We start from the raw sequence: 143,244 nt of genomic DNA on the forward strand, positions 1-143,244 counted from the left end.
ACAAAGAACAAACGTGAGTTGTGTTCACTGTTGAGTTGCTGGAGGTGTCATTTTATAAGTCGTGACAGTCTGCCTTATTAAGTGGTAATTCCTCCAGAAAGTTAAATTATTTTCTTGAGTCACCTTGCTGAGTCACTCTGATAGCTTGAGATGCAAGTTTTTTTCCTCATATTATATCTTTCAGACAGAAGCTGTTAAAGTAAGTGCTCTGGTGTCTAATTATTAAAAGGCTGAGAGCCTGAACCAATAACTTTGAAACAACCAAGGAGGACTCTCATTTCTTGCATTGTATGTTAACAAGAGCATAACTATTTGCAGAGACCTCTTCTAAGACAAAGACCCCCACCCAAACCCAGCCTATCCAAAAAAAGAAATAATAAAATGACAGTAGCCTGCATCATATCTAATAAACCATTCAACACCCAGAAAAGAGTGAAAAAATAAGAACTTATGCCATTGAATTTACTGTGAGACGGAACATAGGTTTTGGAACAGAACTTTCTGAAATAAAGTTCACAAGCATGTCATTAGCTGAAGGACTTTTTTCACCCTTTAAATCACTTGAAGAGAGTGTGCTCCAGCTTTTAATTAAATACATATTTTTTGCAGGATGAAGTGATTGAAATGCTTGATAAAAAGTTATACATCCTAGTTAAATACAAAGTACGTAATGAGAAGTAAATGTAATATTTTTATTTAATTTCCCTTTAATCTTCATTCCTTTGATAACTATGGCTAAGGCTTTACCTGATGAAGTTGCAAGCAGCATAGGAGCCATATACAGCAACCAACATTTTGGCTCTAATCTGTTCTGATGCTAAAAGTCCTCTTGTCACTAATTTATTAACTTGCAGCTAACCATAAAGTAAATCTGCCTGTCTGTCACCATCCCAGAAGAACTCGGGGGAATTAAGAATCCTCTCAGTGTCATTCCCCAAAGCACAGTTGCCATCTCCACTGTTTGACTCTCATCTAGTTTGGCAGTAGCGAATGGGAGAAAATCAGCCATCTGGTGATCCGAAGTGATACAGCCGTGACATCCCCCATCTGAGAAGTGTCATAAGCTTAATTCCTGATAGCACTTGACTGTTAATGCAGAACTGACAGCTACTCAATCTGAAAGGCAGAAGTTTTGTCACACATACAGAACATGTTCTGCTCCCTGAGTTCAAGCCCTAACTTTTTCTCGGTCAGACTTTCCTTGCTACAAGGTAAATGTAACAATGGTTTTAAGAGCTAATTGCACCGTATTTTAGAGGAGTATAATTTGCAGTTAGGCTTAGGATGAGATATTGAAGACCCAGTCTTCTATGGAGGGTTTTAGTTTTCATTCGTCATTTACTTTAGATGAAATAAACTATCACGTTAAGGCTTTATTTTTCAGACCAAACTGACTGTAGTCTGGTAATGCGTTCTGGCTGGTAGATGAAAGCTGTGGGAAGCAGAGGAAATCGGTCAAGGCTAATTTGGGAGAAAACATTCATCCTCACTGCTTGTCTTTCATCACAGGAGGTTTCCTTCAGACAGCAGAATTTTTAGGAAAAAAAATGCTGAGTTATTGTTTTTAGCTAGCTAAGCTTTCAAACATGAGTTCATGTTTTCTCTTTATATGAATGAACTTATCTCACGGCCCTATAAATCTATGTTCTTCATAAATAAGGTGTTCAGAAAAAGGTGTTGGAACAGGAGATTAATGCTGCTTTATGGTAATTCAAGTCTGTATTTATTAGTATCAATAGGCTTTTTAAATTCTTGATATAGTGCATGGGACTTCTCCAGCTTCTCTGGAAGTGTGAGGTTGGCTCGAGCAGTCCCGAGGAGCTACCTGCCCTCCCGTCGGGGGGCAGTGCAGGAGCAAGGACCCCTCGGGCTGCTCTCAGACTGAGCAGCAGTAGGGCTGGGAGCTTACTGGCTGCATGGCTGGTGTCGTGTGCTGCTGAAGCATCTCCGGCAAAACCCTGCCAGGAGAAGTGATGCATCTGAACCGACGGCTTCCTCATTTGCCTCCACTATCCGAAATTCATATATGAATAGCTTGTAGATATGGTAATAATGTAGGAGTACTTATAGCAAATGAGCCATAATAAGCATGGCAGCAGACACTTTTGAGCAAAGCTAGTAACAGTAATTATTCTAGCTTGTGTCTCGGGAGTCTGAATTCATAATGATAAAGATTGCTGAATCCTGACTGTAAAAGCTTTGTAATGCCTACCTGTGACAGACATGCGGTGACCAGCAGCTGCACTGCTCTGTGTTTTAGCAGGAGACATGTATATAAAGTACCTTTTCAGGAGATGGGAAAAGACACAATTATGGTGTACGATTTTCTGGATCCAATTCGCATTGGTAGATAATTCTCAATATCACTTTCACAGAAGCAAGTATTATTGTCTGTGGTTTTAAAACCAAGTCTTTGGAGAGCTGTAGGAGTGATTTAATAGAGAACACATTTAATGGAGAACTAACTGCGAGCAGACTACTCCGGAGTGAACAGCCCAACTATAATCAACCTCCTAGAAACTTGCACAATCTCATGTATAATAGTTACTTAAACGAGTAAGGTTTTCCAGGGTCAGAAACAGACACTAGATCACTGAATATCCACTCTCTGTTTTTTTTTTTTTTCATATTATTACTGGAACTCATTAATTAGGACATGGTTTGGAGGTGACAGCAACATTAGATAGGAACTATTAGAGTGATCATCTACTTGGAAAAAAATGATTCATTTCAGTGATGTCAAAGAGAAGTAAAGATGGCCTAATTATACACAACAATATCAGAGAACAAAGCAAGAACTGCTCAGAAATAGGAGCTTACCTCAATCAAACCTGAAAAAGGGTTGATCAGCTTCACACAGCTGACACAGGAGGGAGCCAACCAGGCTGATCAGGGCATATGCCACCAGAGCTCCAGCCTACATCCCTCTTCCCCTGTGGCCTGTGAAGAAATACCTTCCTGGTGATGGGCTCCTCGGGGTCCCTTCCCATTTTCTGGCGAACACAAACCTCCTGCAGGGCTGAGCATTCCCAACGCCACGCGTGGCAGCTGCTCTTGGACTCCATTCCCCCACCTACGTGGCCACCGGTGGGGTCAACGGGCATCAGGGAAGGGTTATGGGGCCCCAAGGAACCACTGCATGTGCCTCTCAGCTCACAGAGAGCCAGAATCTACTCGATTCAGAAACCCTGAAGCAAGCTAGGAATTCCTTGTGATTGAACAAGAAGTTAGTACCATGGCGCCACTGGTAGAGAAGATGTTCTTTAAAAGCCGTGTTAGTTAAACTGAAACTTAACATCACAAAGGGCAGTTGAACTGTTTGAACAGTAAGCTTAACCACATATAACACCCATGAAAACTTGTTAATTATTGCTTTCTAATTTTACATTAGTAAAAACCTAGATAAATTATCCTTTTTTTTTTTTTGACTCATGCAGTCATTTATTATGTTTTTCTTTTTTTTTTTTTTTTTTTTCTTCGTGGGGGAGTGGGAGGGAACCCTGCACACCTTTAAAAGGCTGGAGGATTGTAAGGGAAATATTGCCAATGAATCTTAATCATTGCCATGGCAACGTTGTGGTTGCAGTTGTACCACAAGAAAAAGGGATTTTATTGCCTTGCAATTACTTGGAAGGCTAATATCAGTATCGAGTATGTGAAGCACTAGGATTTCTGTCGGCTCGATGGGAGATGGATTTCACCTCAAGCACCAGGTTGTTTAAGGAGAGCTGTGCTTGAGATTCAACCGCAGAAGTGAACACCGAGTGGTCTCCACCCTCCCATAAACCTACTATTCTTGAGCTTATCTGCAGATGGCATGGCTTATTCTCTGCAGTCCTGTCACCTTAAAGAAGATTAACCTGTAGAGAAGATTGTAAGGACTATTGACCAGTTAATGATCAAATCCTATCAGTGCTGCAGTGATTAAGAGGCGAGCAGCATTACTAGGGAAATACAGTTTATAATTTCATTTTTTTTAACAGACATAAATCATCGAATTTTAATGACTAAAAAGAACATAAAATTTTTTGAAGATTCATATTACCTGGCACTTATCTTCAGCAACCTGAATTAAATATCTTGCCTACTGTGGATGAAGTTATAGACACACCAAGAAGTTAGTAAATCGCAAAGAAACTTACACGTTTCATATATTTGTAAGCATTTACATTAGAGTAACATACTGAAAGTACATTAAAATACATAAATTGCACATTCTCTGCAAGTTTTCATTTGAAATTTACTACTTCACAGAGAAGGGAATAAATCTGCCAGGGCAAATTGCGTTCACGGAGATTTGTTAAAATGCTGATCTCACAGCACGGGGAGATCTGCAGATACACAGCCCAGTGCCATTAGAGGAGCGTGGGGCTAATTACAGCCCCAGCCCCAGCCAGCACTCCTGCAGGAGGCTATAAAGCGGCCGTGGAAGAGGCAGGGTTTGAACCCCTGCAGTTCTGCACTCAAAAGGCCCAAATGCAGACATTTCCAGGGGGGCAGCACGGCTCTTCAGTGCTTTCTACGACAGTTAACTCGTGCTGCCTCGTCCCTCCTCCAGTAAGAACTCTGTCTTGGCAGGGTAGAGCTGGCCAGAGGCTGTATTTTGGGGCAGAATGAGACATCACTTACGGCAACTCGGGCCGTGCTAAGACCCTCTATCATGTCTCATCTAGGAAAAGGAGCGTTGGTAATTTTGACAGCTGAGTCACTGTTATTTGCTATCTGAACGACTTCCTCTCTGAAATGAATAAAGCTGTTGACCAATCTCTGAACTATCGGTACAGCCTTTCTGCCTCTCTGAAATGAGGAGGAGTGTGCCGTGTCCTGTCTTTCTGAAAGATGAAGATGCAGTTGTTGACTTTTTCCAGCCAATGCAATTTTAAACAATTTAATCCTTACTTCAAACCAATCATGATTTAGATTTCCAGTACCAACTGCTAACTTCTCATTAGGCTGAAATCACCCTGCACAGCCACTATTTCTGAATGCTTTCCTCCACTGTTTGCATTTTAATTCCTGATAAATCCATTTTAGAACATTTGTGCTCTGTCGAGTTACCTACCCTCAATTCTCAAACCTCTTCCAAAAGAAGCAATTTAGTTAAAGTCTGCCTCCTACTTCCTCCCCTCACCTTCCCTCCTACACAATCTCCATCTCATCTTTGATGCAGCAAACATTTATTTTTCTTCAAATTTTATTGAGTTGTGAATTACACGTTGCACCCTCGGTAGCACTTTGGAGAAATAAAACTGACAAACTCAGCTGCACAAGAGGATGAGCTAGAAGAAAGAAGTGAACTGAAAATAAGAAAAAAAAAAACATACCAGAATTATTAAATGAGAGTGCTGAAGAAGTACAGTACAATTCAATTTCCAAACATGATGGAGGTGTATGGATTTGCCATTTTAATGCATACACTTACAGGTGGTGATGGCTTTTAGAACAGGAATGAGGCAGTGAGGTTTAAAGCGTTCATTAAGGAAATAAAATTCTCCTCCTCCGTCTGTGGTATTTCAGCTCAGACTCTCTTGCTCTTATTCTTCCTTCATCAACCACTTTTTCCATCTCTTCCTCCCCTTTCCTACATGCTTTAACATTACCTGCAGACATAGACAAATATAATTCTTGTCACGGGTTGGTTATTTATGGTGGGCTTATCCGTGCCCAACAAAGTGTTACAAATAGTATTTGTTTGATGCCTTTCAGCTAAGCCTGTAGAAACCTGTGTTACTGTTCATGTTTTGTAAGGAGAAACAAAGAAACATTTTACTTCCATGATACCTGAGGTCCCATATTGCATAAAACCTCCAGGCTGGCTCTTGCTATAAAATGGCTCATTTCTAGAATGCATTCAAAACCAAATACGACTTTACAATTAGGTATAAAGTACATAAACACAGCATGCACTTTATTCTCCTGATGATCCAATGCCGTAATTTGGACAAAGAAATAGCCCTACTATATTCAGTGAAATTCTCACAATGTGTAATTGGTGCAAGACCAAGCCAAGTGAGCTCATGTGCGTTGGTTTGTGAACTGTGACGCCAGGAGGACATTGCAGGGAGGATCGATTTTAATCACAGTAATTGATCTGTACAATTAGTCATTCATAACACCAGTCACGCATGGCGTGCAAAAGAAAGTAAATGTTAAAAAGAAGTTCAGGGGACAGAACATTAGACGTAAATGTAGGTATTCCACAAACGCTACTGAAAACTTTAAAGTTGTGGAGAACACTGCTATAACTAAAATGCAATTTTCTTACCAGATGCCAAGTAAAAGCAATATAAGGATTTGATCCACATTGTATTTAAAGTCTGTATTCATAGCATAAAGAAATTAAAGTGATAAAGATATTAGGGAATTGGGGATATTTGCTAACCAATACCTTTCTGCGTCTCTGAAGCAAAACCAATTGGCTATGGAAAGCTGAATTGTGTTAGCCCTTGGAGCGAGCCAGGCAGCTTGGCCTCCCCAGGCTTTCCTAATGGAGGAGCCCTGGCACAGGAGCCTGCAACCTTTGCCCACTTCCTACTTTGCTCTTTACTCGCAGCAATATTCATTACGGCAGATGGACTCTGAAACAGTTTCTGTTGCAAGTGAGGTTTGCTAAAGGCCAGAAATGTCGGTGACACACCAGATTCCCATTGCAAATGGTTGGCAGCTGCAGCAAGCCAAGTTCAAAGTGTTAACAGTGAGGTGCAGTTAGAACCAGTTCAACGTGGAAAGATGATGGCAAAATATAAATAAATATAAAATATAAAAAAATATAGATAGGTCTACCCACTTTTGTACTCAGGTAAAGGTGGATGCTCTGGCTATAGGGAGCATGTACCAGTGGACGTCACAAGGCTTGTAACTGGAGGCAAATTTTTGCACCACAGACTGTGTGATTGTAAATCACAACATAAGCATTTCCATCATTCAATACAATCACTGCTAGCATACGGCAACAGGAGGAGACGGGCTGATTGCTAGAGCTGGTGATTTAATGCGAGCATTGATTCATTCAGTACTGAAGCGTTACTACTGGTTCTTCTTTCATAAAGATACTTCTGCAATATTTTGGTTTAACAGATGCCACTGAAGTGGTCAAAACTAAGAGTTTCAGTTCCATTCAGTTCAGAAAATTCAGCAAAAATTGCTCCCATTTGCAATGAGTACCAGAAATTGTGAAATTTTCTGTGGACGGAAGAGTCCAACAATTCATGTTGTTTTTTTTTTCTTAAAAAAGCCTAATTTTCTGTTATTCTTCATGCTCTTAACACACTGTAGGCTTTCCTGTTGAGGAGAACGCAAAGAACACCAAAAGCAACTTGAAGGAAAGTGCCCGCATCCAGCTGGCTTCCTTCCTTCAGCCATGCATGGAGGGAGACAGAGCAGAACTGCTATTTAATAGTTCTGCTAGAAGACCAGGGTGCTGTTGACAGGTGTGATGACAACAAATAGTTTTTCTTACGCATGCCATGCTGTAAATACCTTCATGTTCTGACCTGTAATTTACGCAAAACCAACAATATGGGCATTATTTATATGAAGCAGCACAGGGATTTCTCCCATCTCTTTGGAGAGCAAGGAAGGAAAGCAGGAATGTGAAACTTCCTTAGCTGGACGCACTGTCTAGGTACTCAGACCCAACCTGCCAGGATCTGAAAAGCAGGCAGCTGGAGGGCATAAAAACATCAGTTCAATAAAGCCATTTAACTCTCCAGTACTGTCATTAATTATCTGATTCTGTACCTCTGAGGTCCACCAGAGCAATACACTTGATTTTAAAATGAAAACGGGTCAGTCTTTTTAAGTACAAATAAGGCAAAATAGAATGGAAGATGGGCTTACCGGGGAACAGCACCTGTGCTAGCATTGGAGAAGGATGCTCAGCCCCTTGGGAGCCTTTCGCAGGTCCCCAGAGGTGCCTGCTGGAGCCACGGCTCCTCCCGGCTGCAGGACTTTGCCTGTGGGTCGCAGAGACGCAACAAAAGAAGCAGGACGTGCGTGTGTGTTCTCACCATAACAGCCATCGAGACTTTTCATGATCCCAGATTGTGTCATTTTCAGAAAAAAAACGGTGCCGGTTTAAGCTAGACCTTCTTGATAGTCAATGGTACAGTAAAAACCAAAGGACCCCACATCACTAGGGTGAATTTTTGGTAAACGTTGCCCATGACCAATTACCATTAATTTACTGATGTACATTTCCAGCTTATCTCTCCCAATAAGACTGACACAGCCAGCTACTGAGCTGTAATGGTCATGTTCTGTAATGGGATGGTGGTAGTCAATTTAAAATAAGGATATGGAATTTCACCCAAACCAAAAACAGTTTGAAGAAAATAGACTGTTCATGCTGAAGAAGATCTGAAAGTTGGTTTTTTTTTTTTCACAAAATGCTTCATTTCTGTTCTTAAAGAGATTAATATTCAGACTTTGAAAATACTCCGTCAGCCACTGAGCAGATGAGAAGCTTGGGATAGATTTAAGAAGAAAATGAAACTCAATTAATGTGACGGGGAAGTGATTTTTCTCCTGGAAAAGGACTATAGGAGTTACATGCCGGTTAAGAGAACCTGCAAAAAAATACATACATATATTTACTTATTTTTAAAAACCAAATGCCATTTTCTTTAATAAATTAATCCAAAGGTGGTGTGTAGGCACAGGAATGGCCATGCCACCTGAACAGGCTGTGTAGCTGGGGTTAAGTCCTCTGCCTTAGAGGAGGACAAGGACCTGCCAAGGCTCCCGGAGACTGCAGGAGGCACACATTTTTATCTGAAATAGCGTATTTTTTACGTGCAAGCCAGGTGTGCTACAGGACCTGCTGCACATCCAGGGCCAGACCTGCCAGGGCACATCCCCTGCACGGTGACCCAGGTGGGATGAGACGCCTCTCGATCCCTGCTCAGTAGATGTGACCACCTGAGCATGGGATGGAGAGCACCATTTGTAGTCTGTTTGTCAGGCACTCTCCCCGACTTCACCATCACAAATCTGGGTGGTAATCATGGGGCTAGAGACCTCTGATCACAGCTGTGCTCAGCGCCTCTTCATCCCTCAGGCATCCTTGATGTCACGGTAATGGAAAGAACAAACCAACACGATCCGGCTTGCATAAGCTTTTGATCCTCGCTTTCATCAGCCTTTCCGTTTTCAGCTCCCTGATGGAAGAAAACATCTGTATGAAAAAACAGAGTGTACTGTGACAATGTCAGAGCAACCGGTGTTAACGTTAGTGCTTCATCCCTGCATAATCACATGCTGAGTGGTTGGAAAAACATGCCGGAGATTTCTCACCATACGTAAGCCAGTAACCCCAAGCCTTCTTTTTGCAGGTTTGTGATAAACAGCACCACTTAGTTGGAGTCTTTTGGATTTTCTTAAGCACATTTTCTGTTTGCTTGCTCCACAGGTGAAAAGCAGTACCTGGTGGTAATAAAACCCAGTACATTATGTCTATGCATAAAGTTATGCACCAGATGCTGCTTACTACTAGTTTTGAAGAACAGCTTTTAGGACCTTAATTTCAACTGGTTCCTAAACAATACTCCAAGGACTTTAGCTGTCCGTGAAGCATTTGCTGGTGGTAATCTGGTTTCTAGCTGGAAGGCTGTATCAAAAGGTAAAAAATGTGTTCAGTAGATTATTACTTTGCCTCCTCTGGTGGATATCATGGAGATGTTGCGTGGTTGTGACTGGTGAGGTAAATGCAAGAACAGGCATTAGAAAGGTAGGAGTCCTCTGATGCAAGCTCTCGAGCAAGTGTAACTAAGAAAACACGATCACACTGTTTCTCAGGGGTCTGAGCAATATGTTGTTGTATTATTAGAACGCTTGTGCTACAACTGTGCCTCTTGAGCTCTGGGAGGTTGTTTGGAGTCCCCGAGCTACTAAAACTGCTATTTTGAGAAGTCAAACAGCAACTACCATCAGCTCCTTTGCTGAAAGCAATTTTTCTCCAAAGGAGTTTGTTTTTTCACAACGGTTTCTGAAAACATAGGCACGAAAGCAATAGAAGAACAAATGAATATGCCTTTGAGCCTGCCAGAACACAAAACATCACTCAGGAACCGCTCGGGGCGCACAGCAGTGCACGGCTCCGTCCGATCAGCGATGCTGCACACAACCTGTGTGTGGTGGAACTGCCCAGGCCAACCTGCCATGTGCCAGCACCTCACAGATGGTGTTACACCTTCATTTTTATGATCAGCCTTTCAACTAGAACCAAGCACTGATGCTTAACAGCCATTGAAGCATTTTTTGGCTGGTCCCAGAATCCTGATGCCGCCTCTCCAAAGGATCCTTCTGCTCGTTAAAGGGAGCTGCAAATGTGTCCGATGTGCAGACAGCCACTGGTGGGGATCGATGAAAAGCATGAATCTTTATGGCTGAATTAAATGAAGACATCCTAAAGCAGCGTGCCAGCTCCCCAGAAAGCAATCGCTGTGCGATCCAACTCAGGAACCATACAGGAATTCTTCCAGTGAAGTGACAGAGCACCTGGGCTCTTTGTTCACTCTCAGAACAGAGAAATGCTGAACTGCCTAGGACTGCTTCCTGCTTTTCCAAGGGACGGCTGGGCCGCTCAGGTGCCGTTAGCAGCCTGTTGGGTTCCCTTCTGAGTTTCGGAGTGGCGAGGCAATGGAGAGATTCATTTCCAGTTTGGAGGCCTTGGTGAGTAGGAAGCCCCACAGGAGTCCCGCAGCTGGTGCTGGTCCTGCAGCAGAGGCACGGCAGCTCCAGTGGCAGCTCCCAGCTGAGGACGAGTGGCTGGGTACCACCAAGAAGCCTGCGTGACTGCTCCCTGGCTCCAGGAATTAAAAGAGTTTTGCTACCAGGCCAGCCTGTGCCTTACTGAGCATTTAAAGGATGTACTCAGAATGAAAATCAGAACAAATCTTTACGTTCTGTACAGTATTTGTCAGAACGGTTTATTCTCTGAAGGAATCTCTTTTGCTCTGTATTCATCATTCATTTTGATTACACAACATAGTAATAATAATATCAAGCTCCGCTATAGCTCTTTTCATTCAAAGCTCATGAAATGCTTCTATGTAGCACATGAATAATACTAAGGAGCCTTGCTGCTTCCCTAAGCCATTTCTCTGTTAAAAATACCATGAAATCCAACGTAAGCCTTTTCCCCTTTGGAAACGTGGGGACCACGAGCGCTGTTCCTCGCACTGCTGCCGCAGTGGCAGATGAGCAGTGAGGTCTGAGGGTGCAGCGCGGTGCATGCCTGTCACCTCCGATCGGCCGCCGGCTCCATCACGGCGCAGCCACGCGGGTGCAGGTGCCACAGCGGGTGCCGTTGTCACCCACGGCCTCTGCGCCGGGGCTGGGGCCGGGGCCAGGGCACGGGCTTGTCCCCAGCATCTGTTGGGAAGGACTGCCTCCACTCTTCTTCCCCTTTCCATGCAGAGTGGCAGCTAGCACATGCATTATTCAGATAGCAGCAGATGTTGCTCCAGGTCGTCCTCTAAACCAGCAGATCCTTCCTTGCTTATCGCTCACTCCCCCTAACTTCTTTTCGTACCTTTCTGTACTCCCTGCCTGCTTCCACTGCCGCCTCTTTGCACAGGTTCTCCCTCTCTGTCCCTCCTGTGGAAGGAGAAGTTTAGGAGGGTGCTTGACTGCAGAGTCATGAGTTCCCACCAGGCTGCAGGAGAGCTTGGATTTGCAATACGTGCGCAGGAGCTTCCTTTGTGATGAACACAGTGAGCAGTTACCTAAGAAATCCCACCAGCCCTATTGTGAAAGCTGAGGCACAAAGTGAGTTGCTGTACAACTGACAGGGGATATAAAAAGAGAGGAAGAAAATAAATGTGCTATCAATTCATCAGAAGCAAGAGAAAAGTCCAGGCCGACTTCTCAATCAGGCAAGAGACAATAGCAGGTGGCAGAGGAAGGTTACATCTTTAAAAGACTGCGGACTAGGACTGACCTGCCAAAATTGTACCCGCCTTCATAGTTCTATGATTTCCAAGCAGCTTTGATTTACCTTTTTTTTAAAAAAAAAAAAAAGAATAACCGTGCTATACACTTAGGTATTTTCACCCAAACGATGCACTCATTCACATTGATTCAGTGTGATCAATTCATGTGGGATTTCATCATGTAATTAGCAGGAGTTATCCCTGGAGATGCAGCCCTTGGAGTACATGCAGGTGCGCACGTATTCAGGTGCAGATGCATATTTGCAGATGTGCACATGCCTACATCATTGCCTAATTAGAAAAGTTTCCAGGATGGCTGGAAAAGCTCTGCAACGGGACATGGCAGGGGTGAGAGGGTGACAAGTGGAAATTTCTCTACATAGTCTGAGAACCAGCATGGGACGGCATTTCAGAAGCTTCGCTGATAGTCTACAATAGGAAGGCAGAATTTCATTCTCTTCCCTCAGGTGCTCCTGAATGCCCCCCACAGAAAAATCAGATTATTTGAGCTTCACTAAGAGGGAAGATTGGATTAGCGGCTAAACAAGCCAGGTCAAGTTATACATTTCTGTGCAGTTTTATTTTCTTCCCTGCCACCACAGGAATATATATAAAAGGGCATATGTATAAAAGACCAGCATTTGCCATATGGGGAGATCTTGCTATAATGACCACAACGTTTTTGAGTGTAAATGTTTTTTTTGGGATCTGGCATGATAAAGGAGTCAGAGATGAAAGGCACAGGCAGAGCGTGTCTTTCCTTCTGGCAGGACAGTCAGGAAATAGCATTTTTCTGAGCTTCCCAGCTGTCCGTCAATGACGAATTACTGCTTGTTTCCATTTAGCCCAGCTTCAGCTGGTCTGAATATATTCTATTTACAAGGGCAGTGAGATTAGTTCAACTTGCTCCAGACTTCACTGCGCTGACGTTGAAGGAGATAAACAGAGTAATTTGCTGATTCACCATAACAATTTTAATAAAATATGAGTCAGGATTTTCTCCTTTCATGTAATCATGAAATTAGGTTAGCATGCTTTGGTGAGCACTTAGCTCTACTATGTGTGTTCCCAGTAGCATCTAATGTTCCTATGGTATATTTCTGGAAGCATAACTGGATTTACGAGGCCACATTTTCTCCCGTTTCCCCTGGCTTCCCAACAAACTAACACTCACCACTCTGTGTCTGGAATTAGAAGCCTCTTCTTCACTCTATTACATAGTCATGATGCAAAGTGGATTTTCTGCAGCTTCTCACCTGCTGGACCATTAAATCTCCATTTGAGATCACTGCGTATGTGGGCTTCTCCAAAATCTGACAGCTAGAGCAAAGTTTGCTGAATGTTCCAGGAGCCACACTCAAATGGCAGAGTACAGAGACACCTCTCTTCTCGGGTGGTTCATTCATCTTGGAGCAGCCTTCTTCCTGCTAGACCTGGTTCACATCTCTTTCACGTGGCACCTAGCTCATGCATTATCCCTTTCATTTGTCTCGCAGTCTGTCTGCCACCCTATCGGCGAGCTTTGATCTCCGTACGATTCTGGCAGCGCCTTTCTAGTTTCCCACAGTTAAAGAAGCTATTTCAAATTGAAGTAGTTACTGCAGAAAATTGCATCAGTATTTCAACAGATTTCCTGAGGAAATTTTAAATGGTTATTTTTATAGCTTATTTTGAGCTTTTCAATTTTTTCCTCTCTGGCCAAAGGTCGGAAAATTATTTCATACAGAGCAGAGCTTGAGCATCAGTACAGGAAAAGAGCTAATTCTGACTAATCTCATGGTTTTGATTGTTTTGATTTGCTTTCATTCCAAGCATCAATGGCAGAAGAAAACAGGAATTGCATTCTGCCTTCAAAGAGACCTGCTCTGGGTGAATGAAAGCATTCTCCACTTCTAGGCTCATGCAATAAATAAGCGCGACAAGTCTCTTCATATTTTAGAGTAAAACTCCATAAACGGCAGAAGGAGCTATAAAAACTCCGACTTTTCTCCTTCCACTTCCCTTAAGAGAAATTTGCACATCAAGTAGTTCTCAAGAAGCCTCTTTTATTCAGTAAGTCCTGATTGGCACGCTACGGCTACTGGATTGAAAAAACAGACACGGGCAGTATAAATTCCTTCCTGAAATCTGGCCGAGCACTCAGTGCAAGGCGCCCTGTGACAAGAGGAAGAGCTTGCGCTGCTCTGACGGTCATGTGTGCAGGCTGCTGCTTTCACTCTGGCAGTCTGGAAGGGAAAATTTCTTGCAGTTGTTTCTTTTTTGTGTGCAAAAGCAAAGCGAATGCCTAGTTAACCTGGAAAGTGCACTTTTTCCCCCCCTTCCCCCCCCCAAATTGTCTCAGAAACAAAGCCTTAAAATTAAGGCCACAGGGATTTTAATTTTTTTTCTCAGATGATTCCCTTTGAGACAGAATATGCATCATTCATGACATGAAATTCGGTAGTTTTGGAGTGAAAATGTAGTACTCTGATGGAATTTTCCAAAGGTAAAAACTATTTTCTTCCCCTCTATTGAGCTGCAGAGTGGAGAGCTAAATGCACAGGCTATCTCAGATCTAAATACACGTGAGAATTGGGGAAGTGTAGATCAGGATCTGACCTTTACAATTCCAAGCTGGGTAATCTTCATCATTTTGAAACTGCCTTTATTGTTATCACAGTTTGAACTTACTCTGCACACCAAAATCCCTATGAAATTTGATAAAATCTGAAGGTAGGGCTGGACCCCATGGTTGCAGCTGAGGATTTCAGTGCTGTTATTCTAGCAAAACATGACCTTGCATTAGGCTTTCCACTGCATGCTACGGACTTGGAGCTGTGCATTCATAAAAACAGATAAAGGGCACAGTTCCAAGCCTCTGTGAAAAATTGGCTGTGCTTCTAAAATTTTATTCAGCAAGAAATCAGTGCTGTGCGTCATTGGTCAAAAGATGACTAAGCTCTGGTAATAAATGATATAAATGATAAGGATTTACGGCTAGATTATCCCACTTTTACTCCTATTGAGTAATACCTTACTTCTTAAGCAACGAATTAGAGATAAGAAAATCCTTAAACTAGGTGTTTGCTGAAAAGCTTTGCTGATGAGAAATGTATTTATGTATGTGTTAAGTGCTTTCTTGAATTAGGGCCAAAGTAGGAGGGGGCAGCAAGAGCCCAGGCTTTAGAGAGCCGTTCTTGTACATCACATCAGCAGAGGAGACCTGGCCTCGGATGTTACTTTTAAAATCCTCATTTCCAAAACAAAGTGCTCCGGGTGAAATCCCAGCATCACTGAACTCAGTAGCAAGAGTCCCATCAACCTCAGTGGACCCAGGAGTTCATCATGCAGATGCCCTTCTCCTTCATTCAACACCTTCTGTCACTTTTCTACTTGCTGAAAAATATATTGCTGTAAGCTCTGTGATCATTTCTCTGGCCTGACTGCCTATGGCCATTCATACAAGCATGGTGACATCACAATGGCACAGACTTACATCCACCTCCCCAAAAATGCGCAAAGAGGTAAAGGCAAAGTTCCAAGAAAATCCAGCTCTCCCTGCCTGACATTAAATTAGGTTTATCAGCCATTGAACATAACCTTTTCTCTGTATATTAAACACTATTCTCTTCCCCAGGTATGGTGTAAGATGAAAATTATCTGCGGATATCGACTGAAAAAAAAAAAAGGAAATAGCTCTTACTGTTTTCATAGTGCAGTAGATCCATGAACTAATTAATTTACCCAATCAATCACTCAATAGCTACATACAAGTGTTGGGCACAGCCGTGGGCTTCATCCTGGCACCGTCGGAGTGCATGCAGGCAAGTTCCTCTGTCCTGCAGCACGCTGCCTGGAGGGCTCCTGGTTACTGGCTGGGCTGGGAGCCGGTGTGCCAGGAAATGAAGTTGTTGGAGCTGAGAATTGGTTTGCATTTTGCGTTTACGAGGGCTTGCAAGTTATGAAAATCTCATCCCTGATTTGTTTCTACTTTGACAGCTAGGAATATAAACTAATGCGGAGTGCTTGGCGTTTATGGCATAAAATGAAGGCGGTTCATGAGCAGGTTTTTTTAATTACTAAGTGCTGTGTAATTGCTGCAGCAGCGCTTTATCGCTGCATTCGTAAAACTGTTCTCAGGAGGAAAGAGACACTGAAGATGTTTTTAAGGGCCCTAAAGAATAACAGCTGGTCTGGGGATTTTTATATTTAACAAGGGTCAGATTGCATTGCGCTGGGTTCTTTTGAGATAAAAGGCTAAAATCTTGATTTTGTGTAATACCCAAGAGCCAGCCTAGAGGTATCTGGGTACTGTACGTTAAAGTAAAAATGTGCATCTTTAAGATTATTAAATATATTTGCCTATGAAATAAATTTAGCTTAAAATACTTACATAGCCTTTTTTTTTTTTGGTCAAGGTATGCTCACTGTTATGAGTCACCGTAGTACTAAATCGGCACTTTTTCAAAAATAATCATGGCTTACCCATTTGGCATAATTTCTCAGAACATTAAAGTAAATTATCTTTCATTGTACTTATGTGTAGTGGCAAAAGCAAACTTAGACGCTGCACAGCAAATAGAAGGTATTTAGTACTACAGTAGAATAGAATTGACAAAAAAAGACACAAATGCCATAAGCTAATTCCATGAGGTGATTTATTCCATCCAGTTTTAGAAGCCTACAGATGGAAAGACTGGTTTTCTAAATATACTAGAAATAAACTAGAACTGAGTTAGTGACAGTGCTTGCTGAGGAGCATATGGAGTCTGTAGAGAGGGGCCTTCTCCCGGCAAAGCCACTGTGGGGTCAGATCCTCTCCCAAGAGCTGAAGGCTACACAGAAAATGAGCGCTGTTCTCATTGCAGCTAAGTCACAAGGTAGGGTTTTAGGTGGCCGATCTGCAGGTCCTTGTGCTTACCTTGGGGATTTCTTGCACGAGTTAGCTAGAAAACCACAACCCCTCTACTTTGCAGCCCTGAGGCTCCAGGTGTCCTTTCTCGGATTCCCTGGGCAGCTCTGTGACCTTCTGCTGGGCACACAGGTACCGGGTAACCACCACACAAGGGGCTGGCCTCAACTGAGTCTTCTTCGCGCTCCTGCAACACACAGGCTGAAGACAAGACCGCAGCCTGCTCTCGCAGGAAGTTATCTCGAAAACAAGGCAGTTTTGTTTTGACACAGCTCAGGGAGTACGAGACAAGAAGCGGGCACCAGGAGCTCCGCGCTATGGGAGTTTCTCTTCCCTGGAGCCACCGGGCAGGACAGCGGGGCCGGAGCTGGGCCCCGTGGCATGGGAGGTGAGTGCCAAGGCGCAGGGGGCAGCCCTTGTGGGGTCGGTACATCCCTGGGCACGCCGAGACACCCCCGGGACCGCGCTGAGCACCAAGGCTCAGCCTCCCCGCGGTGCCTCGGGCCTTCCTCGCCTCAGGCCTCGCGTGGGGGGCGGCGGGCGGAGGGGACGCGGGGCGGAGGGGATGCCCGGCCGGGCCCTCCTGAGGCACGGGCAGGGAAGGAGGGAAGGAAGGAGGGCGAGATGCAAGGGGGGAGCCCCGGCGGCCCCACCTCGGGCTGCGTGACGCGGGTTGCCATGGCCACCCGTTTACGCTACAAGGCCCGGCGGGGGCGGGCGGCGGGCGGGGCCGCTTCAGCACCAGGGCGGCCGCGGACAGCAGCGGCGGCGGCGGCGGCCCCGGCTCGGCGGCGCCTCTCCCGGTGCGGGCTGCGCGGCTGCGGCGCCGGGGCCCTGCGCCACCCGGCTCCGGGGGAACCCTCGCGGTGAGTCCGTCCCCGTCCCCCTCGCCGACCCCGGCCGGGAGCACGGCCCCGGAGCACGGCCCCGCCGCAGCGGCAGGGCGGTACCGGCGGCGGGCGGTACCGGGCGGTACCGGGCGGAGCGGCGGCGGCGGCCCCGGCCGGGGCGGGAGGGGGGGGGGGGCTCCTCCAGGCGGTACCGGGCGGGCGGGTGGCGTCCGGCGGCGCCGCCCCGGGAAACTTTGGGAAGCCCGGAGCGGTGGGGCCTCGGTGAGGAGCTGCCTGACGGAGCCGGCAGCACCGATCCGGCAAGTTTTGTCGGCTTTTGGAAAGAGCGGTGCGGTAAATGCGCTGTTATTTATTTATTTATTTATTTATTTGGGGGGGGGGGGGGCGCGGGGGGCTCGTCTTAACGTCGGTGTTCGTTTTGCATGAATCCTAAAAACTTGTTGAGTTTTGGGTGGGATGGCCGCACTCGCAGCAGGGTGCTGCTCACGTCCTCGTGCCCAGCTGGCAGCAGGGTGCTGAGGTCCAGGTGTCACCCAGCACCCGCCCAGCACCCCCAGCACCGGTGCTGTGCCGTGCCTCGGGCCTTTCGCCGTGTCCAGCGAGGGCCCTCCGGGGTCGCGGCCGGCAGGAGGTCAGAGCCGAGGTCCCGGCCAGATGGGATTCTCCGAGGTGAACTCCACGAAGCGCTCTGCAAATAGGTATTGCTGCTCTGTGCCAAACAGAGCCGGCTTACAGAGACTCGGGTCAGCAAGAGCGGTTTGTAATTCTGCCTTCCCAACACAGAAATGCATCTTCAGTGCTGGCTGCCTGCTCGGAGCCACAGGCACGTCTCGTTGGTACATCTGTTAAGGCACTGCGAATCTTTAGGCATGTTTATTATTCCATCAGAAAGAGCATGGTTGGCTGCACAGGCATACACGTTGTCTTCCGTGTGCTGCATTAACAGTAATAGTTTTTTCATGGCTCCCATAAAAAGCAACAAGGTAGGTATGAATAATGATGCGGATCACTGTTAAAGGCCAAGAAATGAATAATAAATGAAAGTGAATCGGGAGCAGGGACTCTCTCTCCCCCACTTTCTGCTCGTGTTCTCCTTAGAGTCAGGTGTGGCTCGTGTCTGTCCCTCTCAGACACGTAAAAACGTCCCCCTGCCCTGTTGTCTTCCTGTGTGCTCTGGCTGCAGCAGCCAGGAGCAGGGAGTGAGGGCTGGATGTGCACAGGGGAGAACTGCAGGGCCAGGATTGTATCTTCTCCTCCTCCTTTATATGTCAGCTTTCTTGCATTCCCACAGCTGAGTTTAAAGTGAACAGTAACAATTCTTCTAATTTGCTGTTGCTGCAGATCTTTGGCCTCGTGGTAGTGTTGCTTGCACGCCATCCCTGCCCAGCTATGCATTAAAGGCATAACTTTACAGTAAATTCAGTTTTGTTGCCTCATTAGGCATCAGACATACAGCACTGTATTAAGAACTGTGTGACCTGTAATGATTCAGCTGCCAGAAGGAGAGACGTCTAATGCTGACCCTTGTGAGCAAAGACCTGAACTTAACTTCCTGCCCTGCAGAGCGTGGAAACAGCTCCTGCTCAAGTTCAGAAGTAACTGCTGACACAGTAGGCTCCAATAATTCATGAATCCCCTATAAATCAGATAAGTGGATAAAACTCCTTGAAGGATCACATTGAAATCACATTCAGTTGAGTTATTTTGGAGAGTAAATTACACAGCGTTTAGGCTGGTAGTAGAAATTAATTCTTTAATTAACACTGCTCGAAGGAATGAAATTCTAGCCTTATTTTCAAAATGCTCTTAATCCAGATCGGTGTCACAGCCTTCCTGGTCCTCAGCTCCGATGATCCGGAGCTGTGGCTGTGGGTATCCTGCATGTGGGACCCGGGGCAGGTTTGGTCTGTGCCATCAGCGCTTCGCCACGGGGAGGGGTGAAAATGTCAGTAGTTTGGGCTCTGCTTTGCCTCTTGCATTAATGCTGAGTTACCCCATGGCAGATCACCCTGAGATTATCAACAGTGTTTGTTGAATTCCCAGTAGCATGATAGCCGTCTTTATAGGGGGAAAGTATTTGTCTTATGGATGAGAGACACATATATGACATGCAAACGTAGAGAAGAGTAGAAGAGAGCTCAAACTTTACCTTACCTCAAGCCAAATGCCCAGCCATGCACATACTGGGCCAGTTCTGCTCCCATTTACACCAAGGGAATTTCTGCTGTGAGAATTGAATTAGTACCATTGGGATTCAAATATTATCTGTATATTTATCTATCTATCTATGTACCTACCTGCCTACCTGTCCATCTACCTGTCTGTCTCTTTTGTAAGTCACAGTCTGGCTTTCTCCCTTTGCCATCATGATCTTTATGCAAAAAGTTATTCAAAGCACCAGTACAGACTCTGAGATACCGTAGGGAATTGGCAATCTACCTACCATCCACTGCCATGCAGAATTAGAGTGCAGTCTATAAAGAAATAACGTAGATAACTGTAAAATTTGAGCTTAATATTGAACACAGCTTCTTCATGTTGCAGGAGTGTTCGTGGATAAATTAACATTTCCTTTTTTTCCTAAGCAAGATATTTTTGTGGCTCTAAAAAAACATTTCTTTCAGTACATGTTAACAAAAAAATTGTTTTCTTCCGTGAAACGCTATAAACTGGCACAGCAGATGTCAATTTATGTCAGCATCAGCTGATTTTCTTCTCCATTACCCTTTCTACTGGATCTTTGCTTATCTAGCAGGTCCTGCCTTTTTGACATCCAATGTCATGTCGAATGCTTTTTCACATTTGGTGATAGAAAGCTTGACTCAGTCTGTCTCAAAACTTGGTGTCGTCATCCACATGATGGTCATTATGCATTATTGATAGTGATGGAAAAGTCATGAGTACTCGCATCTTTGCTGCAGGGCTCTAGCCTTTTTCTTTGGTTTATCGTTGCTTTATCTTCTCGCTGCATTTTAGTACTGGTGTCAACAGAGGCATTTCATTCTCCCTTCACCATGGAAGAGCAGCAGTACCCTGATGCTGGTGCTGCAGCCGTAATCCTTTGCTTGATGTAGTTTGAATTTTGAGTTTTGCAGTTTTTACTTTATCACAGAACTCTGGAAGACATTTCAGTTACCAAAAAGCTATTTTCTAGGAGAATCTTGGCTCTTACTGATGCAGCATTAAGAATAAACTCCCGTACAGCTAGTGCTTGAAGTTAATAAATAATTCATGTATTTTCCCCAATTTTACAATGTAACTCACGAACCTGGGAAAATAGCATTAAGAAGAAATCCCGCTACTGTACTGTGTAGTCAGAGAACAAGTTTCTAATATAAGTATGGAAATGAATTCAAAAATACATGAATTATATTTATATATTAACATTGCAAGCACAAATAGCAATAAAACCAAACAGCTGGGGACAGAGTGATCTTGGAACAGGACCCAAATTCCCCGTATTATCAGTTACGTGAGACAGATTCGGGGGAGGGTGCCAGCAAAACCGGGTCCAGGATACAGCAGTTTCTTCCAGCTCGATTTCAGCTCGCCACGTACCGTAGCAGTCACGAAGAGCCTTTATTCCAAGGGATCCTAAGCTGCTTAACAAATCAGCCTGGAGACTGCGCGGAGTTCAGGTCTTCGGCCATAAAATGAAAATACTTCTGGAGTGAGGCAGGATAATTGCTTAGCAGCAGATCCTTTATAAAACACGCGGAGCAGAGCAGGAGTGATACCGAGAGGTCTTTATGGAACGTGATGCCATTCGTCTTCAGCTCGCTGGCTCACCCCAAGGAAGCCTCTCCAAGTGCACGGTACTACAGTACGTACTACCAAAATTCAGCCTCCATACGTCAGTGGCTCTGTACTGATTCAGAAAAAAAAATGCATTTCATTGATTGAGTCGACTAAGTACACCTTCCAGCGAGGCGCAGCGCTTTTTGGGATGTTCAGTAAAAGAAGAAATCCGTTCAATCTTCTGTGCACGTTGCGTTGGAACCCCCTCCACGGGACACAACCACAAGCCTGGTGGTTTCCTCTGATGCTTTCCTGACCAGGGCCGTCCCACCAGGCTGCTCTTGGGCTGCTCTGCCACTGCTGTACCTCGCTGGCTCTCCCTTGGTGTAGAAGAGGAGAGGAAGCCTCCGGAGAGTTTATGGGGAGAGCCTTGACTTCATGATGCCCTCCATCTTCAGAAAACAGCCTATGGCACTCTGCACAGCTCATCCTTCCTCCTCTGGCATTCGAAGAGGAGAGACAATTGTGCGGATGGCTAGTAGATGGCAAAGGAGGGTTGTTTCATTCCTTACCTTGCCGGCTTTTGCTGCAGTTTAGTCATAATAATAGAGTTTTTGGTAAGTGAGCTTTAGGTTGAGTCACTGGTATCTCGAGCGAGTAAATAGGTTTTGGTATTAGTCTGGCGGGCTGCGGAGAGCGATCGTGCACTGCATGGGGAAGCGGGGAGAGCTGAGAGTGCCCGAGCAACCCTCACAGGTGCTGAAGCCCAGGGGGGATGCGGGCACCCAGCAGGTTTGGGGGCAGGACTCCCCTTCGTGGGGCTGGGCAGCACCCAAAGGCAGCGGCCGGCTGGGACCGGGCTCCCAAGCACTGCTGTGGGAAGCAGCGACAGATTCGCGTGCTGTCATCGTGTTCCTTTGCTCATTGTGCACAGAACCACGAGGGTAAGAGGCTTTGAGACGAGTTTGTCAGTGCGCGTCATCACAATTCACGTTTGGAATTCAAGAACAGAAGAATATTATCTTTGAGATAAAATGTAATTGTTGATGTAGTCGTTTTTATTTTTATTTTTACTCAGAAAAAATCCTGGAAGCCACGAGCAGGGAACAATAAAATGATACACTTTTTCCTGTAATGACTGAGTCAATAAAAGGCAGCCATTGAGAATAAAGTCCCAACAGCCAAAGCACTTCTTCAATCTCAGCTGCTGCTTTTATGAACATATTATATAATAATGGGTGTTCACAAAAAAAAAAATACAAAGGTCTCTCTTTCCTTCCCCTAAATATCACCAGGGAAGCCATTAATTCTACTCTAGTGTTAATCTATTCTATCATGATGATATACCCATTAATGGATATCATATATCCATTAAACCTTCCACCCTCGCACAGAAAGAAATAACAATAGTTCATTGTTAAAAAGACCAAACGATGTATTTTTTTAAAGTAACCGCCTATATATCTGTCTGACTTTCCCTCCAGAAGGCCAGACTCTACATGCTGGGACTCTTTTACCTGAGCAGCCTGGAAGCTTGTCCTTGCACTGAAGAAATGACTGCCTTCTCACTCGCAGCCTAACTTCAGCCCTTGCCACCCTAAACCCTGGGTTCCCAGCTGCAAACGGGAGCCATCACCGCATGGATTTGGGGAGCAAGTCAGGGAACATACATTCATTCAATCAGCAGCCCATCGTGGGCTGGAAAGCAGCTGAGAGCCGCAGACAGGTCCTGCCACAGCAAGGACAGTGTGAGGAAACCAAATATTGGGCTTTTGGCAGCAGCAAAAACGTATTCAGTGACAACAATGATTGCTGTAGCATGGCAGAAAACAACACATAATATTCTTAATAAAATTAATATTACAGTCCATACCACACTAGGCTATTACTTCAGTTTTTCCTGCAGATTGTGCTTATGTTTACACTCAAGTCATACTTTCACAATTGTATTTACTCAGAAGCATATATACTTCGGCCTAAAGGACGAGATTGTGGAGCACAGCTCTGCAGCAGGGAGTAAGTTCACATCTACATCAAGTCATACACCAGACAGGGTGCTCCTCGGGGTACTTTAAAGCCTTCTGTAGGTGTTAGGACTTCGTGGGATGGGGCACTAGAAAGAGGGTCTTTGAAGGAAAGCCTACCAAGACTGCCAGGCTGTCAGCACATCCTTGAGAGAAGAAATATTCAGAAGTGCCTGTATAATCAGAAGTGTCTGATTTTTTTACAGTTCCTGCTTAGCTTGTCAAAGGGCCATTTGGTGCATGGAAATTCCAGCAACAGGCTGAATCCTGGGCTTACTGTAAATGAACCAACAAGCTAGTCTGCCAAGAAATAGACCTTCCTGTCATCTGTACATATTTTTAGGAGGCATAAGAAACCATTTCACGATTTATAATATTCAGTTTTGCTGAGTTGTTACTAGTTCTAATTTTTTGTATAATTCCCCTCTGTCCTTGCTAATTTGCATGTCTATTAATAATATTAACTTCTTATTTTAAATCCCCTAGAGAAAATAGCAAGTTGTTAACATCCTTGCAGAGGATTAAGTGTGACCTGAAACCCAGAGTCTTTATGAGCACTTCTGTGCCTTGCCACTGCTTTTACCTTATCATTTCTGACTTAAAAGGCTATTGTTATGACTGCGGGACTGCCAAGTCATAATGCATGATTTATTATGTACAGCAGGTGACTGGTAGTTAACATTTATCTCAAAAAGGATGTTATTGGTTTTTTTTTTGTTGTTTTTTTTTTTCCCTGCAGCTTTCCCTGGGAGGTTCACGTTTTTATCAGTGACAAGATGACAATTCATATTTTTACCAAAGGATCCCGTGACTCATCCTATTAAACTGCTGGAATACGTGCTTACCAATTGTCCTGCCACGGTAAGTCCATGGGATTTTGCACTTTCTCTGGAAACATTATTCAGGAATTAGTCCACAGCATTCATTCGGTAGTACAAATAATATTTACCTAAAGATGTAACTTCTCAGTGATGTCCACAGCCCAAAATAGTCTAAATATTGCATATCACAGCTATTTTGTTTAAGTTATTAAAGAAGGTTAGTGCAAATGAGAAGATTGACTATACCTCATACCATGCCATTTACAAGGGCATGGTCTGAACCTGAAGGCCACGTAAGAAGCACCCTCATGTGTTGTGAGAAGTGATAAAAAAGCACAATATGTCTGGCCTTGAAAATACTACCCTGTGAGATCCACGTGCAGCTGAGAATGAATGTACTGTGAGTCATGATGGAAAACTTCAACGTCCAAAAAAAACCCCAATCTCCAGGATAACATAACATGGATTATGTATTAGTATCGGTTGCCCAAAGTAAACTCCTTATTTATTTGGTCCCTCCTGAGAACTCTCACGCTACTGAGCCAATATCCTGCAAGATCTCAGTAGAAGTCTAGGCTGCTCAGTTCCTTTTCGCAGCGTTGTGCTGTAGGAGAGTATGGCTGCCCTTGTGCTATACTGTTCTGCAACTCGGTTCAGTTTGGGAGAAGGGACGATGCAGGCTGGTACACAACTGTGTTGTTTTTTCTTGTTCCTTGGGTTGGGTTGGAGAAAAGGTAGGAAACATTTTAGTTCATAATATCTCTGCTTCTCTTCTACGTGCTTGTTTTGCCCTTGAAGGTGATATTCCGTGGCACAGTCCAAGCAAACCACTTTCTGTTTAAGCCTGTTTTGCACACCATCCAGCCTTATCTCATCAGAGAAGAGCATATGGCTTTGAGTTATTATTTGTTATTTCAGGGTAACTAGATGGTAACTGTACTGAAAACTTACGGCAAATCATGCGTTATCTCACAATAACAGGATAAATAAACAGTATCTTCACTGCATGCATTAACAGTAATGGAAGGAAAAACTCATGAAAAACATTGTCAATCTAGTTTAAATATGTTCCCCTTTAGGGTGCCCCAGATGCTTCTCTCATGTGCATTTAAATTATAACCAGGACTCATTCCACATTCGACTTTCTTGCCTTCAGAGCTAAAGCCAGCTGCAGTCCTTAAGTCAGCGAGTAGGCAAAACACTTGAAAATGTCCAGCTTAATAGAGAAATGTATCTTTGAATTAATATAAAACTTTAACAAGACAACACAGAAATCAGTAGTGGTGCATCTAATGTGTATGTAGCAAAAGCAATACAGAGCTCTAGGGGAGAATTGCAATACCTACTTGGAGCAGGTCTAGGGTAAATCCCCAAATGGTAGAAGGCAGGGCTCCTACAGCAGCTGCAAGACGCTTTACTTGATCTCTAAAAGGTCCCCTAGCAACTGATTTCAGGTGCAGACAAAGGTAAAGACAATTGGAGTGTTAAAGTATTCCATATAATTGTTGTGAAGTAGACAAATTGGGTACTAGATAAAAGCAAAGGAAAGAGACCAGAGCTAACACAGCTGCACAAAAACTATTTCAGATGTATTCTGCTTGACAGTGCCAATACATTGCAAATGCTTTGAAAATACACTGAAGCAACATTGTAGAGTATATAAAAAAAGAATCTTAAACGGTTTATTGGTAAAATATGAGCTAAATTTGATGAGACTGTCCTCTAGACTGTATCTGTTTCTATGAAAGTTGCGTGGAACATTAAAGCTGTCATTCGCCTGGCAGATTCTCTTGATTCAGTTGTAAAGCCAGATCTAGTCTTTTTTTTTTTTTTTTTGATGAAGCTGGTATATGGCATTATGTTAAGAGTTGGTTAATTAAATCTTTTATTGTTGTAAAACCAAACTCATAGTTGTTTGGTCCAAACCCTGCTGAAGAACGTTAGAGACCCTAATTTCAATGTATCACTAGCAAAAATGTGTTTAATGATCTCCCACCACCCAAACATTTTTCCACATTGCAACCACTTCATCAGTGACAATTCGAGGACAATCTGGAACTTGAACCAGGGTCATAATCTTCTAACCTTATAATAAGGTTAATATATCACAACACATGACTAGATATGATCCTTTTTATTCTGTGCTTCTCTAGTCAGTATAAGTAAAAGTAAACACCTGGAAAACTATTTTTCCTCATCTCTTTATCTGGCAAAGATCTTAAATCAGGCAGGATTCAGGGGCCATTACAGCACATAGTAACATTTTAAATCCCATAAACAAAAACCTGAAAAAATCTTTAGGAGAGAGTTTCAATAAGTTCCAAATACTGATAAAGTGTAGGGAAAAAAAAAAGAAAAGAAGAGAAAGGAAAACAAAAACCCACCAATTTTCAGTATACAGTTTCAAAGGTTATTTGTTCTTTTCACTGCCACAGTGCGAGAGCAGCCTTCCATTTGTCCATGTACGGACTTTAAGATAGGAAACCGTCAAATGTAAAGTATATGAAATGCTTTTAGCATGTGTGTGTGTGTGCAATCCCAGCGCGGTGCTGAGAAGGAAGCCACCATTCAGCCTGTTTTCCCATGAACCCAGCGCTCCTTCGCCTTCAGCCTCGTCCATACACGGGGCACTTGCAGTGAGCTGCCTCCCCTTCATCCCGTGATCTCCCGTTTTGCACAACGCTGTGACTAATTATAGCCTCAGGACTACTGCTGATTTATTGTCACTGAGGCCTACTTGCATTAATAACTCCTGACATTAGCCTGAACACCTCGGTAAATAAATTTGCCACTGCTTAAGAAACAAGGTTCCTAATGACTATAAAATTGCCTGGAAATTGTTCTTGTTGCCTAACAAGATTAAGGAAAAGAACAAGAGAAAGTCCTTGTAAGAAGGTGCAGAGTTATGTACTGGGTTACAAACTGAAGGAAAATTAGTAAATTAAAAAAAAAGACAACACACTTATCTACGTCTATCTGTAAATTAATTATATTCTTTACAACTTAATTGCCTTTTTTTTCCCAGGAAATTTTCCTTACTTGTTAAAACTGAAGGCATCATTTCAGCACAGAATTCTTGGTATTTGTCATAAGAAATTTCTCAGACATTAATGTTGAGGCTCTGAACTCACAGAGCATCGCCAGATTCTCCAGAAATCACTTTAGAGGAATAAAATTTTGAAGTGCTACTCTTAATGAAGGAGCAGAAGTTATCTGGTTTCCCTTCAATGCAAAAGAAATACCTAATGACATTACCCTTTCTTTCCATTTTAAAATCTTAATATATTGCAATGAAACTGAAAATAATTGATAATGTATAAAAAAAAACAGAGAAAAAGAATGGATTTGAATGGATTTCTAAGCTTACTTAGGGATTCCATATTCCAACATTCAAAAGGTGTTTCAGGTGGGTTCCTCTGGTAAAGAGGGGATTGAACATTCCCTTCTCAAAGCCTGTTACTTCATGTCACAGCATCAACCTTGAAAAGCTCTTTCAAAGTGTTGCAGTATCAGACAAGTCCCACAACATACACGTACAGCTTGCACAGCAGTGCTGACAACGGCCAGTTTGCTAGATCATTAGAGCTGGTCTACCGTAACCTGACTTGTCAATACCACAGACGACAAACTTGGCAGCAAAAGAGTTTATGCAAAACCCTCTCCTCCCAACCTTCTCACTCACCCACAGTTGTACTGCTTCAAAAATTCAGTGTCTTTCTGCAACAGCTATTTTTGACGATAAAAAACGTGATAAAAACGCACTGGGATGTCATAAGGGCTATGAAAGATGGATAGAAGTTTTTCATAATAATTGTTTGCGGTAATAAAGGAGCAAGCGTGCAATCATAATAAGAAATAGCTGATGGTAATGAAGGAATAAGTACGTTGTGTAAAGTAGCTACTGCGGTGGATGGCAATTTCTCTCCCTTTCAGTTCTAATGCCGTATCTTCTAAATGCCTGCAGGAATGTTTGTGTGTAAACTAATATATATATGTATTTATATGCTGTGTACATGGAGTTAATACATCAACAATGTCAGGAGCAACACAGCTGTGCCAGAATTACAGGATTTGATCCAAGACCTTCACACCTACAATTCAGTGGCAATTAAACTCCTATTATTTAGCAATAAATAAATAGTCCTGATTTAGCAAACTTTTTAATCATGTGTTTAACATCAAACATATGGTCGGTTCTGTTCTTTCTAACGAGGCCAGAAAGGTGCTTCAAATTACGTATGTTCTTCATTAGCTTTCTTTGGAGCTGAAACAATACTAGAAATATGTGAGATCTGGCTCAGTATTGTTCCCAAGCCATTTGTCAGTCCACAAATTACTTGAGGTTACTGAAGTACAGTACGTGGAATCTGAAGGCAGGAAATATATGACCACGTACACATACAGCCACTACTGACTAAGAAACAACACTGTACACTTTTCGGTTGTGTTATTACTCAGTGTGATTTTACTTTATTTGCTATTCTTGAGCTTTAGCTAAAAAAACACGTATTAGCCATCTGTCAGCTGAAGCGTTTCTCCGTGCTTCGGTAGTACATTTGCAGTGTTGTCAGGTACCTGAAAATCACTTCTTTCACGTGGCTCATGAACCATGGAGCTGTTTCAGCTCACACGTGAAAACCACAAGTTATCAATGGCTGATGTCAATGGCTGATAAACGCCCCAAATAGCTGTGTGAACTGAAGATTTTTTTTCTCTTTTGAGCAGTGAAGAAAGGTCCCACTGCCTCCCTAAGTTTTCTCTTGCTTCACCTGTTGTGCAGAGCAGCAAACCCAGCTGCAGGCTGAGCACGCTGAGTCGCAGCAGCCAAGAACGGGGGCTGACTGAGAAGGTGTCAGGAGATCACAGTATCTCCCCCTGAGTTGTCACGTGAGTTATGAAAGAGCATTGAAAAACAGTATAATAGGATTCAGCAGCAAAACGTTTTGATTCACTACCTGGGCAAACTACCCCAAAAGAAGCGCGGAAGCTTAGCTAGAAGAAGGGAATGATGCCCGTGGAGTCGGGAAGTTCAAAAAGCCCTCTGGACAGTTTTCATTCTGCAGTGCTGACATCAGCATCAGGAGGCAGTAAGATTAGGACAGGCGTCTTTTATTGCGTGTTAGACACCTAATGCTCAGCAATATTTTCCTTTTTGGGAGTTTGTTAAAAGCACTTCTTCCTTACTGTAATCACACCTAATTATATAATTGCATGATTGTGTTTGTATTCTCAGCATACATAAATCAAATTAAAAACTTAAAGCTTTTAAATTCCCATTACACAAATTTAATTAAAATAAAGTTTCCATATGATCAATTAGAATCGTTTTAAAAACAATATTCCGGGGTTTGCAACATTTGTTTGCTCATTATAAAACGTAAGTAAATAATCTATACTAAGCTCTATCTGCTTGCTTAATATGATGATATGAAGGTGAGAAAATTTTAATTTTGAAACTCCAGAGCTGGAGTTTTATCCCATGTCTTCTACAAGGGCTTCTTTGCATGCTTTGAGAGGGTTTAGGGTATCAGTGCAGACTGGAAGGGATTCTCTTATCAGTTCTGCAAACCCGAACTTGCAGCATTGGATCCTTGCTGTCAGATGGTTAACGGGATAGAAGGGAAAGATTTTGCCTCAGAAATATAGTGGAAATAGGTGCACAGTTATCGGATATGCAGTTCGTAAACCGTAAGAAGTGGTACTGAAGGACACTTGCATACAAATTACCCACAGAAACCGAAGTACATTCAAGGCATATGGCTAGGTAAACAATGAGTGTGTTGCATTGTTTGTGCTTTTTCAAAAAAACTACTTAGTCTTTCAGTATTTTCATTGTCCGAATCACTGAAAATAAAAGGAGATGTCTAGACAGGACAGAAAGAATCAAATTTGCTCATTTTGTTGATTTTAGCTCAGTGAAATTTGTTTGGAGTTTCATTATAACTACGAAGTATTTCATGTTATTAACCTTTGAGTAGTTTTAAATGTAGTTTTAAGTCTGTGTGGTTTACTGCATTGACTTTGAGTCACGGATTATACAATAACACAATGGTTTCTCAGCAGGATTAAAACCTGACTACATTAAAATTCAATTAAAAGCCTGCGAGAAGTGCGGTGGTTGACTCAGAGAGTTAATTCGGATTGTGTCTCAGTGTAAAATTAACTGCTTTATCACTGCACCAAGGAAGTAAGATATATGTTTGTCGTAACGGTGAAATGTCAGGCTGTCTTTATTTGAGCAAATTCTAACATTTTTCTTTTAATTTCTGTTTCTCCATAGTTAGCCAACTGACATCACAATGACTGAGGACTTAGACCACAGATTCAGTAGTCTCACCTGGGATCAGATTAAAATCCTGGATCAAGTCTTAGCGGAGGTAATACCTATTCACGGGAGAGGGAATTTTCCAACACTGGAAGTAAAACCCAAGGATATAATTCGTGTGGTGAAAGAACAGCTCATCGAAAAGCAAATCACTGTTCGAGATATCCGCCTGAATGGTTCCACAGCTAGCCACATCCTAGTGAAGCAGAATGGAACTAGTTATAAGGACCTAGATATCATTTTTGGGGTGGAACTTCCAAGTGAGCTCGAGTTCCAGGTTGTTAAGGAAGCAGTTCTTAATTGCCTATTGGACTTTTTGCCGAAATGTGTTAATAAGGAAAAAATCACTGCCCAGACCATGAAAGATGCCTACGTGCAGAAAATGGTCAAAGTCTCTACCGACCACGATCGCTGGAGTCTCATCTCGCTGTCAAACAACAGCGGCAAGAATGTAGAGTTAAAGTTTGTCAACTCGCTCAGACGGCAGTTCGAGTTCAGTGTGGACTCCTTCCAAATCATACTGGACTCCATACTAAATGTTTACAGAGAAACAGACTGCAAACTAGCAGAGGGCTCTCACCCCACTGTTATTGCAGAGAGTATGTATGGAGACTTCAATGAAGCAATGGACCATTTAAAGTACAAACTGATCTCCACGAGGAACCCTGAGGAGATCAGAGGAGGCGGCCTTCTGAAGTACAGCAATCTCCTGGTTCGTGACTTCAAGCCAGCAGATGAGGCTGAAATTAAATCTCTGGAACGTTACATGTGCTCCAGATTCTTCATTGATTTTCCAGATGTTGCTGAGCAGCAAAGGAAAATTGAGTCATATCTGCGCAACCACTTCATTGGGGAAGAAAAAAGCAAGTATGACTACTTGATGACTCTGCGTGGAGTTGTAAATGAGAGCACAGTCTGTCTCATGGGACACGAACGAAGACAAACTCTGAATATGATTACAATTCTGGCTTTAAAAGTGCTTGGAGAACAAAATATCATCCCAAATGCAGCTAATGTAACATGCTATTATCAGCCTGCTCCATATATCAGTGACAGAAACTTCAGCAATTACTACATTGCTCATGGACAACCGCCTATCATCTACCAGCCGTACCCATTTCACATACAAATGCAAAGCGGCATGGTTTAGGAACACGGTAACCTCCTCAGCACTTAGACCCCTCTCTCTTTCCAGTTCTCTCCGTAATAAACGCCTCATTAAACCAAGTTTTATCATCACTTTTGATTTCAGGACATAATTTTGTGCAAGTTGCCAAAGTTGTGTGGTTGGTCAATGTCTCAAACACCTTTAAGCAGATCATAAAATGAGTAAAATGGTTATTGTTATTCATGATGTATTTATACCCCCATGTGTGTTTGGGCTGTACTTTTCTTTTGGATGAAAAGAGAAGGATATAAATTATTCTAATTTTATAAGACAAAATGCTCTAAGGTCTGGGTTCTAATAAATTCTTAAGCAAAATTTAAACAGTGGAAATGAAAAATTAAGCCTTCTATTGAGGTGCCTCTCAGTAGAAATGCCTAATTCTAGAAATGCTAGTGTTCCGGGCACATTAAACTAAAGCATCCACCAGTTATACACACACAGTTCCAGCAACATTTATTTGCAGCACCTTTTGAAAATACGCATTGATGGTCTGCCTCTCAGTGGACTGAGCTCCTCTTTGTAGGCTCGTGTCTGGTCACTCTCAACTCCCATCAGAGACATGAGGTCCCTCCCCTCACCAGAGTGCTCGTCAGCAGGGGTTAGCAGGAAACATCTCTACCAAGAGCAGAATCAGCCTTTTTGTGAATCCAAAATTTCCGCTGACCTGAGTGAGAGATTTGGCCGCTTAAGCAGTGCAGTGTTGAACCCCAGGATCTGACTCACAGATAATGAAAGAGATACAACTATTCTGATTATAGTAGTCCTGAACAACAAGGTGATAGAACGAGAAAGAAGGTGAAAATTGAGCACATAGGGCTTGCTTTTTATTGCTAATTTGTTATTGATCAGAGATGCTTCAATGCATAATAAATGGAGTCAGGAAAAAAAAAAAAGCCCAAGACCATGTTGTTTTTAAGTGAATTAAATCCTTGGCAGTGGCATTTGAAAAATCTGTTTTATAATAGCAATGTCCTGTGTAAGCTTTGTTACTTGCACACATACACTGGTAGCAAATGAAGATTTGTCTTATGATCAGGAAGTAAAACATTAGATACAAATTTGTGTGTGTTTACCAAAGATAAGTTTTAAACGTCACATAAGTGCCTCCCTGTGCCAGTTGCTCCATGAAAGTTGTAATGCTGTCTGCAATCACGCTAGAGAGCTCCTGAATTACAAAAAGGGGAAGTGAAACGTGTGCCCTTGGTACTCCATCGATGGGTTACAAGGCGCTGGCAGTTCTGAAGTCAGAGAGGTTTGCACCACTGACTTCGGTTTGAGCAGGTTTGGAACAGACAGATCTGAGGTTGTTCTCCCTGAAACGCCTCCAGTTTAGATGCTGAACGTGGTACAGCAAGGAATAGTAAGGAAAAGGAGACAGAAGGGATGTGGCTGTAAAATCAAAACAGTCAACTGGAAATGTAAGCAGTAGTTTCTTACATCTGATGCTTAACATGTCACTGTGTCATGCTGAGCCTTCACTGCTGGTTTAGTTTACGTCCTCCTCCTCATTTCTGAAAGCATTGACTACATTTTATCTGTTTACAAGTGTCAGGTCTTAGAAATTTCTGCTACTTGGAAAAGAGTGTTTGATTTATTTTACACGGAAATATGCTACATATCACTATTTTAAATCAAACATTTCTAAAATGTCTTAAGGTCTATGATGTTCTACTTGCAGTGAGATGTAGCTTTCCTTTTTCCCATTGTATGCCTGTACAGTAGAACAAAGAGCTGTTTAAAGACAAATTTGTTGACCATCGTCACTAAAGTTAAGCCTTTTCTGTAAAATACAGTGCAAAAACCATAGTGCAGATTAACGTGTGAGAAATGCTTGTGCAGTATTAGGAGGGTATACTGATCTACTTGGAAGCCGATTCATTTCGTGATGTCTTCATGAATTATTTTACTATTATTTTTCCTGATTTTTCAAGTGTGTCCAATTCCATGTCTAAAAGCACATTTTATTTCACTCTCACTAGTATTTTTCCATTGATTAAACTATATTTACTAAAATAAGCAATTCTAATTGCTGCGTTATCAGATATGATAGCATGATACTTGCATGTAAGCACTTCTAGGAAAGTCCCTGTCAGAAGCAAAATGGAGTGAAACACAGTGGATTTTTTATTTTTTTTTTTTTCAGTTGAGCTGTTTATAATTCAGAAGGTACCTTTACATTTAGTTTGGTATTTACCAAAATAAATAGCACTGTGAAATTCTGTAAGAGCCTTGCTTAGGTTGTGGCCCTGCTATCGCTTGTGCTTCAACACTCAGCACAAGTGACGGGCAGGGCTGAAGAGCTTCAAGCTGGATTGTGCGCAGCTGAGAGTTTTAGATGAATCTGCAGGAGTTAGGCATCCACGCGCCTTCATTTTCAGGAGAAATTGGGCTCCTGGGCTCCCTAATTTTGCTTGAATACCTTAGTCCATCAGCATTGACCTGTGACCTTAATGTAATGTAGCTACGTCAACTTATTGCTCCTCCACTCCTGGTTCTCTTGCTCGCTGGGTGGAGAAATGGGTTGATCTCCAGAACCAGGAAACGTCCACGAAGGGGCATTTTCAACATACCGTGTATATCCAGTGACCTGGAGAAATATTTCAAGAAGTTGTTGTGGTTTTGTTTGTTTGTTTGAACCAAGAAGTAGAAACGTGAATCACCCTGCATGAAGGACTATAATTCTTTTTTGAACCAGACATTGTGAAAATGATGAACTAGCTCTGGATTGATATAAACCAGCCTGTCCACTTGTACAGCAACTGTTCATTTAAATATATATATTTCACTCTCTTACATCTCTGTTTATACATCCAGGTTAGATAAGGAAGGGCTCAGCCAAACTCCACTGAGTTAGTGGGGAGAACCCACCTAACTCTGGTGGGTTTTGTGTGAGATCCCAGAAAAGAGTAAAGGACTTTTGTGAGTACCTACAGGTAAAGGTACAAAGACATCAATATGCAAAAATGTCTCAGGTATAAATAAACCCTTTATGTGTATTAAAAAGGTCTTGTATTTCTTACCTAGAGGTAGTTCCATTTTGAAGGTTCAGTGGGGTTTATGATTTTATATATTTATATATATAAAATCTCACATGTCCACACATACACAGACAATTAACAAAATCTGATATTTTTAAATATTTCCTTCCATATGTTGTCTTGAGACCTGGCAGCAGTATTTGACGGGGAGATGGTTTTTAAAGTAGAATTGATTCTGTAAAATAATAATAAAATGAGGATGATGTTGTATAGACTGCTGCTTGCAAAACACTGATATCAATATGTACGATGAAATACTGTAACCTCTTCTCCGGTTGTTATCTATTTTAATATGTGCAAATATAAATCTACAAAGAATTTTATCGAGTTTTCTCAGTACCAGTATCCTGAGCTTCGTTTACGTTATAATTATATCTTGTTGTTATGATCTGTTTAATAATTACAATACTTAGAAATTGTAATGCTGATTTTATTTAATCACATAAAACTTCTTACAGTTTACAGCTTACAGTACTCTAATGTTGTCAGGACATAAGTGTGAAAGTTTAAAGTGCTTTCCTAAAAAATGTCATTTGAATTTTGTGTTATATTGTAAAAGGTCCATTGGAAGCATATACTTTATGGTAGTTCCTTTACAATGCAATTTGTGAGCTTTACACTCCACACGTTACAAAGGTTTTTGCAACGGATAAAAGAAATGTAAAATCGTCCTCAGTCAAGATGTTGTCTGTTGTGTTACACTCGTCCTGTAAAATAACGGATCTGATTTACCACCGCGTCCCTTCAGTTTTCTAGCTGTGTAATTTGACTGACGTTAGAGGAGTGATTTCAGTGCGAATCTGGAGTTACACAGGTGTCTATTCAATATGACTTTTAGAAGTATCTGGAGAAAGGCCAGCACAGAGAGGTTAGGCAGGTCGCAATGACCAGGATTCTTACAGATCAGGTTTTGTTCAATAAGTTTGCCTGTGAAACTAAAGAAATGCAAGGGTATTCAGGAACAAAGCTGTTACAGATGAAGGAAGTATTTCACTTAATGTGCCATCTGAAGCTGTTGAAAAAAATATTGTAATGCTAAAAATGTGTACTAATCACACAGATTTGTAGGTCATTAGTCCACAGTGTTGACTAGTGCCTTTGGGTATTTGGGGAGCAATCATTAAAATAACTTTCTTGTTTAATGTATGGTTTGCTTGTAATACATTTGTTATTCTGGCTGGACGTCAGTTCGAGTGTGCAGACTTCTTTCTGGGGATGTCTAGCAGCCAAACTGGAGTATCATAACTGCAGCAGCGTGAAAGATTCGGTTATGGCTTGTTGGGTCAATAAACCACAAACTCAAATTTAGCACCGATCCACTGTCAGACATTTAAGGCTACAGAACAATCAGATGCTTGTGAACATCTACGATACATTTCAATGCTTCTACACTAGTTTGCCAAACAGGCTTGTGTCAAATATTCACATTTTAAGTGCCTAGTTACATATTTATGTAATAAAAACATGACTGTCTGCTGGGTAAATAAAATGAATACTTAACTTGACAAATTATTTGACTCTACATATGCATAAGAATACAATTTACCTACTCTGAATGCACATTCACATCAATTTGAACATGTATTTATCCAGGCTCTGGAATTGTCATCGAGCATGAGCACGGACTGGGCAGTAACAAAAGATGCTGCTTTGGTTAACGTGTAGTAAAGGTGCGGCTGTTTGGTGGAAAAGGGAAGCAGAAGCAGCTGGAATTCGTGTGCCTTGGCAGCCTGAGGATGCCCAGAGGGGCTTCGCAGGCATTGAGCTGTGCCCCCAAAGCCCCTCTGCTATCAAACATTGCTGCAGGAATGCAATGTACTTGGGAAGTCTGGGAAAGCTTTTTTTTTTTATATTGTTCAAAACATGCTCTGTCCCCTCTTTTTTCAGAGGGGAATGGAGAAACCTTTGTAAAGTCTCTGCCTTCCTATTTTTCAGCCAGAAATAGACATTTAATCGTAATTTCATTTCCTGAGCATTTGTTTTCTTTTATGCAGCCAGATTTTTAATGGTCTGCCTCTTAATAAAAAAGTGGGGAAATGGGAAGGCAGCCCACATAGGGGATTTTCTCTTCCTCAGAAAAGTTCAAAATCTAAAGTAATACATGAAGGAAATGGAGGGCTGTTTTATTTTCTAATCTCAGCCTCCCCCCATGTTTTTTCCCCATCAGCCTCCATCATTAACTACTATTTCATAAGCAAGTGATTTTCTTTTTACCAGCTGCTTCCATATTCAGCTCTATTTCATCTTGTGCCATTGCAGAACCTGTGCTTCTGAAATCACAATTAGTTACCATGGAAAGCAATTCAACAGCGTAATAAATACACTCGGAGGCCACTCACTCAGCTACGTATTAAAAAATAAAAAAATATATATCCTCCAGAAAACTGGATCCAGATCACATGCATATATGTTCATGGGCAAGTGTGTGCTTACAGGCATACACGTAAATGTAATTTTTTACTATATTTTCCTAGTATCCTGGATATGTGAGAACTGCACAGAATAGGAACCCCAACCAAGATGCAGCCCCTTGCAAACACTGCCCTCTACTATGAGCCCCTTTTCTCCATCTTCTGCTTGATTTCTCTGCAAACATTCTCACCTTGAGTCTCCATGGCTCACCACAGCCCACCAAGCCAGCTGGGTCTGCTGGGTGCTGCTGCAGTGCCCTTGCCATCGATGCCCATCACTTCTTCCCCTGGTGTTGTACCAGCTCTGGACATTTTCCACACAATAGGCTGAAGCTGCAGCTTGTAGTTTTGCCTAAAAGATAAAAACTGATGTTGAAGTGTATCTCTTTTTATTATATTGCCTGCTTATCCCTGGGAGTTCCCAGCTAATGAAATTTTCCAGTAACGTCTGGATTCATTACCTGCCTCGAACAGTTTATATACCCCATCAGGTTGGTACAAAGAGCTGTGAACTTCTCCTATTAAAGTACCAGCAACTCGTTACACCTCTTTAGAAGTCGATTAAACTGCAAGTTACAGCCCCAACACTTAGTCATATTTTCAATCAAAAGAGCTGTTGCAGGATTCAACAGCGTGCAGCAGAGTCGATATAGTGCTAACCTCTAAATTATCCACCGATTATCCCTTTCATTAAATAATGTATTATGTCAATGAATCAATGAATTTCCCAACTCTTATTATAGGAAACAAGATCATCGGATGCTTTCCCACCCAGCGTGGCAGCCTGAACATGCTTGATGTGGCTCTCGCTGACACCACACACGAGAGCATCAGAGCATCGGGGCATACAAGAATGTGCCCATCTGACCCGGAATGGGAAAAGCTTCCATCACTTCTGAGTCTTCACAGGAAAAGAGATCGCAGAACAAAAGCCACAGAAAACATGTGGGAGCAGCAAATTTTAGGTAAAAGTTTGGCTCCCCTTGAAGTGAATAAGGTTATTAAATTGGACTATAAAACAGAGCTACGGCAAATTGTAATAAAAACAGAAACATTATGAAATTAGAAGTGGTTTTGTTCTTCAGGTTTTCAAAACCAAGTGATTTGCCTTTATTAAAACTTGCTTTTAATATCTTTAGATTAAAAACAGTTTTTAAATATTTTTTGGTTGCATCTCACTTGGTTTGCTCCCCACACTTCCTTTTCTTCCCTTTTGCCCACCCTCCTGGGTTCCCGTTTGTGCTGGGATATCATCATGGCTTAAAACAATGAGCAGTAGTGCAGTGACAATGCTACAGGGAACCACATCACACACAGTGCAATTCAACGTTTGGGAAATTGAAAAAACTTGCCAATCGCTTCCATTACTGATAAAGAGCAGAGTGCAAATATTCTGTGTATTTTGGCTTTCACGGTGATTTGGATTTGCATAACAGTGTATTAGTCAATACAACATGTTTGTGTTAAACAACCAAAGGGTAACAGCTTGTCTTATAGAGTAAGGCTGACAAATGAAATGCCACTTTGGCAGCTGGGTGCATGCAGCGAAGGGAGGGAGCCTGCCCTGGGGCTCGTGCTGTGTTCTGCCAAACCCACACAGGCACCGAGCACAGACACAGGCACAGTTGGGCCAGAGGGATGTGATGAAGTTAACTGCTTCCTTACTGCTGTGCAACCACCAATACCCAAGTCAGGTGGCTGCTTTTAATTATTATTATTTCATTATTCATCCCTTATTTAATAATTGTGCAGCTAAGTTCCTTCATGATGTGCTTAGGCTTTGTGCAACAGCAGCAGGAAAATAGAAGCACATCCCCTGGAACGCCACATCCCGGGATCTGTCGAAGTATCCCAGCATTGGTCACCCCAAAGCAGCAGTTCTCCTGCCATATAGCTCCAGCTAAAGTGGAAGAGCGAAGCTGCTGTGCACAGGCACCTATTTGCCAGATGAAAAATGGGGTGCAGGCACTCCCCCCCACAACCCAAGGGCTCCCTGGGGGCACATGGAGAGCTCAGGCTGCCTTTGGGAGTTGTAAGCACTGCCAGAGGTGCATGGTTGTAGGCTGGGCACATGGATTTTGTGGGGCTTGAGCCAGCAGTGCTTGACTACGAATTTATAGTATGGTGCTTTCAGATCACTTTTCTCCAATTAAGTTGTAGATCTCAAAAATATGTAAGAAGACTCAAGAAAATAAGAGGAAAGTACAGATTCAGGCTTGGATTTTTTTTTTTTCCCCAGTCAGTTGCATCTTAGATGCTGTAAAATCCAGTTTTTAAGTCACTAGAAGTCATTAGAAATCCTCCCTTCTGTACCAATGAGGCCTGGATCTGGCTCAGCCCTATGCACATGGGCTTTTGCTTCTGATTTAACATGAACAGAAGATTTCAAGACTTCATTTCATTCAAAAATGCATGTTCTGCTCCTCCTGCCTTCTCCCCATCTCCGATTAGAAGCCTCCCTCAGGGTGTTCATTAGGGCCTGCACTGACGACCCCAGCAGCAGCTCAGCCCTGTGCCAGCCCCGCAGGCAGGGCCTGTCCCTCTGCAGCAGGGTGCTGTCAGTCCCTTGCTTTTTCCTCCTTGTGCGAACATGCTTGGTGTGCTGCTAAATGAGAAGGGAGAGGCGAATGCTCCATCAGCCTGAAAACCAATGACACCGCGCTAATGAATGCAGCGAAGCAACTGAACCAAAGTGAGCCCTCTGCTTCAGTAGAAAACCAAAATAATTGAAATTGCAAATGACAGCTTCTCCAAGACATTGCAGAATTAGCAGGTGTGAGCACTGTTTGCTGGTGGACAGGTTCCTTCCCCAACCCATGCTTGTTTAACATGCAGCCATCCACCACAACAGGACGATCAGGGATCAGAACTGCTGATCCACAGCCTCCTGAGACAAAGCTGCAATTTAAAATGGAAACTAGGCCAGGGGAGAGCACATCACAGAGGTGCAAGGAGCTGGGAGCCACAGCCATGTTGCTGGCAGTGAACAGGGGCCTGTGCTGCCGACCCCGCAGACCAGGGACCTTCCTGAAGTGGCCTTGAGGTGTGCCACACAAAACCCACTACCCCACAAGAGCTGCCAAAAGGGCTGCTCTCCATCAGACACCCGCTCACATTTGGCTGAAGAAGGTGACAGCCATGACATTCACTGTTAGGACAAACCAGTGATTTCCACAAGAAAGTCTCGCCCTCCTCCCAGTCAGCTCTGGGCAGGGCAGGAGGCAAGAGCTGGGGTTTGGGCTCCAGCCTGAGGAGAGAAAAGGCTGGTGACAAGCTCTTGACACATTTTCACACTGTATCTGCAGAAAGCCAGCGAAGAAGGACTGCAACCTGGAACCAGGGCCAAATTCATGTTTCTACAGAGCTGAACTTGGTCACTGAGCCCTGCTGCGAGCTCCGGCTCCACCGAAGGCACCCGGCCAGGCCTGCACTGCATGTGCTGCTCCTACTCCTCCACAGCGCCAGGCATCTCCCCACAGCCTCTGTGTTGGGTTTCCATAGATGAAGAACTACCTGCACACTCTGTTTATCAGGGTGAGATTGGGCAATCTCAGCATCGCTGATTTGGGAGGCAGAGTGGAAACTTTTGACATTTACATCTTCTGCCCATTGACCATGAACAAGGTCCCCCCTGCCCCACTCCTGCTGGGGACAGCAGCTCTATGGAAACACCGCTGGACATCATTATTTATGGTGCTTTAGTCACCCTGGAAACAAAGTAGATGCTACCAGACATGACTTTTAACACAGCTCATTATGTCATTAGTGTCAGTGCCACTTAACAACTGGCATATACCTTCCCGGGACAACGCTGGCGGCATCTCCATGGGGATGACCCCGCTCCATGCCACAGTGGGGACACACGCAGGGTGCTCCAGCACCATGGTGTGGCCTGGTGGCTGGCCATGCTGTGCCACCAGGGACTCACTTTTCAGGGAACCCACTGCAAGGGCTCATCCCAGCTGCTATTCCAATAGCTCTGCAGCTCCATGGGGGCATTTCCATGTGAGCAGGAGGCTTGGCTCTCCTTCTCCTCCAGCTAAGAAAGTCAAGGCCCCCTCCTTAACTCTTTTGGGGGCCATCTTTAATTATTATAATTAAATTTATGGGCCGAATGTATTCCTTTAGCTAGCTGTTACAAATTCAATTAAAGACATTTCATAGAACATTTGGATTTTTAAAAAAAAAGTTTCCCTAGTAAGTTACGCATTTGCTAAAAAATACTGTTTGGGGGACAAGAAACCACTCATGAGTTAAGTTGGATTTTGTAAACACCCTGCCCCCAAACATTTCCCACCAACACTCCTGCATGCAGTACTTTGGCCTTTCCTTTCCAAAGGAGGTTCTCAACTCCAAACTTACTGAAGCAAAACAAGTGATTAAATGGGGAAAAACAAACAAAAAACACAAGCAAACAAAAAACCACCAAGAGCAAAGTGAAAGCCATGGAGATGTTCTGTCTCCACGCCATGCCACACCACATCATGGCATGGGAGACCTCCAGCTGCAGGCAGGGAGCCCTTGCAGGCACTAATGAGGAGAGCATTAATGACCTCCTCTGCATTTAATTCCACTCCATGCCCTTTGCCCCAGTGGGCACAGATCAGGGCTGTGTACTCACAGCAAAAGTTGTGCCTTTGTTCTTCTGGGTTCATAATAATGCCTCTTATTTCCTTCTCAGTTCTACATACCTGGAGCCAACTTGTTGATGGGGCTTCACGAAGTCTAACAGCATCATAGCCACACAGGAATGCCATCACTGCAGCCACACAGAGGTTTCGGGGCGATGCACGTATTTCAACAGGCTGATCCTCAACACAGGCAGGTGGCACCTTTCCATGGTGAAACACAGGGATCACTTCCATAGAAATGAAAAACTGATTTAATCTCAATATCTCTCTGGGGCTGGGGCAGAAAGCAAGAAGGGACCATGGGTGAAACAGGAGCTGCCAGCCCATCTTGACAGCCAGCATGATGCCTGCAGCACTCTGCAGCCCAGGGCAACACAGGAAAATAGACACAGGGATGGATGGGTGGGCTGTGCCAGGAGAGCTCCACATGGCCACCAAGAACACTTTTCCAGAAGCATGGAAATTAGCTTTCCTTGTTTCCCCTTGCATGGGAAAGATGAATTTCTTTGGTAGCAGATGATCACCTTTATATCCAGCCCAGCTGGGGGCTGGCCTGGTATAGGAGCAAAGCTTTAGGGGAGAATATGTAAACTAGTAGGGAGACAGATGCTGTGGATTTGAGCCCAAAACACCAAGAATAAATCCAAGTGCCTTCTGGATGTTTTTCAACAGAAAACAAATAGTGTAATTTTAAAGAAGGCAGTAAGGAATCAGTCTTCTGGGGTTTAGGATTTCAGCTACATGCTTTAGATGTAATGGCATTTAGTCTTTTGATGTTCATGTTTACCCCCCGGAATCCAGTGGTCCCCACACCACTCTGCAGGAGCAGGACAAGCTCCCTGTGGACACAGACACAGCCACCTCTGCCACCTGCTTTACAACCCTGCAAGTACTCAGGACTCCTTAGATGCTCTGTGCTGCAGCTGTTGCTTGGTCTAAAGCAATATATATATACACCACCTGATGACATCTTTTTCTTTTGTAGATTAAGGTGTCAAAACTAGTCCAGCCTACCAATAAAAAGCAGCAGCAGGCTCTTCCTCTCTTTCTGGAAGTCTCTTACTGCAAGGCTTGGGCTTGAGGACACTTGTTCCTGTATTGGTCCCATCCCTTTCCACCCCAGCTGAAAACAGCAGGAGGCAGGGATGTCTGGCACCATGACCCCATCTGGCAGGATGGCATTATGGCAACTCCTCCAGCTTCCCACAATGAAGCCTTGAGGGAAGGATGAACTGAAGGTCTCAAACACACTGGCAGAGCTTGGTTGTTGATGTTCTACATGTAACATGCCCTAAGCAAACCAGAGTGATGCTGGTACACATGCAATACAGCCAGCACCTTTCCTCAAGTCCTTAAAAAAAAAAGAGCTAGAAGATAAGTTTGGTCCTGAAGGCAGTGTAAATCCAAAGAGACTTTGCAGAAGCCTCTCCCATGCCCACCACCACCAGACTCTGCCCCCAGGTGTCAATTGTTTTGAAATTGAATCCAGCTGAAGAGCACCTGCTCATAAATATCCACAAATCCACCCACATCCTGTTTGCATCATCACTGGTGTACTTTGGTGGGAAAGAACATGAATAAACAACTGAGTCACAATGCCTTATTTCTCAAATTTCATGCAGTTTGGGAGTTTTCCTTGTATTTGACATTAAGATGCTTGTTCCTTTTATAACCTTCATTACACATTAGGAAGAATGCATGCAGACCCAAATAGCTCTTGAATTTATAAATATGTTGCAATTGATGTATTTTATTTTACAATTATTGCGATAAATAAATGGGATATTTCAGTAATGCTTGAATGTGCTCTGTAAGTAATGCCTTTCATTGTCCTTTAATTGTACGTATTTGGTAAATGAGCTTTAAAGGTTGAATTAGTATTCATTAGGCACAGGCTACCATACATTTTCTGCAAGAGATAAAATAACTGTTTCCTCTAGTCATGCCATAGCTGAGTGGCAGCCCAGTGCAATGCACTTTTATTATAGGTATATGTTACCATTTCTTTGCAGACAAGGTCCAATTAGGAAGGTTACAAAGTGGTTATTTTTAGTTAATGGTTGTGTAATGAACATAGGTGTGTGCACTTACCAATTTTCTTATTATTTTCAGGCTAGAGTCAGAGAAGCAGGGATCAAGCTCTTCGATGTAAGCTAACCTAACCCCCCAAAATTAATGAAGCTCCGCTAATTTGTCAGGAGTATTATATCTGCATCAGTGCCTCAACTTCACAACCTCATACATCCCCATATCATCAAAAGGCAGACAGGTAACACAGGTTAGAAAACAGATGGCAGAGTGATGCCCACAGGTGCCCAGTCTCTGCAGGCCCCTGCCAACACACACTGAAATATTTGTGCCCAGCCCAGCAGCTATCACCCAGGATGCACATTTTGCAACCCTTTGCATAATGAAACAAAGATCCATGAGCACACCAAAAGCTTGTGTATTTCTGCCCAATTTCTGGCCAGCAGAACCAAAGGCTTTACAACCCAAATGTTCAGAGCCAGGGACAGTTTTTCCTGGTGGATTACTGAAAAAAAGACCTAACAACTCACTGGGCATTGGGTCTCAACACTGCAGAAAACACATAGGCAGGGGGCCAAGGCAATCAGAGGCTGAAGCAGGTTTGGAAGCCCCAAACCCAGCACAGCATCCCAGCTGCAGCTCATGCAGCACATTAAGGAGCAGCTACATGTGAAGCCAGGGTACCCACAGCAACCTCTGGCCCTGCAGCCCCTCCTGCTCCCCACTCACAACATTTCTGCCTCTGCTGAGCCCAGGGTAAAACATGACAGAAGGAACATGCAAAGAAGCAACACAAAACCAAACAGAAAAGCTATAAAAATAAATTAAAATTAAGGCTAAGAAATGCAGATTATTACAGTTTTCATCTTCCCATACAGGCTTCTCTATAAGGCTGATAAAGCAAGGCAATGCAAAGAAAGCACAGAGTATGGATTCAAACTCAAAAAAGGCACCACTTGTTAAAATAATGGCATATCAGATGGTGAGAAAAGTTTGGAACTGGAAGTTTGCATACAGCAATAAAACAGCATGATGAAACACAGAATTTAACATTCACTTGATTTAGCTCTAAATTGCAACAAATGGAAGAAGCCATGATCATTTAGGAAGTAGGATATACTTCATACAGACCAAAACGGGTCAAGCAGCCAATAACTCTATAAATATTTAAACGGCAACAGAGCAGCCCATCATGTGTATTGCCCAGGGATTTAGGCTAAATAAATGAAGTTGGCCTTTCCAACCTCATCATCTGTGATTCAGTAAATATTGGGGGTACTCAGTCACCAAGTACAGACACTGAAAAAACCACCCGCATGCACAGAATTTTAAAAGCAAATAAATTCTGGCTTCCAGACTCAATAGAAGGAAAAGATTAGTTTTTCAAGTCAGAACAATGAAGAATTAAGTTATTTTGTTGCTTGCAGAAAGGCATCTGAAGTTACAAATAAATAATATAAGCTTACATCTACACTCACCATAAAAAGTTACTTGTGATGAGGCGAAAATAAAATGAATGAATAAACTCCATGGAAAGTAGCAGACCTGTTTGCTTTCTCCAGAGAGTTAGTTGACTTTTCTGCCCAATAGCCTTAGTTTTGGCTTTTTCTATTTACAAAATTAAACATGCACGTGCTCAGGGCAGTGTTTGCACAGTCACCATGCACCCGTTACTGAGATAACAGAGGGGATGGGAAAACCCCAGCATCACCTCTGCCAGCCAAGGTCCTTACAGCAAGGACACCTGGGGCTGTTCTGCTGCTGGGGGGGCCCTGGGGCTGCCTGCCTGTACCCCGAAGCCCTAGGGCTGAGCTCACCCCCAAAAAAAGCCTTCCTCGCCCAGGTTGTAGGGCCCTGACTGCTCAGAGGATGGGGAGCAGGGATGGGTTTTGTAGCCTGCAGACAGGTTTAATCTCTAACAAGAGCAGAAAGGCAGCTTTTAACCTTACCTGCAGCAGGGAGCAGCTTTGCTGCCTCAGGCCCAAGCAGGGTTTCCCCGGCACCTCCCGGTTAGGGAACAGGAACAGCCTTTGCCCCATACCTCTCTAGAGGAGGGCAGTACCCCCAGCCTCTCCTTTTAGCTAGCCCAGAACACCTGGTAGCAATCTCTGGCAGAAGATAAGCAGCTTATAATTAGCAGTCAGGTCATTTGTCACCTGTTCCTATTGAACAGCACGTGCTGGGTGCTCAGCACCCGCCCAGCACCTCTCCCTCCTGGTCCAGCCCAGCAACCTTTACTTGTAAGAGCCAGGGTGATGTTCACCGCAGTAGCTGGTAGCGAGGAAAGTTTATTTCTTGTAGCACTGACAGGGCTGCAGCATTTCATTACCTGCTGGTAATGAGGCTTGCTGAGGCGTGACCCCTGCTGCGAGCGATGAATCAGAGCTGCTCTGCTCCAGCTGAGAAACATGGGCTGCACTGGAAACTGCACCCCCAGAAGTTAGGTGAGGGCTGGTGCCATGAAAAGCACACAGAGGAGAGGGGAAAAAAATGTTTGGAGGGTTGTGGGACAATCCCGATGCCCGCTTTAGCTGTTTATCAGCTCGTGGGTGCTCGCAGCAGCCTTCCTGCACCCGCTGTCCTGCCCCAGCAGTAACTAGAGCCCATTTTCCTGCTCTGCTGCAGCACTCAACCAAAGAGGGGTGCTGGCAGGATGAGGCCGCCATGCCGAGCATGTTGTGGGCTGTGCTGCCCCTTGTAGCTATTAGCTCCGCTTCCCTGGTTAATTGAGTGCTTAGATGCAATACTGGTGCAGAGAGGAGCAGGGATGAAGAAGGCTATTTTAAGTAAAGCCTTTTGTTAATCAGGGTGGAAATTTACTGAGGAGATCTGTGCATAAGCAGCGGTGTTTTCCCATGTTCCTACTTGGAAAATACCCAGGTAATGATGGAGTGTGGGCTCAGCCTGTGCAAAGGAAAACCAAAGCACTGAACTTCGAGGAGCGCTGTGGAGAACTTCTGTAGCTGATAGCTCCGGGCTACAAAACACATTCTGACATGTATCGATTCCACAGAAAGTCTATAATATGTAATAATGCCACTTTGTCATTTTCTATCCAATTATTTCTGCTCCCTGTCCTTGGGATTTCCCAGCTGAGCGTTATGAAGTGTGCAGGGAGCAACCTCTGCCTTCTGCTTGCTCAGAAAAAAAAGACGCAGCCGATGCTGGAGTAGCTGCTGAAATCCCGTGGCTCAGGCTGGGCAAGGAGGCGGCTCCCGCAGCCAAAACGCTCCCTGCTCTGCTCTGGGATTCTCCCAGATGTGCCTGCCCCAGGAAAGCAACACTCAGCATTGCCATACTGCAGATGCCCACTAGCCCCTTTGCCAGCAGAGCAGGAGTTGTGGCTGAGGGCCTGGTGGTGGCCCAGCGAGGTTGGGATCAACGTGTCCTGCCGGAGACATCGACAGCCCCTGAGCAGTGCCTGCTCCCACTTGGAACCGCTTTGGGGACTCCAAAATGCTGCACGGACTCGTTACACAAACAAACCTCTGATAAGCTTTGGAAAGGAATCCTTACAGATGCTCACAGCCACTGCAGCAAGACCTCGTGCCTGCAGCCATTGTTGGGAACAAAAAGCGTTCCGCTCTTAAAATCCAAAGTCTGAATTAGAGAAAAATACAACAACGCGGAGAAGACTGATGCACAGCACCTCTCAGCGCCTGATGAATCATTTCCCATGCAGTCAGGCAGATGCGCTCTGCAAATGAAAGGAGAAGGACCAGGCGCAGGGAACATCCGTAGAGATAGGGGAAATAGCACGCTCCTTCTGGCACTCGCCTTGTGCCCCTCTCAAAGAAAAGCCATTGAAATGTTAACATCCAAATACCCAGAGCACTAATACTTGCAAAAGACAGATGACCTCCTCGTTTCCCCTGTCATCCAGCATTTAGTCATCTCGCAGGCCAGGACAAAAAGCAAAATTATGCTGTGCAAATGAAGTGAACTTTCACATCAGCTCATCTGCTTATTTTCCCTTAAACGTTGCAATTATTGTTTCTATTGCACAATCACTCCTTACTGCTCCGGATGCATTATTAATATGGAGGAGCACAGGCTCTTTTACGAGCTGTTAACATTCATTAGCACTCCGGGTCCCAACGCAGAGCAAACCTTTCCCCTGCTCATTCCCATTCACGGCGTGACACCGACAGCAGCGGGGACAGGGCCGGGAGTGGCACCGACGGAGAATTCCTCCGGTGGCTTCACTGGGGCTCAGCTCTGACATCAGGCCGTGCGTCACCCCGCTCCTCGCAGTTGTCCCTGGAGACAGGACAAGTCCGGGTGATAATTATCTGGGTTCCCATTAAGCTCCAGGGGTTGCTGGAGGATTTGCTCTTGCTGTCCTGTGCAATCACATTGCCACAGGGCCGGGGCTGGGCTCCCCTGCTCGGAGGCCGGGCAGGTTGAGTGGCTGATGCTTACCGTGGGGTTTTGCCGTGCCCACAAGGAGAGAAGTGTTGAAAAAACGGCAAAACTTTTCTAAAACAGAATTGTTTGCTTAACCACGATGATCCAAAACTCACGGTTCTCTTTCTTAATGAGTAGAGTAAAAGACAAAAGGTGAGGTGCCCGAGTGCTGCTGCACTGAGCGGAGCTGCGGCCCCGGCCTGCTGCTCCTCCTGCGCCACAACGCGGGCTCAGCAGCAATCCCAGACTGTCCCCACAGCCGAGGCTTTGCTCTGCTGAACCTTCATGAAAGAAGTGATGGACGGGGACCGGGATCGCTCCAAAGGGAGCGTTTGCTGCCTTTACAGCCGCGCAGGCTTTCGGCACCTCCCGAAAGCGCTGCTACTGCTGAAGCTTGCTGGCAGGCGGTGGGTGCAGGCAGGCAGGCGGCCAGGGAAATAAAGCCAGCTCCAGGGTGGCTTCGTCTGCACTTGGCAGGAAGGCCTGGGGACATCAGTGTGGCAGGGGCGTGGTGCTAGGGCTGACAGGGGCGCCGAGGAGCTGCCCCCAGCTCCTCCAGTCCCGGTGTCCAGGGCTCGTTCTTGGTGTCCCGGCTGCCGCTGAGGGAGCAAGGCCCCATGCTGACTGGGGTACAGCCGTATAATGTTTAACTTTACAGCTGTGGTAACAAATTGTTGATTTGAACGGTCAGTGGGGACCTCGTGGCATAGAAATACGTATTGCAGGTGATACGGTCTTGTGCCTCCATAATCATACTCCTAACATCTCTGCAGGGGATTTTAACCCCAAGCAACTGCATAGAAATAAATGGCTGGTGCTCAGCAGGACGCTGGGGTTTGTTTTTTGGACTCACAACCCCTAACTCTGCAGCGGTCCCTCCCAGCTCTGTCCTGCTGTGCTGTAGAGCCTGGAAACCCATCCGAGGAGCTCTTAGTCCTGAAGCACCCAGCCCTGGGTTTCCACCAGCTGCCAGCCTGTGCAGAGCCGGAGGGCTGAGGGCTCGCACTTCATCACCGTTCAGCCCCTGGTGCTCCCTGAAAGCCAGAGGCTTGACCTTATGAGATCCCAGTTGATACTTGCTATCTCCTGTGTCTGCATTGCACAAACACGTGAAATATCACAAAGCAAAACTCCAAGGGATGTTTATCTTAGAGCAACAAGTGAAGGCAAAGCAGCTACTTCAATGTTTTTCTGCTACTAGACAGCAAATGCTAATCCTTAATGAATGGTGCCTGTGTGAATCCAGCAGCACCATTTATATTATCTGACCTTGGTGGAGTTGACTCATTAAGTGTTATAAATAGCTACTCCTAATAGGCAGTCGGTGTACAGGTGCCTTGTGTAATGATTGAGGAACAATCACAAACTAATTTTCCACTGATAATTCATAAGATATTTGAATGAAAATAAGGCTGTATTTGCATATCTCCCCAGAAGGAAGTAATCTCCCTGAAAAATATTCTGGTTTGCAAACTGCATTTGTCAATGACTTTAGCACAGTCACTTTCACAAGAAATTATGCTAATACATGTGGAAGATTACATTTCCTTGGAAAAAAAAAAAAAGAAAAAAAAAGAAGTGCAGTAAGACAGAGGAGAGCCCAGCTGACTGCAGCGCGCTACGCTGCCCTGAGTAATTGATTGCTGCACCCATTCAAATAAATCGTGCTTTGTTAGAGAAAAAAATTAGGCAAGTTAAAATCTGGTAGCTATAGCTTAGTATTTAATAAACAAATGCCATTCAGGATGTAATTAGAATATGGATGCGTTCTGTTGTGCTCAGCCCCATCGTGTTGCATCCCGGGTTAGGAGCTACATCCAGGGCTCGCTCCCTGCAAGCCAGGCAGACCCCAGTGCGAGCACAAAGCTTGGACGATTTCAGCAGTGGGGATGTGGTGCCGTTGCCAGAATCCTGAGTTCTTAATTGCCAGCTTTGAAAGTCATGTTTCTTTCAATAAGGCCATTAAGCTGTGCCTTAAATCAGCTTTTTTAGTCAAAGGATGATACAAACATTCTCGTGTCCGTGAAGCATACCACCAGCTGAAAAAATCACGAGAAAGGCTCTCCTGAATGAAGCCTATGGTCTGGTTTGTGAATCTTTAATATGCATTTCTGCAGCTCTGTTCAACACTCAGCAAACTCATATTCTCTTTGACAGGGTAGACATTTTCATAAAGTATTTATAGCAGCTAAGCAAAATAACCACATTGCTGGGGACCTGAATTCACAAACATTGCTTATAAAGTAACAGTTTTTTTAACTGAGATCTTCAGGAGTCTGTTCCAAAATCTCAGCCTTCCTTATTTATACTATAAACAGTAGAGAAATAATAAAATGGAAAAATGGAAATGCAATTAAACTGTGAACTGTGCATTCTTTTTTTTTTTTTCCTCCCTTTTCTTTCCAGTGGAGAATAGAGCATCTATAAGAATACATAGATAAATCTTGAATGTTTTGTACAACTGGATTCTAAAAAAATGGAGACACCACAGTACTGCCCCAACGGGGTGTCAGAAGTCCTGTCCAGACGGCAGAAGCCACAAGGGAGGGACAAGAAGTGACCTGGTGGGTGAAGCCCTGCTCTCCTCCTCCCAGCAGAGGCTCCTGGTGAGTAGCAGGGTGCTGCTGGCTGGTTTCTAGTGCCCATGTCCAGCAGCTGCAAACCTGCCTCTGAAAATCTCCTCCTCTCCCAGGGGGTCCTAGGCTTCGGCCGGTCTTCCAGAACATGATGTGTTCACTAATCCTTAAATAATCTGCTTTCATCAGTGGTTTGTTCTTCAACATCTTTTTTTCCAAGTGTTTCAAAGACCTTTAATTAAGCCTCAAAACCCTCTTAAGATGGCGGCCGTACCCTGATTTGACGCAGCCTTAATTGAATCAAGAGAGGTCAAAAGGCCAAACTACATCAAATAATTGGAGTGCTCCTTGAGGACCACTTTTGACCCTTGGTTCTCCAGGGGCTGGTGGTGGCCAAATCCTATTTTTGTCCCTCAAAATACCACAAACACTTCTGACTGACTGGGGCTGCCTGCTGTAAGCTTGCAAGCTGCAGGGATCCGCTTTGCTGCCATTAGAGCTGTTGGTTTTAACAGTGGCAGGAAGATCAGAACCTAACAGATGTAAAAGCCTCTGCCCCGGGATCTGCATTTTGTAAGTCACTTGATATTTTTCATTTTAAATTACTTCTCTAAATGTGGCTTGCTGGTCAATTTAGCGATATAAGTGCTTCTGATGAGCTCTCAGTGCAAGACAAATAAGCGGGTTTCAGCAATATGACCCTTAATGTTTCATAGAAATTATTAAAAAATCATAAGTGAGTGTTTCTTCCCACTAATTGCCAGTTTACAGTCATGTTCCTGTTGCCTTCTTTAAGGTGTTTCACCAGTCAGACCTTTAAAAAACGTAGAAGGAACTTGGAGAAGACATCTGTTATGATAGATTGAATGCAGACAATTATAAAAAGAAAGAAAATGGGAAAACACAAGCAATATCTCTGCGTTTCTCTGGGTTTTATGGACAGCAGAAGACTCATCCACCATCACCACCGAAATACACTGCCTGTAGGCAAAGATTTCCATTAGCAGGGTACCGCTCACACAAGAGGGAACGAGATAAAAAATCGCTGCTTTGCACGATGTTCACCAGGGGTAATTAACTGGGGATCGATTCAGAAGTAATCTGACTCCTTTTAAGTTTACAGGAACAAAACCATGACGGATGGGATGGAAGATGAGAAATTCCAGCCGGGCCGGGCAGGAATTGAGCCCGGCGTGCAGGAGCAGCCAGCCTGCCCCGAGGTTTCCCCACGCTTTTCCAAGCACAGGCATCACCTACAATTTCTTGCTCCGCTGTCGGCAGCGATGGGGCCACCAGCCCGTGCTGGCGTTGATGGGAAGGGCCCAGCCCTGCCCCTGAGCCTCGTCCTTCTGAGAAACACAAGGCTATTTAAAGCTTGTAATGGTAATTATTTATAAGCCACCTTCATGAGCTGTGTCTTTTGTTCTGCCTACAGTTTTCCCTGCCTCTGGAGGACAATCCAGCTAGCGCTGGATTTTAATAACCTGCCCCTCCTGGCCCTGCCCCTAACCCTTGAGGACAAGTGGCTGCTTTTCCAGCAGGGCACCCTCCTGCCTGCCACAGGGCTGAGGGTTGCTCCTGAGGTCCATTGCAGCATCATCTCTGCATTTGCAGTCTGTTTGCTGACTCTGGGATCCTCTAACTGGGATTTCCTCAGTTAACAGCCTCTTCGTTGCTTCTCCCAAGCCACCAGGAGCTGCAGTTTCACCTTCCCAACACTCAGTTCGCTCCCCTTAGTGCCTGCTTTTCACCCAATTCTTGCATCGAGGACCTCAACACAGAGAGAAGCACACCCAGGTGTGAAACCTGGGGACAGAAAACAGATTAGGATCCCATTTCATGATTCATATCCCCATTGCCCATTTTTAATGCATTACTACAAAGCAATGCTTTGTGCAGTAATGGTGAGCGATCGAGACATTCATCGTTGGGTGCTGGGCTTTGAGCACGGAGCTTGCTTCTGGCATCAGCGCGGCCAGGCTCGGCTGCTGGAAGCAGCACATTGCTTGTGCACCTGAATAGAAAAAAGAATTAAGTTTCTTGCCAGCTCCTCGGGGAAATAGTGGTGGAAATAATGCATTCGTGGGTATTATTTGTGTGCTGTAAAGCAGTGAAGCAGGACTGATGCGAAGGAGTGACCAGCTCAGCAATGCTGCAGCAAGGCTTTCCCAAAGTTTTCCTGAAAGTTCCCTCATTCCCTGAGCCCTCCGGGTAGCTCTGCTAATATTAGCAAAAGGAATTTTGACTTTGGTTTTCTGTCAAACTGGCGTTTCTTGCTTATGTTCCTACAGGTGCCCGTTAGGTCTGGGTGCATCACCAACCCGCAGCCCAACAGCTCACAGCGCGTGGCTTAGCTTTTATCAGGGCCCAGAACCACAATGTGCAGAAAATCTTTTAAAAACTCATTTTTTGCCAAGTCTTTTGAAAAACACATTAACTGGAAGCAGACGTTTTTTATTGACAATGGCTACTGTATAATGGCAATAGGGAATGGGCCCGCATTAAATCCTGAGCGTAACTTTACCTTAATGGGATCTTTCACCACCAGCCATAAAGAGGAGAAAACCTCCAGCGTATGCGAAGGCTGGGCAGTGCAAGGTCCTGAGTCCTTCACTGATCTGAAACTATTCATGGCTGCTTGATAAGAGATCGGCTCCCCCGGGACTTTACACTGCTCGTGGTGATGACGTCTGCTCTCGCGTCACATAAGGAACAAGGCTTCTACAGCTTGGTGTGGATTTCTGCATTTTAGACTGTACATGAAAATGTAAATTATCAACCTAGCTTTCAAATAATTGCAGTTTCCACCATATGTTGCTAAACTAACGTGAAGCTATTTTGGTGAGCATACACGTGCTTTGCAGCTACAGGTAATGAAGGTGCCCGTGAGAGCTCCCTGCCTCTCTCCAGAGACAAAGAAGCCATCACAAGCCTCTAACTTTAGAGATTCTTATTTTCATTAGCTTTTATTTAAATAAATCACTTGAAAGTAAAGTTCTGGGGGAAAAAGAAGAAGCCTTCCTAAGCTCAGGGTTTGGAACATCGCAGTTCTGAGTAAACGTTTATGGCTGAGCTATAAAGCGCCGGTAATGGAAATGCTGACAGTCCGTTAACCACAGTGGTCCCAGCTGGCCCCTCTGATAATAAATTACACGAAACGAGGAGCAAACAGGACTCTGATTCACCGGGGCCGTGGGCAACAGAGTGGTAAAACAAGTCGGGTTTCAGCACTGCCTTGTGGTTTTTTGTTTTGTTTTGATTTGTTTTTTATTTTCTCGGCTTCTATTTTGACCCAAAGGCTGGAGTGTTTTGAATTACTGTTGTGTGCGTTAAGACTTTATACTGTGAATATTTCAACATATATGAATCTTTAATACACCACTGCTCAGCTTAGCTCAGGAAATTTGAAAATTATCTGTGTAGCGACTACACAGCTTTCATAAAAACATTGTTATACGATGTACCAGCAAAACAACAAGCTTAAATTTGCCATAGTACTGGCTGCGTGCTTGCAATCAATTTAGCTTTGTACAAATGCAAAAATGTTCCCCGTGGGAATGTGCTGGATATCCGATTTTTCCAGTGCCTATGGAACGCTGTAAAGGGATCAAAAGTGACCCCAAGCAGCACGCATATGGATGTTTCACTGCACAGCCTATTAAAATGTTCCCAATTTAAAATACCTCTGCCCAGACAAGTCCAAATGCTTCGATGCTGTCAGCACAAACTTGACAAAACGGGGACGATTTGGGATCAGCGTATCCCCGGGTTGGCTGGGTCGAGCCAGGCACCGGCGCTGAGCCGCGAGCATCTCCGCAGCACAGCACATGCTAATGAGCTCCATTATTTAATAATAAACAGCAACATTTAATTAGCGCAACCATTACTATGCATAAAGGGCTTCAATTACACTGCAGGCTGGTGGAAATACGCCAGTTTGGGGTGAGGCTGGTCGGCAGGCCCCGCTCCCATCAGCGCACTGAAATGGGCTGCTGCCCTCGGTGCCTCCTCTCGCCGCTCCGTGACACGCTGAAATTGCTCCAGTTTCTGTTTTCTCAGGGATTTTGTTGGTGGGAGGGGACGTTCCCGGTCTCATCTTGATTGCCTCCACGGAGGGCCGGTGCTGGATGAGAAGGGGTCCCGTCGGAGCCTGGAGCAGCACTTGCCGCTAACACGGCCGCTCCTGCCCCCACTGCATGTCCCCAGCTGAAAAAGCAGTGAAGCGGTCAAACTCAAGTGAAACTACTCCCTTTATTTTAGCCTTTCCTAAATGAAAGTTAGCCGTTTAAAGAAAAAAGCAAAACCAAACCCAACGGTACCCTCCCCCCGTTTAGGAACAGCATACACATGAGATACCAGGTTATGAGGAAAACCCTTGGAAAAAAACGAATTTTTTGAACTTTCTGATGTAGACCAGGGACACGCCAAGACCTCAGGAATGTTCTTGGAGGGAGAAAACCAGCTCCTGCCCAGGCACCTTGTGGTGCTGGCATCTGGAAGAGCGGGCTACAGTGAGGAACATACGGGCCGTGGCCAACGTGCTGGGTCCGTGCCTGCCTCCTCTCCGTGTGCTAGGCATGCTGAAGCCCATGGGTTTGGGAAGGGATCTGCAGCATTGCTGGGAGCGAACCTCGGACAGCCGTGCTGGCAGAGGAACATCCTCCTCCTGCTCCTCCAAAATGCACACGTCGTGTCCCTGCCACCCGGCTGCCCGGGTCGGGGGATAGAGGGGCAGGAATGGCACCAGAAGGGAACCTGCCCCTTCCCCACTTGCGATGCTGTTGCCACTCGAGCTACAAGAACATTAAAATAAATTATAAACGTCTGGTGTTAAAACAAATCCCCATTTTGCAAGTTTGAAAACTTGGGTTTCTTGTAGAACATATTTTCTTCCTGGAAATTTATGCTTCTGCTTTTATTCATCAGAAATGTTTTAGTCTTAATTTAACGTTATTCTATTGATGCTTTATGGGCTAGAAACACATTGCTCTCTCCCCTGCTTGCATCTGCCCTGAGAACAAAAAGAGGAGATTCTGCACCTGTCACTGCCTCGCAACCAGCTGAAGCGAAATTGGATTCAGCAGTCGCTAAACAAAGTGCGAGCAATGAGTCAGTATGGAAATCAGACTTATTTCTTTTTAACTCTATTATGTGGCAGCACAAGGGAGCGGGCATGCTTTCTCGTACGGCGGTATATATATGGGGTGCCTATTTCAACATCTTCCTCCAGCGCTTTTTCAACAGCTCTGAGACAAAAGGGAAAAATCCCGTAGTTCTCTCTCGCGCAGGATATTGATGCACATCTGCTGTATTTGCGATTTACATTTTTTAAACTTTAAGTAGGCACGGTTAAAACGCAGGAAAATGGGGCAAAAAGAGAGGAAACATCTCAGGGCCCCGTCTGTGGCCAGCTTGCACTTGAATTTCTCCAGCAGCCACCCGTCTCTGTCCTCGCAGGTCTTTGTGCTCTGCCCGTGGCTGGAGTGGGCCCAATCCCACCCCCACCGAGAGGCGCAGCACACTTCGGTGCTTTTGCACCTTTATTTGTATCTGTGGCAGAATTTCCTTTAGCAATGGAAAAACAGGCGTAGTTTTGGGGAAAAGAATTTGGAAGAGAGATGATTGGAAAAGAAATTGATTGCAAGCAAAAGTAAAGCAGGGCACGGTTAGGGAGGACGGGAAAAAGAAGAGGGGAGGTAAGAGGCACCTACACGGGGGTGCTGGGGGGAAGGCAGGAGCAGAACCGAGTGGATCCCAGCTGCCCTGAAGATGCTGCAACAAGAACTAGGGAAACTTTGGTGCAAACAAGAAGCCTCTTGTACCTGAAATCACAAAACGCTCCTAATAACTAATAGCTTTAAGAATCAGAGAGCATTTATGTAGCGAACTTACTGATAGCTGCTGTCCGTGCTAACAAATCTATTTTCCTTCTTCAGTCAGATTCATACATTCAGGAACTTTCATCAGAAGTTTGGTTTTAGAGTCTTTTATCTGTTCCCTGTCTTAAACAAAATCCATTTTGTTACAGTGAATAAACCTAATACGTTCCCAACTGCAGTAAACACAGCATTTTTTTTTTTTTTGACTGCATAATATAGCTATTTAAAAAGTGTTAATTGCTTCTTTTGGAAAAAATGCCTGCATGTTCCCGTTTCAGCACAAAACAAGCAGCTTATGTGCTGCGCTATCAAGCCTGTTTATCTTCCCTGCTCCTCCATTCTTGCTATTCTTCACCCCAGTTATTCCGTCCGCCAGGCTCTGCATAAAAGATTGGGCAAATGATTTTAAAAGTAGCCCTTTTAAGGCTGAGCTGAGTGTGAAACAGCAAGGAAAAAAGTTATTTCACTGCCCGGTTACTCTAGCCTGGTGTGGAAGGGCACGGGAAGCCCCAACCTGCTGCTCTCGCTGCCGGAGACCAGGGCCAGCCGCAGGTCACCTTCATCCCTAACTTCTCTTCCCTTTTGCACCACGCCAGGTTTAAATGCAGAAATATCCAACCTTTGAAGCCTCCTGTTTGGAAGCAAAAGGGCAGGGAAGGGTGAAGGACCCGGCTCTGCTGAGCCCCACACCTTGCCCGCCAAGCACAGGAGTCCTTAAAAATTATGAAAATATGTATGCGTACCACAACCTCCTTCAAGAAAACAATAAAAAAAGAGCATGCTTCGCATGCCAAGATCAACACACAAAATGAAGGGAAACGTTCAACGCAGCAGAAAATGAGAGTAAAGTAAAATGCTCCTGCTCGGACTTTGCAGCAGGCAATGACTGGATTGCACGGGGGAGCTCAGCAAGCACCCAGCATCAGCCCTGGGGAAAAATAAAATAAAATAATAATAAAATAATAATAAAATAATAATAAAATAATAAGTCAGAGGAGGCAAAAATCCATCTTCCCATCACTGCAAAGAGAGACTTAAGTATTTTCCTGGAGCCCAGTGGCAGCAGAGCACAAAACCACAGCACAACGATTGATGGGGCATCCATGCCCAGCAGGAACAAGCTCCGCCGAAACCAGAAACGCCATTTGCTTAAAATCTCCTTGGGCAGTATCTGTCCGTCTCTCTTCAGCAGCAGAGGGAAAACAGCGCGGTTCGGTATCACGGGAGTACTGCATTTTTCCCACGGTGCAAAGGAATTAACGCATTGCGGCTCTAAGTGTATAAAAATGTGATTAAACCAGGAGTAAAACAGCGAGATGCTCCGGGGGACTCCTCCATGGGCAGCCCAGGCCCCCCTTGGGCCCTGCTGGCACCAGAATGCCAGCAGAGACCGCCCGCAGCCACCCCACTGGGGGTCTCCATCCCGTCCCCGTCGAGCTCTGCCGTGTCCCTGTCACCTCCCAGCTTCTCCTTTCCTAGCCCCAAGGCCTCGGCAAGCCAAATTTCCAGAAATTCTCCAAGTGTATCCAGCTTATACAGGTGTCCTTGTTGTAAGTGTGGAATTATCCAGCTAAAACAAAAAGTACTTTCATGTTGAAAGCCGATTGTTCTTTTTTTTTTTTTTTGTCTTTTTAATTCTAAACCCCTTAGTAAGCAATGCAAAACCAAAGTAAGAGTTTATCTTTTTTATTAAGACAATCCCACAGCTGGAAAATGAAACATCCTAGATTACATAAGTGACTTCAAAAAAACTCTAGAAAAAAATCTTTACAAATTTACATTTGTACAATACAAAAACTAACAGCTCATTGCATATAAATATTACATTTGGTCTGCCAACGAGTGGCATCAAAATCCCTGAAGTATTCATTTAAAGGGACCTGAGATAGCGGATGTGAAGATATGGGCATAAATATCACCTGAAAAAAAAAATAAATCAATAAAGTACATAATTCTAATAGCTTTGTGCATTTTTGGAGTATTTTAAATCATCCAGAGCATGAACTGTAGAGCCTAAATCACGTGAATGTCGCTGCTCCAACACCAACGGCTATTTCTAAATGACGTCTGCTCTAAGGACTCGGGGAGGAATGAAGAGCTCTATGTCAGTATCGCTACGGAGAACGCACGGATCAGCCCGGGGGCTCGGGGTGGATCTGAGCAGCCCCCACTCTCTCAGGAGGCCGTTTGAAGAAGAGGATCGGCACCTTCGGGTTTCCCGGCGGGGCGAGGAAGCCCGAGCCCCCCGGCTGCCAGACCCCGCAGCCAGCAGGGTGGCCGGGCCCCAAAAGCACACCAAGAACCCAAACTACTCTTGGTTGCCCACGAGCTTAAACACTTGCCGGACAGCCACAGGCTGTAAATTCACACATGCGGCCGCCGTTCTTTGCCAGGAGTGTTATAAGCGCAGCTTGTTTTACTCGAAATTCTCACAAACCCTGGTCAGGTACCCACACCCATGCACGTAAATGTATTTAAGCACCATTTTTATAACACTAGAGTTAAGGCTGTGACAGCAATTCCACTGGAACGTTTTCAGGGACTCAGAGCACAGTTGTGTACGTTTGCTGTGGGCTGAACATGACACAGTAAAAATGTACAAGCTTCCAACAGGTCTTTGCATTTCTAATACTAAAAAAGACAACTTTCAGACTAAGTTTTGCAGGCTGTTACTTACTGTACATAAAGGAGTTTTTTTTGTTTTTGTTTTTTTTTTTTCAAATGTGTAAACCTCTGATATACTAATATTGAAAATTATCTATCGCACATGCGCAGTAATTTTCTATAATACATACTTGTAAGAACACAATGACAGCTCCCTACAATACTAAATAGAGATTTAGCCTTGGATTGTTAACTGCCCCTTCAGTCTATCGTGTAAATAATTAGCGTTTTATAAAACTTTGCATGATGATTTAAAAAAAAAAAAATCAAGAAATGTAAACTCACAAATGCATTTCTAAAACACTGAACTGATGACACAGACCAGCGGTAGCAGGACACCCCAGTCAGGGCTGACAAGACATCCCGACGCCTGCAGCAATTTGGTTTTCCCTGTCCTTGACCACCCAGGTTAAAGACAGAACAGCAATCTTGGGTCCTTATCAGGAATTAGTGATTTAAACTTATTTTCTCGTGTTAGTACTGTGTGATTTTGAACGGTTGTCAGAGACACTCAGAGCCATCTAGGAGCAGCATCTTAAATGCCTGCCAAGGTTATCTTGCTTTCTGAGGTCAGCAGAGCCTCCAACATTGACAAAAGCAATACATTTTAGCTCCTTTTTCCATATTTTATAAATTACTCCAGAACAATTTTTACTACACGCCCAATGTCGGCTCTTTTCAGTGCTCTGTGAACCCGGCAGCCCGCACGCAGAAGCACCTGAGCTGTGCATTTAAAAACACGGTCAGGGAGAATCAAAATACGCAAAGGATACAAGATTTTAGGCAACCAAAAATCATTCCACAAGTTATTATTTCTTAATGACTACATTTAGCTTGTTCACCTGCAGGGGGGAGTTGATGGGGGTGGCCTCTGCTTACGTCTATGCCAGCTTCTGTTACTAGGAGGAGCAACGCAAGATTTTCGATGCTACGTTAAGCCCACCAGGCTCTCTCTTTACTCAAACTGGTGATCTGCAGTTCAGGAATGGAAGTTTGAAAGCGAAGAAGGCATTCCTACTTGGGATGAGATAGAAGAAGAGCTAGGAAAAGAGGACAGCTTCCTCCCACAGCACTCGGCACATCCACCCCGGATGGCTGGGGAAACTGGCCAAGAAGCGCATTACGAAGTGCTGGGGATGTGAAGGAGAACCTCGGGAAGCTGTCCCTGAGGCCACCGCTGCCCCAGGGAGCTTCCGAGGGGAGCACGGGTGGGATAACGGTGGCAAAAAAGAAAGATGAGAGAGAAGAGGGATGTGGCACCGGGAACGCGGAGCACCCACGCAACAGCTGCGACACGGCTTGAAGAAAGCAAGGACAAAGGAGCGACAAAACGGCACAGACCCAACCCCAGCACAAGCACCAACGGAGAAGCTCCATGGGCAATTCCAACAGAGATACCCTGGGAGGCAGGAAGCCCACGACTTTTGCAAACTTGACATTAAATTCATGCAGCAAAGGAAAAAAAAAAAGAGTAATAATTCAGTAGACACGGCATGGTGGGCACAGTGCCCCATCGGGGCGAGGGGTGGCCGAGAAGCAAGAGCACAAACTTTCCTTTGTAATTAATCCACCTCCAGCCGCTGGGGAAGGGGGCTAAGAACAAGGTAAGGCAGACATAAAAAATGTGGCAAGTCACGGGACAGTTCAGCTCCTTGACAAACAACAGGCAACAAATTAAGTCTTACACCCTAACAGTTTAGCCGAAACAAAATTCATCAAGGTATCATAAAATGCCAAGAGTCTCACAGGTAAACTGCGGGGCAGGAACGGGAGGCTAGAGAACGGGGGTGGAACAGGCAAACAGGAAACCAAAGGATGACAGAAAGCTAAAGGCGGGCCAAGTGTGGGCCAAACTGATGCGACGGCACAGTGGAACCGCAAAACGAGCTTGGTCATGGATGCCCTGGTCCAGGAGAAATGGGAGTGCTACAGAGAGAGCAGACTTGTGGGCAGGAGACAGCTGAGAACAAGGACGCACGCGGGGTTTTCAGCCCCACCTCCCCAGGGGATGAAGCGGGGGCCGGCAGTGTGCCGCGGGTACCCCTGGGGCAGAAGCCCCGTCTTCCAGGGTGCCTCCAAACGCCCCCAGGACCCCCACGCTCGCAGGAAGGCCCACGCGAGGTTTCAGGGTTAGTGAAAACCTCGAAGCGCTGGTGCCCAGCGACTACTCCTAGGGCAGGAAGGAAGCCATGGCCTGCCCACGCCCCTCGCTAGCCTCAGGAAGCTGACAAATCACCAGACCTTCAAACCCTTTCCTGAGGCCCAGCCGGGGAGTCTTTGGGTAAAGGTGCAAGGAGAGGCTGCGGCCCCGGGCGCGCGCGGGGCACTGCGGCCTGCTGGCGCCTCAGCGAGGTCACGAGCACGCGGCTTTGGGGTCGGGGACCGTGCCAGTGCACGGCTTACATCGGCTTACTGCTTCTGATGCACCTGCTGGGCTGGGGTCAGGCTTTCTGCAACCGTGAGCGGCTCCTAGCAGGATCTGGGGTTTGAGAGAAAGCGCCCGAATTACTACAGAGTTATCATTCTGCCACAGACCGAGGCCGTGAGAAATCGACTGCCCAGCTCAGAGAAAGAACCCAGATACCAAACCAAGTGAAAAGAACATAGCTAAAAACAAGTTATTTTTCCATGCTTATAAAAAGGTTCTCATGCACAAAAAAAACCCACATTTTCTTTTACAATAAGCAATAGTTCTGTTGTTCTAGCACACCCTGCTGTCTAGCTCTTAATCATGTAACACATATGATTAATACTTACGCCACAGTAAAGTGATGCTTCACTGTCATCTTCACAGTACTTCATTACATAGAAAAGATACATTTGAGAACATATTTAATATTATTCTAATGGTTGCTAAAATACACAAATTATAAAAGGATTTCTCTGGAATCCACGTGTTTATCTCCCCCCAACCCTTACACAAAATAAATACGTAAGTGGATCTTCGGCCAGTCAGAAATATATGAAAAGCATTTCTTTTGCATTTCAAGATTTTCAGGCTTTAGAACAGAAACCATAGTGTTTACGTTAGCTCAACAGGACTGATCTAAAATGGGTATGATTCTGACTATGAGCTGATGCATACATGCTATTCCTGGTTACCGTATGTAGGAGGACCAATCAAAGAAATAACACATTTTTTTTATAAATATATATGTATGTATATATATATAATATATATATATATGAGAGAGAGATGACAGGACGGGTGTTTATATTTTAAAGCCCAATACAGAACTAGGAGAGCCTCTGCGCTATATTTCCATCAAAACACAACTGAATTAAGTCCAGAAATGGATTATGGCTGATTCAAAACAGTTATTAAAAAAGTGTGATTTTTCTACTGTACCATAAACTCATATTAATGCTCTGAGCAATTTAGGATATACTCTCCTCCATCACAAAACTAAACCTTTGCATTTTTTTTCAAATCATTTTGCATCTAAGTAGAATTTTTGGAAAGCGAGATAAAATAGCTAGTGCTTAATATAGAAAGTCAAAAATTAAATTCCTTCTGCATCTGAGAATATACATGGGTCACTCTTTGCTGCCTGAGGTTTTCCAGAATTATTGACCAAGCCGTGCACAGATGAACTTAAGGATACTGGATGAAAATTTAAAAAAAGAAATCTTGAAAAACTCCACCAAAAATTTCTAACCTCTTTTTTTTCGTTTGTTCTCTCTGTGTAAACCAACGTACTCTCTTAACCAAGCTGGAACTGTCAGATTCTTTTAAACAACAGGAGAAAACTGAAGTCCCATATATATTTCAACCAGACCCTACTAAGCAAAGAGGCTGCCCAGCTCCAGCTCACCCCACGACAAATCCCCTGTTCCTGCTCACTGAGGCCGCTGCCTTTCGCTGGGGAAAGACACTACCGACTTCCCTCGCACTGTCACAAACTGTACTATTACTACCAAAATGAGTTCTGTTTTCAAGTTCGCAGTTTTCAGTATAACAAGTACAGTGCAACAAGAATTCTCTTCTGGAAGCTTGAGACACAAGAGTGTGTCCGGAGGACGAGAACAGAAAGTTATCAGGACTGCTAGCCACCAGAGGCACAGAGCTCAGTTCAGCTTCCCCATCAGCTCCAAGGGACAAATTAAACGAAACGCAGATTTGCACCGAGTAAGTCGCGGCAGAACTGCGTGGGAGCCAGTTGGCCTATCTGCACAAACTACCACCTGCTGAAAACATCACGCTTCTGAAAACTGATCATTGCTTGGATTTGTTTTCATTGTGTCGATATAATGGAGATATAGTTACTGTACAACTCAGCGAGCAATTCCATCCCTCTACGCTCCTGCTTGCCTCTTCTTCAACACATACTGAATAATAGCATCTATTTTCTTTTAAGTTTCCAGTAGTTGTAAATAGAGGTAGCCAAGCTACTATTAAAAATCACGCTATGCTTTGAAGAGGAGGAACCTTTCAAATGTTGAAGTTACCCCTTAGCTGCACAATCTCTATTAATACTATAAAAATATGAGAGGACAAAAAGAAAATAGATGCAAGTAACTTTTGCATTTGGCACCTTTTGTCTAGATATTCATACTTCTCAAGTATTCTCTTTTTAATAAAGTTAATGCACACATAGGACACACCACATCAAAGGTTTGCTACATATTTACAAGGCACCAACCCTTTGTCACTTTTTACACGAATAAAGAACCGATAGAAAGCACATCAGGACCCCTGTAACTGTAGTATAGACATACTTCAGTTCAGCACAATTCATGACTGTTTGGCCTGGGAAGATTAAAATAATCCAGATCCTTCTTACAATATAGAAACTGTAAACATTTTATAGCTGCCTTTAGGATTGGTGTATTGTGCAAAAGTTATAATTATTACTGTGTATAAGGATTTATGGCAGAAACCACATAAAAACTCTGTAAGAAGGTGCTATTTCTATAATACAAAAACAAAACAAGGGAGAGAAGTCATAATCATGATTTAAAATATCATGTTCTTATTGAGAAGCTGGAAGCCTCTTCAATGCGATGAACTCGTAGTGTGTGGGGAAGAATTTCTGTAATTTAAGGCCTAATGAATAAGGCTTGTTTTGACCAATGAAGTGTGGCGATCTGAAGTTTTAAAACAAACGCAAATTGACATAATGGAAAAGCACCACTGTGAGACATGAGTGGAGTCCCCGCACAACTTGCTTGGTAGATTTTCTGGTAAAATACCTGCAGTAGAAGGCCATTGAAGTTCTTTTAAAATTGTTCCAAAGTTTTTCATCTGTCAATAATTCCATCCCATGAGATGGCTGACCCTGGCTTTTTCTGTCATTTTCCGCACCCTGCCTGACCTGGAAGTACCAAGGTTCAAAGGATCCTCGGTGTGCACAAAATTGTCATTATCAGAATCGTCGTTATACAGGACAGTTCTCCTGCCCTCATTCCTTGTTTTGATTCGAGGCGGCCTACTGAATCGGCCTCCAAACACGTTCTCACCAAATTGTCCTCCAAACAGATTTTCAAATTCATCATCTGTAATTCGGGCACGTTTCGCTCTGGTGGCTCCTCGCGAGGCTCCTCTGCCTCCCCGGCCTCTTCTTCCTCCCCTGCCACCACCTCTTCCTCTGCCACAACCTCGTCCACCTCTTCCACCTCTTCCCCCTCTACTCCATCTGCCCCACCTCCCCCACCTACCCCTCCTCCCTGTCCCTCTGCCCTGCCAATTCCTCTTCCCACTGGTGACTTTTCTTTTGATTTTTCTCTTGGGTTTTTTGGATTGCACAACTTTGCTGTAGTCATGGTCTCCATCAATGTAATCCTGATCTGTTCTAGATGTTGATTCAGAGTCTGAATCAGAGCCACTTCTGCTTTCAGAACTTGAACTGGATGCTGATTCCCCACTTTCTGATGAAGATAAACCAGACTTTTCCTTCAAGTCTCTTTTCTTCTTTTCCTCTTCCTCTGCCTCCTCCAGATGCTCATCTTCTGATGCACTTACTAGCTTCCTCTTGACTCCTGCCCGAGGTTCTCTGCCGTCACCATTTGTAAGCAGTCCATCAGGAGAGTGATCTAAGCAAACACAAAATAATCCAGTTATCATCATCGTGCCTGAACCAAACTGGGCCACAAGAAGTGGGATTCGCCTCACGCCTTTGTGATGTGCTCTGGGGATGATCCAACTCTGAGCTAGTCACCACAGGCAACCTTTATGTTCTGTGGAGGCAAACGGCTACTCTAAGATGAAAATTTATCAGAACAGAAGTAAACACTGTTCATCTTATCCTGAAGCATGGACTGCTTGACTCTCTTGACTAATAGTCCAATGCAAATCCATTCAAAAACAGGAGACCAGAGTGATGTGCTTAGACACAGACATCTACCATTTAGCCAGACAAATCCTACCAAGTGTGTCAAGACAAACACCTCCAAAATCTACTTCAAACCTAAAAATGCACATTAAAACAACACACTGCAAGTAGTGCTTATTTCCTAACAAACATGCATTGTCAAAAGGCCAGGGAATTTCTGTGGAATCTGTGGCAAACAGTTTCAGTGTGGTTTGGGGCTATAGTATAACGTTAGACCCTGGCAAGAAAAACATAAGAATCAGCCAGAAGCAGCACCTTCCATTTCTAGTGAAACCAGTCATCCAAAGAACAGAATACTTATTTCCCACCTTGTTTCACTGGTGTCAATTTACTTCTGATTGGTCTACTTTTCCCTGGATCGATGGTATTTCCACTTCGGTTCTGTGCATTTGAGCCCGAGGAGGATGGCTGACCTTCCAACTCTTCACCGGTGGCTGAACCCAAAGGTTCCTCTGTTGTATCTGAAACTTAAGATGGGACACCACTAACTCGACAGAGTATCTTTTGTTCTTTATTTGTACATTTGAAACGTAAGGCATTTTGGGGAGGTTTGGTATCACCTGAGTCAGTGGCCTGAAAGCCAGGAGGTTAGTTTCACCAAGTTGCCTCTCCAGTCATGAAGAGATAGACTCATCCAGGGTGTAATCCAAAGTAAACTTAACGTATTTGTAGTTGCTGTATGAGGGAAGCCCGTGTGCAGGAATTCCAGACTCTTGCCATTAGGTTAATTCTTAGCAAGTTTCCCTATTTTCTGCACCCTACCAATAACTTATCAACAGATGGAGGGCCGTGTTCTGCTAACAGGAGCTACAGACCACATATTTACATGATCTTGCTTGTTCAACGAGTAGGTTTTGCATGTGTCTTATGATTATACGATTTAAACTGAACATTAAATGTGCACCAGCTTTTTTGTCACTCTGCACAGAGAAGTTGCTACAAAAGAAAGGATGCATATTAGAAAATTCCTCCTCACCGTGAGATGAAACTGAAGAGCTAGTCCTAGTCAAAGGCAGTGAGGTATTCTGGTTGGTTTTAGGTTGAATCTTCATTTGCTTCTGTTTCCCTTTTGGACTGACGACACAAAACATCCCAGAAAGATAAAATTGTTAGTACCGAAGGACTCAAAACACAAAAACATTTTCCCCTGCAGTGCCTTGTTGTTGTGTTGTTTTTTTTTTTTGCAGCAGACTTGTAACACAAATGATTTCTGTTTCCCCAGTGCCTGTACTGAAGTAGTAACACTAAAAACAGTGGCAATATCATTTTGTTTGATAAAGGCATTTGAGTTTTCAAGAACAAGGCATGTGAGGTCTTTTAACCTCACCTTTTAAAGCTGAACTACTCAGTTTACACAGATAATGTATCACACAGAATTCAGAAAAGCATTACACAGCACTTTTCAACCATTACTAAACAAAGGCAAAAGAAACTTGCTTTTTCATTTTATCCAGAGGGAATACTGCTAATTATATAGCCTTTCACTTACCAGAATTAAGCCCAAACTACAAAGTGAGTTTTGATGGGATTTGAGCTCATAAATTTACCACCCAAAAGAGCAACAGTGTCAGGAAATGAGCAATACCATTAACTGACTGCTTGTTCACAAAGGTCTGCCTACCACTGTCTTGACATATCTCAAACGACACTGATGGCACATTTTACTATCATTATGTTACCTAGATGCTCTGCTAGTTGACGGTGAACTGCTACTGCTTCTTAGCCGTTTTCGGTACCGTGGCCTTTTCCTCTTCTGACATTGCATTGCTGACTTGTACTCAGAGATGATATTTTTCATATGATTTTCAAATAAGGCAGATAGTCGAAGTGTCATGCTGTATATCTGGAATGAGAAAGCATGGCAACAATTATTAAAGCTTGGCTATCTGGAAGATCAGCAGAAAACCATCACAAAACTGCAGAGACTTAATCTCTGTAGTGCAGAAGAAAAATTCATGGTGACATTCAACTCTTTACAGATAACTTCCTTTCAAAATGCATGTTCATTCTTATGACAGAAAGTGTGTTTGGACAAGGATTTAATTATTTACAGTACAAAATATTTACAAGGTTAAAGGAAAATTGATATTTTGATTACTGAAATACCCCTCCTTTTTTAATCTCCACAAAGCATGGAGGCACTTCACAAGTTAAATTAAAGTACCAAGGGAAAGAACAATTGAACTTCACTGTCAACTCATCTTTGTTTTTTGCTATAATTCCCTAGTGATGAGTCCTTACACTCACCCCTACAGAGCTGCACAGAGATGCCAGCTGAAATGTCCTCGTTCCCAATTTCTAGAAGCCAGATGTCCTTAAGCCGTTTCCTCGCCCTCTTTCTGGGCCTCACCTCCGACTACTCTCATTCGCAAATGCACTTATGGCTCTCTCTGTATTTTGGACTATTCTGTTCAAGATTTTACTTCAGATGTTTCATGCTATGACAAACTAATAGTTTAAACTCAGCATATATAAAACAGAGTTTTTAATTTCTTCCTCACATCCATACCCTTCTGCTGCATCCAGTCTTAGGAAGTTGTGTAAACACCATCAAGATCAAGAAGACATTATCACCACCTTAGACCTCTTCCCATTTCTTGCAGTCTTTCTGAATACAAAACCTCTTTGATAACGGTTTTCTTTCTATGCATACATCTTAATTCCTGTTCCCTCACCCTTACATTGCAGCAATGACTCTTTAGCTTTGGTATGTGGTATTCTGCCCTTCTTGCATCCATTTGGGACGTTGTTGCAAAGGTGGTAAACAAGGCTAGAAAACCTCAGGATGCGGACAGGCATTTGGCAGTAGATGAACCCACTGTGGCAGAAGGCCCAGCTGTGCGCCCTAGCCCTCCCGCAAAGATCATCCCACTGAGGCTCTTCGCAGTATTTAAGCAAATGGATATTGACGGGCCACTCTATTACAGTAATTTGCGAGTTGACTCATCAGCTGTTCAGTTATAAATACACAGGGAAGTTCCCAGGGAGCGCACAGCAGTAAGTAACTCACTACCAAGTATACTCGGATGTCAAGCATACAAAACCCGCTCTCAAATCACCTGTCTTCTTGCAATCCTCTACTACCTTTCTCTCTGTTAAAGCAAGCAAAAGTTATTGGTCTTTACCTTCAGAGCTTACCCCAGCCCACCTTTTGTCCTTTATACAACACCAGAACAGTTGAACCCACCTTTGGTAACAGCAGCTTTGTGCTTTCTCTCAGAGCCGCTCACACTTATCTGGAGCTCCCCTCTCCCAGAGCATCACCCTACTTCAAGCTTACTGTCATCACCCTGCTTTCACAGGGCACAGTAGCTATTATTCTGCTGGTGAGCAAGGAGTACTGCTCCTCAAGAGATGAGAAATGCCGCGCTACCTCCCATTGCCTCCATCTAGCACCATTTACACTTGCACTGAAAGCTCTCCCCACCACACTCTGCTCTTTCTGCTGATAGACAGTGGCTAGAATAAAACATTTTGCATCACCATGTTAGGTGCCACATATAATAACACATAGGATTTAATGTGTCTGTGAAATTTATGCTCTAAGTAAAGGCAGCGCAATCTAATCCCAATTGGTATGTATTTTATTCGTAATAGTTCATAAATGCTTCTATTTCTACATAAAAATTACGGGCAATTTTTTAAACAACATTCTTATCTATGCTAGATGGTGTCTTTTGGAGATGTGATTTTGTTACCACTAAAGCATCTGATTTAATACGCAGGGCCATGGTCTTTATAAAGAAGAAATTAAAATGTATGACTTACTCGAGACTTTTTATTAGGAGTGTAAGCTTTAGAGTTGCAGAATATTAAGCGAATATCTTTGTAAAATTCCAACGGACTAGTGTAGTTTCCTGCTTCCAAGGTTTCTTTCACAGTGCTGAAATCCATAGGAGTGTCAACAATATCTCGATAATCCTGTAAGAGCATGCAAAAAAAAAAATAAAGACTGATGATAACAACACCTGAGGCTGATCATGAAAACGTCTATGATATCATCCACAACAGCAGCTCTTAACTAATTATTTCCATCTAGGACAGAGATTCGAGAGTTACTGTAGATAATTCTCTGAAAACATCATTGCACTGAACATGGTCCATTCCAGCTCAGAAATGGGAAGGTTAGAAACATGTCCAGCACAGAACTTTATCAAAGGATGAACATTAGATTTTAAAATTGTGAGTACAGAAGTTGTACTCACAGGATAGGAGAAGAGATCAACCGGCTGTCTAAATGGCTCAGAGTCCTCTCTTTCATAAATCAAGTTTAACAACTGCTTGCATTGCTCTTTCCAAGCATCAGGACTTGCTTTCGTGGGCTGTCTTTTTATTCGTCGTCTTACCTGCAAGGAAACAGATGTATTTCATCATCTTTCAGAATATTCAGATTTTTCACTTTAAGTTCATATTAATTTACTAGTGTAAATTTATTAGTGTTCTGATTTGAAGCAGATTTCCACAACTAAAAACAGAACTGCAATAAGGTTAAAACAGCTGAAGGCACAATGATATGCAGAATGCAAATTGCAGAAATATGCCTTTTCTGGTAATATATAATTACTCACACCCATATGAAGTATGCAATATTTCAGATCCAGGCTAGCTATTTTTGTCAGTTTTCCCCCAAATTTGATAGCAAATCAGATTTGTTCTTGATATCTTTCAAATCAATGAAACAAAACGATTCTTCAGCAATTAAATTCACCTGCACAGCAGCATCCTTAGTCTGCCAACACTTACACATATACACAACTGAATTCACATGGTTAACACTGCAGACTATAGGCTATGACAAATTTAACATGTTCCAGACCCAAATGAGTGTTTCAGTACCCAGTCTCTCTGTCTCATATGCTAAACCAACCAGAAATATTTACTCACTCGTCTTTTCCCAGAGGAAGTTCCTGGAGCATCTGAATCTACATCTACTTCTGCCACCTAAAGGAAAAGGTAATGATTACACACACGCATGCATGCCTGTATACACACACAGCAATGGAAACAGTCTTAAAAAAAAAAACAACAGCAAGCACAATTATAAACTACTCAAGTTAAAAGAATATTTCGAGCGAAACAGAAACTAGTTTCAAACTCAAACTTACATAACTTCAGGGAAAAAAAAAGATAGATAAGCTGCTCCATCTCTTTTCTAAGTTTGCTTCCACAGAAATTACAAACATCTGAGAAATATTAATGGCTTATTTTCAGTCCTTGAGAATCAGTTAATTCCCAGTCACGCACAGCTGTATACCTCTTCCTAAATGTTCATGCCATGAGCAACTGTACTGAGTTTATTCAGACTTCATGTAGTCTCTGACTTACATTAAGCGTATATAATATTCTTTTCAGAATCTGGATCCAGAAATGAAACAACTCCTTTGTACACAACTTTCTACCACTAATTAAAAATTAATTATTTTGAGGGGAGAATCAGTTGCTTAAGAGCTCCTACAGAGGAATCTCACAGTAATTTCTTCTTCTAAAACACATTTCCTTACATTTGGCCACACAAAGGATAACTTTTATAACAGAACAAAGAACAAGGAAGCATAAACAGAAAATAAAAAAAGAAAACAACTTATTTCACAGTACATCAGAAAGAACAGGAAAGAAGATAAATGCACTGGATCCCAACATGACGATGCCATTCCTGTGCTGCCAAAATCCAGACATCAAGCCATGCAGGCCTATTTCAGAGCCAGCAGTTACTCTGCCACTTAAACCATCGCAAACCATTTGAAGTACATTTTAGACTTCTGTAAAATGCAAAAGCTACAATAACGATGCATCTCAGAAAGAGCTAAAGATACCGGAGGCACTGATATTATGCCTTTGCATATAAGGGTATTTAATAACTACGCGTTCCCGGCGACTGCCCAGTGAAGCTTCCTACCAGTCCAGAAAAAAAAATTTTCAATGGTTTCAGCCAGTCTGACTAAGGCTAAAGTTTCCTCTTGATCCTACATCTGGTGGTCAGTGTGCAGCGCAGTATCCAGGAACATCTAAGGACTGCTCATTGACACCAAGCATTATACTCAAGATTTTAAGTTTCAATACAAATCCAAGGTAACAGCACTGGTCACAAGCATGTAGGTATTCGACCAGCATCAGGCTTAACTTCAATATTTCAAAACTGCAATAATGGAAAATGTCAGAAGATTGGAGGAGCAAAGAAACCTCATAACTACATCTTACACTAGTTCATGTATTAGAAAGCAACATTGAAAAAAAACAATAAAAAACACCTAAGCAATTTGGGTTATAAGAGATCACTGCTTTGTAACAGAAACTACATCATACTTCAAAGTCTTTACAAACTATATTTAAGGGGATTAAGAGTAAGGAGAGAGAAAAAGTTAAGGGGAAGTGATATCTAACCTGTTTTCTACCTGTTATTTCACTCCACTGTACAACCAATGGGAAATGATAGAGAATTACATAAGAAAACCAGGTCTGCTTCTTCCCTGACAACAGGAGAACTTGTCCTTCTAGTTCATCAGACTGAATAACAGCTCCAGCTCATACTCCCCCCGCTTACTAATACTTCCTCACACAACAAAATATCACGTACCGAGAGAAGATTAAAGACAGGAAGCTCCAAGAATCATTCCTACCTACTGAAGGGAGCTTTTTGCCCTAGGTGAGCGATCAAATGGCCTAAACAGGCTTATCTCAAAAATATAAAGCAACTACCCATAAAATAAAAACTCAGCAAAAATCTTCTCAAACTTCTTCTGGGTACTGAATTTAAAAAGGCAAGTTCTCATGGTCCCACTCAATGGTCTTACCTCCTCCTCTTCATCAGTACTGCTCAGGTCTTCTGCTTTCACCTTATTATATATTTCTAATATATCCGTACAACTCTGATCCCTGCAGAGCAGTAACAAAAGTCAAAATACATAACCAAATTTCTCAGAGACTCAAGATGTCAGATCTATGAAGTAAGAAAACCATGCCTACCCAATGAAGCGAAGTAAGACATCTGTTACGATTTTGGCTGCTTTGACTATAGGACTGTCTGGCTCATTGAAAGTCCTGGCATTATGTTCAATGTAGCGTACCTCCCACATCAGTGCAGAGATTCTCCTAAACAAAAAAAAAAAAAAAAAGGAAGGGATGGAGAAGAAGGTGTACATTATTTGCCTTCTGAGTTTAAAAGTGAAAAAAAAAAGGAATTAGGTAATCCAAGTACGTGAGGAACAGGTTGCCAGGGGCAGAGGTAAGTGGTTTCTGTTCACACACTGCTTACTACCCCAGTGTGCCATAGCTTTGTGGAGGAAAAAAGTCCCTCTTCAAATCAGCAATGAATAGAAAGAGAAAACAAACCTATAGAAGACAACTGCTGGCTCTTCCCACTTGGAGAAAGCCTTACAGATAAAGTGATCCCCAGAGGGAAAAAAGAGCAGGATAGGAAAAGATATTATTTATCCCCAAGTTAACCAGAAAAACTGAAACTTCCAGTTTACAGCACTATTTAGCCCACGTCTAACAGCTACAGTACAACCGAAGTATCTGGTTCAAAGGCAGCAGAGATACAAATCAAACACGCTGTGCCTACAGTGCCATCCAGGGACTAAGACTCTGTATGTTAAACAAAAAAAAAAAAAAAAAACAACCCTCCAGATCCAGATATACCAGCTTTTGCCTTAATTATGTGCACAAAAGAACTTAGTATACTGCAAGACTTGCTTTGTACAAAGCCAAATAGAATCTCACCTTATGCTCTTGGTTAACCAAAGAAATATGTTGCCTAAGTGGCATTACATGTTATTCAGCTAAACATTTTCCTCAAATAGACTACAGAAAATATACATTACAAACAAATAAAAACCAAACCAACCTATAAAACCTGTTTTCAAGTCTCCTCCTGATTGTGGTGAGGTCCGTTGGATAAGCAACTACAGTGCAATACATGGGATAGGCACTAAGGTCCACTGGAACAGCAAAGGGATTAGAAATGTCTGAAAGACAAAAGACCAGAATCATACAGATGCCTCAGATGATACCAGAAGGAAAGTTATAATTAGATTACTTATAATAGTTTCCGTGTTTCCTTTCTAAGAATTCAGCAAAAGCAATACAGATCTACAGCTGGATATATCATTACCCGATGGATAGGATTGTACCTCTTGTACCATCTGTTAATTAAACAAAAAATGTATTTTCAAGTTTAAGTATCACATCTGAGACTTCCATGCCAGCAGCCAACTGTATTGCTGAAAAGTAACATGGCTTACGCATGTAAAACAGGAATACTACAACAAGCAACATAAACTAAGAATGCAGAAGTGTCTTATGTATGGGACAGAATTTAGATCATCTGTGCTATTAAACAGCTACATTCTGAAACTAGTTACAAGGTATTTGTTGGTAAGAATTTGTCAGTTGTTTTTTTGGCAGATTAATTCTGTTTTACTCATGTATATTTATATGCAAGCCACTCAGAATCCCCATCAACTTGAAAGGAACAAGTGAAGCCCCAGAAACAGGAAAGCACAACTGAAAAGGGCACCACATGAAATTTAAAAGGCTCTTTTCAATTATTTAGTTGTGTAATTTTCAACAACCTCCCAATACTCCACCCTATCTACCCCTCAGTCATGTGCCACCATGCTGATATTCTTAATACTTCCACCTTTTCTCTCCAAACATACCAAGGGAAAGAAGTTGCTCAATCCCCCGAATTACTCGTTCACATTCTTCATCTCTGGAATGGGCCCCCCATTCTCCTTCCTGGGGTTTGTAGAGAAGAGCTGTCAGCTCATCTGGAGTCACAGGGACTCCAGCACCAACCTCCTCTGGATAAGCAGCTGAATATGAAGAATTCAACAACGGTAAGTACTAGCAGTGATCCACAACTATTCACTTTATGTATTGACGTGAATTCAAAACACACTTACTTCCTTCTGGAATTGGCTCCATGTCCCATGGGCTCATCCTCTCTCTTTCGTTGTTGTCCCAGCTTTTAAAAATAAAAATATAATCCATTCAAATACATAAATTCGAGCACTTTTTCATCTGGCTAAATATAATGATACATTTTTTTCCTCTAAGGGTCTTAAAAGAAAAACGTCACATCTATTAGAAAAAAGACATATCACTAGCTGGATTCAAACTCATTTTTCTCTTCTATCTTCTATGCATTCACTGTACAGCTGTTTAGGCTACAGGTGTGGTTTTAGGAATAAGGTCATAAATAAATAAATAATGTCTTATTATATTTTTAAATGGAAAAAAGGACCCTTGTTCTCAAGGTACGCTTTCGAGTTGTGTGTAAACACCTAGGAGACCCTGAATATGTCAACACGCCCGAAACATTGCAGCTATGTAAGTACTTACTGAACACTGTAGCACTGGAAGGAACTATCAGGATATTCCGCCTGGAAAGGCTGCTGACTCTCCACAGTTCCAAACCACCAAGCGTCATCTATTATACTGCGAAATCTATCCCCTGTAAGGAAAAAGACTGCACTGAGCAAAATTTCTCATTTCGCTTTTTCTGCTATAGGACTTGTAGCAAACATCAAATAAAGTTTCCAATGATCACTATGATAACGTGTGGCAGTGCTTTTACATCATGTTATGAATACAATGTACATCATCTTACAAGTATCATCACAAATCACAAATACACAGTCTGACTGCAAAGTCGGACTGCAGCAGCATTAAAGGAGTATCAGAGAGTAATAAATATAAGATTCTTATGTTGATTACAAAATAATTATAATCTTCAGCATGAAGTAAAACAATGGAGTATCATGAAATTCTTTTACATTAAGAAATAAATGTTTGAAAGAGAGTTGTATAACTAAATGTCAGTGTTTGTTGTAAGAACCTCTTCCCCATTCCAGCAAGTCTAAAATATATGCTGTCCACACAAACTCAAACCACAACCATCAAATTTTAGCCTATTAAATAGTTGTAGAAATGTTGCAAAACGTATGAAACAGAAAAAAGAAAAAAGTAGTTACCTATTTGCCAGTTCCTTTCTTTGGCTTCATTATAAAACTGATGCAGCACAAGGAAGTCAATAACATCTGGCATATCATGGTACCTTCATGAAACAGAAAAAAAAAATTGCTTCTATTACCCACAAGCATAGTTCCACAAGTACAATACAAACAGTCTCCAGACATAAAATTTCATGCGTTTTCTTTTCAGGTTTGGCATAATGATGAATTAACACCATCACCATGCCTTGAAAGGGAAAAAAGAAAAAGGGGGAAGCTGCTAAACCACAAGAAAATGTCTTGAAGAACATCATCAGAATTTCAGTTACTCACTTTATGGAAAATGATTCTCCTGTCATTTTGCCTGTGATCGGATCTAGGAATGCAAGCTTCAAGCAACAGAGTGTAGGAGGCCCAACTTCATATTTGATTCCTACAGTCTTTACAAATTCTTGTTCCTATGTATCAACAAGCATGGAACAGTATTATTTTAACATGGTAACAATGGAAACATCCACATTAAGGTACCAAACCTATAAATAAAAAACATATTTGTTTCCACTTTGCAGCCCAAGTAATTTCACCCATAAAATTTTTCTTTACCCAAAACTAAAAATAAATCCGTCTCCTTAAAAAGGAAAATGAAAAAGGTACAAGATGCTTATTCCCTTGGTACGTTTGCATACACGACACCCACAATCTATTTAACTTTTTAAGAAGATTCTAAGGAACACATCACTTTATGCTTTCAATCACACTAACGGCACCAAAGGTTATGCCTGAGGAAACCCAGAGCCTCGCACCCTTGCATAGCAACATCCAGGGCAAGTAAAAGGAAACTCTTCCTTTTAAAGTGGAAATTCAATAACAGCCTTGTACAATCACATCCTGTCAGCACGAGCAGGTGTTAAGATCTCTATCCTACGTGAAATAACATTTCCTCTTCCTTTGAAAGGCATTCTGGGGATGCCTTTGAAGACTACAGCTGGAATCACTCAGTATCTAGCACTAGTAACTGGGTATATTTCCAGTAAAGCAATTATTTTCAATAATAGAACCACAGGCATATATGTATATGAATATTAGCACACATTTGCTCTATGCTTGATATGGAATCTGAGTAAAGCAGCACAAAACAGGGAAACACCGTGCATTCGGCATTATGGGACTCAGTGATTCAAACAGAACAACAGAACTTTGTAAACCTAACATGTGCCCAAACGACCTAGAATACTCTTATTTTGAAAAAAAACATGATGTAAGATAATGTCTACAAAGACATCCAGCACTTTGAAGTATCCGTTTAACTCACCCTGAGTTCCATTTTGTTCCATGGTTGTTTTTGCATGTTAATACTGTAAATTTTTGCTTTCCTTACTGCCCGTACATAAGCTTCATGGCCTTGCCTAAAGTATATGATCTTAAAAAAAAAAATTATAAAAAATAAGGTTTTTTTATTTTAGTGATAGTTCTGTTTCCCCCACCTCCCCCCCAAAAAATCCCAATTCAGCCTATCTTGAGCATGATTCACTGAAAGTACTGTTAGATTTAATTGTCCTAATAAATAATAATAATAATAATTTTAAAGGCTCATCAGCCGAGGTGGGAATTTAAATATTGCTACAGTCGTTATTACCTCATCTCCCATTTGTGGGACAAAAGGTGAGCGGCGGGGTATAGTATCCAAGATCCACTGGGGGGCAAGCCATTCTTCACTGGGTTCACCTTCCATCGAAAGCAGCCCGCTTGGTTTCTAAAATATATTACATTATATTTAGAGTACAAGCCGCAATTACTATGGCAGAGTATATAAATGACTGATCATACACCACAAACTAAAATAACTAGATATAAGGGCAAAGCAAATGCTGGAATGTAAACCTTCCAAAAACCTCAGCTAAATCACAGGTGGTGAGAAATGTTCATTATCAATATAGCAGAACATCAAAAAGATCAAAAATAAAGACATTATGTTTCTTTCCATAGAAATATTCTACGTGTCTTCTTTAACAATTATACGGAAAAATATGAGAACTTCCAAAAAAATGTGTGGGGGGGGAGACTTATGAAGTCAAAAAGACCCTCGAAAATTAAAAATGCCAACCTTTTTTCTAGGCTGCTTAAGTTTCCTTCGTTTTTGCTCCACTCCTTTTGTTCCCTTCATATTTTCATCTTCAGAACTACTACAGATTTTCCGAGCTGCCTGCCTGGTTTGTCTCTTTGGAGGTTGGAGATTAATTCCAGCATCTGCTGTCCAGTCTGAATATTCACTTGATGAATCACTGCAAATAATATAAAGTTGTAAGAAAAAACAGCACTTCAGTTTCACACAATGGAATGAAAGGACCAATCCTTCAACCTGCTTTTCTGGTTATGTGAAACAGATGTCAGGATCAGGGCAGAATTTCATTCTCTTGTGAATTTAAAGAATACCTAAGTGCTATGTAATTTCTTTATTTCAGCAGGTTATTTTATCTTTCGCAAATTCTTGGTAAAACTAGGATTATGGCTGACGCCTATTTTTAATACTAAATATCTCACCAACTCATAGGCAGACTTTATAAGAACTGACTGAACTGCATGGAATGCATGAAAAATTAGTAAAGTAGGATATTCTTAAAAATACATTTCTAACTTCTTTAATAACCAAATAACACAAACAGTATTTCCATTAGCTCACGTCCCTTGCATCCATAAAAGCACAGCATTAAGAGACTGTAGAACTTGTACACAATACATATTGACAACAGAAAAATTAAGACCTACCAAAACATGAACAAAAGGTATGTATGAATTTCTATCAATATTTCTATTAGATATGACTAACTGGCATCAATTTTTCAAGCAGTTATTAGCCAAAAAAAAAAAAAAAAAAAGACTTTTTCATAAAATGGTCTTTCAAAATTATTCTTCATTTTGGAAAATAAAATGGAAATGCTTCAAGCAGGAGTGGAAAAACAGTCAGTCTTCAAAAAGTATGACTTTTTCACGCTGTATTTAAGTACTGTTACCAAAGCTTCCAAAATTACTTAATCACTCAAATACATAGAAGTATTTGTCTGTTCCTAAGACCCCAAATGTTGTTGGTTACCATTTTAAACTACTTAAGTGTACTAAGCAATTTGTTCAATCTGTCATAGGGTGTAACAAATTTATATGTTTATGAGGCCAGTCATTAACACTTCTTCCTGAACTTGCTGTCGTAGTATCATAATATAAAATGTCTTACTTAAATTATATAATCACCTAATACGACAAATAAAAGACTACTAAATCTACCTGGAACTGCTTTCACTTTGCCACGCTGCCACAGGATCATCCACAGATGCATCACTTGTGCCAACTGTCTCATCTTCCTGTATTAAAAACAAAAGGTTTCATTTTGGGTCAAAGCTTAACATCTATCATTTTTATCTGCAAGCAAGTTACATAGTTTGTCTCACTCGAGGAAAGATTTAAAGCTAAACCAGTCCTTAAATACAAATAAGCTTTATAGCTATTGTGTACATTCAATGCGTTTACAAAATTACAGTGTTCGGTCTCTTTTTAATTTGCATGCTTCCCTAACGAGAACAAGTTATATTTAATTTGGTATGCTTCAAGTTCTTCCCTTGACAATATCATTGCTTAATACCAACACACGATCTCTTTCAACAACCTACAGATGCAAATGAAATCAAAGTACTGAATCTGACCTAGAATATATGTACAATATGAACTCTACTACATGTGAATGGCCAAAAAAATAAGTGGTTTAATGCAACTCAATTAAATTTACTTGAAAACGTTTCAGATTTCCAAAAATACACAACCTGTTTTAAGCTAGTTTTGAATACTGTATTGGCATTGAGGTAAGTGATCCTTCTCTGTCCAAGATCAACATGCTACAGTACCACCACACATCCAAAAGGCTTAGTGATTTGATTGTTTCTTCCTAGGTGGAGAAACTCAAAGCTCTGAAAGCAACAGCGCTCTCAGCACATCTGTTGTCAAACCACAATATTTTGTGAGCAGGGAACTTATCTAAAGAATCACTTGATGTGTCAGACCTCTGAGGAGCTGTCTGATTCTTCCCGTGCACGTGCGTTTTGACTTGCTCCTTGCTGACTGTGTTCTATCGTGGAGCGTGTTTGATAGGCGTGCTGGCGTTTGCGTTGGTTTCTTCTCAAAGACCTTCCACTTCCTGGTTGGTAATCATTCTTTTATCACAGGACAGGAGGGACAAATAGAAAGAGATTACATATTCCATAATGAATTATGGAGTTAAAAGATGCCTCATTAAAGTAATTGTACATTGTAACCCATCTACAAATGCTAACTAGGAAATCTAGAATTAGAACTGAAAAGACATCTTTTACAGACCTGTGGTTGTTCATTTCAGTGAACATGCAAGTGGTTTCGCTTTTTCTTTTTGGTTCAATATCAATACTATTTTTTTAAGTAGCAATCCTTATTAATAAGAAGGTTATGAAGAAATACAATTTTTCTTAGAAAAAAAAATAGCTGTAGCCTCTGGGTAAGATAAAAGATAGCCATTCCAAGTGTGGCACCTGTAATCTTTCTCCTAATTTCCGCAAATGAAACTGAGCATTCCCCTTGACTCTGCTCTCTCCCTTTCCCAGCATCTTCCTACAACTGAAGCCTCATGGACGGAGATTTACCGTTGTTACTTACAGTATAAAAACAGACAAGTTATGGTTACAGAGCAGAGTAAGAGAGCCAGAGTAACAGTTAGCACTATTGACCTTCTAAATCATTTAACAGATAGAATTTCATTACAGTTTTTTTTAGTTGAGTGCTCCGAACTGTTTGACACCCAGATTCTCTCCCCCCGTGAATTAACTCACCCGTTGTAAGGTGTGGGATGGCTTTCTCTTCTTTTCAACGCTGTATAAACCAATTTCAATTTCACCTTTGGCAGCTCTACATTCTTCCTGCACCCTAATTATACATAGGAAACATCCATTTTATACATTAAATCATCATATAACTTGACAGTCTCACTAATGCATACATTAAAATACTTCTAGTTCCCTTGCCACAAGAAATCTGTCCACAGGTCCTGCTAAGAGCATACGTCAACCCAAGGAAATTGAAATGTATTAAAAATTTGTGTTTTGTTTGTTTGTTTTAATAAAACTTTGGGAAGATGGAAGAATTAAAAGTCTCACATCAAAAATGAAAAATGTGTTTTCTGAACCACTGAAGAAAGATGTAATTGAGAGGAGAAGGAATTATTATTCTTAACCCTTCAGCAGCAGCTACCACTCTAATCCTACTACCTGCATTTCCAAACAAACAACAAAAAAGCAAACTTATTTCTGGAAAATCATTTTTTAAAACCACAAAAAAACCATGGAAGAATCACTAAACGTTATGCAATTTAATTTTCTTTTCCTATCTCACTTACTTGCTGATGCCTGGAGGAAGCTCATTCACCACCACTCTTCTGCTCCATGCCATGAGATCTCTCTCTGTTGCCATTTGACTTCGGGGAGCGTTGTGATGCATTTGCCGGACCCCTTCAATCTGACCACTTCTCCGGAGACCAACGTTTGGTGGAGATGCAATCTCCAAACTTGGACTTCGAAGAGCTGAGGAAGAAAAAGATTCTTCTTCACTTCTATGACCCATCAATAAAAATGGAATTTAAAGCTTAAGGATTACAAAGAGCTTCCTTTTGGCAACAAATAACACTTATTCTCTGTCAAGTAGGTTTCTCTTTTACTTCAATTCAAGGGTTTTACACATTGGCCTTGGACTACTGGAGACGCATAGACTACCGTAATATCATTGTGGCTTGCAGTATCTTAAGAGATGTCTGTTGCAAGCAGAGAATATAAGCTATGAGAAAAATTTAGAAGGCACTTAAGTGACTCAAATCAACGTCCTGTCAACTGTTTAGAGGCTCTGAATCTAAAATTCTATGGTAGAGGAAAAGAGGAGATTGTCACCTAAAATAACAGACTGCTGCAAGGTTTAACATTTCTCTTGTACCTCCACTTGTTCTGTATTTGTAATGTCTATCTACTGTACCACAGGCACTGCTCCTTCTCTGCACTTTTCATCGGGTGGCACAACAACACAGTGCTACATACTCAGAAGAAAACAGACTAAAATTTCAGGTAGACAAAAAAAAGTGAAAAAGCTGGTAATATCAGAATCACTGCTACTGGTGCTTTAATTTATCTTGTCATTTGGGAAGGCATCAACACAATTTCTACATGCTTAAATATGGTTAACAACATGAAAAAAAAATGAATTCACAGTTGCACAAACTTATATAAAAGTATTCAGCTATTAAAATACCAGACAGTTCATACATACTCTAATTAACTCAGACAAATGGGGCAGTTCATGTGGCAAAGTCACTGATCAGTGCAAGTTCTGGAATGTAACTACATTAATTTCTAAACCACTATATCTGGAAGTTCCCTCTCACGCAAATACAGGGGCATTTCTATTTATTTTACAATACAGTTGAGGAATTGCACAGCACATCAGCCTATCACAAGAAGCAGAAAAGACTTCTTGTGAACTGAAACTAGCTGCCAGGCCACTTTTTTGACAACACCAATTTAAATCAAAGTGTACTTTCAGCATTTTTCACTAATATTTTTTCTTATTCCTTCTCAAATTTAAACTCTAAGTCTACCAATCCTAACGAGTTTTGCCAGGAAAATCTGATTCAAAGGTGTAATCGGTCATTTCACTTAGAACTAATTTATTAGCAGACGTACATTTTTTAAAAGCTCGGGATGACTTGCAGCACAAGTCCACAGCATCTGCTCTGTTACAATAACTGCACTCAGTCAGCTGCTTCACAGTCAGCTGTTCATATCTGATTGAGTTGGTTTTAAATTTTTAATCACTTTGCATATTAAAAATAAAGTCACAGTAGCAGAACACTTACCAACAGAATAATCTCAAGCTTTCTAAGGAAACACTAAGACAGAGCAGACATGTTTATTTTATAAACACTGATCTGATGCTCAGCTTTAGCATTTGGGCTGCACAAGGAAGCCATTAGTCTGTCACAACATTGTATTCCATTGACATTCTCTAATTATATACTGTTAACTTGACATTATTCAGTTAGAAAGTATCATCTTCGTAGTGATCAAGTGACATCAAGACAATACAGAGAACTTCAAATGTATTTTTAGAAAAAGTTCACAATAGAATTCATTATACTCACAGCCCAGTTAGTAAGGTGATCAGCTGCACCTTAAACTTTTAATTCCTCGGACATCATTAGCAACATCCAAGCGCTCCACACAAGTTAAAAATATGCATAAGAACAAGAGAGAAAGCATCCTCAAAGACATACTCCCAGAATACACACCAACTTGAACACGTTTCCATTAGTACCTTGCTGTGCTTTACTAAAAGAAATGATGTATAAAGAGGGGATGCTTACCTCCATTAACAGAGTGGGATCTATTGAGTGGAGGGTTTGGAAGAGTTTCTCCTTCATTAATTAGTCTTAGATCTTGTTCCCTTTGCAGCTCTCTGATCATGCCATCAAGGATACTCTCATCTTGGTCATTAGTTTGCTGCCCAATGACTTGTTCAACTACTTCACCATCACCTTGACAAGAACAAAGCCACGATTGCTTACCATATGATCAATTTCTGATACTATAGAAACAATCAAATTTTAAGTTGTGCACAGTTATCTGTCTGCCCTGCAAAACATCTGATCACAAGCTATCGTTCTGCTCTCATGTAATAAACAGAGGCAAAGTTTACGAGACGTTAAAATAAAAATCTAAAATTACAGACTAAATGTTAACTATAAACGCAAGCACTTAAAAACAGCAGAAAGAATTTATGCTTCAGTAGGTAACAATGCAAGATCTCTACCGGATATCAGCATTGTGGAAAAGTTTCTATCTACAAGGAAAAAAAAAAAGTTTAAAAAATAAAAGTAGTTTTTCAAGATCTTTTTTTAACTTCCTGCTTCCTTTCCTTACTCACATATATAGTAACCCCAAGATTAATGGGACAATTAAGCATGCTGCCGTACAAATATGTAGAAGTGTAAGGATTTTCGAATACTGCAGTCTCTTCGTCTTGCCTCAAGTTAATTGCATACACTTCCTTTATGCCATAAAGCCACCCCATTTCTTCTACCTCTGGACTTATTTTAAACCACCAGTTTCAGAAGACAACTGAAATAAATAAGTTCTTATAGTACCATCCTAGTGAAGTAGTACTCTATACTGTGCAATACATGTATTATGCATAAACTTCAGACAGCATACCATTAGCTACATATCCCAGCTGAGGAATAAGTTGTTCATCCTTGCAATTTTCTCTCCCCGGTACCAGCCGCTGGAATCTCGTGGGATGAGGATTTCCATCAACATCCACCAGAAATGGGGGAGGCATAAGATGTGGAGCCTGTTGAGTCTGTTCATCCAACACATAGTTATTTGCATCACGGATCAGTGGTCGGTAGTCTGTATGGAAGAACATCTGATCTGGAATCTGCAAGAAAAGCAATTTAGTAAATAAATAAATGGCCATTTGCAGCTGTCTTGCAATTTTGGAATGGCTCCCATACCCACACCCACATACCACAACTCCTACACTTAAGATCAGCAGAAGAAATGTTATGACAGAGAACAGACTCCTACTGCAAACGCCTTTTATTATCAAGGCCTGACGCAAAAATTCAGTAGTAAAATATGCCAATGGAGGTGAATACATTGAAGTTAATGCCTTGCTCCCTTGTCTAGAGACTCTCCTGTCTAAATTTTTTTGATTTAGATAAACAGCAACTGCTCCATGATTTAATTACTATTTAGTCTGGTGCAGGGGGAAAGAATAAACTGTAACACAATTACTCCTAGGACAAAATCAGGTCAAGACACAGATGAGTTTAAAATTCATTCAACCCACCTTTTCATAATATTTACTGCATCCAAAACCAAATAGTAGCAGATGTCCATGAGAGTCTGTGCAGGCAAAATGCTGTCCATCTGGTGAGAACTTGCAATCAAAAACAGCTCCATGGCCTTGGCCCTCAATCTGTGTACAAGCATAGAGCATCCCTTTCACAATCACATATTCTCTATACAAGGAGTACTAAGAACATTTCACCTGTGTTCCATAAAATATTAGATCCCAATTCTGCGAGAATTCTCATTTCGCTCAAGACTCGCTTATATTTTTCCATTTAATTATTTAGAGCCCACTGACCAATGGAGTCATTTTTTTTCTTTCTTCAATTGCACTGAAATTTCATGGCAACTTTCAATGCATGTTCTGAAACAACTACCTAGAAGTCTAAATTTTATTTAATAGAAGATACAGCATGAAGCCTGCATGAAAGAACTCAGACACATATTAGCTCCTCACCAGCAGGTTTCGCAGCCACAAGTGCCAGGAAGCTAGCTCAGGTCCTGAAGCAGCACAGCTGCATTTGCTCAGCACTGGAATCAAACCAACAGACCTGATGCCGGGCGTATTAAGACAGATGCAGCACAAAGGCAACCAAACCATTTCCCAGACCACAGCGTTGTGTTACAACACACAGGCTTACTGGTTTTCATTGCTCTACCCTGGGAATCACTATCACTATGGTATAACCATACATATGAATAATATTCTGAAGTAATAGATCCCACGAAAGACCTGCTGCTACACTTAAGTATGCAGAAATATACTTTGGTATTGCTTACTGAAGAGTACAGTGTTTTCTTGTTAATATGTAGGAGTTTTTCCCCTAATCCTGCTGTAACACTGGTCACAGGCGGTATATAATGAAATCTGCTTTTGCCTCAAGTCCAGTTTTAGACAAATGTGAAAATAAAAAACACTCTTCCCTGATCATTCTTACCATGTTAAAGTAATTGCGAATTTTCGTTCCTTTGTCTATATCCCAAACAAAAATATTTCCATCGTGGCCTGCGGAAAGTACGATCCTTTGGTCGAACGGATGAGCCTCCAGAACAAAAACTTCATCATCATGACCCTGCAATGAAAGCAGGGTAAAAAAGGAAGTCATGTTTCTCCAGGTAAACTCTCCAAACATGCTAGTATTAAGCGTGAGGATATCTAACCCAGCTCAGTTTACTAGATCTTAGACTAGAACTGTGTCTGTACTAAGTTGACACTTCTGTCAGGGGCTTGGCATTATTATCCTGCCCGCTTGATAAGTACCTCAGACACAGTGGAGATGGAGGAGAGGGGAGAGGAAGTAGAGAGCAGCAGCCAGAACAGCTGCAGCCCTCCAATCTGGGCAGAAGCAGTGGCCTCCAAAAGGCTCCCTTGTCAGCCAGCAATCAGCAGGGTCTAGCAGCGTTTTGGTCATCAGCTCCTTTCCCCGTGATATATACTCCTCCCAAAAAACGCAAGACAGATGGCAAACTTCAGGATAAAACTTTGCTTAGCAGGAGGAATGAGGATGCAGTTTAGCCTCAAATCATGTTCAGAGCTCATTTATAACAATTTGGGATTATTCACTTGAACTTTACTCACAGATAAGCTATGAAGAAGCTGCCCTGTGGATGAGTTCCACACTTTGAGAAGGAAATTGTTGACTGCAGTGATGACAGTGGCATCATATCTATCCCAAGCCACCATAGTAACCTTCAGCTTAGTCACCTTGTCCTCCCCAGATGCTACATTGTTTCTAAGGAAATTCATAATTTAAAGAAGAAATAAATCAGTAACTACATACAGAAACATTTAACAGCACTGACTCAGAATGAAGTTAGGGAGAGCATGGCTGCCACCGCTGTGACTACTGGCTAATGCAGGAGAATGAAGGATAGCTTCTGCAGGGGTAAAATCCAGAAAGACAAAACACTCAGTACCACTAAGATTTACAGTTTTCTTTCCTGAAAAAGCACATTTTAATCGATCATCCTCACCTACCACAACTCTTTTGTTCATGCTGTTCAGTTCAATTTAGTCTTTTCCTACAGGACATTTTTCTTACCAGTCATCAATAGGAGTAAACTCTGTAGCAAAAACTTGCTAAATAAATCCAAATCATACTTCACCAGTTAGATTATTATAAATGTAACCACATGAAATACAAATAATTCTGCAAAGAGGAATTTTGCCTAATGGATTTATCCATCTCTGCTTTCTGTTATTGTGCATACTCAATTACAAGTCCACTTACGGACAACACCTGAGGACCTCAAAAAGAAAAACTCAAAATGCTAATTGAACCTGAGAACCAAATCAACACATCTCTTACCTAAAAACTTAGGGAAAAAATACAGTGTTAAGGATCATTCCGGATGTATACTTATGTATTACAAGAAATTCTGCCTTGGAATGAAAAAAGAAATCAAAAAATGTGTTTATAAAGGAAGGTTGTTACAAAAAAGAATCTGTGTCAGATCTCTTAGAAACCTTCTGCATCCTGCCATTTGTCCTCAGATGAGTAAAATAAGCCTTAATGGCCAATTTATTTATTTTACTGCATTTGTTTACTGGAATGGAAACTGCTGAACATGTCCCTATTTGCCTGCATATCAAATATTGTGCTCCTTTTTCTGTTTTACCTTTAGTATTCATTATAATTTTAACTATTCCATAGCAAAGCAAATAAAACAGCACAGCATTTGGCATAAAATGAACACTAGTGACCTGAGGAAACTGATTATGGCAGTCACTACTAGAACTTCTCCAAGAAATGGCAGAAACCAACAAATAAAACACTAAGTGTTCCCCAACCACTAGAGTCAGGAATTTCAAGTGTATTAATATTATCATTTTGAAGCTAATCAACTGTGTAACTTAACAGATAGGGCCATGGCATTTTCCATATACAAAGAACGTGTTCTGAAATTAGCTCAAAATGTAGGTAAATAGTTTTAAATACGATGGAAGATTTTGTTTTGTGTGTAAGCAATGTTATGAAGTGTGCATTGTTTGAGTTTGTTTTACCCTGTCATTTTAGTAGCCATATCCAGGACTATACTCTTCCATTCTTGCTGATGGTAATGCCATATTCTTGCTGTTCCATCTCTGCTTCCACTGACAAATCTTAAGCTACGGAGGGGGAACAAAACAACCAAACAAAAATCATGAAATTCTGAATAAGCATAAGTCACTGCTGCTTTTGGTCTAATACCCAAATGCCTGTCTTAGGATCTTATGATCTCACTGTTCAGTAGCTTCCCTATGGAGTTGTCCATCCTCAGCAGTAGTGTGCTGAGGGCATGCTAAATCCTGTGCCAAGAATATTTAGGAGTTTGGCAAAGGACTGTCATTCACTCTGCACACACACACACGTATACATGTATTTGGAAACGCACACCAGTATATATATTCTTACTCAATATATTCCCCCACACCGGCGTGTTTAACTAGTCATAAAAGCTCCATGAACTACTGCCACAGAAAAAAAGGCAGCTACGAAATTTGGCAAGCCCAGAGCACACCCATTCAAGTCAGCACAGAAGCTAGAATGTCTTTAATATTTTTTTCAACACTTATTCTTTACATTGTTTGTGCATCTCTGATCTAGGGAATATAATTAAAAGACAGTGAGGTTACAATTTTCATATCAGATTTTGTACAGTACAAAACAGTTTATATCCCACAACATTAATTACATTTGGTTACAGCTAGCAGATGGCCTTGGAATGACTTCAATGTCGTAATTCATACAAGCTGCACATTCCCTTTTTAATGACATCAGCAAATCCCTTGAGCAGTTCATAGTGGCAGCAAAGAAGAAGAAATTACATGCCAGGAGTCTAGCATAAATTATAATGCATTAACTTATGGAAGTTTTCACTAAGGGTGAAGACAGAGAAGGGAAACATCCAAGTTGAATAAAAGTAAGTAGCCCTGTCTGTGAAGTTGAATACTAGTATTACACAAGTATTTTCATTTTTAAAGTCCTTCTTGTTAAAAAACATAAAAATAAAAATCAAGCATCTGGCAGATGCATTTCACTACATCGTAATGCTTTGGCCATCATGTCTAGAAGTCGTTTTTGTTAAGAATTTAAAAAAAAGCTTCTCAAGTAAGATGCTTTCACTGGATAGCCAGCACCTTTATGAATACATTCCATTTACGTGTAGAATCACATGTAAAAATGATGCAAGCCTATACAATTTTATCTTAATAAATGGTTGTTTCATCTTTTCAGTTTTACTGAATTTTTCATCATGATGAAAAAGTTCTAAAATGCCTGCAACAAGTTTTCCTGGTTTACTTTATTTCTATTTCTTTATATTAAGATAAAAAGGAGGTTATAACTTTTTCATTAAAAGAATCATGATAGCATAAAAGAATAATTTTCAGTGACGACATGACTGAATACCCTCATTGAGACTAGTGTTCTCAACATTATCTGGAAGGAACTGTTAGTACAATTACGCCAGTACATTCCCATATAATTTTCCATGACAAAGATCTCTGAGCACAGGTGCAGTTGCACTGGCAAAGGTACAGTTTTGCTTGGATGCCTCCTGCACGCACACATCCCTTAAGCCTTCTGCCAAGCAAAATAAGGAAAATGAGCAAATTCTGGCATAAAAACATTTACATTAGGATGTTGATCACTAATCAAAGCTTGTCAAACTGCACTCCAACACAGCTGTGCTGCAGAAGCTTGACACGTGCACATGCCTACAGGCACCTTTCACCATGAGCATCCTGACTGGAATTCCTACATAACAGCATCCTGACTTTGCATAGTTTTAAAAAACAAAAGCTCTGGAGGCACGAATGGCTCATTCCATAAATTTTAAGACTGCAGAATTACTGTATTCACCTAAACTAATTAATCTGTGTATATGCAACAGTTCTAACTTTTGCTCACAACTCTATTTATTTTATATTTATACTCCAGAAGTAACCCATTCTCTACTTAACATGGCTAGCTGTGAAGTAAGACACTCCTACAGAAAAAAGATGCAAAATATGGTTTCCAATTTGCTCAGTTAAAAAAAAAAAAAAGCGAAGCAAAAGCACAGTCAGAAAGGGCTTTTTTTGCTACAGCAAAAGTCAGTAAGACTAAGTTTGTGGATGTGGCACACATCTTCCAATACATTTTAAATAATTCATCTAAGATTAATCAAAGCCCATTTGCAGTCTTCCTGTTGCACCAAGTTTTCTCTGAAAAGTGATTTTGAAAATTGAATACCGTACTTCTCACGGAAAAATGCCAGGACAGCCACTCACCTGTCACCATTGTTACAGAACTGGACTGCAACTACTTTGTCCTAAACAAGGGGGGAAAAATAGCAGTAAGTGCTTTGTAAGATGAAACACTCGTCCAAAAAGACCTTAATGATGAGCTTCTATTTAGCAAATTGCATCTTCTATACATCTCCTATAACATATCGTCTTACAAATTCAAGAGCAGAAAAGTCACATTTCAAGTTAAAATTTCCTCAACAGGCATATCATGTTAGACATTGAAACAGACAGCTTCAGAGAGGCAATGAATTCACGTCACTCCAGAAGCAGCTCAGAGATGCAAATGATTTCTGACTCAGCCTCCCTGACACACGTTCAGGAGGCAGAAGCTGCAGCAGCTCTGCTCTTGCCTGAGCAGTCCTCCTGCACAGTGCCACAGGAGCACACAAAACCCGGGGTAAGCTCTGCCTGGGAACCCCGCACCTTTTACACTCCCCTGTTAACAGGAATAAGAATACTTCCAGAGCTCCCAAAGCCTTGTAGGTACGGCACTCGACATGATGGAGTAAGAACAACTTAACCAAATAAATGATCACAAGAGGCTTGCAATTTTTAGACATAACATTAAAGCACTTCGAAATACGTTGTCCAAAAAAATTAAAATAAAAAGCAAATTTTGGCTTTATTTGCACTTTTTAATTGTTGAGAATCAAATACTGAGCTTTAGATGTGGATTTGCCTTTTTTATTTTGCTAAATGCTTGTGTTGGCTACACGCACTTGCTATTCTTTACTCCCACTGATGTCTCCAGCTGTTGATAGCCAAGCGTCCAGCTCAGGATTTTTTTCAGGGGCAGGCTGACAGCAGTCTGCAGTACTGAGTAGACTTTCAAAAAATTAAAGGAATTTTAGTTCATTCCAAAGCTGAACCGCTGAATATAGAAAATAAGTTCTCTTTGCAAGCAAAACACTTGCTAGATTTCCTGACCTGAAGCTCTAGCTGAGACTTAAATGAGAGACTCATGGCTCCCACTGAAGTTCAATGAATCAGTTTAGGCCTCAGCCCTAATCCATAAAATATTGTTAAAGTGGGCAGCTGGGCTATTAAGGTTTAAAGATAAATGCTCCAAACTCCTCATCAGTGAGAGCCTTATCAGTGTTGCTATAAGCTGGCCTTTCTGATATATTGTTAACCACACACGTAATAAATAATACTATTATCACCTCCTCTGAGTAACAAATATGAAATGAAGAAAGGTTTGACATTACGTTAGTGGCTCTTCTTTATCAGCTTTCAATAAAATTGAGACATTCAATGGTTTTAATAGAAACCATCAAGACTCAGAAACCTGAAACCTAACACTGAAGGACATTATAAAGATATTTAATATATTTTTCAATTTTAATGAGAATCCTTCTGCATTGCCTCAGAATGAACGCTGTCAAGTTTTCTTGACTTTCCAAATGAAATTACTGTCATGACTCAAAGTTTGACCGTATACTCTAAAACCAGAATTACTTTGCTTTTTTTGTTATATGGATTTATGTCACAACTATAATTAAATAATCAAAAGTAAAATTAACAGGAAAAATTACATCTTGCATGAGAACTGCTTTAATCCACCCATTCCCCCGCAGACTTTCTTCCAGAATACAGGAAAACACCCAGTCCCTCGGTTTCCTGGAAGAATATAGGTTTTCCTGAGAGAATAATGCACATCAAATGTTTTGCACACATCTCCTGCCTCAGAGGAATTTAAAAATAAGTTACTACAAATTTCAAGGTATTAAAACGCAGTGTTGACAGCCAACCAAACTCTAGAGACATAAAAAAAAATAGAAGTTGAATAGGGCATACAAAACCTAGGTTCCTGAAATAAGGTAAAGCAGGGGGAAAAAGATGTGCTTTCTGGTTCGTCTCTTACCGTGTGAGATTCTAACTCGGCCATTTTCTCTGGAGATTCCGAGCCCAAATAATAAATTCTTATCACGTGGTCAGTACTACCTGTTGCAATGAACATGCCACCTAAGAAAGACAGTGTTTTCTGTGAGAAGAAAAGCCATCCAAGTAACAACTGATTTTAATTACTGCTTTATTGTCAAAGAAGTATACTACAGTTTTAAACTGAAAGTTCCAATGTAATTAAAACAGATGTCCTGAAAAAAGAAGTTAACTCTGACAGCTTCTGCTTTAATCTCTGCTTTCTCAGACCATATCAACTTTAACATAACAATGAAGCATACAACATTTTCAGCTTCATCTTCCTTCGGTCACAAAGGTTTACAAATGCTAGTTACACCATTCCCCCAACAAACTATTCTGCTGTCCCTCAGAAAGTACCACAGTGCTCTCAGTCAGCCTATGTAGGAAAATAGAAGGGGAATAATTTAATATCCTCACTGGTCAATATCAAACAAAATGTGTAAGCACATCTATTTGAAGTGTATCAGAAATTATTGCTGAATCAGGAGCTTTTTATTCTGTTTAGTATTCTTTTTTTGTGCAATATTGTAATGTGTAGTTTATGGCCTTGAAATAGTTTTAGCTGTTTAGGAACCACGGTTTTAAGAAAGGAACATGGATAAGGGTCACATGGCTCTAGAATAGCACTCAACTTCAGATGATGAAAATTAATGAGAAATTACATAATTTTGCTTGTAAAAAACACTGGTTTTGAGAATTCAGTGCTGCAACAAAGCATGCCAGTCAAGCTGGTATTTCCAAACACATACAACGGACCACAGGGACCTGGTCACTTACAGATGATTCAGTAGATGATTTTATACTTCATTGTTCAGCACGAAGTACTAAGTAGATTAGTGAATTGCTGCTCACTAACCCAGTCTCGCTCCCGCACTCCCAGGCTGGTACAGGCCCTATTGTTCCGCCAAGCAGCAGCATGTGCAGCCTGGGTAGCAGGAGCAAAAGACAGAAGACAAAAGTGTCCCAAGGGAAACACTGGGAAGTAGTGAAGGCCAAAGAAGTCTCTACGGAGAACTGATTCTCCTACCGTACAGCCAAATCTGGGATTGGCAGAAGTGTAATCTCTAAACAGAGGCCACCTGCCTGCCAGATTTACAAGAACTTTCCACTGCAGAACTTTACAGGCTGAAAGCTGTCTTCCTCTGAGGTGGTCGAGACACGTTAGCTCGGAAGGAAAGGAAGGAGGGAAAGACGGAAGGAACGAGAGGGCAGCTTGAAGCAGATAGCATGGGAAGTTTCAAACAATCACACTTTGACAGTGCTGTGATTAACTGAAAAGAAGGCTTGATATCATTTGCATTTAAAAGCAGCAAAAAGAAGCCTTGTCACCAAAGGAATTACAGTTCACAGAATACTTTCAGCTACCTACCAATGCATACATACCTGAACTGAAAGAGGAACAAGAGATCTGAACACCAGGCCTGGACCTCTCTGCAAATTTTACAGGGCGATCCCTACATGCAACAAGACAACATTTTTATTTTTCATTGCTTTATTCCTTCACTGCAACTTAACAGGTAAGGTCAGTATGTCCACCACAAAACCCTTTATTTCAGAATTCACACCTAATTTTGCTACAGCTTATTTTTCCTTTGTTTAGTAAGAAAACCATCATTTTCTAAATAGAAAATGCTATTTAAAGTTATTTATCATGATACTCACCAACTTAAATCTATTTAAAACTGAGCCTGGCAAGCCATTACCCTAACAGCATTTACTTCCTATTAAGTGTGGGTTTGATGACACCCATACATATTTGTTCTTCAGATTAAAAACAAGGAAATAACTTTGCTTGTACATTTTAGACAAGGACTTGGTCCTAAACATAAAAGCATTAAGTTCTCCACAGCACTGCCTACCAAAGCACAACAACCCGAAGTAATAGCTTCCCCTCCGGATTTTAATGCCACAGGCTCTGCAAAACACATAAGAAAGCACTCTCTGCAGTCGCACCACAGTGGTCCAGCAGCAAGTCTATGGCAGAACATATCCCCAGGAAACTTGTTCATTGAGAAGAAACATTCCCTTAATTATCCCAGCATTCCTCTCCGCTCTAAAATTCGGAATAAACTTGTCTTTGTTTTAAAATAATTATAATTATCTGAACAGGCTTACTTAAACTTCATGGTGTTAGCATGCCACTGCCAGAAACAGATTGTTCCGTCAGCACCAGTAGAAGTGAGGTATCGTGTTGTGCCTTTTCTTGCTGGAGAGAACTAAAAATAAAGTTTTAAGTTCAATCAGCTAATTTTATTCTCCCCCTTACATGCTACAAACTTGCAAATGGACATTGACAAGAATTTTTTTCATTAGCACCTTCGCTTTCTCCCCAGGAGTACAGAGAGCAGTTATCAGGGACAAACACCGAATCTGAACTTATGTAAAAATAATGAGAAGGAAATGGAAAATACCCACTTTTTGACTAGTGAGTCTGTTTTTACCACACAAAGCTTAAACTGGAGACACGAAACAAGCTTAGACGCTCTGAATGGGGCAACAAGATGAAGGAATACCTCTTTAATCCTCTGTCTGCCTGGTATTTGATAAAGGAATCAATCGTTGTTTCCTCAAAAGGCCATAAATAATTATGATTATTTTCTAAATTACCAGAGTTTTACAAAAGCCTTGTGAGGCATTTATGTATATGTAAACATTTTTTTAATTTAAGTAAATACATAAAACACAAATCCAAATTATAAAATATCTCCATCACAAGTGGCTTACTTTAAGGTGGTTTTGTGGAGTTAAAAATCAGAGAAAACTAGAAGTACAGGCAAGAGGGGGAGAAATGAGATCCCCAGAACCACTGGCATGTAGGAGAAGGCTACGATAAATCAACCGCAGCAAAGTTCCAGCAGAAAGGTATTCTGAGCTAAATATCCTCACTCAATCCCTCCCTCGATGTGCATAACCTGCCAAATTGCAGGGATTGTCTTTTTTATCCTGGAATTTTCTTTTGTTCGAGGTGTCCGTCTAGCCATTTTTTTTTTTTAAGTAAATAAACTGCCAATTGCCAGCCATTACTGACCGTGCCACCTCTACAGAATTGAGTGCAGAAAGTTTAGTCATTTTTTTTCAGCCCCACTGTCATTTACTGGCAGTTGCCACAACTGAAACCGCAAGGGCACAAGCGCAGGTTATCTACAAACCCTCACCTGTGCTGTGGCTGCTGTATGCTACAATACCAAGAACAGCTCCTTGAAGTACAGGCTAAAATAACAAGCAAACAAGTAATGTGGAATAGGGATTTTTTGCTGACAGTAATTCCTCTAAAAACAAATATTCTCCAGGAATGCTGGAATGTTGGTTCAGTTGCTGCGTAAGGACTGCCGCCACAGATGCCTGCCGTTTGTCTCTAGCTCAGCTAGTTCATCTGATGATGAGGACAAATCAAGATTTGCCCTCAAGCTGGGGCAAATCTACAGTGCCAAACACAGACAAAAAGAGAAGTTTTATCCCCAGTTCCTAGTCCACGTTCGTTAGTACCGTTTTAATTCAACAGTTTATGAAAAAACGTTATTCCTTACCTGTATGGAAGTAATGGAAGCTGAATGGCCCTGCAGCACTGCGACCGGGGCACAGGTTCGAAGACACCATACTCTGACAATTTTATCACAACTGCCTGCAGCAAGCAGCGTGTTTTCGTAGTTAACAGCCATGTCAGAAATTTCAGCCGAGTGTCCTCGCAACGTTGAGAGCAGGCGCCCATCGTCTGTAGCCCAGATTTTGACCAAGCAATCATCTGACCCCTAAAGCCACAAAAATTTCCAAAGATTAGATAAAATAATACACACGTTGTGTGTCCATAATGCTCATGTACACTGCTGATGAACAAGTATCTAAAGATATTTGAGGGGTCAGGGATTTAGACAGCTGTGAAACATTTCAAAATTTTTATTCCCTTCTGTTTCTGGAGGCTGTATCTGCATCTCAAGCAGCAACTAAGAGGCTGTTGAGGGACTCAAAAAAAGAAAGAAATCAAACCACAGCAAAGCAATCTTCAAAGAAAAGTAACATTTCAAAACTTACTGTAAAAATTCTTCTCCCACTGCGATCAAAGGCTATGCAGTAAACAGATGATAGATGCCCCAAAATCCTCTTATGCATCTTCATCTGTTGGTAGGTGGATGTTGGGAACAAGTGGCTGAAACGTCCACATCCAGTTAATTGCCTGGCAGAAATTATATTTACTGGAAGAGAAAAACAAAACAAAAAGAAAGCTAAAACATGGATTTTGTCTGGAACTCAAAGTAAACAAGTGTTATATTAATATAATATTTGGTAACAACTTCTATAAATCTGAACCTCTGCCACCTTATCACAGAAGTATGCACAGTCTTCCAAAAAGTAAGCCCACTCCTGATGGATGCTTTCCATACCTACCACAACACATACTACATCTGGTTTACTAACAAATATTAAAGCAAAATAAAGAGTTTGCATCACTACAAGAAGTCATTCCAAGTATTCAAATCACAAACACGACAACAGGAATACTTATTCTCTGTGGATTTGGAAAACTTGGTATTAGTAATATATAATTTCCTTGTAATTTTTGGATGACAACAATTAAAGGTTATTCTAAATGCTTTTTTTTTTTTGTAATAAAAATCGTTTTCTTTGTAATGGATCCCAGATCATACGTAAGGGTCAATGGTCTTCTACGGGTTCCCCACAAAACCTCTCCCATTATTAGCAGTAGAAGCAGTACCATTTCATTTTTATCACAATGTAATTTAAGAACAAGAAACATGCAGCAACAATGGAAAAAGCTCCAGTAAAGAGTAGCAGCCACAAGAAAAAAAATATAACAACAACAAATTATATCATATTGATAGCAGTACCTAGGAGTCTTTACAAAAACGGCCTGAAATCCAAATGAAGAAAACTATCAGGTAACAACAAGCACTGTTAGCAGGTTCACTGCTGATAGCTATGAATCTTTCCACTAGACAAGGAGGGGAGAAAATAAATATGTACGTGACTCTGCTGGGACACACCACTGAACGCAGCTCATCATAGCTGCAGAATACAGAGAGATCCTAATTCTAATCTTCGATCTGAGGTATAGTTTGGGATCACTTTTGGTGCTTAGTTTTACCTATCCTAATTCATACCACTTCACCTTTTGATTTCAATGTTTTAAGAGTTTTTTTCGCCCCCCCAACGGTACTTAAAGATCTAACGCTGCTATATTGGTGGTTTTGCTGAGCACTTGCGATAGGAGGCTCCCTGAAGAAGCCCCTTATCTTGCCTCCTGCACATTGCACTAGGCAGGGCTTCACAGGAGCTGCACGAAGCTCTCGTGCCTTTCAACCCTTTAGTTTAATAGCCTCGTGCCTTTAGTTTAGTAGCAGAGTGAACAACTTGACCCATTTTCTTAATTGTATCATCATGTCATTGCCTGCCTCCAAAAAAAAAAAAAAAAGATTGTGGAAGATATTAGAAAAAATTACCAAGTCAAGAAGCATAATTTCAAAGGGTTATTCACTGGTAACGCGCTTCTGCACATTTGTAAGATTGAAGCATTTATACACAAGCAGACAGATAAATGGGGAAGGAAAGTGAATCGATCCAGATTTACAGAAAGTGTTTTTGTTTCTCACTTTTATGCTCTGCGATTTGGCCCATTTTTAATCCCTCAATGCAACTAAAATGCCACGTATTAGAAAAAAAAAGTTGCATGAAAGATGTACGTTTGCAAAAATCATCAGGCTGCTGCCACGTCCTTACCCTCAGTCAATATTTGTTTTTCACGTAAACATACATATTCAGCAGTACTAATGAAGCAAAATGCACTAAACCAAATTCATTTACTATCTAGCTGCTATTCAGCCTATATCTCATACTATACAGGAACTGTTAAATGGGAACTGCCTCCCCTAGCAGAACAGAACTGAAATCCTTAACTTTTTTTCCCACCTCTTACAGGAGGATACAGAGATCCCGTTGTGATAAATACCGTACAAAGGTACCTTCAGGATTTTCTACGCATTATTTTTATACACTGCTTAAGTATGCCAGCTTAAAACCTAACTTTAAAAAAACATTAAATCTCTTTCCCCCTCAGTGCGGAGCCAATGCAGAGAGGCCACTTGGCAAGCTGGTCATTCTGCGGTGCTTTGCAGTGCTTAAATCATGTAAATACATAGTAAGAGCGTACCTGCCTTTGGACAATTTCACGTGGCTCTGAACATTTTTAATCGCACAAAAAATTGTGTGAATCAAAACGGTACGCTCGCATTTCAAAGCATTCCCAGTAATCACAACACCTTCTGTGTACTACAATGTTCCCAGGCGATCCTGCTGGAAATTTACCATTGCCCATTTTAGGTTTTCCTTCACGGGATTCCCAACAAGGTGTAACAAACAGTCTGGCACCTAACTCACACAGCCATTCACCCGGCACTCAGCACCCGCGTTCTCCAGTCAATTCCTAGACTTGCGATCAGCTCAGCCTCAGAGCATGGGAAAGTCATCTCATTTTTGTGTGCGCCCATTTCCCCATCGCTCAGTCTTCAATGGATTATTAAAAAATAAAAACACTGTTCGTGGAATGCTTCAATCGACTGTTTCACAGAAATGCAGACTTCTAGTTGTGCTGTAAGGGCTGTCATCTTTATCAAAGCAAGAGCGCCTTTGACCAAAAGTAGGAAGTATTCAATGTATGTGATCCTCCCTGTAAAAATCCTTCGGGTACCAGCAACGTGTAGCACACACAAGGCTCCGATTGAGAGCTTTTCCTTCCCACACGTGGTGAATCATCACTGCCTTCAAAGCAAGTGCAAGTAACGCTGCCTTCCTCCCCCCAAATAAAAAAAAAAAAATACGCAAAATACAAAAATCCAGCTTCCAGTTCTCACAATTTTGGTAGAAGATTAACGGGCATAATATCTAAATAGGGAATTGCACATACAGGATGAAAAGCCCTGTAAAGTTTGCTTTCTTTAGTACAATTACATTATTGTATTCAAAGCCTAAAACCATTAAAAAAAAATCCTACTGAATCCCACACAGAATTAGCCAAATAGCCCTAAAATCTTTCAGCAATCTATCTGATCAGCTGCTGTACTTCGTGCCATACCGGGCATAGCAGCTGCCAAGTCTACCCCCTTCCCCTCACTATTTACTGCTAAGAAATCCTTCCCAAACTGTATTGATGTTATTTGACATTAAAAGCGAGGATATCTAGTCTTGTTTTTAAGAAATGAAGCAAATTTTTTTTCTGGGCCTGCTTCTCAGGCTGGAGAAAGCCCTGACTTGCAGAAGCATCATCGCAGGGATGTAGGGGAGTCAAGTACACCATAAATCAGTAACTCTTACATTGCAATCCATGCTAGCAGAGGTAACAACACAAATGTAAAAACCCTTACAAGAACGCTCGCATAGGTTGGATAAAACAAAAACCACAATAACCCTGCCATGGAAAAAATAAAGAAAACAAACATCACAAGTTTCAAAGTGAAGTCACAATCACAGAAAAAATGAAAACATGTCAGTGTGGACAAAGTCACCTAACTGCAGCTGCTTTAATCCCTCCTCCCTCTATAAATCCTCGACTCGCCCCATTTTTTCAAGCCAAAATTGAGAACAGAATATTGGTACAAACATTAGTCTCCGAAATTTTCCCCCAGTATTAAGGGCGATGATTCCACATCGTTGTATTTTGCCTTTTGGAACAAGCACCACAACTACGCAACACGGCCACCACGTTTCACGCTGCCAGGGCACGCGGAGAAGTCGCTGCCTCCTGCGCAAACCTCCGTACAGCCCGATTTCTTGGGCACGGCCTTTATGCAACGAAGTTTCTGCGCCAGAATTTTGGGGGTGCTGCTTTCACCGAGTCCAGCTACGCGTGTAAACGTGCTCATACGCGGGTTAAAATACTTCTGGTAATCAGCTACAGAGGGAAACCAGCCTTCTTTCTAATCTGCTAAAAAAAAAGTCTCCAACAAACCGCACGCAGTATTCAAACCCAGGTTTATCATTCATGAATAACCACGTTTCTGAGCTTCTCTACGACCAATCTTCGTTTTCTGACTGGAAGAGCACAACAGGAGTCCCAAACACAGCACTACAGCAAAACCTGCAAAGAAACTGCCTGCAAGGCCAACCTCGCTGCGTTCACCGTGATATCCTGTCAGCTGCAGAAAACTCTAACAGCGTTTCCCCTTCCTCTCCACATCTCTGTAAGACTGGACACACAGACAAGACGATCCTGAGAGTGACCTCCATGGAAAAGGCTGGCCCTTTCTCAGAGACTCTACAGGACAGGATTCACCCCGTAATTCCAGAAAGCTCAAGGCTGTCCCGATCCGGCCAAGCCAGCGGAGTACAGGAATCCACAATCATGTTGAAATATTAAAGGCGTTGGGCACACTCCTTCGTTTTGTATTTTAAAACGAGACGCACACACTGCAGCACCTGCGGCTGCCACTGCTCGCCCCAAAACCCACCCTTTTTGCACAAATATGCACAGAGGAATTTTTAGACTTCCACTTCAGGAATAACCGTTGGGAATGCCACAACCAAGTTTCTGCCTCCTGAACAGCACGGGTACAGTAAACTGCTGTACTTTAACCCTTATCTATATCTTCCTCTCTTACTGGTAGTTCACGTACCTAGACCAAGGAGGACTGTATTCTTCTAGAAACCAGTGTTTACAAAAACGAATTTCAGGCTATAAAAGAAAGATTTCCAAACAACACTTTTGTGTCTCTTAATAGCAATTCATGGAAAAACATCAAAACCAACAACACATTCTGTTCTCTAAGTCACTAAACAGTCACCAGCCAAGCAGCAGAGACCTTTGTCATGACAGCACGACAATGCTGAAGTCCAGTCCGTCACTATTGATCACCAATAAGAAAGCATATTCCAAAAACACGGTCTGATTTTCCCCTTATGAAAGAGTTGATCCAGGAGTACTTACAGAAATACAACTGCTACAGAAATTAAGTCTGTGCAGTAAATCTAAATCCAGCTTATTGGCAACCGACCGACCCAACTGCTAATTATACAGTAACTTCAGAACCAGTTTAAAAGGATAAATGTAGAGATATGTATAGAAGTAACCTTACTAATATGTGGAAATAGTTATTTCTTTTTTAATTTCCACACTATAACTCAAATTGTTTGACAGTGCAGGAAAATTATTAATGTAGTAGTTAAATATGAATCAGTTCTAGGCAAATATCCACTTCTCTTTCAACCACAAGACCCATATTAACTTTGCTATCCTGTCACACCACTGCCAAAACACCACAGACCTTATGCAAACCGCACTATCAATTTCAACCATAAGCAGCCTCTACTTTGTCCCTTTCGTGTCAGACAAAGGTTAATTTTTAGTAATGAGAGGCAGTGAGAAAGTGCAGAAGCACAGAGGAACAGACACGGCAGAAGCAGAGACTCATTCTGATCCCTGAGTCTCCAAAGGAGGAACCGCTGATGGCATCTCCTTAAAAAGAGAAATTATTTCCAGAGATAAAATAGGAATTGTAATCAGAAAGAAAACCATCCTAGGTACTTTCAATATTCTGATTTTTAAGTTAAATTAATAGTGATACTTGGATGAAGTTCAATAGAAAGACTTCCCTTCAGAGATTTCCATTTAACAGATAAAAGAAACCTACGTGAACGGATCCCCTAACACACCAGGAGAAGCCTATACATCTGCACAAACACTTAGATGGCAAACACAGATAAAATACCCTAATAAGAAAACAAATCATGACAGACAGCACTTACATTTATGCCCGCAAGAATCAAATTTCTTTGCTACAAAAATGGTTAATGAAAGTTTAGACTGTGCAAGGAAAATACCTTCCAGTTTAAGCAAAATAGAGCTCTTTGGTGATATATAAGCTGGATGCCTAACACACATCTGAGTTTTATACAAGTTCTTTAACTGGGTGGACAACTGAAGCTGAAGTAATACAAATGTTGGTTTGGTGATTATTTCCTTTTTGGAGAGGGATGTTGCAAGCAGTCTGTTTTCTGTCATAAGTGAACTGAACTGAATTCTTGAGACAAGAAAGTTCTCTGGGAGCCAGGCGCTCTGTTCTGGCTGAGGTTCCCGAATACGATTGCCTCCATGCCTGTGACCGTGCCTACTCAATCCTGTAGGCATACATACATACTATGGAGGCATATCATAACAAAAAGATTTGAGCTTATTTCCCCTCCAAACAGGACTGTGACACGCAAAGCTTTTTAACAAGACCACAACGTTTTAACATGTGTGCATGCATTATAGAAGAATCAAGCCAGAACAGTGCAAAAAGGGTTATTCTATCGTCAGTGAGAACCCTTTTTTAGAGTAATTCATGGTGACATATCAAAAAAGCCACTAAGGAAAACCCCTGTTAGTGTTTCAGACAGTAACTTTAAGTTGGAACATCAAAAAACTACAGAGAAGGAAAAAACACCTTGTTTATGCGTCAAGACTCACCCACGTTTGGTGGTTTCCCATAATTTACAGGTAGTTCGGGAGGCCGGCCTCTGTGAAGAGCTGCAAATGCAGATCCTTTCCATAGCGTGTGTCTGAAGTCTGCACAGGCAAGATTAACAGCAGGTAAGTGAGACGAACAGCCCAGCTGGGTCCAACTGCCCTTTCTCCCTACAATCAACAGCATCAAGCACCATTCCCAGCATCTCGTGTGTCATGTCTCAGCCTCCACGTCCAACTGTTCTCTTGGAAAAATAGGATTAATCTCTTTAAACAGTTTGTCAGAAATTGAACAGTGAGAGGAAGTTGCTACCCTGACTTCTAGTTCCTAAGCAATATGACTGCAAGTGTCTTCAGCTTGGTTTTGCTTCACTTTGGTGAGTAAGAGCGTCTGATATGCTGCAAAAAAAAAAAAAAAAGAGAATGCAAAAAGTAGGTGCGCTTGGCATGAAACTGAGCTCTGATGTGTTTTTAGTCCTTCTGGAATCCCAACACGCGCAGGACCCCTCTTTATGAGCTGTACATTTGAGAATACACACACATCTACAAATGTTTTCTCCTGGAAAAGGGGTGAAGGGAATTTTTTTCCAAAACATCTGTTTTTTTGCAATCGGTGGCAATATGCCCTACTTTCAGACTCTCCTCTGCACCCCAGCACCCTCCAAAAACACTGTTTTTAAAATGAAGACTGTTTTCTTTAAAGGCTCTCCAGCTCTCTGCTGCCAACTGGCCTTAGAGAGCCTTCTTTCTAGAACAATAGTGATTTTTCTGAGGCTGTTCAGAGTGCCTCAGAAATTAGACCTGGACTTCTTCCATTTCTGGCCATCTGGAAGGAGAGAAACGAGCTCCCACAGTGAATAAGAACTGAAACAGAAGGACAGTGCCACAGATTGGTGGATCTGCGCATCACCATTTAGATCTGTGACTGTGATGTCAGCGAGTTTACGTGCCTCCGAGAGACCCCTGAGAGCTCCTTCTGATTACAACCCGAAGTGTACCACGGGGTATCCCAGCGATACACCTTAACAGCAGCACTTACGTCCTGAAATTGATCAAAATAACTCTAACCGCTAACGGGAAATGGAAGCTTCGTGCCGAAGCACAACTGGGGGTTAAAAAAATCCACGTGTCAATTGAAAAAGGTACACTGTTCTATGGCAGTGAGCGCACACCAAAGCGCGCGATGCCACAGCACCTTTTTTTCTGAAGGAAAAAATCCCACCATAAATCTAGTAGAAACCTCTTTGCAGTAAGTTTGTCACTCGGCTTAGCAAGCACTACACATTTCAGCAACTCACCTAGCCTCTGTCCCCTAACTCGCCCAAGACGCTTTTGTCTCCCAGCACAAATATGTTTATTCTCTCTTTATGCTTTTGTTGCTGCTTTCTCCTAAGATGCAAACTGATGTGGAACGAAGAAATGTTTTGAAGTGGGCCTCCCTGCAAACCTGAACCTCTCAGCCAATTATAACAGAACAGACTCATCCCCAAGCCTTTGGGTAAGCAACTGCAAACAGCACATCCTTCAGGTGGTATCAAGTTGATTAGCAAACGGCTGCAGTCCTGACCAGCATCAGAGTGTGACTTCAGAGGATGCAGCAAACTAAGTGCTCAGCTGCCACTCCGACTGGAAGGTCCCGCTCTCCATCCCTGCCCCGCTCCCAGGACGTTGCTCCTGCTGCCTCTTGTCACCTCCGGCACCGTGATCCTTCCACGAGCTAATTTAATTCACTACAATAGCAGTAATAAATTTTGCAACGGTTTAGCTCTCTGAATCAGCCCATCATAGGATCAGAAAAGTTCTGGCTCCTACAGGGGAGAAGTGGCAGGGGCACGGAGCGAGGAGGGACGGGAGGAACCGCTCCTTTCAATAGCAGATGGCTCTCAGATCCACTTAGTTCCAACACAAAAGTCTGCTTTCAGGATCATTACCTCAAGCAGAGCGGTTTTTCAAAAGGGCTGGCCTGGTGTTCTATTCATGAAGGGAACAGGGGCCTTCGGTCAAATTAACTTTAAGCAAGGACAAGCAGGAATTACCACCAGAGAACCGGTCTCACCTCCTCCCACCCCCTAAATGCTGCCCCAAATGCTACCCTATCCTTCAACCTGACGTACCCATCTGCACGGCCAGGGAGCCACAAAATGGAACGTATCAGCGTGAAAAACAGCCCAGCAAAAATTAACTCTGCTGGCTTCTTTTGGACACACACACACGCTCGCGCATATGAAGAAAATGGCTATTTTTCAGCTGGATCGAATCTCTAATCCAGTTCATCACATCATTTACACAATCCCTGGCCCAACGTGCTGGGGAGGGCGGGGTGGGGAAGCAAGTAGCAGGATCAGGCAGTAAAAAGCAGGTATGTGCAACAGGACCGGCACCAGCTGTATTTTAGCAGGACTGCAACAGGAAAGCAGGAGCTGACAGGCAAATGAGATAAACCACGGTTCATGCAAACAAGCACAGATAGCGCGACATGACTTGAAACAAAAGGGGGTTACTCATCAAAACAAAACGCAGCCACGCGTGCATTGAAAACCTTACCTTTTGCTGCCCGTAACAGGGACTGCCGCCCAACGCCTAGCAAAGTCTGCACACCTAGGACGCTCTGGGGGATTTCCTTGTCTAAAAGTGGTCCAAGTCTCTCACAGATCCGAAGAAGATAATCCGGAGGGATGTGTGCATTGACAGCCACCTAAACATACAAACGACACAGATGTGTGAAATTTGGTTTGTTCTTGCTTCTGCTGGTATTTTCCTCCCAGTTCATACTCAAATATTAAAGTTAGTTGTTGAAATCAAGTCTAAAAAAAAAAAAGCGGTGAAAAAACTCTCCAAATTAATTATACCTAAGATGTCTTTCAAAGTGCCACAGAGTGCTGAAAAAGTCAGACTAGACAATCAAGGTAGTAATAGCCGGTCATAATTTAAGACAACCTTCAATAACAAACAAAAAATCCCCAGAACTCAGCATTCTCAGGGCAGTACTCTGATCTAACGAAGTATTGCCTGGGGACTTTTTCTGAAGTCTGTTTTACCTTTAATGCCTTCTTTTCACATGCGGTATGCCTTGCTCAGCTGAAACGCCCTTGCCAGCCAGTCACATCCCTGTAAGCACAGGTACCGCAGCCTGAACACCCTAAACAGTATCCTTAGAGCGATTCCCGGTCCCCAGTTTCAGCACCTAGGAATAGGTATCCGTAACACCCACACGTGTCAGCTTCCCAGTTGTCATCCCGGGAAAACATTTCGTCCTTTTCCCCTTCAGACAAAGGCTGCTTTCTACAGACAGACAATAGTTTTTCCTGCCAGGCTGTTCAAACAGCAAACAAACCGTGCCTCGTTAACCAGAACACCCCGCATCTGCCACTTCTACTAGCTGGCAGCAAAAACTCCGCGTCAGAGCCCACTGAGCTCCTTCAACGCAGGACACAGAGCCACGGCCATCTCCTTCACAAGGACCACCAGGAACTCGGCTCTTAGGTACCCGCGAGTGAAGACTGAGAAAAAAAGTCTCATTTGAACCATTCATAATTGCTGTATCTGTCGCAGCGTTACAAAGAATATGACGATGCTAACCCAGACTGTTGTTTTCCCAAGCCACAAGCTAATGCCAGGTACTAAATGCTACCTGATAGGGCCAGAACTGTGTTTATTGTAAAGAAAAAGCAGGCGCGTGCCTGCGCGCACCCCCCTCTCCTACACGACCGCTTCGGATGCATCCAGTCGCATGCCAGCAGAAGGGAAAGGTTTTCTGCCCGGTCCAGCAAAGCTGCCTGATTCACAAAAGGGTCAGAGCTGGTGGAAAGGAAGGAAGAGGACCACCGCTTTGAACCGCACAGCGCCACCAGCCTGGCCCAGCTATCCTGGTCACCTGCATCCCCGAGGGAACGCCAGCCCCCAGCACACCGGGGGAACAGCACGCAGCAGGAAGGAGGAAAAGGAAACTGCTTCATTCGGGGGTGCTGCCAAAACGCTGCTCACCGAGCCGTGCCATCACGCAGACGGTTGCTGCAGGCCGTTGGGAAATCCCTCGCTCCAGCTGGGCAGCAGCGGCGGCGGCGCTACCGAGGGTGAGTCAGGTGTGTTAGAATGCAGTCACCTGCATCACAAACACCAAGCCGCAACGACGATTTTAACCAAAAAAAGCCAAGCCTTTCCTAACGGCACACGCGAGGCATCACTTAACTAAACCAAACCGAACTCCTCCAGTCTGAGAGGAAACTCTCAGAGCAGCGGGTCGGGCTCCGCCGCGCTGCCTCTCGGTCGCTGCCTGGTAAAGCTCTGCAGGTCTGTAACAATCCACGGGGAAGCTGGGCTCCTCCAAAGCTCCGGGCTTGATGGAAATGGAAGAATCGTACCTCTGCAGGAAAAGGTAAACCTGATAACTGCACTAACACAGTCCCATTCCATGGATTTCCATGCAGTGAAACGAGGGATGAACACCCTATCCCACGAATGCTGTCTTGCAGCGACCAGCTCCTCCAGCCACTCTACCTTTTTTTCCCCAAAAAACCATACAGTTCCAAAACGATATCAGCGCCTACCCGACTGACCAGCTGGTGACGCTCAGTATGGAAGCATGAGCTGTCTTTAGTCGTAAGGCGCATGATGTAACAGTAGGCAAAATGAGATGAAAGGATTACCTGAGCTTCTGTATTCACCTATCACTCTAGGCCATTTCTGAAATACTAGAAACGTCTGAATGGTGGAAAACCACAAAACTTTGTTCTCCCGTGCTAGCCTCCCTTCAGTATGTAAGGGAAGGATCTGAAACAAAGGCGATCCCAAAGAGAAAATCTGCAATTTACTCACTTCAGACTATGAAACGCTCTTTTACATCTGCGATAATCAGTAATGTGTTTCTCAGCCAACGACTGTCAATTCGAGCAACGATCCAAGCTCAGAAGATAAAAAGAAAAACAGTAACCAATCCAGAAGCAGGGAAAACTTACATTTTACTTTTAGGGTAGAAAGAAACCACCACTAATATGCAATTTCAGAAGGCCCACACCATTCTCTCGGCGTACTGCGGGGAAACACCTCCCTTTTCGCTGAGGAACACGCTGGTTTTGAAGCATCGCCACTATTCTGTGCCTGGCGCGAGGTGCTGAATTAAACCTGGCAGCAAACGCCCTGCTGCGGAGACGGGGCACGGCGCTACTCACGCGAAAGCACGAGTTGTTCAACAAGCAGCCCTGCCCAGCTCCGGGCACCTACTCAGGAAGGGAAAGGCACTTCGCCGCACGAAGATCTCGACGTTCAGGCAGCTCTTTACAGAGCAGCCAAGGGAGCGAGCACCACCACATCGGCAGACCTGCCAACGCTCGCAGATCAGAGATGGATGCGCCAGGCTCGCCGAGCACGCGGCAGTTGGCTGCGGGTGCCTGGTGGTGATCTGTCTGGGCGACCCAGACGCGAAGCGGCTCAGGCTCCCGGACATCTGGCTGCTCGCTGCCCAGACCAGGAAAGTTGGCAAATCCAGCGTGGAGCCAGCGTTCAATCGGCACGAGGGAGCTGCCGAAGCAGCGAGATTTCAGCGCTCGCTTTTGCCAGATTGCAAACTTTTCACGTGGCACACGTCGCCCAGACTACGCGCCTATCAACGTGACCGCTGGCTTTATTAACCAGCCCTGCTCATCAGACGAGCCACCTGCCAGCAGAACCATGCCTGGCTAAAGAAGAAAAGCTGCACGGCTCTTCTCTCCATCATTTACGTGTTTGCACAGAGCAGAGCAGCCCCAGGAAGCGGCCCCTGATCTGTACGTTCACGCCGCCGCTACGACCAAGCAGCTACACGGGCAGGCAGCACGAGCAGTCAGTTCTCCCGGAGCTTTTTTTTCCATAGTAACTTCCAAATAAAATGCTTAAACTGCAGCCCCGAGCCAAACTAGCAATTCTATTTGCAGGTTCCCGAAAGAACTTGAAACAAATATTCCCCCTCCACCTCTGCAGGAGGTAGCCCTAAGTGGGTTTTCAGAATCTTTCCAAAACACGAGGCTGCAAACATACGACCGAGACAAATGAAGTCTCCCAGATCAGATTCTTGTTAAAAGGGCGGAAAAAAGCAAAGCTTAACATCAGTCATAGCCACGCCTTGTAGTCCAAACCCCACGAGGCAAAATTAAACGCCGGTAAGGATATTATCACCTCCCCAAGTGTATTAGCAACTATCTCCAGAATACTGAAAACTAGTTTAGAAAAAAATATTAGAAAATTAGAAAAAAAATAAGAACCAAACAAGTAATACAAGTCAAAAAACGTGTTAAACAAAGAGCTTTTAAAATAACTTGGAAGAACTGAACAGGCTACGTGAGAGCCAGTCCCATAGACTGGGATAAACTGTAAAGAAAAGCATGTTCTGTTGCCTTACGATGGGAAAGATGGGTTAAAACGGCAGAGCACAAGAACGCCACAGCACCATGGGAGCAACTGCACAGGACGTAGATCTTACAGACCTAAAAACTTTCAAATTGGGTAGGGTGGATACGCCCTTGTGGAACCAGAACGCAGACAAGATGCTGCAGTGCCAAGCAGCAGCAAATAAAGCGCTGTTACTGAAGTCACGGCAGGGTTAGGGGAAAGTCGTGGCCCTAAACCTGTCTGTGCTCCCGCTGTTGGCACCACCACAACGCAATCTCAAAGGCTACTAAGAAAAGGGTCCTCACTGGCCAGCTAAGAAGACAGGCAAGAGGCTTGTTTGTTGCAGGGATCAACAAACCAAATCCCCTGGTATTAGCGTTGACAGTTTCTCCTCCCAGGAACGTTTCAATAAACAGGAAACAAACAAACAAACCAACAACTCTTCGCGATTTCTACTTGTAGGAAGATGCCCGTCTTCCCAGGGACTGGCACCGGGTAGCTCTGAAACATCTCTTTTGGGAAGCCCCGCGAAACACTGCTGCGAAGCTGGAGCTACATCCGATGGAAAAGCCGCTCGATGGAAGCAACCCCGAGAGCAAGGTGGACCTGCACGGGCTCCTTCGCAGCAGGGCCTCTGTGGGCAGGCAGCTGCGCAGCGGCAGCAGATTTGTAACCTCCGGACAGCCGTCCGACACTTGTCCCGTTTGCCAAAATACCGATCAGTTAGGAAATCAATCGACAAACGTATCAAAAAGCAGCAGAGGAGACCAAGAGAGCTGAGCGAGCAGGAAATTCCTCAAGACCTCAAATATGGAATCTCAGCAAAAGGAAGCTCCGACACCGGACTTGCACAAGACGTCAACGACATGCAAATACACACAAATTTAAAAAGCCATTATCCACTCAGCTTCCCTTGAGAGGCTGGCTTGGAACCACCACGCCACCAGCTGACATTTTCCTGAGGTGACAAAACCGTAACATCTCTCTGCTGCTAATGCTGGGATTGGCGATATCTATAAATAACAGCACCTCGGCCTCGGAGCTCGCTTTAAATCAGTGCAGGCGGACTAGGCAGAACCTCAAAGCCAAATCCCATAAGCTGTTCCGCACCAGCCTCTCACGGACGCAAATTCTCCGCTCAAATACGGAGTCCAACAACAGCTGATTTTCTGCGCGTCCTGAAATCAGGCCTATCTTCAGCACGGAGAACAAAACGGACGTAGACAGAACAGACGGTCCTTCGGAAAGTTCTTGAAAGCCAGACGAGGGTCAGTCGTTTTTATCGGGAATAAACACAGATAATTTCGAGCAGCAGTCCAGGGGAGGCTGTTGTGATAATCTAAGGCAGCTCAGCTCGACTTGTCTGCCCAGCAGCTGGCTACACATTAAACTGCTGTGGTTAATTTAAAATAGGAGTACTAATTGCGTGCAAGTCTGACATACCTAAGACCTTCCTAATGAGGGCGAGGACTCTCCCCTTTACGAGCACGTTTCATGTCCCACGACCACCAGCAGTCAGTAACAAGGTGAAAAGCGCTTCAAGCACGCAGACCTTTGGAGTACACCTGGGCGATTACCTAGACAGGCAGCCACATGTTGCACATAAAAGCACTCCGAGGTGGAAATAAGCAGAAAGACAAAGGGAACCCAAACGCACAACAAGCTCAGGTTCTCTGCACGCTTTTGCTCGCAGGACGCAATTCTTATTGGCGTATCTTAGTGTTCTTTTGGCTTGCGGTACCTGACATTTAAAGTAAGAGAGCGAGTTCAAATAAAAAAGAAAAAAATCTCAACAGAGAAATCTCAGTTCTTGACCAAAAGCTTGAGGGATGGAGGAGTAAACATTTCCTAGACAAAAGCCGCCTGGTAGGCGATGTGGTTGTTACATCTTTATCGTTTCCAAAAGCCCTAAGAGCAGTACCAACACACTCAACAACAGGAGTATCAGCATAGCCCCCCAGAAATACCAACGCCAGCCTAAACAGCCAGACTGAGAATGGAAAACAAAGCTGAAACATCAGCAATTAGAACAATAAATCCTTTGTCAGATCTGCAGGAGCAGAATATCGGGCAAACAATCAAACAAGAAATCTGACTTGTCTGGGTTTGTAAACCCCCATGCAATTATCTCAGGCCCGCCTGCCCAGCACAGTTGCAACACTCGGCAAAGACTGGAACTGAATTTGTTTGCCTGCTTCTAGGTAGTCAAACAGGAGAAATGGGTAGAAAAAAAGCTTCATCCCCAAATGCTAGCGTCAGTAATTATATTTTTTGTTCACTGGGTGAGTGGGATAGTTAAAACGAAGCTCAGAGTTATTCATTCTTCACAGCCCAGGCCTTGTCCTAAACATTACATCCATACATCTAGCTAGCACTGAAATCAACCAGCTTAGGTTAATACACGATCATATGCATTCAAAGGTCCAAATTCCAAATACATCAAGCCCTAAGAAAAGGGAGGAAAAGGCTTTCCTTCAACATCCTTGACAGCAAAAGCTTCTGTCTGAGGATTAATAGAAGGAAGCTCGGTCCATCCCACCTAGCATCTACACCAGTCTTGCTGCAAGGACTCACGTAACGGTCCCGTCCCTCGCCGTAAGTCTTGTTAACAGTTAAACCAAACTAGAAAAGAGGCTCTCAGAAAGGATTATTGTCGATTAGCTTTAGACAGAAGCAAAAACCTCACTCTGAATTTTGATAATGCTGTATACCAAGAAGCAACTTCCCATGAATCCCAAGCCTCACCTCACGCCTGCGTGTTCCCTGTTTCTGAAATTTTACAGAGAAGTACGTGGCTGCAGCAAGGACACCTCGCACGCCAGAAGAGCTCTGAGGGCTTCCCTAGCCACGCCCCACGGAACGAGAGGAAAAAACGCAGACGCAACGCAACTGATGAAGCAAAACCGGCGTGCCTGAAAGCAGAGCTCCTGCTGCCACTGCCGGCAGCCCGCACGGGCACCGGGTGCAGGCAGACGCTAAGGCTGAAACAGCCTGCGTGTCGCTGGGTCTCGGGTTCTCGAGGAGAAGCGTGAGCAGGTGTTGAACGCGGTACTTACTCCCTTGCCGCTTGCTCACGGAGCGCTGGCGTTACCCGCACGAGGGACGGTGAGGCACCGCGTTCGCACGGCGTTCGCCTTACGTTCTCGGCGTGCTTTGGGAAGGGACGGCAGCAGTGCAAGGGGCTCATCTCCAGCCTGCGCCTGAGCGTCTCTAACATCGCTGAAGGGGGCAACGGCCCCCGAGCAGGCTGCGGGGCAGTGCCAGCACCTCTCACACCAGGACCCGCAGCCTGCGGGCGGGAGGGGCCGGGAGCAAACCCCCAGCTCCCCGGTGAGGCGACGCCGGGACGGGCTGGGCACGGCTCCGCCGGGCTTTTCCCACGTTTTTGGCTTTTTCTCCACATTTTCCACGCAGGGCCCGGCGCAGGCCGCGACCACGGGCCTGGCACCGGCGGCTGTGCCCGGGCCGGGCCCCGCAGCGCCCGCAAGGCCCGGCTGGAGGCGGCACCCCCGGGGCACCCCCGGCCCCCCCCGGCCCGGCCCGGCCCGGCCCGGCCCCGCCGCAGCCCCGCGCCGCCGGCCCGGCCTCACCCCCCCCGCCCTCCCCAACCAGTTCCTCCGCGGCCCCGCAACCAATCAGCCGCGTCGTTACATCGCCGCCAGCCCCGCTCCGGCTTGTAAGGCGCGGCGCCATTCGCCGGGCAGGGCTCCGGTACGTGCCCTCAGATAACCCGCCCGGCCCCACAATAGCGCAACGCGGGCAGCCCCGGCCCCGGTTCCCCCCCCCCCCGGAGCCCCCCGTTACCCTCCCCGTACACTCGCACACGCCCGCCCCGGCCCCGTTCCCCGCCGTGCCCCCGGCCCGGTGGAGCCGCGGCCCCGTGAGGTGCAGAGCGGCGGGGCTGGGGGGGTCCCGGTGAGGGTCCGGGGTGAGGGCGAGGGGCGCGGAGCCGGTAGCGGGGGGGGGGGGGGTTTAGGGGCTGTGGGCTCACCAGGTCCTCGAAGCTCCGCCGGTGCTCCTTGCCCTGCCAGTCCAGGCGCCGGGGAATCAGCTGCGGGGTGAGACGGGGAGGGACGGGGGCGGCGGTCAGACCCCACCCGGGGGGGGGCCAGCTCCGAGCCCCCCCCCCCCCCGGCCCGAGCGGCCCCCCAAGGCCCGGCCCAGCCGGCCGTGACCCCCCCGCCCCCCCCCCAGCACGGGCACCGTGCCGCCCGCCGGGCCCCGCGGCCGGGCTGCCCCGGGCTGTGCCGTGCCGGGCTGTGCCGGGCCGGGGCAGCGCAGCCCCCGGCTGCCCCTTACCTGGTGCTCCTCCAGCTCCTCCACCAGCACCTGCGGAGACACGCAGCGGCACACAAAGGGCGTGAGGCCGGCGCCCGTAACGCCGCGGCTCCCCCCCCGGCCCGCCCGCCGCCCTCCTGCCCCGTCCCGTCCCGTCCCGTCCCGTCCCCGCCCGGCCCGGCCGCAGCCGCGCTCACCTGGGCGGATTTCTTGCAGGGCCCGGACTGCAGGAACCTGGCGATCAGGTAGTAGAGCTCTGCGGGGGGGGGGGAGGAGGAAGGGGGGAGAAGGGGACGCGGTTACAAAGCGGCCGGGCGGCCGCCGAGCCCCCGCCGCCAGCGCTACCCACCGGCTTCCAGCTGCGTCGGGGCGGCCGCTGCCGCCATCCTCCGACGGAGGAGGCCCCGGGGGTGGTGGGGTGGGGGGGGGCGGGGGCGGCGGGTGGCGTCCCGCGGAGTCGCCGCTCCTACAGCGGCCGAGCCCCCGCGGCCGAGCCCCGGTGCGCGTTCGAGCCGCTCGCCCCGCCGCGGCTCCCCGCCGGCTTCATGGCATCGCCGCCGGCCCCGCGGCTCTCCCGGCCCGCAGCGGGCAGCGCCGAGCGGCCTGCAGGGCGCCCCGCCCGCCGCACGGGGGAGCTGCCGGGAGCCTCCCCGCAGCCGGGGAGCGCCGCGCCGGAAGGGCCGGGCAGGGCCGGGCCGGACCCGGGGAGGGAGCGGGGCGAGGCCGGGGCCCGGTGGGGGAGGCCCGGACGCCGCCCGGTTCCGCCCCGCCGCCCTCGGGCCTCCCCGCCGGGCCTAGGCCGCGCCCCGGGCCTCCCCGCACGGGCCCGGCCCGGAACGAGAGCCCCCGGGCCGCCCCGGAACGGAAAGCCCCCGGGCAGCCGGGGAGCGCGTTGGGCTGTCGGTGCGAGGCACCGGGGGGCTGCGGCTGGCGGGGAGCGGGCCCCAGCCCCCGGCACCTCGGGCTGCCCTGTGGGAAGCCCCGGCTGCAGCGGAAAGGACCGAGGAGGCGTTGGACTGGTACTGGGTGCGCGGCGCGTGGTGACGCGCCACAACTAAAGCAAATAACCTTCCCGAGTTAGGCTCACGAAGTTGTTTTCTCTGAAGTCGGTTTTCTCCCTTTCGTCCACCGTAAACGCAGGAGCGCTCAAGACGGAACGTTGGAGGACAGGGCCCCCCCCCCCCCCCCACAAGTGCTCCTGTGCACCTGGCACAAACCAAAGGGGAGCTCCTCCAGCAAATGCAAAGGTGCTCGAGACAAATTGATGCGTTGCGGGTGCCCAGGAATTGCCCTTCTGTGCCTGACTGGACCATACATAGGAACTTCTAGCCATCGGTACGTGGCACCTGCTGTTATCAGGGCGTCATCGCCTCAGCACGCAAAGTCAGGGATAAACACCCAGAGGACGCAGCGCTGCCAAGGTTACAGGACATGGGGTGGCTCTAGGAGCCAAATCACAATTGTTTCCTCCCACTGTCCGGGAAATAAAGACGTGGCTGGTGTGGCGTGTGCTCTCTCCAAAGAAAAAAAAAGGTGCAATATTGATCCCTGTAGATATTCCTAAGGGAAACGAGTCACTTTTCCATGGGAAGCATCCTGTCAAAACTTCAGAAATCTATTCCACTTCAGAGATAAGCTGCTAAAACACTAAGTGAATGGACAGCGTTTCTTAACGTCAAATTGTTTTTTGCTGCCATAAAGACCTGGCATTCAACGTTAGAGTTTCCTGATCCTTGGCAGTGTAACAATCATTGTCATAACTGAAAAAATAAATAAAAAAGACAACTCATCTTCATGCTTTGAATACCAAGAGCTGAATCATAGCAAATCAATGCAGTTGAAACATTAAGAATAAATTCATTTTTGCATATATTTATAGCCTATGTGCATGACTAGGCTTTCTGTGAAGTGCTGTTTCAGAGTTCTTCCTGCTATTACCGCGAGGACAGTCCTTCCTGCTGGCAGCCGGCTCAGGAGGTTTCAAGGCACCAGACCAAGTGCCAGGAGCCCTCTCGAGAACGAGTCAGGTGTTTGACATTCAGCTGCTCTGCATAATTCGCCTGCACCCTAATATGGGTGTGGAAATTGCAGCAGGAGCTCAGATTAACTGGATGATGCATAGACCTTGTTTTCTTCATCCTCTGAAGTTCTCAAGTTGCTAATGAGAGTTTAAATAGCCAGAAAAAGAAGGAAAGAAAGAAGGAGAGAGAGCCTCCCTGCTTATCATCGTAGCTCTTGGAATCTTTTTTAAAGGCAGATTCATGATTGTCACTTAAAGAGATGTGAGGTGCCACCTCACCAAGCTGCAAACCTCAGTTCTGGGGGCTTTTTGGTAGTAACAACTCTTCCAGCGTTACACGGGAGGCTTTGAAGTGTGCCCTGCAGTTCCTGTGAGAGTTACAGTGTAAAACAGCAGTTCTGGAAACATTGCCAGGGAGGAAAAGAACCCTGCGATGTTCCGTATCTGTAGAGGTAACGTTTCTCCCTCCTATCTGATGATTGCAAGCTCATCTTGCTTTGTGTGCCAGGAATGCAAAGGAAAAACACAGAAAACGTAGTGTGCCCTGAAAGTACATTTCAGTCTTTCTGAGCTAAATGTCGTTCTACATCAAGAGAAAACGCAGCACCATGAATACTCCATAGCACCCCCTCCTAGTGTGTTCCAGTGGTAACAGTTACCTAAGGTATTTCTTTATGAACGGGCGCGTTTCTTTGGCTCCTTACTGAGCCTCTCTCCTCGCAATTTGCTGTTATTTAAGCTCGGAGGCAGCAGCAAATAAAGCCGTACCACCGCAACGGGCCCGATTATTCTTTTAGGGCCGTCTAGAGCCAATGGGAACTTCTACAGTAAATAAAACGGGCTCTCAAGTTGAAAGCCTATGATAGAAAACATTCCCGAAGTAAGCTTGTCTGTCCCTTGGGTCCTTCCCACACTTCAAACCAGAAGTCTTGCTGTTGGCCGAGGTGCGTTTACATCTGGGACTCAGAGGTGCTCCGTGGTGCAAGTGCTGCGCTTCGTGCATCAACAGGAAGGGCGCGCGTTAGTAATCCCGCAGCTATGTGGTAGGTATTCGTTGCCGGGTGCGGGTGCGCAGACCAGCAGCCTGCATTCAGGCCAAGTCCCAACAGCACGTTAGTCATGCCCGCAGCAGCCGTTGTGCAACTCCTCCTTCGGCCAGGCTCCTTCCCAGCGATTCCGGCTGTGCTTTACGGCTCTGCAGTGACCTCCATCCTCTTTGCTGGTCCTGCGGCACCACGGCTTCGTGGTGTTAACGTTCTCCCCGTTGCTTTCTTATTCCCTAGGGTTGCTGTGAGCTCTGTGACAGGTAACTCTTCCCGCTTCTCCTGGGCTCTTCCCTCAAGGAGTCATCTTTCTGGTGAGCAGTGCCCAGCTCCGAGCGTAGCCTTCGTTCCCTGGGAGCTCCACTTCCACAGCACACTGCGGATCTCCGTGACTCATCTCTTTCTGGAGCCGCTGCGTCCAAGAGGCAGCGTGCCGGGGAGTGATAGTAAATCTCCTCCTGAAAGCCAGATTTTACGCTAGTGCTTATTCATGTTTCTCCAGAGCAGAATGCTGTTACGTGAATGCCAACAGCAGCGCTGAGTGCTGGGGAGGAGCATACCGACGCGATGCTCTTGCAGGTGAACCACAGAGGTGTCCAAAACCAGAGACGCTTTAGGGAAGAAGCAGGATTGTAACAATTTCTTTCCATGCTTCCTCTTTTATTTATTTATTTATTTATTTATTTTATTTACTTATTTTCCTGGGAAAAAAAAATAAAAAGGAAAGCCTTTGAAGGATTTTGAGAGTGGAAACCTTCAGATAAACCCTCAGTTCAGACACCGTCCCACAGAGTAAAAGCAATCCCGCGCTGCCATGGCCAAACTTGTCAAACATTGCAGGGCTAGCTGCCTCTCTCCCGTGTCTCCTGGCAAGACAGGGCGTAGATTACCACAAACTGGTATCTGCAGAAAGCCTGAAGGATGGACAACAAGTGCTGGATGTGTACTGGGAGAGTATCATGGAGACTATCACTGTGAAAGAGATTGTGCTGAGGTTCAAGGTGTGGGTCATAAGTTAATTTGGTTTAGGAGATTTTCCTTTCACGCATGCAGCTGCCTATTTCATACTTTCACAGCCTCACTTAGCTCTGCCTTTCTGCCTTCTTACTGACATTTCTTGTTACTAGCGAGGACCCTGGTTCCCCAGCATAGCATCTCTCTATATGCATGTCACTCCACGTAAAGGTTACAGATTCAAGATGTTTATGCCTTTTGATTAATGTACCCTTCTTTACCTGAAACGAGACATCTCCCTTTATTTTCCAACACTCTCCATTAAATGAGTTTACAGCACAGTCGGCTCACAGTGCTTCGCTGGGCTGTTTCGTGGAATTACGGAATAATTTAGCTTGGAGGAGACCTCGAAGGTCATCCACTCGCCCTCCTGCGCAGAGCAGCTCTGATCCTATCGGCTGCTCAGGGCCTTGCCCAAGGAGGGAGGATTGCACAACCTGCCCGGGCAACCCAGCCAGTTCCAGTCCCAGTCTTTGGCCACCCTCACGCTGCAAAATCATTTCCTTATCTGAATTTCCCATGCTCCAGCTTGGCTCTGTTGCCTCTCATCTTAACGCTGTAGTTGCGAGTAAACGCAAGTAAACAGAGTTTAGCTCTCTTTAATTTAACCACTAAATTAAGTTATCTTCCCCTTGGTCGGCTTGTAGCACCAAGTGAGTGAGTCTTTCTTTTATTTATCGTTATCCTTCCCTGATGAGTCAAAGCCAGCCTGCTGCTTTATAGCCTCGACACGGTGTAAAAACGTACCTGGTGCAGTTTTGCCCAAACCGGGCAGAAATGCAGCGTGGCTGCAGATCAGAGAGGGCAGCTGAGATCAGAGTCACGCAGGTGTGCTGGGTCGTACCCGGACTGAACCTGTCCTCTTCAGTAAACGTGGATGGGGATGCGTGTGTCTGAACCCATTTGGATGTAAGGGCTGCGGGAAGTTAAACATTTGGGGCTTTTTTTGAGTATTTTTTGCCCAACTTTTTGGTATGCATTCTGTTCCTCTAGGGCCTTTCATGTGCAGCCAGGTGGGACACAAGGACACCAATTGTTCCAGAGATGAAATCCGAGGTTTTCTGTAACTGATAGGAAAATAACTGCTGGTTAGAAGCAATTTAAGAGTCGGTGCTTTGAACTCCGCAGCGGTGACGACATACAGGCATTGAAAAGTCAAGATTTACTTTAAGGCGATCTCCAAATGCAATAACCTCAAAATTAAATTTTGGCATCATAGTTTGTTTATTCTAAGGAAATACAGGGCGCAAAATAATTACCAAATTAGACACATTTGCTTGAGTGCGGAGGTGCTGTGTGCCAGTCACCGCCCTGTCTGGCTGGAGAAACCTCCAAATGTCCACACCTGCGTACAGTTTTTCGCCCGACTACAGCTGTTAAATAATACCTAAATACCTGTTGGGTATTATATAAGATCTGCTCTAGGATATTTTTTTTTTTTCTATTTTTAAATATTCCGGTTTTTGCATCATCCCAGCGTGCCCTCTAGATGGTGCTCCGCACCAAGAGGCGCCTCCACCACCATCCCAGACGAAGGGCTGTGGAGGACCGGCCAGGACGACGCTCCTTTGTTTCTAAATTCTGCCTTAAAACGGTTCCTCCGAGCTCACGGATCACTCGTTCCTCATGGTGTAAATGTGCTGGTTCTTCCGCTCGCAAATCTGAAATCCCCTTCGCCAGACCCCAAAATGCCACCTGCCTGGAGGGGTCTCCTCTGTCGCCCTGCGAGCGATCCGTAGCTCGGATTTCTTACGGCAGCCATTAGCTGGCGTTGGCTGCCGGTCTGCCAGGCGGTATGTACATCCCTGCTGCGGTTGTGGTGGCTTTGATCTGCATAGTTTCCCAAGAAATTCACCCTCTCTCAATGTTACGCAAACACCGTTGCCTTTATTTTACGTACAAATAAATGTAAAATTGCGAATGTGGATGGAACGCGTGTGAAAAGGGGCGACAGCCGCCCGTGTAGCTCTGTGCTGCGTAAACAGAAGGGCAGGTAAATAACGCCAGCACCCCGGTCAAATCTGCCGGGGCACCACTGGATCTCAACCTTAAACCCGAAAGTGCCTGGAACTCGGCAAGTTTTCTTAGCCGGAAAATTACTAATAGTTCTAAGCGACAACGTAGCTTCCGTCACCGCTGTTATTGCAATTGCAGTCGTCTACACCCGTGTCTGAGGGCCCGATTCTGACCCTCTTTTGCCAGGAGCTCGGGTTTGACTCAAGCCCGTGGTGCCCAGCGCCCCAGCTGCTCAGCGCCGTCCTTCTCATGCAAATGGCTACTGCCCTGCTCGCTTCTGGGGGCGAGCGCTGCACAAAGGGCTCTCCCCCAGAAATGCTGCCCCGCGTTTCCTGCCTAACTCACCAAATCCAAATCCCGCTGGATATTTTTTAAAGAATTCTTTTTTTCTTTTTTCTTTTTTTTTTCAGGGCCCGATCCTGCATTTTCGGCTTTTCCTGCAAGCGCCGAGGAGCGGAGGCACTCCATAGCTTTGCAGTCTGGGCACACGGCGTCTGCCTGTGCGGCTGGGGATTCATCACGGCTGTCCCCGCGTAGCTGGGTATGCAAATGGCACTGTCACTCCGTCAGCCAGGCAGATAACTTACATAGAACGATGCCTCCATGTACCCCGTCCCCTTTCTCTGCTAAGTTGTCAGGATGTTTGTGTTTTAATTCTGTTTCTCAGTTTTACAGAAGTAATAGGTATTTTTGTGAGGGGGTCAACAAAGTTCGTAAGAGTTTTTAAAAGTGCTGGGGTTTTATATTGAAAAAAAAGAAGTATAAAGTCTTTGAATTGTTTTTTACCTATTTATTGACATCCATAAGATGTAAACATTGTAAATAAGGTCATTAATACCTTTATAATAGAGTCGTATAACAAATAGAAATTAAATATAAATTACCGCATGAGGTGACGAATTAGAAAGCTGTCTTGTACAAGTTTGCCCACAGGAGTCTGAGTTTATAAAAAAATTTCGGAGTCACCAATAAAACTAATGCTGCAGCCTGATGAGGAGGAAAATGAAATGGGTTCTGTGAGTCACTTAATAGCACCAACACGATGAAATCCAAACCAAATTAAATATTTGGGGGTGCAGAGGGAGGAAGGCAAGGGGGGTACCCGCTCTCCTAACCACTTGCCATCGGCCACACGTGAATGAAACAGAGAGGATCCACGGCACCCTCCGTCCTGGCTGTGTGTCAGCGGGGTCCAGTGCAGGTGCCCAGGGTAAGCTCCCAAACTGGGTTGTGCCTGGCTTCAGGAAGTGCTTCCTTGGGGTGCTTCAGCTCTGTACCCCATAACTTCCTTCAGCGCCTCCTGGAGTCTGTGCAGCCAGGAGCAGCCGTTCCCCCTTCACCATGCTGTTCAGGCACCTGGACCACGTTCCCTTTCAGGCTGCTCTTCCAAATAAGAAAGTCCTACCCTATTTATCCCCACCCCATAAGGCAGCTCTCACAAAGCACTGCTCCCTCCCGTTGTCTTTCCCCACCTTTTCTAGTGCCGTTGAGGCCATTTGGAGATGAGAGGTCCGAAGCTGCACCAAGTGTCGAGGCGGGTATACCACAGGGCCGTATGCTGGCACAACAACGCTTGTTTTTATTTGTTCTCCATTTCCTCCCTAATAATTCTTTATGGTCCTTTTGCCTTTGACTGCCTCTGAGCGCTGTGCATAGCGCTATGAAAATGTCAGTGCAGCGGTGCCAAGATCTCCTCACTGAGTTGTGTTAGGTCAGAGCCCATTTCTGCATCTTTGTAGTTAAGGGTCCCACCCTCCCACTGGCATTATTTTGCATTTATCACAGCTCAGTTTCATTTCTCCTTCTATTCTCTTAATATCAAGCCTGATCTAGACGATGGGCTGCAAACCAGAGTTAAACGGCCAGATCTAAATCTGTATTTGAGTGCTTCTCTAGAGCTCTTGGTAAGTGCTATTCCATACTGGAATTTTGTTGCCCTTGATTTTATTTATTCCGCTTAAAGCCTTGTCTACGGATCTTCAGTTTGAGGCATTTTCTCCATCTTACCCCTTGTAAAGAAAGGCTTTGACATGGAAACCGCCATCAATTCCTCTGCAGAAAACAGCGACCTACGTGTTTCACTCAGATCTTGAACTTCCATCGTTTAGTGGATGTATACGGTCTCCAACAGCCTTCCAGCTTCTGAACTTTGGTAACATTTTTTTTTTTTGCCTTAAACAATTAGGGCTTTAGATACAGCTTGCTAGAAGCTCTGTTTTCTCTGCCATCTCTGTCTGAAGATGACTCAGTTACGGGAGCTCCCTTAAAGCTTTTCTTGATAGAAAAGAATAATTTAATTTAATCTCTGGTAAAGTGTTTTTCAACACCTGCAAGTACTTACCCTTTTGGCTGTTCCCTTTCCTCTCCTCTACACCAGTAAAGAAAGCCTTTCTTTAGGGTTTATGAAGTCCCTGAGTTTCGTATGGCTGAGTGATGCTCTAGATGAAAACTAACATGGAAAGCCAGCGTACGTGAGGTGAAGATGCAAAAGGCAAATTGGAGCCTTAAAGACAGAATTCCAGCCACCGGTCTTTACTTTCACAAGGTGTTGTTGCATTCTTACTGTTGGATAATAATAAGCATAGAAGACAACTGCACAGACTGTGTAGGCGAAAAAATAAGCATCTTTTTATTCTCCGCATTCCTGGGCAGTTCCTTAAGCCTAACTGAGTCCTGCCATGTTCCTGTTGAGGGTCTCCTCTGCTCTCTGGGATGTCTCTGTGGACACCCTGCTTTCTTCTGTTCCTCTGGCAGTCCGGCAGCTCTTTCGGGCCTTGACCTCTCCTACAAATCCTCCTTCCCACTTGGCTTTGGTGCTGCTGCGTATCAGCTGTACCAGCCCCTCACCTTGTACTTGCGCTGCGTCTCTCTGCTGCAGCCCTTCCTGAGATGCTTCCAGGATGGCCAAGGAACATTTACCCACGTACCCCCAAAAGGGGCATTGAGAAATCCCATGGGTGGCAGTGCCAGCCTCCTGGTGGGGGTTTGTTCACTAATCCCTGAACGCAGCTGGATCAAACGTCAGGCTGGAGCGAACATCAGAGTGCTGGGAGCTGAGCAAGGGCAAAGGAATTTAGGCAGAACAGAGGCTCGTGAGATGCTTTGAGAAAGTCTGGGCTTGTGTTTCTTACCAACACTCCCTCCCTGTCGGGAGAGGAAAGCAACAGGAGAAAAGCCCCAGCTGGAACTTTCGCCTTGCAGCAGTTTCACCCAGTCCGTCCCGAGAGCAAACAGCCCGAGGCACAGTCATGGTGGGGGAGCTACGGGGACCCATCCTGCTGCATCCGCGCCATCCCGGTGGGGACGCAGGAGCTGGGGAAGGAGAACCCTTCCCAGCCAGGGAACTTTCCTTGTGCCCCTCAGCCCCCGCCTCACCGCGGCCGTCCAGCTCAAAATGAGGTTTTTGGCAGAGCGAGAAAAGCTCCTGTTTAAGGTTTGATATTCCTGTTAAGGTTTAGTATTCCTTTCGGCAATTTGTACACAGACTCCGAGCTACCTCCTCCATGAATCGCTGCCGCGGCCCCGAGATCCACAGAGCCACATCTGGGGCGACGGAGTTTGTCGGATTTGACAACGTGAGTGTAATGAATAGGCTGCTTAGCACTGCAAGCCATTTCCCTCCGATGGCTGCGAAATAAATGATGGGACATTTTCCAGTGCAGCGCCGCAACCACCCAAAATACCACTATAAAATTCACAGGCACAAAATAGAGTGACTGCATTAAGCAAGGCTTAGGGGGATTATCGAATTAAATTGGTTGCCCCCTCCACCCTTCCCCCCGTCAAAGATATTAGGAATCTGAATACAAAAAAGAGCGTTAAAACAACACAATGGGCTTTGCCAAAACCTATAAAAGCAGAGAAACTCATTGTTAAGGCCGTCGCTTTCTTCCAGGCCTCTATTGTGTTTGGGCACAGCGTTTCGCTTCATACGGTTTTCAGTTGGGGAACTGGAGGGCTGCGCGTGGGTAATCTGCTGAACCGCAGCAGCAGCAGCGCCTCTAACGCCACCGTAATGGCTCTGCCGGTGTAATTCCCCCCGCAGAAAGGAAACGTCACCTAACGGCGTGCACTCAGGGCCGTTACCTCGATACCTCCGCCACCAAATCGCGCCGCCCGACTCGGGCACCCGTTGTTTGCTGCCCGCTCTTCCTGCCTGCGCAGTTTTTCCCGGGGGAGCGGCGTCGCCAGCATCCCGCTCGTTTCAGTGAGAGTTTGTGTAATGACAGCTCTGCAGCCAGGCAGCTTTAATCTCCGCTGGGTTTAGCCAGCTGCCTGCATCTCAGGAAGGCTCGCGCGGGTCTCGGGTCTCCTACGTGCACGCAGCCTTGACGCGTTAATCTCAACGTGGTTTATTCAAAATTTAAAACAAACAAACAAAAAAGCAAACAAACAAGAAAAAAAAATAATGATTTCCTTGACCGGCTTTTGGCTGTGCAGTGGAACCACTGCCCAGGCAGTCAGACACATACGTGGTATGGCACCCGTGTAAGAGGTTTTAAGCTTGTACGTGGCACACTTTGCCTGCTTTAATTAAGAGAACTATAGCAAAAAAAAAAAAAAAAAAAGCATTTTGGATTTAACTTTAAATATTTTAATATCTTAATGATGTGACTAGTTTAAATATTTAATATGTAAATATTTAGAGTTAAATATTAATTTCCAGTACATTCACAGAACACGTTTCACCCAATGACCGCAGAACTGTTTCCGTACCAGGGAATCCCTTTTCCCCGTGCATTTCTTAACAGTATTACACACCATCCCCTCTGAAAGGAGTCCTGAAGTATTTAAAGTCTTTGTTTTAGGGCAGTTCTTCTAGTGAGAAAATAAATTCATTAGGCCTGGGAGCCATGGAGTAAAGAAATGGGACACCTGTGTGGCCACAAATAGGATTTGTGTCGATTTCAAGCTCTTTGGGGCAAACGCGGGTTTTGTTCCTGGACGCGTGCCGGCTGCGTGGCGCACCGGGGCCTGGAGGGAGACGGAGCACAACCGCAACACGAGCAGATAAGCGTCGTTAATAAGTGTTAATTAGTAAAGCCGCTGGGTTTTCTTCGACCTTGCGCTGTCTCACAGCCCGATTGCAGAGCCTGGGCAGGCAGGGGAAGAGCCGAGCGGAGGAGCAGCTTTCAGGCTGCGTTTTGCCCCCTCCCCAGCACCCTCGCCCCCGTGGCTCTCCCCTTGTCCGTTTGTCCGTCCGGGCGTGCCGTGTCTCGGTGCTTCAGCAGAGGCGAGCGATGCTCCGTCCTGCACATCCGAGCTGAACTCCCAGGGCGTTTGGCAGCGCCCTGTAGGGCAGCTCTCCAGGATGGGGCTCGGGATCCTGACTGCTTGTGACAAGCGTGGCCTAGAAGAAACCAAAACTGTAGCGTTTCAAAACCTGAATAATATTGCCATGGCAACAAAGGAACTCACCTTAAAATCAGATGTGCGTTGGAAAGCAGCCCTACATCTTCAGGGAGCAGGAAGGAAGATCCCATCCTCTCCATTTCAGCCGCCCAAACTCTTGACCTATTAAGAAAATCAGTTTCTCTCCAAGACAAAACATAAACCAAACCCAACCAAATCTCCATCACTGAAAGAAACTCCCCAGGTGATGGCGTCGGCGTCGCAAACTGGTGGTTAGTTCAAAGCCCCCGACACCTGAACCGCCTTGTCCTCACTGCCCAGAGGCCGCTTCTCGCTGGGTGGGTGGACGGGGAGATGCCGCTGCCCTGCAGCCCCGGCCCCTCTCCCGTGGCTGCTTTATGGCTGAGCGCTGCCTTCTCCTAAAGTTAGGACCCATTTTTTCTGGGATACAGTTAAAATGTCTCAAAACCAGTCAGTGAAACTCGCGTGACACCAAGACTCGGCACATCTGTGCCGCTCACCTGGCAGGGAAACGCAGCGGTCGTCTCCGAGCTGCTGTTGTCGTGGCTGGGGAGTGGGTAACGGGTGTAGTACCTACTGCTAATTCATTGCGGCACCCAAAAAGCTAGTGCAGCTTCCTCCCAAGCTGCACCACTCAAGCAGTTCTCCCATTAAAATAAAAGAAACGGTTTATGTTTAGCCTCCTGCGATCACTTATCCCGTTCCTAGAGCAGAAGCGGATACAGCAGCCGACGCTGTGCTGCACTGGTGTCCCAGGGCAGACCTCGGTTATTCTGACAGCACGGCGTCGGGTCTGCGCCTTGTGTGGGGTGCTGCAGCTCTGCCAACGCCCGGGGAGCCGCGCCGGGGTCCCGCTCGCAGCTGGCCCCTCGCATCCAGCGCAGCTTTGGTTCCCGGCGCGTGCGAGCGATTTGGTGTCGTCGTGTGAGTGGCTCAGAAGGGGCTGGTTTTGCTCCTGTGTTGCACAAAACCGACTCTCCAGAGGGGCGCGATAAGCAAGAGAATGAAAGAGAGCAAATGTAAGTTATTTTGGGAGCTCACTACAGCAGCAGGTTCTGGACCTGGAGCACAACCGAGAAGTAGGCTCGTGCAGGCTGTGAGGGTCGCTCACAGCCTGGAGCCGTTTGCTGCCCGGAACAGACACCTCTGTTTGCTGGAAACCCCTACACGCCGGCCGGGCAGAGCATCACCGCTCCCTCTGCCCCCGCACCGGACAGGGACCCCAGCGTCAGCCAGCCGGGAGCAACAGGCAGGTTTTCCCCTCTTTGGAGACGCCGGACAGAAGCAGCAGCAATCACCTGTGACACGCAGCCACGTGGGTACGGATGTTTCCCTCTCTGTCACAGCGGATGAAGAACCGAAATATTTTTTCATGGTACTACGTGCGCGCTTTATGAATCTTGCTTTGTGTGAGGTTGGCACCCGTTTCAACAGAAAGCAGAAATACATACTTCCAGCCACTTGTTTTGTATCAAAACAAAGAAACCGGACTACAAGACGTGAGATTATTTAATGTTACAAAACGCTGGAAGCAACCGATGAAGCAGAAAGAGCAGACGGGGCTCTAGCACCAGGCGAGGGGGTGCACGGAATGGTTGGATGCCGTGGCAGCGGTAAATAATTGAGCAGTGTGTCATGTTCTAATGCCATCAGCGGACTCCAGCCACTGCCTCTCCCCTCACATTTCCTCGCGGGGCCGCAACGAGCTCGGCTTCCCAGCGCCAGCCGAGCCCCTTGGGGCAGGGCAAGCACCAGGCACGGGGGCACCCCACGGCCAGCACCGTCCCCACGTTCCCCAGCCCCAAGAAGCAGGGAGGGGAAGCGTTGCTTTGCCTTCCCTCCGCGCTCAATCCCGCCGGGCTCCGGCAGCAATCAGCAGCGCGGGCTGGTGGCGGGGCAGGAGCCCTCCCGCCCGCCTGGTGCCATCTGCCACGGCCACGGCACGGGGCTGCGCTTCTCACGCCTCGCTGGGCGCTGGATGTGCCGGGTAATGGGGCTATTTTTCCCCCCCCCCCCCAAGGTCTTTGGAAAGGAAATTAAAAAAAAAAAAAAAAAAAAAAGAACGGTTAAAACTGCTTTGCGCTGCCCTTTTCCTTTCCACTTCTGAAGCCTTTTAGCATACAGTTTTGCAGCAATTTGAAGGAAAATTGCCCTGAAAGAATGAAACAAAAATCTGTCTGATTTTTTTTTAAACAAAACCCCCCGCGCCACACAAGCAGCTGCAGAGAATTTCTCTTCCAACAGGATGATGTAATGGGTTTTGTCAGCCAATGCTGTAATGAATAAAAACCTAGCCCCTAAAATCATCCAAGCTTTTGATGCAACTCAGAAGGTTTCTGGTGCAAGTGATCACCAAAATGGGCTCGAGCCGGTGGTTTTGTCATGCAGATCTTGATGTAAGGCGATTAAAACACTCCAAGGGGGCACCAAGCAGAGGCCGGGGGCTCGCACCCTTCGCCTGCCGGCGTCGGGACACCCCAGGAGTGAGAAGCAGAGCGGGGAGCCCGCGCCTCTGGGATGAGCCACGCGGGTAACGCGGAAACCTGGTGCTCCGAGCTAGGGCCGAGGCTTCCCATCGATAAAATGGGCAAATACAAAGACTTGGAGGCATCGGCACGTGTGTCCTAATGCCACCAACGCTGCTGGACCTGCCTATCCCAGGGGGGGACGCTTGTGGCAGCCGGGCCCCTGCCCGGAGCCCTCCCCAGCTCCGGCTGCCCGCCCGCCCGGGGTTACGAAAGAAAGGCCGCGTGTTTCGGTTTGGGTTTTCCCAGCTGAGAGCAGCAAAAGTCCCCGTGCTTCCTGCTCCGGGTTTCGCTGGGCTCTTCTCGCAGGACCTTTTCTCGGGGTGTTTCAGCACAGATCGTTTCCAGCCCGCTTTGCAGAACGTCGGGCTCTCGGTGCGAGACCCAGCTCCTCCGTCCTTCGCTGCAGCCTCGCACACGCAGCAGCCAGGCTGCACAGCTCCAACTACGGCACCGAATGCCCCCAGACCCGTGCGTGCGTGCGTGTGTGGGTGCGTGTGTTTCTAAAAAGCTCGTGCAAGTCCCAGCAGAGAAGCGTGAGGCACACCGATAAATACGAAGCAAGAGGTGCTCCAGTGGCTGCGTTGCAAGGAAGGAGCCGAAGGCTCTGCAGCCCCCGGACCTGCAGGGCAGGGCCACGTCTTCCGCGGGTCCGGCTGCCCGCTGATGGGAGCGTCCAAGGAAGGTTACAACAAATCCGAATCTAGTTACGAGAAGTGTGAAAGGTACTGGATTTCAACCAAAGAAGCCGAACTGGCACACTCGAAGCAGAAAGGGTTGATATGGGATGATGCTGGACAACGCTACCTGGATTTGACCGTCCAGCAAGTTCCGGGTGTGGGGCTGAAAGGCTACAGGAGAGGAGAGGGGCACCATTCTTTTTAGGAGCGCAGCATTCGTTTGAATTGCAGCCACCACTATTCATCCAGCGCAGTTTATACAAAGGTTTAAGAATGAAATCCTCACCGTATGCAGCCTGACGGAGGAACGTCTGTGGACTGCAGTGGAGTCTGCGATGGAACCGCTGTTTCTTTCCCTTCGAGCACGCACATTTTAGGAAGAGGTGCGAAGCGGGATGGGGCGTTTTCTCGCTTCTCACGCCCTGCAGGATGGACACAAGCCACCTCCGTGCCACTTGGGCGGAGGGGAAGGGCGCACGTCCCACGGGACACCGCGCAGGTTCTGCTCCCTCCTGCTGGCCAGGAGACTCGCAGCTTGTGGCCACCCGGCTGCCCGCTCACCGACGGTGGGGAGCAGAGGGCTGGGACACGCAGACCCCAAATTTTCTCGGCGAGGAGGCTGGAGGCCAGGCCGGCCGTGCAGGGACGCGGGGAGCAGCCCCCCCAGTGGCATGGTGACAAACACACGGTGGCGAAGGACAGGAGCTGTGCCCCGGGCTCGTGGCACACGTCGGGGTCCCAAGTTAAGGTGAGGGCAGCGGGGCTGCAGCCCCACACTCGCGGGGTCCTCCTGGCTGTCGGGCGGTGCTGGCAGCGACGCAGCACAGCAAGGCTCAGGCAGGAACACCACCGAGAGGCTACAGCACTGAATGAAGCCATGAGGGTTCCACCCCGGGTGGGCCAAAACGGGGCGCGGAGGCATTGCGCTGGCCCGAACGGAGCCGGGAGGAGGGCTGGGGACCTGGGCCCCTTTCTCCAAGCCAGCGGAGCTCCAGCTCAGCCGCACCCTGCTCAGCCCCGCCGCCGGCTATGCTGAGAAAACGAGGTGACGGAGGCGGGAGAGCGCGGCCGGGGCCACCTCGGGGTCTGCAGCCTCACCTCGGGAGCGTCTCCGCGTTCGCCATCCTGCCTGAGCCGTCTTCGGGCGCCTAATCGCTCGCTGAGCCACGGCAATTTGGGGGAGCCATTTGGGCAATGAGCTCCCCGGCGTAATTGCACGTTGTGTGAAAAGTGGCCGTTCTGCATCTGCCTCTTGGTAATTTCGTGTGGCACGGCTTTGTTTGCTTTGTCTCCCGCACAAGAGCCACCGACCCCTATTCACTTCCCCCGTGCCACTGCGTGAGCCCATACAGCTCCCTCCTCCTTTTTCCCCCTCGTCCGTCAATTCTTTGCGAGACAAAAAGGGCAATTTATTTAATTGTTGCTGATATAATGTGCTAAAACTCTCCTTTACCCTTCAACAGTTAATTACACTTGTTAATTATTTTAATTACTCCCAGGGTAATGGTCCAGGTACAGAAGAGGACCCCACTGGGCTACGCAGGCACGGGCAGAGCAGAGAAGTCCGCGTTTACCCCAAAGAGCTGCGTTTCCGTAACTCCTGCTGTAACCGGTCTGTGGCAACACGGGGGGCAAAACGAGAGCAGGGAAAAAAAAATTGGAGAGATTTGCACTTTTCTGTTCGCAGCATGGGAAGGTTTCTGGGAGGAGGCCTTAGGGGACGGCAGCTCTTGCAGGGTTTCCCCTTTGCCTGGCAGTCGAGGCGTGGGGAGGGGACTCCGGCCTTTCCCTCGGTGGCAAAGGCGCTGCTTTTGGTGCAAAACGGAGCGGTGACCTGGCACGGAGCTACGGCTGGCACCTCAGGAAAGGCAGGCGGGGCTCTGACGGAAGAAATCTGCTCCAGCAAACGTTCAGCCCCGGCTGGAAAGCTGTGGCTCCGTCCCGGGCTCAGCTGCCCCAGCTCTACCTGCAGCGGTGCCTCGGGGAGCCGCGGCCCCCAGCCCCGCAAACCCAAGCACATCTCCCGCGGTCTGAGAGAGGCACCGGCAGGATCCTCGGAGCGAGGGTGCAGATAGCTGCTGCGGTCTAAACCTTCTCCGCAGCTTCTTTTATCTTCCTGGGGGAAAAACAAACGGAGGAGAACCCGAAAGCTTTGTGGCTAAGACGTCTCACATCTGGTTTCAGCTCCAAAAAATGTACTTCCACCCCCCTCCCTGAATCGTTAATGTTAAACAAACAAAACCCCGGTGATTTTCCTGGATTTCAGCGCCTGGATAACTTACAAGGAGCTTTCGCTGCGAATTCCAGGTTTGCGCTCGCCCCGATCCCCACTGCAAGCAACGCACCTCGCTTGGCTGGCAGGGAGGTGCCTCCGGATGGCAAAACCACCGCGTCCTCGCCTCCGGCGGCCATGGGCTGGGCAGCGGGCACTGGGAGGACTACGGGGCACAGGCACGAGCACGGGCACGAGCGGAGGAGCTGCTGCTGCCAGAGGAGCCTCTCCTGGGCTCCCGGCCAGGTGCTGCAGCAGTGCCCCCGAAGCAGAGCCCTCGCCCCCGGCCTCCTGCTCCCACCAGCTCCGTTTCCGTGCCCCGCCAGCAGGCCCCGGAGCGATGCGGTCCTGAGGCCGTGCTGCGACTTCCAGCGAGACTGAACTTGGTTTGAGTCTGCCCTGGCCGTTCTCTTCTTAGGTTTCCATCCCGCGTTGCTGTCTGCGTTATTTATGCTCCCCCCCCGCCTTGTTTTTTAAGAGCGTCTGGAATTGTTTAAGACGTGTCCAATTGTATTAAGATGCCTTCGAGAGCTTTATGGTGTCGATTTGATTTCCACTCTTTCAGGAGCAGAGCTTTCTCCTTTGCGACGTTGCCCCTTTTACATCCCGCGAGCACCTCCTTCACTTCCCTGCCTTCGGGTGTTGCCTCGCTCTGAAGCTCACCCTGACGCCCTCGGACGCCGCTCAGGTGTTGCCGTTTGATGCGTTTTGAGCCATTTCCTCAAAGAAAAGCAGCGTTTTGTTTCTCAGGGGCCCTGCCCGCAGGCTGCCCTCCCCACGTCGCTGCCCGAGCCGCCCCCTACCCGTGCCCCTCTCCTCTCCCCAGCCCGGGGCTGGTTTTGGGAGCCGGGGAGGCTCCGGGGAGGCTCCGTCAGCGTCCCGGAGCCCGAGGGGTGTTCTCGGCTCCCTGGAGCCCGGCCGCGGGAATCAGGTTTCAGAGCCGGGGCTCCTGCGCCAGCTGCATGGAGGAGGAACATCACCGCTGGGACAATTAGCAAGAGGAGCCATCCGTTTCTATTCAGGGGATCCAATTTGCTTTCTGCTTCATCAGATTAACACCAGTGTAACTCCATTAACTACCAGGGAGTTGCTCTTCGGCTGAAAATCAGAGCCACCAGGTCTCCTGGCTTCTGCGCGCAGTCCCTTCAATCAAAGGGGCAGAGGTGGGCATAGGATGTACCTACAGAAGCCCTCCCAGTACGTGGTTTGGGGGGAGTTGGTTATTTTTCCTTCCCTCCCATTTTAAACACGTCATTTACCCCCTTTTTTCCCCAAATACCAGGACCTCGTTGCGATTCTTTTTCCGCTTGTTCATGGAAGCCGTGCCTCTTCTCCCCCGTCCCCTCTGTGGGGCTCCAGCACATCGCCCACACGGGCATGGGGAAGAACCCGCGGGGGCTCCCTCTCATTTCAGACCTCGCTGGCCAGCGGTCAGCGGTGTTTTCCTAAGCTTTCCATTGTGCTAACAACGCAATAAAGCCAACCCTTCCCCAAGCCCTGCTGAAGATCCCATAAAAGCGAGCGTTACTGCGGGGAGCGGGGTCGCGGTGCCTCCTGACGAACCGCACAGGCTGCTGAAGCGAGCCTGCACCCGAAGCGACACCGTGAGCCCCACGCCTGGCGAGGACAAAGCAGAAACCACAGGGCAGAGCCTTGCCTTGTCCAACGACTGCTGCTGAACGAAGTCGTGAGGCTGAACCTCCCCATCCATCAGATGGGGCTGCAGCGTTAACGTCATCCCTCCCGAGCTGGGCCGCGCTGGGCTCCTCGTTCCCGTCCCCTTGCTGGCCAAGACCCTCGCCTGGCTGAACTGGCGAGCTGCACTGGCCTCCTACCACTGCAGGTCGTTGCCAACCTCGCCTGAAGTCTCTTCCCCTCGCGAAAACGTCATTGTGCCACTTCCGAACCATCAGGCACGCTCATGAATCCGCTCGCCACATCCGTCCGTAGGTCTCTAATTGTATAATTAATAACGCTAATCAAACCCTCATAGCCAATTTGGCCTGCCCAGCAATTCTGTGCATCTGGTGAGGTGCCGTGGAGCTACCCTTTGGTGCAGTGTCCAGCCTGCAGGCCCAGCAGACGAGGACTTGGCGGAGGGCAGGCAAGGCGTTCCGTTGTGCAACTCGCTCGAACAGCCCGGTGCTCAGACAAGTTAGGGGTTTGAGCAGGGAGGTCTGCCTGAAAAGTCCTTAAGCAATTTGCCGTACTTATTTGAAAGAGGAATCTGATTATAACAATAGTTGTAGAATTAAGAACGACTCTCGCCCTGGCACTGGCAGGGGGAGAACTAAACAAAAGCAAACACTCAATCGTATGGCTTTGGGGAACAGCCCCCTGTTAAAACGGAGAGACACGACTGGACACACAGGGGGAGCTCACTTCGTGCAGACGGGCTGTTACGCTTCGGCACACGGACCAGCCCTTTGCTCAGAAGAAAATACCGACCGTATTCATTCTGCCTGCTATTATTTAAACAACAATGCCTGAGACGCTGAGGGACTGGGGGATAAAACTGAAACGGTTCAGCGTTACTGAGGTTTGGAGAAGGAGCTCACCTTCCTCGCAGTCCCCGATTTGCTGTTTTACGCCCTTTTAGAGAAACCAGTTGGAGAGGGGGCAATATTGCAGTCATAAAACACGTTATTCCAATCAGCATTTTCTCCTTAAGGCAGTACGGGTCCTTCGGGATTTCTCACCACCTTCAAGCAGCATTTGGTCCGACCCTACGGTTTGGTCAGACACATCGTGTGTCCGAAACACGTGCATGCCCAGGACACACCCAGGAGCCCCCAGCACCACAACCACACACGCTGATGGGAAGTAGCACGCGTGAAACACCACGTCGCAGCCAGCGCCCCGTGGTACTGACCGGGGGACACACGTTTAATAGAAGACATCGCACCGGGGCGCTGAGTTAGATTCTGGGTGTGAGATAAAATGCGCAGGCTCCTGGAATTTCACGTTTCTGAGCTGCGAAACAACCTTATGCAAAGCACGAGGTTTCTGCATTGCAGACATTTTTCTTCCTATTAAATACACGATGCAGTTGGTCATCAACGCGAAGAGACTTCACATAAAGGGCAGCTTCGAGAGGAAAATCTGAAGTGTCCTTGAAAAACTTGCAGAGAATAGCTGCAGCAACCGAAATAAGATTAGGTAAAACCCCTATTGAAGCCCAGTCTGTACTGCCTAGTCCAGCTGCCGTTTCCCAGAACAAGCCTGCGCTCACGGAAGCCACTTTCTGCACACACATCACCGTGCTAGGGGAAGCTGAGTCCAGGAAAACATTTTGCAAGTAATACATTTTTGAAGAAGAGAACTATAAACAAAAGGTAGGTAAGGATGCACTTGAACAAGTGCTACGAACGTTTCAACATCGTGACACAAAACGATTTCGTACTGCGAAGGTTTGCTGTCCGTACAGCAGCGCCTGCTCTTCTGCGCTGCTTCTAGGAGGTAGGAACCCCTTTAAATCATAACCAATGGGCACGGGAACGTAAAGGAGCCGACACCCTTCGGAATTTCTAGCATTGGCAGAGCCTAAGGCGTACGGGACAACAGCGGTATCTCGTTTTCACTTGAGTAAGCAACACTTTACAAGGTAAGCCTTCACCTGAAAGAAGCTCCCGAGGGGCGTAAGCCGGCGCGCTTCAAATGAGATCGCCTATTCCCCTTTCAGCTGCTGAGGGTCTGCCCCGTAAAGTCGCTTCTGTTTACACCACCGCAGACAGGGGCGCAAGCACTGAGCGCTTTTAGCTGCAGAGGTTCCTTCAGCCTGAGCTCCTGTCCTCCTGCACCTCCTCGGGACTCTGGTAGCTTTCCAGCAGCACGCTTGCAGCACAAGCAACAAACCACAATCAGCTTTTGAGGAGTCTTTTTTATTAAGATAAATCCAGCAAAATTCCTAACAGTGGGTACATACAACCAACCTGCCCTTTTAAAAGAAATGTTTGTATTTCATTTAAAAACGTGATTACACTTTTATTTATTTTTTTTTTCAAAACTGACAAAATAAAATTACATTTGGGAAACAACAGATTTCCAGCTCTTAGGTTTTTCATGAAAATAGCTCACCTTCTTTATAAAAGCAACCCACAGAACCACTGGAATGTTTAACACAGTTATCTGTTTTGAGACCTCCCCACTTTAAGAAACCATACAACACATACAAGGGTAAAATTAAAATCTGAAGTCTGTAAGCATGACTTACACAAAAAGGGACACACTGACAGAAGTCAAAAGCTACCACCACTTATTCTTTCCATGTACCATACAAACTATTACAATCACAAAATTTAAAAACAATGATTTTTTTTTTGTCGTTTTGCTTTGTTTGTTAGGGATTTAATTCCCAAGTAACCGAGATGAAGATGTTCCATAATTAAATTCATGCTAAAAAAACCTGCATTTATAAAATAGTTGATAAAAATATTCCTCTCTGTTAACAATACAGCATGGAGGTACGGATACCAAATGATGGAGATATAGGGCAGGGTTAACATTACTCGGACTTGGCTTCCTTATCATCAGATGCTTCAGCAGCTGGTGCCTATAAAAGTGTTTGGGAAGAATAAAAATATTATTTGTAATGCTAATCGGATTCCGTTCTAACAAGCATCAAAGAGAGACTAGTTTGTTAGTACACACACGGACAACACTTTGGGTAGGTAGACAAGAATGCACGGCTACTACCGAAAATATCAACACAACACCACGTTGGCTGATAATTCTAAAAATTAAAAGGCAGAAGGGCATCATTTGGTGATGGAATTAATACTGGAGCGTTAAGAGAATCCAAAGAGGCAGGAATTTGGAACATATTTAAGATAAGGATCAGTCATACGCTAGGGAAAGTTCACGTCCTCATCTCCGTAAGTCACAAGGAAGCGTAAGAATTACACACAAAATCACGGTACTTGTACAAACTTCAGGGAAGGTGGTCCTCACCTGATCTCTATCAAAATGTCTGCTCTTAGTCAACACGTTAAAATTGCAAAGCTCCTATCAAAGATCTTGTCAAGTACAACAGCCCCACACTAATTTTGAGCAGAGAAGACTGTGAATTAGTTTGAAGAATGAAAGACTGAACAACCCATTGACTGCGCAGCGATACTCCACAGACACACGAAGAGATCACTGCCAATCGAAAGCGACAGAGTACACAACAGGCTATTCCGCGCCTACAGGTAGCAAACGTTGCACTTCTACTATCAGCAAGAAAATTTCTAGGAAAAAGCCATCGGGAGCCGACTGAAGCTTGCAGCTAGTCCTAGCACACGGCAGCTTAGATAAGTAGCCGAGACAGTAAGAACCTGTAAGAAAGAGGCTTGCAGATCAAGAGACAAGACCACGTTTGTTCTGCGGAACTCTTGCTGAATTGTTCTGACGCGAAGAATTGTTTTAAAGGATTGTGTAAAACTTAAAACCAGATTTCTGGCACAGTACCAACCCGTGCTGAGCAGAAGAGGCAATCCAGCAGTCCAGAGAGGATAGGCAAAGGCAGCTCAGGGTCGGACCGCAATCCTTCTGAGCTCTATTGTTCCCCAACCGTTCTGCATTGCTCTTGTGCCAACACAGAGCGGGACACTAGGGTAGCACAGACCACCTGTGGAAGGGCTCTGCCACAGAGCAGGACTGAGTTGGAAGGAGAACGCTATTCTTTCAGGCTCTCCCTGGGAGTCGCCCCGTGCAGACACTGCAGCTGGTCTGTCTTAACAGGACGGCAGTGAAACACACCACCTTCCGACAGGGAGGCCCCAATCATTAGATCCTGCAGACGCATTAGCAATACATCTGTGTTTATTCCCATGTTTACTGTAGCTAAGGTACCTCGTTAGTTTTGGTATCTCCATTTTCAGAGTGGTTTTCTTCTTTAGCATCCTCTTGCTTAGTTTCGTCTTTGCCTTTGGCTCCTTTCTTCCCTTTTGTTGCTGCCTTTTTGTCCTCCTTTTTATCATTTGCTGCCTTTTCTTTCTGTTAAGAAAACAGACCACGATACGGTAAATGCTGATTTCCACCCCGTACGTCTGCATTCGCACATTCTCAGCTCCAAAGATGAGATGAAAGTTTCTAGGGAGAAGCGTTTCCCTTCTGCTCTGCCCCGAATGTGCTACTGGGAAACGCGTAATATAAAAGCAGTCGTGGCTGGGGTTAAAAGAATTCCTATTTTAAATAGGCATTCAATTAAATTAGCTAAAAAATGTTGGAGTTGAACTGGCCTGTATTTCTGCTGCGCTGCTGAAAGGCATACCAAAGAACAAAAAGAACATGTGCAACTAGTGGGGACGCCAGAATACTTCAGATGTGCCATTGAGGCCTATTTAGAAAACCATAACGAAGCTGCAGTCAAAGGACTTTCCCCCTTGCCTGCCCGAAATTCTCTTTGCTATCACAAACCGTTTGTGCGATGCTCAAGTTGGGGGCCCAACGGCACCACCTCAGGAACAACGGGCACTTTGCAGTTACTGATTAACCGCAGCTTCTTGCCAGGACGATCAGGCTAAATCAAAACAAAAATTGGTGCCGCAGCTTCTGCAGTAACAGTTTCCCACACGGCAAGGTCCGAGCCTGACCCCAGACCGGTAACAAGCAAAACTCTTACGAGTTTGGCTTCCGAGGACCTGCCTCTCGCTGCCAGTAACCGCGCTAAGCAAAGCGGCTTAGCTCCTTGGTTAACGCGGTTACAGCAACGGAACGGTAACTCTCTGCAGAACGACTACCTAAAGCGAAGATCAACAGATAATTATTTAATATGTATGTTTATCTACTCAGCAGATGGGGTTGTCTTAGCGGCTCTAAGTTCTAAAACGTACGCGTGCTCAGTTCAGCCCCCACCTTATCGGTGCACAAAATTAATTCGCATTAAAATGAGTTTGCTAAGGGCAAATACAGACACGGCAAGGGGCAGTCAGCTGCTTATTCAATAACGCTGACGATTAAAAACTCACCAAAATTAACACGGAGTCGTGCAGTAACGCAGAAGGCTCAGACGGGAGGCTCGCAGCCCCACGTGGGGCTGGGTCTCTCTCCTCTCCAGCCTCCCACTCCCCGCTCTGACCTCCCCGAGGCACTCGGCCCGCCTGGGACACCGCCGCGGCAGTGCCGGCAGTCCCTTTCCCCGCGCTGTGCCCGCTCTCCCCCAGCCTCTCCTCCTTCCTGGGGACTGACTTCCGAGAGAGACGCGGTGCCTCTTTGTGAGAGCGTCACCAAACGGAGGGGGAAGGAGCCGCCTGCCTCCACTCTTTCTCAGCAGAGCTTCCTTCGAAGCGCGCAGAAGCGGCCCGCTGTGAAGGGCTCCTCCAGCAGCACCACGACCTCCAGACCCAGGAGTGCAGGTGTGTAAGTCACCAGCCCTCCCAACATAAGCCACGAAGGATCTTCAAGGGCTTGGGGTTGTTCGAAGAGGGGAATCTTTTCCCTCACCCCATTAAACAAACGCCACTTTTTTACCCTTTTGTTGGCAGAGCCTCTCTCTTAAGGAAAGACTTGAGAAGAATCCTCGGAAACTGGCTTCCATGGCAGGGCTCCGCACCGAGACACAGCGTCTCACAGAGCACAGCTGCGACTGAGGACCCTGGGATCCTGCAGTTCCTGTTACACCCCCTTTTGCGTAGTATTGATCCCAGGTCACCTAACTTCAGAGAGCCAAAAATGCGCCTCCAATACCCCAGCTTCAAACTCCTTCCCACTGCGGGCACGACGACTCCCGGCAGCCCCCAGCAGACCAGGAGCTTTTACAGTCGCTGTCCTTAAAGTTCAAAAGCTTATTTTTGCAACTTTAAAACTCCCTTAACGCAGCTTTCGCGTGCGTAAACCTTTAGATGCTGCCATTAAAACATAAAAAGGCAAACTGGAAAAGAACACCAACAGCCTGCTCCACAGGCAACTGCGCACCGAGCCCCGCGCGGGTCACCGGCAGAGGCCGAAGGCAGGGCTTGGAGAGCCGGCGGCCGGCTCTGTGCCCCTGGGGCTGCCGGAGCAAGTCCCAGCAGAGGCTCTCCTCCAGGGGACCAGCCACTAGAGGGAGACCCGCTCCCAGTGTGCCAGCAGCTCCCGCCGCAGGAATGCCGAGCTGCGGGGCTCCTCGCTTCCCCGCCGCTCTGGCATGGGACCTAGAGACGGGGCTGCGCGGCCAGATGTGAAAAACTTGCTGTGGATGCCGCCGCTGTGGCGAGATGGCTGAGATGTGGGGTCCCAGAACGACACGTGGGGTTCTTTCTCGTCTGTGTCTCGCGCCACCTTTGCTTCTCCCTGCACACAGCTCAGCCTGGAGGCAGTTCCCATCCTCTGGAAGTCCCTGGCGCCACGTGCAGCTGCGAGGCCGTTTACGTGCACGCACACCAACGGGCTCCTGGTTCGCAGCCCCTCGTCCCCTCCTGTAACTGGAACAACCCTCGCACCTCTGCTCTGCCCACACAACCATCCAAAACCATGAGGGAAAACGTACAATGGGAACAGGCTGAAAGGAAGATTTGTTTCCTTTCCCAGTAGCAAACTGAGTATTTAGAGAGAGATCAAAAAAACCAACACCAAAACCCACCACAAACTGTGACCACTGGGAACGTTTGTGTCGGGAAGGGGGTACAGGGAAACACCTCACGGAGTGCAGAACTGCCCCCTTTTATGTCTCAAGCTGTTGCTCCTAAGCGCCAAGGGAACTTTAAATAGGTTTTTCTTTAACTCTCCTGTCAGACATGCCAGTATCTTTGACATTTCCCAAAATATCCAGCTTAAGGGAACGAGCGTGCAGAACTTTACCTCCAGCGATTGTAATTCGATAAACTGATAACTAACTGAAAGAAGTGCCTTTGAAAGAAAACATTCTAAGAAACTGTAATTAAAAGCACAATTTTCAATGCCTTCTCTAATTGAATCTCTGATCTCTATTCAAAGCGTCGTTTTCCCGACAATACATTGTATGAAATTACAGAAGGGCCTTGCAAGGCAGCAGTGAAGCCTCCCCACAACTGATTTAAGACCTGGTCGGTGTCAGTAGGAGTTGGATACCATTATCTTTACATCTTTCACATTGTTTTAACTCGCATAAGCCGATCTGGAATCTTTAAAGAAAACTACGAAAACCCCAAATGATTAGCTGTGGACTTTCCTTCCCTGTAAACACCTTGAAAAAGAGAAGTGTAACTTCAAGTTATCTGGAACACTTACCTTAGGTGCTGCCTTTTTGGGCTTTGGCTCCGGTTTAGGCGGAGCAGGTTTCTGTACAAAACACATGCAAGAAACACAGAGTCAGATGAACCCCGTAAACGTTTTAGCACGACATCGGTAACTTTTGAAAACTCTTCAAAATATATTGAGCTGACAGCCTCGGTCAGTAGTAGTAAGGGCACCGTCAGGGACAGATCAGTCTGTTTTGTTGTCCAAACCCACATTTCCTCATGTGTGTTACAGGGGCTATGCACAGATGCTGGCTAGTAGGAGTAACTGGATCACTGCTCGGTCTGATGTTACTGTCTGCTGTGAGGGCAAGCATCTGCCAAAAATGAAATGTATTAACGTTTGGCCGTAACTGTATAAATGAACACACATCTTAGATTTCACTAAATTAAGTACTTTCTTTTCTAAACAGCAACCATTATCTCCTTGGCATTTCCAAGACAGCTTTAAAAGGGGCTGGGCGCACCAACGGTCAGTAGAAAAGGGTGCCAAGAGCCTCTGTAAGTCTGTGAGTGACTCCGGGCTGAATCCTACCACGTGACACAGATTTACACCCTTAGGTCTCAGTTTACCCAACAGTTGGGCCATCAAAATCAATGGGAAAATTACAAGTGGAAGGAAAGCGCAGGTAATTTATACGGCTACGAGCAGGCAGCTGTAAGGAGAAGGCCTACAGAGAACAAATGTTTTGTGAAATCAATACTCCTTGACTCCAGACACCTAACTCACGCGTCCAGATTGTGTGTTCACTAACACGGAGGAACGAGATGCCTTGCGTAACTCACACGAGGTGTCTGAAAGTGAGCCTGTAACGTGTTGGCGCTCAAGACTTGGAAACATAAAGTAGAAATTTCACTCTTACATATTGCAATAGTCTAACCAGGCCTCTCACAGTACCAGTGGAAAAAAAAAGTCGTTCCTCTGTAGCTGTCCCCCAGAACTTAACATACCGTGAAGTGTAATATCAAAAGAGTACATAAAGATACTTACAGCGGATAGTCTAGCTGACCTTCTCTTTGGCTGCGTAAAGAAAGATGTGTCACTAGAGTTCAGAGCATGTAACACCAGAACAGTATCCCAGAATAACCCGGTGTACAGACCCCGCCACGAAGCCCCCTACGAGTCGTAGGATTTATGAAATTACAGCCAGGGTGGCGAGGACTTCCTAAAAGCGCGGCTTTGTTCAATAGTTCTCACTCTGTGCAGCCGCCCCTTTACCCGCTGAGGCGCGAAATGGCGAAGTCTCCCTCCTTCCCCACGCGGTGCCATTACGGGCTGGCCGCTGCGAGGGTGCGGGACCAGGGAGGGCACGTTCCCTCCGAAACCGAGGGGCTGTGGCACGGCCGCTGCCGCAGGGATCTGGCTTCTGGAGCAGCCCCGCTCAGCGAGGCGCTGCGGGAAGGCGCCTGGCAGGCCCTGGGGATGGAGGCCCCGGGGATGGAGGCCCAGAGGATGGAGGCCCCGGGGATGGAGGCCCCGGGGATGGAGGCCCCGGGGATGGAGGCCCAGAGGATGGAGGCCCCGGGGATGGAGGCCCCGGGGATGGAGGGCTCAGCAGCTGCGAGGCCCAAGCAACTTTCTAACGGGTTCCTCCGGTGAGAGGCCACCGGGCAGGGCCAGCCTCCAGGCGGGCAGCGCCAGGCTCAGCCCAGGGACCCGACCCCACAGCCCCGAGCGGCCGCGGCCACGTGCGAGGCTGGGGGCTCCGCGACTCCTGTGGGACGCCCTGAGGGCAGCGGGGCTGCAGAAGCAGGTCCTACCTCCTCCTTTGCCTCGCCTTCAGCTGGAGCGTGCACGGGACGCGAGAGAGAGAGAGAGGGGGGGGGGTGAGGTGCGCGTCGGGTGGGAGCCGGGGGCCCCCAGGGCGAGGGGGCGGGGGCGGCGGGCAGCGCCTGCCTACAACTCCCGGCATGCCTCGGGGGGCCGCCGAGGCGACGTCACGGCGCCGCGGCGTGCCGCGTTTGAAAAGTTCCCGCCAAATTACCTGCCACCGCAAGGTCGGGGCCGGCCGCGCGCAAGGACAATGCCCCCCCCCCTCCCCCCCCCCCCTCACCGCCCCCCCCCCTCCTCCCCGCGCCCGCCCGGCCCCCGGCACGGCCGCGCCTCGCCAACGCCTCGCGGGGCCGGGCCGGGCCGGGGGCAGCGGGAGCCCCCCCGGGGGGCCGTGAGGGGAGCCGGGGGGCCGCGGGGAGCGGCGGGGGGAGCGCGGCGGGCGGGCGGGCGTTGGGTCGGCCGGGTATGGTGGCGGCCGCGCTCGGCGCTTCCCTTCGAGGCCAGTTTCAAATTCTGCGCCGCCTAATGGCCCCAAATTACCATTGCACAACCATCTGGTATGACAAGAAGTGGGAGAGGAGGAGAGAGGGAGAGAGAGGAGAGAAAAAAAAAAAAAAAAAAAAAAAGAAGAAGAAGGAGAACAAAGGCAAACGCAGCGCCCGCAGGCACCGCTTGCACCCCGCGGCCGCCCGCCGGGGCCCGGCCCCGCTCCGCTCCGCTCCGCTCCCCGCCGCCCGCCCGGCCCCGCCGCCGCCCGCCCGCCTCCGCCACACGGCAGCGGCGGCGCCGCGGCCGGCCGCGATCCAGCATGGAGCCGCCGCGCTGCCCTCCCCCGGCGGCCCGCGGCCGGCCGCGGGGCTCCCCCCCCCCCTCGCCCCCGCAACCCGGCCCCGAGCCGGGACGAGGCCGGCGGCGGGGAAACGCCGGGAGGCGGCGGCGGGGCTCCCCGGCAGCGCTCCCCCCGGCCGTGCCCCGGCGCGGCTCCCCCGGCACTTACCTTTCTTTTGGGCATAGTTGCGCCTTAATAGTTGGCGGGGAGCGGGCGGACGGAGGCGGCTCCGGGCAAGCAACGCGCCCGGCGGAAAATAATAAGAATAAAAAACGTTAAAAAAAAAATAATAATAATAATTAAAAAAAAAAAAACAAAAACTGTTGGGAGCCCGCTGCGGAATTGGCCCCCCTCCGGGAAAAAAAAAAAAAAAAAAAAAAAAGGGGGGGGAAGGAAAAAAAAAAAAAAAGCAAGGCGCGCGAGGGCCCAAGAGTTAATTGCAGCAGAAACTGAACAAAAAAAAATCCCCCCCTCTTTATTGCAAACAGTAAAATACACCAACACGCAACCAAACTGCATGAATGGGGAGCGCCAGATGGGCCCAGCCGCCGAGTGACGGCCGCGCCGGCCAATGGGCGCGCGGGACGCGGCCCGGGGGGCGGGCCGGGGGCGGGGGGCGGCGCCGCGGCCGTAGCGCGAGAGGCGCTGGCAGCCGGGGGCCGGCGGCGCTACGCAGTGCGCGCGGCCCGGCCGCCCTCGGGCGCGCGGGGAAGGCGGGCGGCAGCGCCGGCGGGCCGGGCCCGGGGGGAGCGGGGCGAGCTGAGGGCGTCGTGCGGGGGCGGCCACGGCTCCGGCCCCGGCTGCTCGGCGCCCTCGGCCTCCCCCGCTGCCCTCCGCCCGCCCCGCGTCCCCCCCGCGGGCTGGGGAAGAAACTTCCCCGAAAGTTGGCGCAGGCCGCAGGACGACAACATGGCGGCCGCCCCCCCCCACACACACACACACCCCCCCCACACACCCCGCCCGCCCGCCCGCCTCGGGCCCGCCGCCGCCTGAGGGGCCAGCGCAGGGAGCCGCCGCCGCCTTTGTCCGCGCAGCCCCGGCCTCCTGCGGCCCGCGGGGCGCTGCCCGAGCCGGGGGGCGCCTCAGGGAAAGGGGAAGGCGCCGGCAGCGCTCCCCGGGCCGGCCCCGGGGGTCGCGGCGCTGCCGGGCGGCCGCCGTGTGCTCGGCCTGAAGCGCGAGGGGGTTTTTGGAGCTGGGCCTCTGAGTTTGGGTAGGCCCTGTGGTGAAGTCCCACGTTCGTGTGCCGCTGGAGCAACATCTGCCCTTGGTTCCATCCTAACAATTCCCATCAGGGTTTCTGACAGCTATATCACCAGTTTCTTCAGTGAAAACACAAGGCGTGTACTTAAAGCGCCTTTAGGACTGAACACTTTGCATCAAAGACTTAAAGCGGGAGCTGCTGCTCTGAGGCATGGCCTTATTCCTGGCAATAGCCAGCTGAACTTCTTTCTGAAAACCTGTTGAACCTCTTTGGAAAAAACAGATTCTGCAATCCTCCAAGATAGCCTGTTTCAGCACTTACCTGTCCTTACCACTACAAAGCTTTCCCCAGCATCTAAACTGGTGGTGAATTAGATAAAGTTTCTTTGCCCAGTGCCTAGCACACGTACAAAACAGACAACCTGCATCAATTTACGTTAACATTTTAGATACTTTA

The 143,244-nt window shown here is 45.4% G+C and overlaps 3 protein-coding genes and 2 long non-coding RNA genes across 14 annotated transcripts; 2 read left to right on the plus strand and 3 right to left on the minus strand.

Annotated features, from left to right (window-relative positions):
- The first annotated feature begins 16,595 nt into the window (after positions 1-16,595).
- Positions 16,596-31,810, plus strand: TENT5D (terminal nucleotidyltransferase 5D). Of its 6 annotated transcripts, none has more exons than XM_040572704.1 (3): positions 16,596-17,212; positions 24,177-24,298; positions 30,539-31,810. In XM_040572704.1, the coding sequence occupies exon 3, from the start codon at positions 30,558-30,560 to the stop codon at positions 31,731-31,733; it is 1,176 nt and encodes a 391-aa protein (XP_040428638.1). In that variant the 5' UTR covers positions 16,596-17,212; positions 24,177-24,298; positions 30,539-30,557; the 3' UTR covers positions 31,734-31,810. The 6 variants fall into 6 exon arrangements, with proteins under 6 accessions (XP_040428638.1, XP_040428637.1, XP_040428643.1 ...); XM_040572703.1 differs by lacking the exon at positions 16,596-17,212 and adding an exon at positions 17,530-17,690; XM_040572709.1 differs by lacking the exon at positions 16,596-17,212 and adding an exon at positions 17,899-18,003.
- Positions 31,765-45,935, minus strand: LOC121077446. Its single transcript, XR_005824047.1, has 3 exons — positions 45,809-45,935; positions 37,392-37,552; positions 31,765-35,496 (listed from the first exon to the last, which is right to left on the minus strand). It is a non-coding gene; the product is annotated as an uncharacterized LOC121077446 (long non-coding RNA).
- A 15,774-nt stretch (positions 45,936-61,709) lies between these two features.
- BRWD3 (bromodomain and WD repeat domain containing 3) lies at positions 61,710-113,457 on the minus strand. Of its 4 annotated transcripts, none has more exons than XM_040571853.1 (40): positions 113,215-113,450; positions 113,063-113,121; positions 112,887-112,916; positions 112,579-112,638; positions 104,769-104,919; positions 102,228-102,326; positions 95,804-95,964; positions 95,302-95,523; positions 93,890-93,990; positions 93,158-93,228; positions 91,716-91,816; positions 89,834-89,874; positions 87,584-87,688; positions 86,159-86,312; positions 85,518-85,652; positions 84,578-84,706; positions 83,938-84,163; positions 83,091-83,261; positions 81,081-81,264; positions 80,518-80,611; positions 79,720-79,869; positions 78,950-79,026; positions 77,775-77,952; positions 77,307-77,423; positions 76,983-77,090; positions 76,004-76,128; positions 75,692-75,774; positions 75,060-75,171; positions 74,621-74,682; positions 74,375-74,530; positions 73,561-73,681; positions 72,681-72,806; positions 72,509-72,590; positions 70,602-70,658; positions 69,923-70,063; positions 69,486-69,638; positions 67,397-67,560; positions 66,694-66,791; positions 66,026-66,178; positions 61,710-65,418 (listed from the first exon to the last, which is right to left on the minus strand). In XM_040571853.1, exons 1-40 carry the CDS (start codon positions 113,249-113,251, stop codon positions 64,634-64,636), a joined length of 5,379 nt encoding a protein of 1,792 aa, XP_040427787.1. In that variant the 5' UTR covers positions 113,252-113,450; the 3' UTR covers positions 61,710-64,633. The 4 variants fall into 4 exon arrangements, 3 of the variants coding, with proteins under 3 accessions (XP_040427787.1, XP_040427786.1, XP_040427788.1); XM_040571852.1 differs by having other exon boundaries at positions 66,026-66,184; positions 113,215-113,449; XM_040571854.1 differs by lacking the exons at positions 112,579-112,638; positions 112,887-112,916; positions 113,063-113,121; positions 113,215-113,450 and adding an exon at positions 111,644-111,976 and having other exon boundaries at positions 66,026-66,184.
- On the plus strand, positions 112,888-119,861 carry LOC121077068. Of its 2 annotated transcripts, none has more exons than XR_005823880.1 (2): positions 112,888-113,110; positions 119,369-119,861. It is a non-coding gene; the product is annotated as an uncharacterized LOC121077068 (long non-coding RNA). The 2 variants fall into 2 exon arrangements; XR_005823881.1 differs by lacking the exon at positions 112,888-113,110 and adding an exon at positions 113,680-116,507.
- Positions 119,862-133,673: 13,812 nt separating this feature from the next.
- On the minus strand, positions 133,674-142,101 carry HMGN5 (high mobility group nucleosome binding domain 5). Its single transcript, XM_040571855.1, has 6 exons — positions 141,756-142,101; positions 140,746-140,775; positions 139,976-140,005; positions 138,977-139,027; positions 135,641-135,784; positions 133,674-134,360 (listed from the first exon to the last, which is right to left on the minus strand). The coding sequence occupies exons 1-6, from the start codon at positions 141,768-141,770 to the stop codon at positions 134,313-134,315; spliced, it is 318 nt and encodes a 105-aa protein (XP_040427789.1). The 5' UTR covers positions 141,771-142,101; the 3' UTR covers positions 133,674-134,312.
- Between the last annotated feature and the right edge of the window lie 1,143 nt (positions 142,102-143,244).

The sequence above is a fragment of the Cygnus olor genome, chromosome 13 (genome assembly GCF_009769625.2).
Source record: "Cygnus olor isolate bCygOlo1 chromosome 13, bCygOlo1.pri.v2, whole genome shotgun sequence".
Lineage (NCBI taxonomy): Eukaryota > Metazoa > Chordata > Aves > Anseriformes > Anatidae > Cygnus > Cygnus olor.

What these genes read in the sequence shown, in the direction of transcription:
- TENT5D (XM_040572704.1), top strand. Translation starts at nt 30,558, where the DNA reads ATGACTGAGGACTTAGACCACAGATTCAGTAGTCTCACCTGGGATCAG.
- BRWD3 (XM_040571852.1), bottom strand. Translation starts at nt 113,251, where the DNA reads ATGGCGGCAGCGGCCGCCCCGACGCAGCTGGAAGCCG. An exon ending in GCTAACACCATGAAGTTTAA is followed by an intron (nt 93,229 to 93,889) that starts GTAAGCCTGTTC and finishes TGTTGCATGTAG; the next exon opens with GGATCGCCCTGTAAAATTTG. An exon ending in TTCTGTAACAATGGTGACAG is followed by an intron (nt 87,689 to 89,833) that starts GTGAGTGGCTGT and finishes CCCCCTCCGTAG; the next exon opens with CTTAAGATTTGTCAGTGGAA.
- HMGN5 (XM_040571855.1), bottom strand. An exon ending in GGTCAGCTAGACTATCCGCT is followed by an intron (nt 139,028 to 139,975) that starts GTAAGTATCTTT and finishes TGTTTTGTACAG; the next exon opens with AAACCTGCTCCGCCTAAACC. An exon ending in CCAAAAAGGCAGCACCTAAG is followed by an intron (nt 135,785 to 138,976) that starts GTAAGTGTTCCA and finishes TTTTCTTAACAG; the next exon opens with AAAGAAAAGGCAGCAAATGA.